This window comes from Myxocyprinus asiaticus, chromosome 29 (assembly GCF_019703515.2).
Source record: "Myxocyprinus asiaticus isolate MX2 ecotype Aquarium Trade chromosome 29, UBuf_Myxa_2, whole genome shotgun sequence".
NCBI lineage: Eukaryota > Metazoa > Chordata > Actinopteri > Cypriniformes > Catostomidae > Myxocyprinus > Myxocyprinus asiaticus.
The window spans coordinates 39210718-39354896 of record NC_059372.1 but is presented as its reverse complement, the minus strand read 5'-3'; the positions used below and the strand labels follow the sequence as shown (position 1 = coordinate 39354896).

Genomic DNA, 144179 nt, shown 5'->3' with positions numbered 1-144179 from the left:
GGGTGGGATTATCTGTTTGACTGACCAATGGAATGGGGGGGGGAAGTATACCTGAAACCTGTTATTTTTGCAGTTCTGTTTAACGCTGCTCGTGGCGCAGAAATGACTCACTTTAACTTTAACTAAGCTAAATTATGCAAAACCCATGGTCGTTTTATACCTGTCTCCAGTGTTGTGCTGGCACGTGCTGAGCTGTTGCAGGTTCCATCATCAGCAAGAACTGTAACATTAAAAATCTCCCCACATTGGAGCTGTGGGAGGTCACAGGAAGTGGCCGAGGTGCGACAGAAAGAGGGAGGAATGCTCTGATTCTGTGTGTGCGCTAGGACGGTGTACTGGTTGGCACCAGCGCTAGCCAGCCACAAGACACTAGCCATTTGTGAGTCACACTTCAGAACTGCAGACACGCTCTCAGGGTCACAGGGAGCTAGAAAAGTTAAAATGTTAAACCAAAATCTGTTCTAAAACCAAATGAGCTGCCTAGCTAGACAGCAATTAAAACTATTATAGGTTATATATATATATATATTATATTCTGAAAGTTATGAACATTCCCACTAGAGTGTCATTTCCAGCACATCTAAAAATCTGTATTTAACAGAATTATGTGGTGGAAATGATACTTTAAAAAAAAATAATAAATTGGCAGATTTCTGTCTTACTAAGGTTAGCTTGGGAGCCCGAGACACCTCTGGTCTTTGATAAAAGGCCAATGAAAATTGGCGAGTGGTATTTGCATGCCACTCCCCCGAACATACGGGTATAAAAAGAGCTGGTATACAACCATTCATTCAGGTTTTATGCTGAGGGGCCGATATAAGGTCTGGCCATTTCAGCGGGTAGGGATTGCCGAATAACCCTTGGCCGCCCCACCATCGAGGGTAGTGAGAGCGGGGAAGCTGAAAAGATCGGGACCGGGCAGTAAAAAGTGCCTCCCGCGACCTTGTCAGCTCTTCATGCACTTCCGGGAAGAAAGGAACGGGGCGGGGCGTGGCTTTGAGCGGTGCCGCGAGCCCAGGAACCAATCACCGAGCCGCGAGGGTCCAGGGAAGCGCCGAGCTGCATTCTCTGCAGTGCACCAGTGCAGTCGAGGGAGAAGCCGCTGAAATGCGCCGTCAGATCCAGCAGAGGTGAATGAACAGTAGTATTCCGCTCAGTGAGCATGACCGTTCGGATCCGAAGAGAAACTCTGAATGTGTGGTTGCGTACCAGCTCCTTTTATACCCGTATGTTCGGGGGAGTAGCATGCAAATACCACTCGCCAATTTTCATTGGCCTTTTATCAAAGACCAGAGGTGTCTCGGGCTCCCAAGAGTGACCCCTAGTGTCACTACATCGACACAACGTCGAGTGAGTGACAGATAGGGAACTATAGCTACTGTAACATTTTATGTATCCTAAATAAACACAACTAAATATTTAGTTGTAATAACACTTTTTTTTTTGTTGTTGTTGCATAATTTGGCAAAATTACAGCTTGATTGGCAATGGCATCGCAATTAAAATATTCTGCTCACAACTTATATTTACTTTGAATTTTCTTTGTTTCATCAAACATTATTTGTCTTACATTTCATCTCAAGCATGCTTTTCACTGACACTTTTGTCAACTTTTTCCACTAACAAGTACACTAACTTACAAAAAAAAAACAATATTATTAGGGGCAAAAACTTTTGGGGTGTTGGAAGTAACATAACACAAAACAATAGGAAAGAGTTCAAATCTTTTCGTTTTAATAAAAAAGCAACACCTGGGACATGAAAGTGCAACAGAATTGAGCAAAACACAAGGACTTCGAGATGTGTTTTTCAAACTACTTCAAACATGACACATAAGTTAATGGTGCAACAGCCAAAGGTGTCTGTCTGACGCATATGTGAGTACAAGTCAAAATGTGCAAGAATGCATCCTGTGTTAATGGCCTTTTAAGAGGGTAGCTGCCCAATGTGGACAGTAGACAGTGAAGCAGCTTACTGGGTTTTGGATCAGAGCTTATATCAAGGTAAAAACGTCAAGATACAGTAAGAGTGGATACAGAACTTGAAATTCTCTTTTCATTTATTCACCCTTATGCAGTCTCAAACTTGTATGACTTTCTTTTTTCCGTTGAACACAAAGATATTTGAGACATTTTGGAGCTATGATATAAATATATCCATGCAATTCAAAGTAAATGGGGTCCAAATTTTCAAGCTCCAAAAAGACCATAAAGGCAAAATATAGGTAATCCTTTTTGCATACATCGAGCACGAGGAAGTGTCAAAGCTTGAAATCATGACTGTGCCTTGAGATTGCTATATAAATATTTATAGTGAAAAAGGAGTTACATTTTGGTCTTTATATTTTGGACATGGATTAAATGACTAGAGTCTTACGGATTACCTTTATACTGCCTTTATGTCCTTTTTGGAGCTTAAAAGGTTGGACTCCATTAACTTGCATAGTATGGATGTTTTCATATCAGATCTCCATCAAAGTAACTTCATTTGTGTTCCGGAAAAAAAAAAGAAGTAAGTTATATGAGTTTCAGATGACATAAGGGTGAATAAATGATGAGAGAATTAGCATTAGTGGGTGAACTATTCCTTTTAAGGATTATATTTTTCTACCTGTTGTCACAGAGATGCCATTGCTGACTGAGCTGTTGCATTGGCTGTCTTGCGAGATGACCATTAGTGTGTAGGTCTGAGCACAGGGGAAGGGTTTGAATGTGCAGAAGGTGTCAGAGGTTGTGCAGAACTCGCTGTAGTTGCCCGGGCCAGTCACAACGCTGGTGTAGGAAAGAGCTCCAGCCGCCGGAGCCCATGATGACCTCACTGTATTACTGACACACTCCACGTTAGCACGGACCACTGCAGGGATACACGGCACTACCAGATGAGAGAGAGAGAAATGCAAAGGTTAGAAGAGAACACATACTGTACATTTATAAAAGAGCTAATGTTCATGATAATAGTAATTAAATTAAATCTTACAGTGAAATGTCCTGGTCTTATTTCACCACAAAATCATAAGAAAAATATAAGAAATTATATTTTGCAGAAAGAAAAAGAAGCATATGTTTTTAGGAGCATTCATATTTTTTGCTCACCTGTTTGAACTGAACGAGTCACACTCTCTGGCCCTTGACACTCTCCATTGGATGCTGTGACGACAGTGGTATAGCTCTGACCACACTGCAGGCTAGTGATGATACAACTGGAGGTCTTAGTGGTGCAGCTGAGTGCTGCGGCTCCTGCATCCCTGGCTAGGACGCTGTAGCTTAGAGCCGAGCCACCCAGTGTCCAGCTAACGTTCAGGCTGTTAGAGGCACAGTCCAAGAAACTGGCCACATTCTGAGGAGCACAGGGTGCTAGAAAACAACAAATGTGGACAAAGAGAGACAGTCTGCAACTAAAGGAATGTTCTTGGTTCAAAACAAGTTAAGCTCTGTATCGTGCAGTTGATTACCACAGAAAACCATTTCAATTCGTCACTTAGATTGTACAAAAAGCTAAATCAAGTCTATGGGGAACAGCACTGAGGAGGGTTTAAAAGCAGAAATGTGCAACTTCTAGCACTTTAAGCACTGTGGCCTTCTAGAAAGTAAAGTCTTGTTAAAAAGAAATTCCCCACTCTCACAATGTTTTGTGAATTCGTCTACTAACAATGGCGGTCATTTTTTCTGAAAGTCATGAAATTTCCCGCTACAGCGTAATCTCAAATTCTGTATTGTGTTTAATAGAATTCTGTGCTGCAAATGACGCTGATGGAAATTAAATATCTAATGTTTTTGAAAAAATTGGCTGACACTTTTTTCTTGTTAAGGCTATTTTTATAGCTAACATTTTATGTGTCCAAAACACACACAATTAAATAATATTTTCACACTTTTTGCATAATTTGGCAAAATTACAGCATTAACAAGTACACCAATTGATTAGGCGCAAAATAGTTTAGTGTTGTGGGAATGATGGCACAGCTGTGGGAAAGATGTAATTTTTGAATAATTTATAGAAATTTTCACACAATAAATATTGAAATGGTTTTAGTATATTCCACTCTTTTTTTTTTTTTTTTAGATTATCATAGTTTTAAACATATAATAATTTGTATTGTTATAATTGATTTTTGTCATTTTAATAATGAAAGTCTGGGTCTGAGGCAAGGCTAAAACAGTCAAATCTATACATAAAAGGCATTTGAAAAGTAAAAAACTAAACAAATGATGATGGCCTGGTAAAAAGTTTTCAAGTCAGTTTTAATGTAGTCTCAGCCTCAAATGGCACACCCACGGACCGCCCACAGTCTGTTCTTTAATGATGATTATAGCACACAAAACGGGAAAGCGCTTTCTCGATTTCTCGACCAGCACAAATCTGATTGGCTGGTTCGATGGAACTTCCGCGAGTAAACACACACTGGACGATTTATCAGTCCACCTGGAAGCATAGTTGTGTTCACAAGGTTCCACATTGATATAATTAGTATTTTTCCTGTGTGTTTTCTGTGCAATTGCTCGCGGAGGCTCGCGCACCATTATATAAATTAAATTTTTTCCCCATCTCGGTCTTTTATTATGGTATGATACATCTCAGATAACCACGGCCCTATACACCCCATAATGACAAAACTGAATGTCATTGGTCCCATAATACAATATGTCAGTTAGATTGCTTTCCCTGTCTAAATGAGGAATTCTTGGCCAGCTGAAGCTGCCATAAAGCCCAGACTATGCTGCAGTCATGGTTCTGGCTACAAGAAACTCATTTTAATGGCACTTTCATAAAAAAAATTAAAAATTAAAACATTTAAATCTGTTATAAAACACTGTGTAGACAGTGAAGAAACACCCAAAAAATTTGTTATTTGAGTGGTACAGTTGTCCTTTAAGATGTGGGACTAAAAGAACAAGAGATCTTTTCTAGGTAGATTAAGTTCTGGTTATGTGTTACTGACATAAATCCTGTTGGTGTATTTTTTCTATGTACACAATCCCTTTCTGGTATCCTTGTGTGTAGTATGCGAAGGTTACCGGGTTGACATTGCATGGTCATGACAGGAGTTGGATATGACTTTGCACATACAGGGTTAGTTAATTATATTTTTTACTCTAGTCTCACACACACATAAGTCTTGTGGCTATAGACTTCCCTTGTAAATGTATTAGTGCAACCACATTTTCTGTTTGTTTAAACCTGTTGATGTGCAATGCCACCCCCCGCCCCAGAACTGATGTCACTTTGCTTAAATTAGTTCACATATACTATATAGTCTAGTCAAAAAAGAGTTAATAATGTTGACATATTATAAAGATGTATTTGTCAACAATATGAACAATTTTGAACAGCACACTATATGGTAAATGTGAACTAATTTAAGCAAAGTAAAGTCAAACCCATGGGTGGGGTCAATGAGCATCAACAGGTTATTAAACGAACAAATAAAAAATAATTTTCTTTGGTAATTTAGACAGTAGGGCTGGGTATTTCCCATTTTGATTCGATTTCGATTCACAAGTTCTCGATTCAATATTGATTTATATGTGTATATTTCAGTTACAATGTAAATTTTGTTGACATATGAAAGAGATTCTCTCTCTGCTAAATGTGTTAATTATACAGGGGACCTTTTAAATTGGTGCATTATTAAGTTATTTATTTTATATATTTAATTTCATCATTAGTTTTTTATTATTTTGTTCACATTAAAAAAAAATGAAATCAATAAATATGATGTCTTAATCTAATATATGATAAAATGCACATACTATATTGTATATATATATATTATGTTACATGTTTATTGTTTACATCAGGGCTACTCATCTTTGGAAAGCTCAGGGGCTGCAAAGCTGGATCCGACTCTTAATTTTTATAGCAATTCTTAAATATAAAATACAGTATGTTTATTTATGTAATACATTAATAATTAGTAATTATAGCTAAACAAAATTTCACTATAAAAATTATATAATTGTTTAGCAATAATTATTAATTGTATAATAATTATATATATAATTATATCATACAAGCCTATATAAAAGCCTATAAATTATGGGTGTAATAGTTTTACAATTTTTTCATGGTTTGGTTTTAATTTGTCAAAGAACAACTTTCTACCACATTCACTGCAATAATGAAAACATACGATCATTTCTGTTGTCACTGTCAAAGACATATCCATTGTTAACTCTAAAACTGTTTCAGTGATAAGTCATAATGATTTGTTCACCCTCTTTAGCATTTTGCGGTGAAGTAACAGAGATCACTAATAAGCATTTGTGTAAAGGTGTCTCAACACCATTATTGCAGGATAAACTATTATTTTTTCTTGTTATAACTGTTATCAAGATGAGTATATATCTCCATTAAGCTATTCAAGCGGGTTTGAAAGATTTGCGCTGATGAGGTGCGATTGTGAGGTGAGATTGAGTGTGCAGATTCTTGATTGACAGACCACGTGTGCGCACATACTGTTTCTATGAACGCACGCAGACTGACCGCCGCTCTCATGAAACTTCAACAATACTCAGATATTCTTTGTTGCTTATTTCATTCGAAAATGGACACCTCACAACTCATGCACATTTGATAGGCTATTGATAACATATATTTTTTGATGATGATGATGATGATGAAATCATAATGCGAGCCAAAAAAGATGGCTAGAGGGCCAAATTCAAATTGTTCTTTGAAGTCATCAAGGGAAGCCGGCGCGATATCAAGTAATCAGCTCTGCACTATCCCATCTCTGGAGCGCTCTCTATCAGCACGGGAAGCCTGGTTGAAGCTTGTGCTCCAGAAATAAACTGGGATAGAGCAAAGCGCAAAGCTTCTGTGATTCTTGCGCCACACTCACGTGAAAACCAGGCTTCAATTCCACCACACAAATGCGTTTAAAGCATATCAAGCGCCGGACACCAGCTTCATCGGCCCGATGTTCATATTGCATTCGATATTTGGTCTCATATGCATGTGCTTTACCTGAATCAATTTTAGGATTTAAGAATCTTGATCAGGATCATTGAAATGAAGATTGCGATGCATCGGGAAATCTATATATTTACCCACCCCTAAATGACATCATGTTCGACTTGTTTTGGACCTGGAACGTTCCTTTAAAATAAGCTGTGACAAGGGCTATAACAGAGTTCCTTAATAACTTAAAATTTTATTTTATTTTAATTAAGTTCTCTGAATTCACTAAGTTTGTTTTCAACTACTATTATTACTCAGAGAGGAGATGAGTAGAAATGAGAAACATTTCAAGTAAACAGAGTTTTTTATTATGTGTTACCTGTCTCGTGTCTGAACTCTTGGCTGTTTGCGCTGTCGCAGCTACCATCAGATGCAGTTACGCTAAACAGGTAATCCTGTCCACAGTGCAGGCCGTTTAACTGGCACCAAGGAGCACTGACATCACACGTCACACTGTGCCCATCTGTGCCTACTGCCTTGCCATTGTAGGACACAGCATGAACACTGGCAGCCCAGGACAGACTGACAGAGTTGGTGCTACAGTTCACAGTGCTCTGGACATCAGTTGGTGGGCAGGGAACTGTTGAACAGGAGAGAAACGGATGGAGAAATGGAGGAAAGAGAAAGTTGAAAACAAGAGTGAAATGTGATTTCATCTATACTTTAGATTTTGTTGAACATGACTTTTACAGTTTAGTGATTAACAAACACTTTTCAGATCGGTTTGAAAGAATCATTCCAAAGAATGATTCGTTTGTGAATCTGGCATCACTACACACACTCACCTGTCTGCAGGGTGATGCTCTGACTCTCCAGACTGGAGCAGTTGCCTTCAACAGCCCTCACACTGATGGAATACACACTGCTGCAGTGCAGTGTAGAGAAGCTACATGTGGTTGTGTTGGAGGAGCATTCTGTATGGTGCATGCTGTCGCCAACAGCAACGACTACATAAGACCCCGCACCATGACTGGCATTCCATGTGACCTCCACTGAGCTGTTGCCACATATCCGTTTAGCTGTCACATTAGTGGGCACACATGGCACTAGCAGGGAGGGGAGAAAGTATTCCAAATTTTGAATTACACTAAGGGGTTCCCTAAACAGTTTAGTGATAATGAATAACAAGTTGCCATGAGTAGTTAAATTCATGGTCTTTTTATGCTAATTCGCCTTATTCACAAAACTCAGCCTGGCGCATTTAAAGTTGCGCTATTATCGCCCATGAAAAGCATGGGTTTACCACCGTAAACCAAATTTCATTTAAGAGGGATGTTTGTTTCCATTTTCTATTGATCATGGCAGCAGTTATTCATCAAATGAAACTCAAATGATAGAAAAGAGCATTGTAACCAGGCATATATCCAGATGTCCAGAACTTGAGTGCACATTTGCCATTATAAAAGATTGCAGAGCCTGGATCACAGTAGTGAAGCAATACTGTACAGTCCCAACATAGTATGGTAGATTATGGTACTGAAATCTGCTGCATCCTCCACAACCTAGCACTCAGAACTGACCGGCAAGATGGAGTACTGCCCTATACAAATTGTGCTCACACTAATTTAATGAGTGTTTGTGCTGTTACTTGATTTGCATAATTCCTTTTGTGAATTCCCTTCGCAAATGGCAGCATCATTATATAACCCTACAATGCCAAAGCACAGTAACTAGTCCAACACTGAAACTGAGAAAATTGGTTTCAACGTTTTTGGATTGTCCAGCCAAATGCAGATAATAAATTCAAGACAAGAAAAAACATAGTCTAAGAGTTCCGAAAATGTGTAGTTATTGTGTTTTGCCTTTGCATGTCAGCATTGTCAACTGAACTTTTATTAAAAATTATCTGATATAAATACATGGCTGCTTTTTGTGAACAGATCAGCGTCTCACCTTCTCTGAGCACTAGAGACTGGGTTGGAAAACTCAGACAGGAGCCATTGTACGACCTGACCTGTACATCATACGAATCACCACACTGCAGAGTGTTTACGCTACAGTTGGCTGAGGTGGAATTACAGAACACCTGCTGTCCTGTGCTGATGGAGACCACACTGGTGATGTATGCCTTAGTGTCTTCTGTTATGTCCCAAACAATAGAGAGCACACCTGATGGGCACTGTACATCAGCCCGAACATGTGCTGGACCACACGGCACTGTGGAGAGAGCATTTTATCTACATTATTATACAGTGTTGAAAAAGAAATATGGAAATTCTGCAGCTATGTGTTTCAGAAAATCAATAGGGTGATCTGGGTGGTTTCTTGATGGCTGCTGGGCGATGCTATGCAGTTGCTAGGGGGTTCTTTGTCGTTGCTAGGGCATTTATATGTGATTATTTGGGTGTTCTGGGTGGTTGCTATGGTGTTCTGAATGGTTTCTATGTTATAGCTAAGTTGTTGCAAGGGTGTTCGAGGTAGTTTCTTGGTGGTTGCTAGGGCATTGCTATGCAGTTTCTGGGGTGTTCTGCGTGATGGCTAGGATATTGCCAAGTGGTTTCTAGGGTGTTCTGGGTGGTTGCTTACAGACCCAGTCTCCGTGATATCCTGTGTCCATTTGCAAGAAACCCTTTAGGTTAAGAAACCCCTTAGTTATAAATGCAAGTATATTGTCACTAAGGGTTTTCTTAACTTAAGGGTATTCTTGCATCCGACTGCTGGCTTCTAGATGTGGGTTTCTCCTTCATGTAGGTCTAAGGGATTTTTTACCCATTTTACTGTCCACCTGGTGAAAACCATACATCTGATAGTTTAGAAAAGTAAAAGCATATCTCATCTCAATCGGCTGCACGATTTGAGGTAACAGTCATGTCCAAGACAAATGATGCAGGACGAGTTACATGCTGAAGAAGAATACTTTGGGTTAGGTAATAAAATAAACACTAACCCCAAGAGTGAAGTGGACTAAACATGTAATTATTACTTTTACATTATATATTTTTTTACTATGGGAATTGTTCTTTACCAGACTTCAATTGTATTTCTTGTGAAGGCACACTGGGACAGATTCCATCATGGTGAGTGACTTTGACGGCGTAAACTTGGCCGCACTTCAGGTTGGGGATTGTGCAGCTGCTAGCAGTAGTGCTACAACTGAGAAGACCTCCGACTTGGTCCTCCAAGGTGGCAGTAAAGGATATCATACTCCGTAAACCGAGCCAGCTTACCAACGCCTGGTTCTCCTGACAGTCCAGCACAGCTTTAACATCTCCTGGAGGACAAGGGGCTGAGTATAATGTCAGAGAGGAAACATGGTTAGAGAAAAGGAGGAATGGTAGTGGTGGAGTGTAGAAGGTGTCTTTGAACAAGTTTTAAACTGCAGATGAAACAGAAAATTGGTTATGAGGTGTCAGAATTAGACTTGCCACAATGTCATAATTTTCATACCGGTGCGGTATCCATGTTCAAAACCGGATATACCAGTAATACCATTGGTTGGACACTCAGTGGTGCTATGGTGTCATTTTTGTTGCTCAATAGCCTATGCAATAATACAAGGCAGCTTGATTTCAAACTTTGAACTTTATTTATTATTTATTTTAACTAAATGAAAATGAAACTGAAAAATAAAAAAAAATGTTTTTCAACAAACCTCAACCAAAATGCCACACAGAAAACATAGGCTATGTACAAAACAAACATGGCAAACAATTAATATTTTCAGGACTATAGTCCTGTAATTAATTGTATGAAAAAATACTAAAAGAACCATTAATGGAACCGTTCAGGAACTGGAATCGTTAAGAGGAATTGGAACTGGAACAGTTAAATTCCTTACGATTATCATCTCTAATTATAGCTTCAATTTCTGTTACAGCATAATTTTCTGTAAAGCTGCTTTGAAACAATGTGTGTTGTGAAAAGCACTATACAAATGTAAATGAATTGACTAATTGGAACTCATTACCATCACATCTTTACAATCATAATGGAAAACCTCCACACCTTTACACATTATCCTAAACTCCACCTAAAGGTTCTTTAGGCCAGGACATGTGATGAATGCTTTAACATACGTAGAGGAAACATATTTGAAAAATGTATCAAAAGTGCCCATAACTGATGTGGCAAATGTGTGTGTGTTGTACCTGTTTCTACAGTGATGTTGTCACTGGTAGAGCTGTTGCATTTGAAGTTGGATGCGATCACAAAGGCACTGTACATGGTTCCACAGTGGAGGCCAGTGATCTGACAATGTGCATCCTCTGAGTAACAAGTGTGAGTTGCCCCGAACTGATCTATCGCCGTGGCGATGTAGAATAAAGCACCAAGTGCGACATCCCAGGTCAGATTTATAAAATCTGAGCCACAGTCCATCACTGCAGATACATTTTGAGGTACACAGGGAACTAGGAAAAAAAAAAAAAAAAAAAAACACATAAAAGCAAGTAGATTTAAAGCTACTGTATTTATTGTATTAACACATGTAAAATATCACTGAAATAAGTGTTCCTATGACAGTCCTAGGTTCTGTAAACAGCTAAAAAAATCTAAGCATGCTCCACTTTTTTGGCCAATCAAAAACACTCTGGCTTTTTTGCTAATGTCTTTGGAGGGGAGGGTTTTGAAGAGGGTGTGGGGTTGAAGGGGTGGGGGCAGTCTATGCCTACCTAGTCTCAACCTCAGATGGCACACCTACTGTACGGACTGCCCATATTCCGTTTTCTAACCATCTGATGCTTATAGCACACAAAACTGAAAAAAGCTTTCTCGATCAAATCAGCACAAATCTGATTGGTTGGTTCGATAGAACTTCCACGAGTAGAAGTAGACATGATGTTTTATCAGTCCGCCTGGAACCCGTTGTGATCACACGGTTCCGCGTTAATAGAATGATTGGTTTTGAGAACAAAATAATCACAGATTCTGCCCAAGATTGCCAGGTTAATGATATAAAATCTTTTAATTTTGCAGAATGTGAAGTGGATATCCACGAGCAGAGCTGCATTTTCTGTTTTGTTTACTTATTTATGTCTGTGAAATTCTCTTTAATGAGGTTTTCTGTGCTGTACTTACTCTTGACACATTTTCTGCTCTTCTCCAGTGTGTTTTCTGTGCAATCACTTGCAGAGACACACGCCACTATACAAATACATTTTTCACCCATGTCTGCCTTTTATTATGGTATGATGCATCTTCAAACCCCTGCCCCTAAACACCCTGTAATGACAAAACCAACTGTGATTGGTCGCTTAACATGTCAGTTTTTCCTGTCTAAATGGGTGGTTCTTGGCCAATTGAAAATGCTATAGATCCCAGACCTATGCCACAGTCATAGGTCTGGCTACGTGAGACTAATGAGCACCTACGCACTAGTGATGATTTGCTTATGAATGGATCTGTGTTTTTGAACGAGCCTTTTAAGTAAATCAATCTTTTAGGTGAACAAATATTTCTCGTTTACCTCCATACACTGACTCATATTTCTCATTCACTGAAATCACACACTTATGAAGCCAGTGAGCTCTAATTTGAAGAGCGGGACTACTTTGGTGGCTTTTCTTGCCTGTAAAGACTGACTATAGCACAAACCAATAGCATTCAAGTGCGGGCTGTGGAAGAGCAAACTGAATGTACAGGTACAGTACATCCGGAAAGTATTCACAGCGCTTCACTTTATCCACATTTTGTTATGTTACAGCCTTATTCCAAAATGGATTAAATTCATTATTTTCCTCAAAATTCTACAAACAATATCCCATAATGACAACGTGAAAGAAGTTTGTTTGAAATCTTTGCAAATTTATTAAAAATAAAAAACAAAAAAATCACATGTACATAAGTATTCACAGCCTTTGCCATGACACTCAAAATTGAGCTCAGGTGCATCCTGTTTCCACTGATCATCCTTGATTGGAGTCCACCTGTGGTAAATTCAGTTGATTGGACATGATTTGGAAAGGCACACACCTGTCTATATAAAGTCCCACAGTTAACAGTGCATGTCAGAGCACAAACCAAGCCATGAAGTCCAAGGAATTGTCTGTAGACCTCCGAGACAGGATTGTATCGAGGCACAGATCTGGGGAAGGGTACAGAATAATTTCCGCAGCATTGAAGGTCCCAATGAGCACAGTGGCCTCCATCATCCGTAAATGGAAGAAGTTTGGAACCACCAGGACTCTTCCTAGAGCTGGCCGCCCGGCCAAACTGAGCAATCGGGGGAGAAGGGCCTTAGTCAGGGAGGTGACCAAGAACCCGATGGCCACTCTGACAAAGCTCCAGCATTTCTCTGTGGAGAGAGGAGAACCTTCCAGAAGAACAACCATCTCTGCAGCACTCCACCAACCTGGCCTGTATGGTAGAGTGGCCAGACGGAAGCCACTCCTCAGTAAAAGGCACATGACAGCCTGCCTGGAGTTTGCCAAAAGGCACCTGAAGGACTCTTAGACCATGAGAAACAAAGATTGAACTCTTTGGCCTGAATGGCAAGTGTCATGTCTGGAGGAAACCAGGCACCACTCATCACCTGGCCAATACCATCCCTACAGTGAAGCATGGTGGTGGCAGCATCGTGCTGTGGGGATGTTTTTCAGCAGCAGGAACTGGGAGACTAGTCAGGATCGAGGGAAAGATGAATGCAGCAAAGTACAGAGACATCCTTGATGAAAACCTGCTCCAGAGCGCTCTGGACCTCAGACTGGGGCGAACGTTCATCTTCCAACAGGACAACGACCCTAAGCACACAGCCAAGATAACAAAGGAGTGGCTCCGGGACAACTCTGTGAATGTCCTTGAGTGGCCCAGCCAGAGCCCAGACTTGAACCCGATTGAACATCTCTGGAGAGATCTGAAAATGGCTGTGCACCGACGCTCCCCATCCAACCTGATGGAGCTTGAGAAGTCCTGCAAAGAAGAATGGGAGAAACTGCCCAAAAATAGGTGTGCCAAGCTTGTAGCATCATACTCAAAAGGACTCGAGGCTTTAATTGGTGCCAAAGGTGCTTCAACAAAGTATTGAGCAAAGGCTGTGAATACTTACGTACATGTGATTTTTTTTTTGTCTTGTTTTTAATTTTTAATAAATTTGCAAAGATTTCAAACAAACTTCTTTCACGTTGTCATTATGGGGTATTGTTTGTAGAATTTTGAGGAAAATAATGAATTTAATCCATTTTGGAATAAGGCTGTAACATAACAAAATGTGGAAAAAGTGAAGCACTGTGAATACTTTCCGGATGCACTGTATATCTCATTTGTGAATGAGGATCTGTTGACTGACAGCTGACCGAGGAGGTATGTTGATCGTTCAGTTCAGTAATCTCGTTCAACAAGGGGCCGGATTAATTACAAAAGTGAATGATCATCACACATTACAATAACATAACAACATTATTATATATTTTTTAGGCTATTATTGTTGTTTAATGTGTATGGCTTGTTAAAATTTGTTCTCAGCAGTTCACAAAATGATAGCTATGCTTTGTTTTTATTTGTGGGTAAAATTATTATTATGCTTAAACACTTTGCTTAAGTCTCTTAGCAGATTTGTAGAAACACACATTTTAATAAGGGACAGTTACACTTTTGGTTTCATCGGGAATGACTTGGTACATTTAGTTTAATGACTCAGTGAAAGTGGAGATTTCTGGTAAAAAAAAAAAAACAACCATGCCTACCATATCAGTTGACATTAATTAAACCACTGGAGTTGTATGGATTACTTTTATGTTGTCTTTATGTGATTTATGGACCTACAGAGCTGAAATATTCTTCTAAAAAACTTAGTTTGTATTCAGCAGAAGAAAGAAAGTCATACACATCTGGGATGGCATGAGGGTGAGTAAATTATGAGAGAATTATCATTTTTGGGTGAACTATCCCTTCAAGGCTATCAGAAGAATAGAATACAGTTGTGACTTCAGTTATTCATTCATACAGATAGTTTTCAAGCAGCTACTGTAAGCTTTTGTATGAACAGGACATTTCAAGACTCACTGTTGTCAATTCCAAACACTGACTGTGTTAACATGGCCATTCATTCAAGCATTTAAAAAAGACATTATAAACAGCTATTTTTGTAATGTTTTGACACAAAACAATAAAATAGATAAAGCAAACTATTTCAGAATACACTTCAAGCTACAATTAAGTAAAATGCTACAGTATACAGTAAGCTACAGTGGACTAGGTATCTGCACTTTAGAAGTATAAGAACAGTATATACACAATTATATATAAATATTGTCACACTGTCCTGTAGGGGGAGTTCTCACTCACTAGTCTGTCCCACCTCTCCCAGACCCAGAGCACTGGTGCACTCCTCATCGAAAGCTGTGATTAGCATGCTAAGACTCTCCCCGCAGTTTATGCCAGCGATGGTGCAGCTCTGCGTCTGTGAGTTACACACATAATGGCTCTGATTTCCATGGTTACCAAAGGCCTCCACCATGTACCGTAGTGCTCCATCTGCACCATCCCAGCTGCAGGTCAGAACATCTGACACACAGTCCGTTGATGTAAGCATGTTTCTAGGTTGGCAGGGTGCTGAGGAGTGTAATGACAATAACAAGTTCAATTGTCTGTGTGCACTGTAATCCAAAAGTTAATATACATGTAAATAAAATCTATTCAGTTGTAATTTCACAATAGGTATGAGAGGCTGTGCTATTTGTGAGTATATTCAAGCCTAAAAGCTGGTGTTAGGTCAATGGTGAAACATATACTATAATATAATTACATTTGACTCTTGTCTCCCATAATGGTGTAGTTACAGCATCTACCAGCAGGGGCTAACTGCTGAAGCTAACCAGCCAAACCTTGACCCACTTGAATTCACATTTAAAGAACAGGGCCCGTATACACAAAGATTTTTTATCTTACCACTAGGAGTTCTCCAAAGAGTTCCTAGCTAGGAGTTTTCACTTAAAACCTATTCAGAAAACTGCTATGAGCAAATTTTAGCAAGAAAATCTTAAGATAAGAGTAAGGTGGAGTTGACCTCGTTGCAATGGATGATGTCACGTTAGCGCACTCTTTTAAATCATCCACAGTGATTGTTAGTCAGGAAACTGCTATTTGTCAGCGGTACAATACATAAACAAACACATTATAGTGTATTTAAAACCAAGCAGTGCAATATTGAGAGCTGCAGAACAGTCTCCTCCCATGAGAGGCGGCGCTGAGTGCTCACAGGAAAACAGAGCAACACACTTACAGTACATAGGTGAGAAGATCGATGGCAAACGGCAAGTAGATTGTACTGTAGCGGTACAGATTGTCGAATTTGCCAAACAATGATGTCTCGATGCTACAGTACATCAAACATGTCATTTATTTTATGCCAACATCACCGCGCAAATCTGTGGATTTTTGAGGCAGAAAGAGCAGCAGTAAGTTTAACAGCCGCCTCTCCCAGCCGACATTGATTGCGACATGCACAGCAAGACGCTCATAAGTTATGAGTCATAACTATCAAAAACAGCTTATTCAAAAAACTGACAACGTAAGAAACCCATGATTACATGAGACTTATAATTACATGCTTTTGACCTCGAAATTTAACAGCATTGAGAACACTTGCGAACATGTTATAAGCCAGTAATAATGGCAATAAAGTTGACATGCATAGTGAAACGGGGAAGAGTAAAAAAAAAAAAAAAAAAAATTATGTGTGCTGATCGGTTTTTGCTCTAGCCGCTAAATAATATTGGATTATGTACATATATCATAAAACCAGAGGTCAGGTTCCTCTCAAGTTTTTTTTTTTTTCTTTCACCACTAAACAACATTGAAATAAGTTTTTTCCTTGCTACAGTCTCTTCAGCTTGTTCACAGGGGGCTTTCAGAAAACAAGGCATGATTTTCTATAAAGCTGCTTTGAAACTACGTGTATTGTGAAAAGTGCTATACAAATATAAATGACTAGAGTGTAGACAAATTATTTAAAAAAAAAAAAACATATTAGTATAACATATTAGTTTTTCTCAGTAATCAAACAAAATAAATGCAGTGCTGTTGTTTAAGTTACTTAGTGCTCTGTTTTTTTGTTGCCAATTTCAGACACTTTTGTGGCATTTATGATTTAAAAGACATGTTGAATCCTTGAATAAGTTTGAGTGAAACATTTGTGGGTGCTCGTATCGAATTGTATCGTACCGTATCGTGAAATTTGTGCAAAAAAATTTGATTTGAATTGTTGGACAGTGTGCGGTCTGCTCTGGAGAGGGCATATTATATATAGTTTCGGTTTGTTGGAGAGGCAACTGCATCTTTAACTAAGTTCACAATAATAAAAACACCCTCATGATTCAGACGATACCGATTTAAAAGTTAATGTCAACATTTATAATATTACAATATTATATTATTAAAATACATAGACTCAATTGTGATTCAGGCGATGCCTTTTTAAATGGTCAATGTCATAATAATATTGTAATATATTGTATTTAATGTGGACTGTAGACAGCAGCCATGCTTTGGATCGTTTGTGAGTCACTCTCAGGGAGTAAAGTCATCAGGAGGACTTCTAAGCTGTTGTGGGTTTAGGAGATACTTTTAGTGTTAAAACACTTTATGAATTACTCTTAGATGAAAATTTGATGAGTCCTAAAATTAAGAGTGACGCACCCCTAATTTTTAAGAGTTGCTTCTAAATTTCCACGTTTGGAGCTACTTTAAGCCTTAAGATTTTTGTGAATATGGGCCCAGGACTCTGGTATGTGACTGTACAGTTGGTAGCGCCATACTTCTCCCATCCACTAGAGGGAGCACAGTGATAAAGTAACAGCCTTGCTAAGACACTATGCATTCCCACACATACACACATAGACAGCATGCAAAGGTTTGTGTTTACCAGTTTGTATTTGCAACGCTGGGCTGACTGCGCTGTTACACTGCCCACTGCCCACTGGCGAAGACCCGTAGACAGTAAAGTTGTAAAGGCGTCCACATGTTGTGTCAGTAAAGAAGCACGATCTCTCTTTGGTCAAACATTCCATTACCTTGCCGGTGGAGTCCACGGCCCTCGCCAAATAATAGGCTGAGTAATTGTTTGGAGCCCAGGAGAAAATTATGACATTGCTGCTGCACTCCCGGTAGAGCATCAGATTAGTTGGGGCACAGGGAACTGTAAGTATGAGATGTGAAAGTATGTGAATGCTTGTGTGAAAAGAGAAGGATTAAATTGTGGTTAGGTAAGAATGAAAGGCAGAACAAAGACAAGGGGCAATCAAAAGAAAATCTTTGTCATTGTTGTCTTCAGTCTTTTTATTATGTTGTGTAATGGGTTTCATTGTATTGTTATGCTGTGAATGCTGCTCTGAAAAGAGCGATACATTGAGACCACACAAGTAAAAAAAAGAGATATTCTCTAGAGACTACATGCTCCCTGACAGGGGAATGGGTATGTACCAGTTCCCTGCCTGAAAACACACAACACACTTTACAAGAAAATGGTCCTGACCTGAGATAGAAGAAAGAAACAAGAAGAATGAGAAACATTCATTTTGGCAGTTAAATAAAGCCTGCTTGTCCTGTCTTTGCTGAAAGTCTAGAAAAGGAGGGAACAAAGCACAGACCAACTGGAATTTGTCATGTTTAAGGCTGGTTTCTCAGATGTTGAGTCGGACAAGGTTTGTATATTATTAATACTGAAACCTTAGCCCAGGCTTAGGCTTAGCTCAAAAACATACTCCACACAAGTATGCTTCTATTTTGCATTTTTCTAATTTAACATGGTTCAATTTTCATTACAAATTATATTATCAGCATAATAATTTGAGTAAAAAATGTAATTGAACAATGAGCATGAATTCCAGAGTTTTCTTATAATTTGGTATGTCCTCCTCCAGCTTTAATGACAGCATGCACTCAAACTGAATTTAGCTGATTAGCATGTTTTGAGAATATTCCTACGATCATCATGTGTGCACTATGAATGCAAGCAAATCAGATTTTTTTGTATAAAAGTTATGTTTTCAGTTTATCTCTTGGTTTAATTGAGATTTTGATCAGACTCGGACTTTTGAACCCACACGATGTGTGTTTTTGTGTGTTTGCCCTTTTTACTTAAGTAGTTTAAAAATTCACTGTCATTGTGGTTTAAGGAGCTGGTATGCTTGGACGAACATCTCAAACATTGATAACAGTGTTTTCTTATTTACATCATGTGTTGCAAAAAGGAAAAGAAGGAACCATTAAAACAAGAAAATATAGGCCGATTATGTGACCGACTCAAAGACATGTTTACTTGAAGGACTGACCAAAAGTGAAGTGCTGCAATATCAGTGGCTTGTGAAGCACGAATGGTTTGCAAGCGCTGTGCTCATATATTGCTGACAAGGGCAGTTTCCTCGCACTTTATTAGTGTTCAGCTTCCTTTTCAGCTCTAACTAAATAAACATGCTGCGTAATTATGACGTTGGCATACAACCAGCAGTGGATTAGCATGCCACATCCAGGTGCGAGGGACTTCAAATGCTAGTGATTAATCCTCCACATATCAATGCTTGCATGAGTGCCCTAGGTTGCCAATAATGTAATGTCTTTAAATTATCTGAATTATTATATATTATACAGAATATATTATGTTTATAATTATTTTGATTATTATATATTGAATTATTTTAATTTCAGTGCATTTTCCAGCAAATATTGATATATGCAATTCATTATTAATTGCGATTAATTTGATTAAGTAATCTGCATATAATGAAATTAACTCGATTGACAGCCCTACTTTATAGTTTGCTTCCTGAATAATAACAAATTCAGCTTAATGGCTGTAAATTGTAAGGTAACTCTATTGCCCCCTTTAAGTACTTCAGTTTTCTTATACTATAGACAACAAAAATTTACATTATCCACAGAATTTCTGAGCAAGCACTTGCTGGCGCCATGATATTCGAATAGAGCGCAACAGTGCCTGCCCACTTTTTCAGCTATCTGGGTTCCGGAAATATTTTCCCCATTCATTTCTTCCATAGACTTTTTATAAAATCCTTCATAAAATAGTTGTAAGCCATGAACCAAACCAACCAGCTCCGAGAAGAATCACAACATCACAAATTTTGTTTCGAGGCAAAAAAGTATTTGAAAATCGTCTTGGTTACTGATGTAACCTCTGTTCCCTGATGGAGGGAACGAGACGTTGTGTTGATGTAGTGACACTAGGGGTTTGATCTTGAGAGCCCCAATCACCTTTGCTTAAAACAGAAAAGGCCAATGAGAATTGGTGAGTGGAATTTGCATGCCACTCTCCGCCCCGGACATACAGGTATAAAAGGAGATGGCGTGCGCCACTCATTCAGATATATGCTGAGGAGCTGATAGAGAGTCCCGGCCATGTCAGCGGCCGGTTCAATGCCGCGGCAGGAGGGACACAACATCTCGTTCCCTCCATCGGGGAACAGAGGTTACATCAGTAACCAAGGCGTTCCCTGTCTGTCACTCACTCGACGTTGTGTCGATGTAGTGACACTTGGGTTTCCTATAGGAAACGCTGCAGGCGCTGAACGGTGTCATGAGGTACGGAAGAGTGGACACGGGCAAGCAGCTGTGTGCCTCGCAGCGAGTGCTCAACCACGTCGTGACCTTCCAGCGAGTTAGGTAAGGTGTCTCCCTAGTCCCGTTAAGGGGGGAGAAGGCAGTTACCCAAGGAGGCTTCCGGCGGAGCCTTACCTGATTGCTGTTAAGCAATTTCCCGGCATGCACTTTCTAGAATAATGCTGGGAAGTGTTCTTCCCTCTCCAGGAGGGGGAGCACTATGGAGACCACATCCTACTGGAGGGAGGTTAACGTGGAGAATACCTCACATGGACTTACCAACGGGGAAGTTCACATATGGAATGATACCACCGGAGGTCCCTATCTACAGAGAGGGTATGCAGCAACAGTGGCCAAGGCAGAGAAAGCTCTGGCGAGGGGAAACACAGGGTTCACCTAAGGGGAATCCGAACAGTGGAAACTCATCATACGGGATTACCAAGGAAGAATCACCATGCATGGAGCACTGAGCCTGAGCACACGGGCTCTCCTGAAAAGGGGCATACCACGAGTACTGGACCTGGTGCCTTTACTCCTCCACCAAGTTCATCACCGAACAGTGCTTAAGAATTAAAGAGGTGTCCGGGGTTCACCGGATATGGGGAACTGTTTTGGACAAAAAACACCCGGGTCAAAACCAGGTCTATGTGTGGGTTGTAAAACCTCACAAATGTATTGGGTGTAGCCCAACCCACAGCTCTGCATATGTCCGCTAGAGAGGCCCCCCTTGCCAGTGCCCAGGAGGAAGCAACACCTCTAGTGGAGTGCTCCCGGACTCCCAAGGGGCACGGCAAGTTGTGAGATTGGTATGTAAGAGAAATGGCATCCACAATCCAGTGGGCTAGCCTCTGCTTGGAGACAGCTTTCCCCTTCCGCTGTCCTCCAAAACAGACAAAGAGCTGCTCCGAGCATCTAAAGCTCTGTGTGCTGTCCAGATAGATGTGCAGGGTGCGAACTGGACACAGCAATGACAAGGCTGGGTCTTCCTCCTCTGAAGGATGCGCTTGCAGGTTCACCACCTGGTCCCGAAAAGGAGTGGTGGGAACTTTGGGCACATAACCGGGCCAGGGTCTCAAAATCACGTGAGAGTGTGCCGGCCCGAACTCTAGGCATTCGCTGGTAACAAGAGTCCTCTCTTGAGAGAACACCTGCAGGTCCCCCACCCTCTTGATGAAAATGAGCACCACCAGGGGGACCATCTTCAGAGACAAAGTGCTGAAAGCTCGGCCTGCTCCAGGGGCTCAAAGAGGGCTCTCTGTAGGGCAGGTAGGACCACAGAGAGAACCCAAGATGGAATCAGGCGCAGTCTAGAAGGATTCAACCTCCTCATGCCCTTGAGGAACCTGTTGATCAGGTCATGCTGTTGTGAGGGTCTCCCATCCAGTGTGTCATGATAAGCTGCTATGGCAGCCATGTACACTTTCAGGATAGAGGGAGACAGCTGTCTCCCCAGCCCTTCCTGAAGGAAAGACAGCACAGACCCGACAGCACATCTCTATGGGTTTTCCCCACATGAAGAACACCAGTTTGCGAAGAGATGCCACTTCAAGGCATACAGCCGCCTCATGGAGGGGGCTCTGGCCTGAGTGATCATATTTACCACCGCTGGCAGAAGACCCCCTAGGTCTTCCATGTCCCATCCAGGAGCCAGACGTGGAGATTTCAGAGGTCTGGCCATGGGTGCTGGAGTATGCCCTGCCCCTGAGAAGGTCCTGCCTCAGGGGAATGCGCCAGGGAAGCGCTACTGCCAGGAGCATCAGATCCATGAACCAAGTCCGTTTGGGCCAGTATGGTGCAATGAACAGGACTGCTGCTCGTCCTCCCTGACTTTGCACAGAGTCTGTGCAATGAGGCTCACTGGAGGAGATGCATACTTGTGCAGCCCCCGAGGCCAGCTGTGTGCCAAGGCATCCATGCCGAGGGGGGCCTCTGACAGGGAGTACCAAAGGAGGCAGTGAGAGGAATCTTGGGAGGTGAACGGGTCTACCTGTACCCGAATCTCTCCAAAACCAGCTGGGCTACATGGGGGTGGATTCCCCACTCCCCGCGGAGCGTTAACTGCCATGAGAGCACATCTGCTACATGGTTGAGGATGACCAGAAGGTGAGTGGCTCGCAGAGACTTCAACGTATGCTGACTCCAAAGGAGGAGGCGGTGGGCGAGTTGCAACATGCGACGAGAGCATACACCGCTTTGGCAGTTTATGTATGCTACGGTCACTGTGTTGTCAGTCTGGACCAACATATGCTTGCCCTGAATCAACAGGGCCAGCAACACCACCAGCAACTCTAAGCAGTTGATGCCCGTTGCACACGGCACCCCAGCCGAGTTCGATGCATCTGTTGTGACCATGATACACCTTGAGACCTGCTCCAGGGTCCGACCAAGGGCTGAAAGTCTTATGGCACTGTGGCGTGATGGTCACACGCCGGGTGCCTTGGCGCCATGCCCACCTTGGGACTCAAGTCTGTAGCCAGTGCTGAAGCGGTCTCATATGCATCAACCCGAGGGGGAGAACCGCCGCCGAGGATGCCAAATGTCCCAGAAGCCTCTGAAATTATTTCACTGGCATACGCCTGGTCGTCGCGAGTGCGCTGGCGCAGGGAATGAGGGGACTGCCCTTTTATGTACCATGTGGGTGCCAAGGCCCAAGGGGTACTCGGGGATAGAATACTCACCCGGTCGAAGGCAGTCACCTCATCCCTGGGCTGCCCATGTCAGGGCCGCCTCAAAGCCCGTCTGGGGTTCTTGGGGGCCGACTGACAGGCAGGTGGAGCCAACGTCCCGCAGGAGGATCTCTTTCTCTGAGGCTGGTGTACGGACTCCGATGGTTCAGGAGCCGGGGCTGGCACCGCAGGGGAAACAGCTCTGGCGAGAAGCAGATGGGGCATGAGACTTTGGAGGCCTGGAGGCAGCCAAGTCACACCGCGGCAAGATGTGCTTAAAATTCTCACCATTGAGAATTGATGGGTGAAATCCTTGATGGTGTCGGCAAAAAGCCCCCCTTGGGAGATGGGCGCATTGAGAAAGCAGATTTCCTCAGCATCACACATCTCCGCAAGGTTGAGCCACAGGTGCCACTCTTGAACCACAAGAGTGGAAATCGTCCAGCCCAGGGCGCGCTGTGACTTTCGTCGCCTGTAAAGCGAGGTCGGTCGCAGTACGCAGTTCCTGCATCAGCCCTGGGTCGGTTCTACCCTCGTGCAGATCTTTCAGTGCCTTGGCCTGGTGGACCTGCAGGATGGCCATGGCATGCAGGGCGGAAGCGGCTTGACCCGAGGCCTTGTAAGCCTTCGTAATTAATGAGGAAGAGAATTTACGGGCCTTGGAAAGGAGCCTTGGTCGGTCGCACCAGGTGGCTGCGCCCTGCGGGCATAAATGCACCACTACAGCGTGCTCTACCTGGGGGAGCTCAACATATCCCTTAGCCGCTCCGCTGTCAAGGGTAGTGAGGGTGGACGAGCCTGCGAAGTGTGTACGAGCCCGCGAAGCGTGTACGGGCAGAAAAAGGTGCCCTCCATAACTTCATTAGCTCCTTGTGCACTTCCGGGAAGAAAGGCACAGGGGCCACGCTCCGAGCCCAGAAGCCAATTATCCAGCCGTGAACGCTCAGGGCAGGGTAGAGGGTTCCACTTAGCCCAATGTTCGCAGCTGCCCGGGCAAGCACAGCTGCCATCTCAGCGTCCGCTTCATCCTGTGCTCCACTGCCCATGGGCAGGAGCTCAGAAGATTTGTCCGCTTCTGATAGCAGAAGCCCACCCTCTGATGCTGCTGGGGCCCCAAGCACTCGAGGCAGATTTCATGGCTGTCCGTAGGGGAGAGATAACAGCCACATCCAGCAGTGCAAATGCGGAACGACATCTTTAAAAAGATGCCAAGCGTTTGTGCAAGCTCTTTTAGAAGGAAATATACTCTTTTGAATATACTCTTTTAGCACCCGTGGACTCCGAAGTGCCGAAGTGCCCAGGGGAAACACAACACTCGACCATGCGAGGGTGTCCGCTGATATGCACCTTTAATCCAGCAGCGTAAGCAAATGGTGAGAGGATGAACACAAGCATGCATTCGGCTCCGAAGAAAAAATCTGAATGAGTGGTGCATGCCATCTCCTTTTATACCCGTATGTCCGGGGCGGAGAGTGGCATGCAAATTCCACTCGCCAATTCTCATTGGCCTTTTTTATTTTAAGCAGAGATTACTGAGGCTCTCAAGATCAAACCCCTAGTGTCACTACATCGACAAAATGTTGAGTTAGTGACAAACAGGGAACAGACAATAATACAAAGGTACAAGGCTGTGTACTTATTGTCTTTCAAGAGGGCTACAGTCCCATGAAGCATTGCAAATGATGTCATTGAATAAAAAAGGATGGGAATATATACAACTATTGATTTTAGGTTGTTGATTATAAGTATAGAAACAATATATATTAAGTGCAAAATATTCCAATATGTACAAATAGATAAATAATTTAAGGGTGAAGGGAGACTGACTCGATTACATCATTCACAGTGCGTCATTGGAGCAGGTGGTCGCTCCAAAACACATTTCACAGGTTTTGTTGGCCACGGTTCTTTGATTGGTAGATCTTTCTCTGCTGTACCATGGGCAATGATGTTGTTTACCATGAATTCCACTATCAGACATGATTTTTAAACAATGAAGTTGAAATAACGCAGATGGATGGCTTCAACAGAAGCATATACCTTCGATGAAAAACCGCATAGCTCACGGTAGGTCTGTTTTTAAAGGTTTATAAGATATTGTTGAAAATCAATTTGTCTATATTAATGAATGGGATTTTTACTTCTGGACCCAGACTGTTGTGCTCTATTGCCAGTTTTCTGTTTCTGGTCTCGAGATGCAGTGTAAAACTAACTGAAATGAGCCATCCAGACAGTGACAAACGATAATTTAAATGTTATTTGGAGTAAAAATTTATTTCAGGCTCAACTTGTGCAGTTGTTGGCTGTCATAACAACTTAAAGTAGTTAATAGGATCAACGTAACTAACCTCAGACCATCACTTTATGTCATCTACATCGGCACTGTAGAGCCAGAAGTTTTTTGACAATTTCTACAAATGTCATATTTTACCCGCTAAGAATATATGCTCATTTGGGTGAAAACACTGGAGACTGTAAATTGAAAACAGGCAAACCGTGGAACACTTCTGCGTTCAGGAAAAAGGTGGATATGTACATTGAAACTGCATGTGTGCAGTGCATTTACAAACCATTTGTGTCTACATTTGTGTACTGTGTAAAATATGGGTCAGCCAAACTCTTAGCCTCCGAGAAACCATTTGTAATTTCAAGTTTGTGTCAGATCCGGTAATTAATGGAAAATAATTAATAATAATTATTATATATATATATATATATTTTTTTATATCGGGGTCAGGTCGGGTCATGCGGTCTCGGGTACGGGCCAGGTTTGGGCTTCAAAAAATGCCTGGCCAGATCTTGGGGTTTAAACAACATTCTTATCAACTTTTAATTTCCCTCTGATTTCAGTTGAGTTAGGGATAGGATTATGATTATTTGATAAGAATGTTATTCCTGGACCAACTTTGATGTCCTACTTTGGCAAAGCATGTCATGCACCATTGTATCAATCATTATGTATCAAGAGTGCCATCAAATCCGACATTGGGATAAGTTCAAATATCTGTTAATCAATAAAAACAAAATACTGGTTTGCTTACTGTTTGTTGTATAGTTGACTTGGTTGGGTTCTCCAGCTTCCAAGAGAGCATTAACTGAAGATACTGAGATTTGGTACGTGGAACAGGGTGTAATATTCTGCACATCCAATGTGATACCAAACTCTTAGCTTCCGAGAAACCATTTGTAATTTCATTACTATCCCTGTTGTAAAGACCAACATTGCTGGTCAGCAGAATACAGTGTGTTTTTGATGGTGGCTCCTAGCATGAGATACTGGTGTGCTTTTCCTGGCCTCTTAACTAGCTTAACCAGCTAGACTTCCTTGCTCAACCAGCTTCACTAGCATTGGTTGACCAGCATTTATGCTTATGAAGAGCATGGCAATATTGTTCTGCCAGCTAGACCAGCACTAAAACCAGTATAAACCAGCCTGTACTCATGCTGGTCTGGCTGGTCTTTTCAGCAGGGATAAGAGAATTAATATCAGTAAGTAAACAAAGTGCCTTTTTCAGACCATGTGCCACATTGTGTGAATAAATCAAGATAAATGCAAACCACTTTGGAGGCATTATATATTTCATGTAACAAATACACACAGCTATTCAATAATGGAAGATTTCTCGTTCCTCACCCAAACTGTGACCTGGCTCTTTGTCTAACAACACAAATCTCTCTGAAAGAGGTTGGTATAACAGAAAGGAACACCTGCTGCTGTGTGACTGTTCAAAATAATGCCATCTCCAGGGAGTGTGTTGGGGATCAGGTGTCTTCAAAAATCATGGATGAAAAGAGGGCATAGACAATCAGAAGTGCAAAGGTATACATATCCAGGATACTGAACTACAATGGCCACAAAAATGCTAATACTGGTACAGATTTGTTACCTTAAATGCTGCCAGTAAGTCTATGAGAGTTCTATAAGAAATGTACAAATTGATTTGCTGTCACATGTAGGGTCTTATTCTTCCCATCTTTATGTTGGGAACCACTGCTTTAAAATCCTTTGTCAATGGCAACACTGGGACCATTTATAAGGATGAGTGGAAAACTGGTCTGAGATCTGCTGTCTCTACATCTTACCTGTTTGTAAGGATGTGGTGGCACTGACAATGCTCTCACAGGTGTTTGACATGGCTGTGACATGTACCTCGTAGCTCTCCCCACAGGCTAGCTTTCTGAGTTGGCACTCTGTAGCGCTGGAATTGCAAGACAGATGTGTACCATTGCGGCCTATGGCAATAGCCCAGTAGGTTGTGGCCCCAAACACAGTGGGCCATGAGACCACAGCAGATGCTCTAGCACAGCTGTAGTTCACCGAGATGGACTTCACTGGACTTAAAGCTGACAAAAAAAAAAAAGAAGTTTGAGAAAAGAGAATGTTTCTGTGTGTAAAAAAAAACCATACTTATAGTTCCCCAAAAGGCTTTTATCTTACCACACTATCATTAGTATGATTTACAAGTGTAGCACATGTTCCTAGATCAACATCTTTGTTGGTCCTGGAACAACATTCCTATCAACCAATCAAATTTTAGTTATAGGGCTAGGCTTATACGGATCGGGTTCAGAACAGTGTTTTAAGTATAACTTCAAGTTTGTGTCGGTTCAGGTAATTAATGGAAAAATAATTAATAATAATTATTATAAATATATATTTTTTTATATCAGGGTCAGGTCGGGTCATGCAGTCTCAGGTACGGGCCAGGTTCGGGCTTCAAAAAATGCCTGGCCAGACCTCTAGGGGTTTAAACAACATTCTTATCAACTTTTAATTTCCATCTGATTTCAATTGGGTTAGGGATAGAATTATGATTATTTGATAAGAATATTATTCCTGGACCAACTTTGATGTCGTACTTTGGCAAAGCATGTCATGCACCACTGTATCAATCATTATGTATCAAGAGTGCCATCAAATCCGACATTGGGATAAGTTCAAATATCTGTTAATCAATGAAAACAAAATACTGGTTTGCTTACTGTTTGTTGTATAGTTGACTTGGTTGGGTTCTCCAGCTTCCAAAAGAGCATTAACTGAAGATACTGAGATATGGAATGTGGAACAGGGTGTAATATTCTGCACATCCAATGTGATACCGAACACAGCATTTGAATACGTTGTACTGTTAAGGGAATTCACATTTCTGACTGTAACTTGGTAGACTAGAACCTTGTCCACAGGTTGCCAACTGATTTGTGCAGACTGTGGTCCCTTCTGTTGTACTGTGATCACCGCTGGTGGCTGTATCACTGTTAGACATCAAAGATTAACTCTTTTCTACATCAAGTTAATGAAAACTTTGGATTTTATTGGAATGCAGTAAAGTTTACTTGCATGTAGTGATGGTCCACACTTTGCTTCTTGCTCCCAGGCCTCCAGCATTAGATGTGACTACATAACAGTCATAAGATGTCGATTGTTGAAGATTTCCGACCACTGTGCTATTGTTTGTAAAAGATAAGTTGTACCGTTCCCCTGTTGACGTTGAATTTACCAGCAAAAAGTATATTTGCGCAGTTGGAACCGACTCCCATTCTAGTCTGATGGCTGTACTTGATATTGCCTTTGAATAGGTTATCTGAGATGTACCTGGTACTGTAGTGGGAACAAAAGAAAAAGAGGATCGTTATCGTCACCTGTACACAATTTATAGATGTTGTGTAAAGAAGGTTAAAGTAGTCTATATAACATTTTTATTTAATACTGTTGACAATAGAGTATCTGCTGTCTACTCATTGTGTGGATTTTATTTTTCCAGTAAAAATGAATTACTGATCACATGTATTTAAATGTTTAAAAAACTTGACAATTTACCTGTTCTTGCTAATTTTGTATCGTTACACAGTACAGAGTAAAACTGAAACCCCTTAAGCGCGACAATGTACAGTGCCCCCGTCTTCAAACCAAACACCTCTTTCATTGACACACTCCCAGGGACTGACACCACTGTTGGGTTGGAGCTTGTGTCGTTTACAACCCGAAGGTCCATAAAATAATTTGTAACTCCAACAAGTCTGTTCCATTGTACCAGCAGTGATGATGCCGAAGTAGAGGTTATAGAAATTATACTGCAGTCTGCAAAAGAAAGGATCACTTATAAAGGTATGTACTAGTCTAATTAATTATAATTAAATCTATCTATCTATCTATAGTATATACAGTACTGTGCAAGTTTTAGGCAATTGTGAAATATGTTGTATAGTGAGGATTTTTTAAAATTATGCCATTCATGGTGTTTTTATCTATCAATTAACGTCATACAAAGTGCAGTAAACACATTTTGTGTGACCACCCTTGCCATCAAAACAGCATTAGTTCTCCTAGGTACACCTGGACACAGTTTTTCTTGGCTGTTGGCAGATAGGTTGTTTCAAGCATCTTGAGGAATTTGCCACAGTTCTTCTAACTACAGTATTTAGGTATTTTTTATCTACAGTATTTTATGTAATCCCAGACTGACTTGATGTTCAGTAAGGGGCTCTGCGGGGCTATGCCATTTGTTGCAGGGCTCCCTGTTCTTCTATTTGATTATATTCAATTTGCAATGTGAATGTTGAAATCTAAAATTGATATTTCTTATTGACACTCTCCTGAGACAAATGTTTTTGTAAATCATCTATTGTGCCAGATTGATCCAAATGATATACATATACATATATATATATATATATATATATATATATATATATAGGAAATTAATCATGAAATTAGCCTTGGAAGCTGGCATGGTGTTAAACAAACAAACAAACAAACCATAAATTCAATAAACATAATCTTTTACAAGCATTTTTTGCCCCCATCTTTTGAATTTTGGGGGCATTTTTGTCACTTTCAGTGGCCTTTTTGCCCTGAGTCTCCCTAATAATTAACTGACTGATGAGAACATTACGTTTCATACAGATCCTATCTTTAATCATAACTCCCTAAAAGAATGAATGACACAAATTGACTGTGTATTAACTAAATAAAAAAGATGGAATTCAAGCTGTTAACAAATCTTAGATATAAATGAGTGAGTGATTTACTTTAAGCCAGCATTCGAGAAATTCTCCCAGCCTTAAAGCAAACTTACCTTGTGCCCGAGTGCTCCATATCTGTCAAAAAATAATAATAATAATAATAATAAACAATACATTATAAAATAAATGTTATCAACTAGTATTTGGTATTCATACATATTTCAATGGCATATAGGTCTTCTATTTGTACAGAAACATAAATACCAGAGACAGAGTCACCAAAACTAAAACGCCTAGAGTCTTCAGCACTCTCATCTTCGTCAATGACTGCAATATTTCAGTAAGACTCCTAGAAGAGAGTCATACACAAAAAGTGTTCTGGATACTTTTGAGCTATAGAGCAGAAACACCCGTGGCCAAAGAGACAATCAGTGGAGCCCGTGGGGCCATCCTCTCCTGCTCCATTCCCTCAGGACTGACAAGATATGGGAGGAGAACAGAGAAAAGAGTGGAGGGAGGGATTGAGGGGAGGGGGTGTGGGGTGGTGGGCACAGAAAAAATAAACCCTCATCATCTGTCAAAACTGTTATGATGAAATATCTTTTTAAACTTTAGTTCATTGAAAACTCAAAATTCTATCATAATTTATTACCCTCATGTTGCTGTTGACTTTCTTCTGTGGAAGTTCACAAAAGGAGAGATATTGAAGAATTTTCATGTCACTCTTCACATACAATTTAACCATACAGCGCCATACAGTGACGTCCAATGTCTCTGGAGACAAGCATGTCCATTTCAAGATATGCTGTTGCAAAAATGTATTATGACTAGAATGTATTATGAGAGAATATATGTACAGGGGCATCAGTATAATTTCTGACAAAGGAGATTTCATTTCATATACCCACCTGAGAAACAATTCTCATGAAGTATGTCATGCCATAATTTTCAGTGCAGTATGTTGTGTGATCCATATTCTGTCAGCAGATTGTCCTCTCACAATCCCGGTTCCAGCTTCCGAGTCAGTCAAACCTCAGCCCGCTCCATACCGTGTCACAGCCACGCCTCAGCCTGTTCCATGCCATGTCACAGCCACGCCTCAGCCTGCTTCATGCCATGTCACAACCAAACCTCAGCCTGCTCCATGTCACATCACAGCAATGCCTCAGCCTGCTCCATACCATATCACACTCAAACCTCAGCCTGCTCCATGCCACGTCACAGCCACATCTGAGTCTACTCCATGCCATGTCACAGCCACACCACAACCTGCTCCATGCCATGTCACAGCCATGCCTCAGCCTGTTCCATGCCATGTCACAGCCACACCTCAGCCTGCTCCATACCATGTCACAGCCAAACCTCAGCCTGCTCCCTGCTATGTCACAGCCACATCTAAGTCTGCTCCATGCCATGTCACAGCCACGCCTCAGCCTGCTCCATGCCATGTCACAACCACGTATCAGCCTGCTCCATGATATGTCACAGCAACACCTCAGCCTGCTCAATACCATGTCACAGCCATGTCTGAGTCTGCTCCACATCATGTCACAGTCAAATCTGAGTCGGCTCCACACCATGCCACAGTCCAGCCTTCCGCGCTCATTGCTCGAAGGCCTTCACGGCACTTGTCTCAAAGTTATATTATCAGCCACTGATATCAGTGTAGGGCCACAAAGACCTTTTCCTACAAATTGTCAGTGCCCTTGCCTGCCACGGTCAATGAGCCAATGCCCACACCTGCCACGGCCAATGAGCCAACGTCCATGCCTGCCATGGCCAACGAGCCAACACCCACGCCTGCCATGCTCAACGAGCTGCAAGCCTCATCCTTCCCAGAGCCAGCATTGCCAGCCTCGTCCATCCCAGAGCCAGCGTTGCCAGCCTTGTCTGCCCCAAAGCCTGCGTTGCATACTTTGGCCATCCAGAGGAGGAGAGAAAAGGCTTTCGTTTCCAAGTCTCTGCCAGTGTTCACAACCACAGAGGTCATCTCTGAGTCTCAGCTGATGTTCACGACCACAGAGGTCGTTTCCAAATCTCTGCCCATGTTCACGACCACAGAGGTTGTCTCCGAGTCTCTGCCCATGTTCACGACCACTGAGGTTGTCTCCAAGTCTCTGCCCATGTACACGACCACAGAGGATGTTTCCGAGTCTCAGTCCACGCCCACGTCCACAGAAGTCATTCCCGAGTCTCTGTCTATGCTCACAACCACAGAGGTCGTTCCCGAGTCTCAGTCCATGCCCACAACCACAGAGGTCATTCCTGAGTCTCAGTACATGCCCACGACCACAGAGGTCATTCCCGTGTCTCAGTACATGCCCACGACCACAGAGGTCGTACCTGAGTCTCAATACATGCCCACGACCACAGAGGTTGTACCCAAGTCTCTGTCTATGCCCACGACCACAGAGGACGTTCCTGAGTCTCTGTCTATGCCCACGACCACAGAGGTCGTTCCCGAGTCTCTGTCTACGCCCACGACCACAGAGGTCGTTCCTGAGTCTCAGTCCATGCTTACGACCACAGAGGTCGTTCCCGAGTCTCTGTCCATGTCCACGACCACAGAGGTTGCTCCCGAGACTGCTCATGTTCACGACCACTGAGGTCATTTTTCAATCATCCTGGACTCTTAGCCTAGAGCCTGCCACAGCTCTGCCTTCTACAGCTTTGCCCTTCGAGCCTGCCATGGCTCCGCCTTCTATGGCTTCACCCCTCGGGCCTCTCATGGCTCCACCTTCCACAGCTCTGCCCCTCGAGCCTCCCACGGCTAAGCCATCCACAGCTTCACCCTTCGAACCTGCCATGGCTCCGCCTTCCACGGCTTCGCCCCTTGAGCCTCCCATGGCTCCGCCTTCCACAGCTCCACCCCTCGAGCCTCCCACGGCTCTGCCTTCCACGGCTTCACCCTTCGAGCCTGCCACGGATCCACCTTCAGAGTCTTCTACGTCTCCAGTCTCTAGTCTCCTGACCTTATCTCAACCCTGTGGTCACCACCCAGGCCTCCTGATCCTGTTTCAGCCCTGTGGTCGCCAACCAGGCCTCCTGATCCAGTCCCTACTCTGAGCCTGATATACTCCGCCTGATATACTCTGGTCTCCTGGGTCTCCTGGTCGTCTGCTTCATCTGCTCTGGTCTCCCTGGTCTCTCGGCCATCCGCCTTATCTGCTCTGGTCTTCTGGGTCTCCTTGTCATCCACCTGATCTGCTCTGGTCTTCTGGATCTCCTGACCATCTGCCTGATCGGCTCTGGTCTCTGGATTACATTTCCCATAATCCCTGTACTTGTCAATGATTACCTGTTCACCTGTTTCCATTTCATGCAGCTATTTAAGTCTCCTTTTGCTGTCATTGCGAAGTCTTGTTTTGCCCTGGCCGACATTTCTGAGCATTCTCTGAGTTTATTGTATTTCCTGTGTATGATCCTGGACTGTTTACCCTGTTTTGACCCGTTGCTGCCTGCCTACTATTACTGCCTTGTTTACCTGGATATAACCTGTGATTGTCTGCCGCCTGCCCTGACCTCTTGCCTATTTATTGACTACATCTCTAGATTACCTTGGATATTACTGTTGCTGGTGATTGATCCCTGCCTATCTGTAATACTACGTTTATTGTTATTAAAACTGCACATGGATCTCAACTCCGCTGACTCATCGTTACACGTTCTATCAAAGAACCCTAAATGGATCTTTGTGCCAGGTAAAACAGGTTCTAAACAGATTTTAACATTTTCGGAGTTCCAAACATGGAATTTACATTTGGTTTATTTTTTTTATTTAGTTTTATTACCATTAATATGGTACCTGTAACTATGTAAAACTTGACTTGACATAAACATAACATGGTCCAACTGCTCAGGTGTGGCTGTGATGTGGCATGGAGCAGGCTGAGGCATTGCTGTGATGTGGCATGGAGCAGGCTGAGGCGTTGCTGTGACGTGGCATGGAGCAGGCTGAGGCGTTGCTGTGACGTGGCATGGTGCAGACTGAGGTGTTGCTGTGACGTGGCATGGAGCAAAAGATGGCACTAGCTCAGCGACCATGACTAGGAACTCTAGTTTGGCGGCCATGACGTGAAACTCTGGCTTGGCGGCCATGACGTGGACCTCTGGCTTGGCGGCCATGACGTGGAACTCTGGCTCGGCGGCGGCCATGTCATGGAACTCTGGCTCGGCAGCGGCCATGTCGTGGAACTCTGGCTCGGCTGTGGCCAAGTAGTGGAACTCTGGCTTGGAATCCGCCTCCCCCACAGTGAATGTGGAACCAATGATCTGTAGGGCGAGGTCGATATATTGATGCAGTCTGAGGGAACTGCGACCACCAGGCATCAGGGAGGAAATCGGCTTACTTAATCCCACCCGAAAAATGTCCTTGAGGGTGACCACATTAAAATCCACCTGGCTTGCCAGAGCGCAAAAGTCCTCTACATAATCCTCAGGGGAAGATTCCCCTGACGTAGCCGTATGAGCCGAACTGCTGGGTTCATTATTCGGTCAAGTATTCTGTAACGATGCTGGCACTGGCAATGATGAAGACGATGACAAAGGAGTGAAGAGAACCCAAGTGCATTTTATTTACAAAAGTGAAACCAAAACCCTAACTATAAATGTGAAACATGAACTTGACTAGACTTAAAACTTGACTTGACATAAACATAACATGGCTTGGCTTGGCTTGACTTGACTTGACTTGACTTGACTTGACTTGGCTAGAACAAAACACATCCACATACATTCAATACTTTACAACTAGACAATGCAAACATGAGGGCTTAAATACAAGACATGGGGGAACATAAACCAATGAACAAACAGAACTGATAACAAGCTAATTAAATAAACCAATGAAAACATGACACATGAACATGGAGGGAAAACATGAAATCACATGACAAGGGAACAGGAACTAAACTTTTCAAAATAAAAGACATGAATCAACAAAATACACATGACAGTACCTTAAAAAAAAACATAAATTATTACAGTTTTGTAAATTAAAATAAACCTACAAACACCAATTAGGCCTACTCAGAAGTTGTTGAATCCACAGAATTGGAAACATCTCCATCACTTCCTCTCTTTGATATTCTCGTTTCTCTTGAATAGAGCTCGATTCTGTGCAATCTGCTTAGTTCAGTGTTTAGTTCTGTGATATTTAATATTGTCTTATGTTTTAAAGAAAAATGAGGCCAGTTTTTGGAGTGTTTAAAGGCAGAAATATGAAGATTACATTATATAATCTATGGGCCTTCCTCCAGATGTCCAGAATGCAAGATATCCTCATAAAGATGTTTGATAGACACATTGTTGTTGTCTGTTCTGACCCACTGCAACACACTGTGCCACATACTTTGTGAATTTTATGACACTGGCTATTCATCCTAACCCAGAAACAAGTTTTGTATAAAGCATCCTCAAACTTAGACTGCATTTCTTATGTGATGTGAAATTAATATGGCAGGGGAGCAATGTGTTTCTGTTTCTTTTGCTCTTTTATCGTGCAGGCAACAAAGGCGGGGAACAGTAGTGCTTGACCTGTTAAAAAGGCAGATAACAATGAGGAAGATGGCAGCTTTTACACAGGTGTGATTGTGAAACTTGAGGAAGCTGTGCTAACTTTGGAAACTGGGTCTCAGGGTGAACAGATCATTTGAACAGTATATTGCTTCATTATACAGCTATGAGTGCCAGGTTTAGACTTTTGTTCTTGTTTTATGAAATTCATTGATTTAAAAGTTTTTTTGATAAATCATATGTGTAAAAGACTATTTTCTGGCCATGTGGAAGTAGGAATCACGGAAACCAATCCCTAGTTTATAGAGAAACGCAATTTAACATTAAGACCATGGTTTCAAAGGAAATACATGGAGCAATGGAAATGGGGTTCATGAAATTGTAATGCCAATGTCAAATTAAATAAGAACAACTAAATAAATAAATAATACATTAAATAATAATACATTAAAAATATTAAATAAATAAAAATAAATAATAATTAAAAATAAGAACAAATTAAAGAAAAGGTGAAAATATATAATTGTTAAAACATTTTTTTATTAAATTGTCAGATTATATAACTTACTTTTAAATGACTACATTGCAATAACAACGTGATGATGTTAAATTTATTTGTATATATTTATTGAAAAATCTAATTCTCAGGTGCTCTGGGTGCTTCAGTAAATACTGTAATTTAGGTAATTTAGTGGAGTTACTTTATCAATTACGGTTCAAAGGTCTACTTTTTATTATACAGTATATATATATATATATATATATATATATATAATATAAACATTCTATCATAAGGTTGCAGTATCTGTGGGTTTTTAAAGGTATCAGTAACATCTTACTGAATATTAACCATGTTTAGACCTGTGTTTAGATAAATGTGTCCAATTCCACACTTAGATCCTGCATCATTAAATAGTTCACCCAAAAATTAAATTTCTCATTATTTACTCACCCCAGATGTGTATGACTTTTTTTCTTCTGCAGATCACAAACAAAGATTTTTAGAAGAATATTTCAGCTGTGTAGGTCATCACAATGCAAGTGAATGGTGAACAAAAATTTGAAGCTCCAAAAAAACACACACAGACAGCATAAAAGTAAATCATAAGACTTCAGTGGTTAAATCTAAATCTTCTGAAGCGATTTGATAAGTTTGGATGAGAAACAAATCAATACGGAAGTCCTTTTTTACTATAAATTCTCCACATTCACTTCAACATTCTTCTGCTTTTGTTTTTTGGTGATTCACATTCTTCATGCATATTGCCACCTACTGGGTAGGGAGATTAATTTATAGGAAAAAATGACTTGAATATTGATCTGTTTCTCACCCACACTTATATTGCTTCTGAAGATATAGATTTAACCACTGGAGTCATTTGGATTACTGTCATGCTGACGTTATGTGAATTCTGGAGCTTCAAAAGGTCTGGTCACCATTCGCTTGCATTGAATGGACCTACAGAGCTGAGATATTCTTCTAAAAATTTTAATTTGTATTCATCAGAAGAAAGAAAGTCATACACATCTGGGATGGAATGAGGGTGAGTAAATTATGATAATTTTTTTGTTTGTTAAAATGAACTATCCCTTTAACACATTTGGCTGTTTCCAGGTGGATGAAACTTTTACAGGTGACTTATTTTGCTCTCTTGAAGCAGTTCCTGAGGTGATGTGCCCTGATATGGGCTGAAGGGAAATTAGATAGCATGAAAATCCATGCACATGCTCTGTTTCAAAACTTAGTGAGCTGCCTGACTAGGCAATAATTTTTAAGGCATCATAGGCATGCTCCTCACATGGCTAATTCAAGCAAAACATTCAGAATTGATACATTTTCTATGATTGGATTTAAATCATCAGCAAAAAGCAAGAATTATGAGTGAAGTTTAATGGTACACAAATGAGCAGCGACCTGATTCAGTTACTACCACTGGGAGTCCAGACAGTGGTGTTCACATGATCCACTTCATGATGCAGTTGGAGAATTTTCCAAGAGTCAAAAGAAATCTCTTTGAATTTGATTTAATGTTGAATTAAAAAGTATAAAAATAGCCCCTGTTACATGTGATGCTATTTTCTGTCCAGTTCAGCAGTAATGCTGTAATATAATCAAATCAGTTACATGAAATTATACAATAAAAACTTAACAACTGTAAGGTATATGTGCACCAGGGCTAGTCACAAGAGTTATATATCACAGTAACTATAACTATATGAGCGAGACTTTCAAGCTTTCAGGCAGAAGATATTCCAATAACTCTTTACTTGAATGTTCCCTATGTTAAGTTATTATAAAGGGGTTCAATAATGACTAATAAGTCATTTACAAATGCATTATAAATCATTAATAATATATAGGGACATAACAACATGCATAACAAAAGGGGGAATTTCATGCAATACCTGCCATATAGCTATTTTACCTCACATGTTATAAATGCTTATTATTACTTACTTAACATTAGTAACCTACAGTATGAAAATGTACCTCAATGTTATTAAGGAGTTGCCAACATTAGAAATCTGTACATAAAGTTCAGTATAGTTTAATGGTCATCAGGCTGTATTATATTATATATGCTGTGAATGAGCATGAATTGCTAAGAAGTGTTTTAGCATGACTTTAGATAACTAGGACTAGGTAAGTTGGGATACCACTCGTAGTAGATTTTTTTTTATTTATTTTATTTTTTTACATAAACTATCAACATAGTAAGGTACAACACAAGTGAGTAAAGACATTACAGTAATGAATATAACACAAAATAAAATAATCTCTGCTTTTAATTCACTATAATACTATTTTGCTGCATTGTGCACTGTGGTCACATTGGTCTTTACACAACCAAGTTAAGCCTGCTCAAAATTCTAAGTAAAGACACAATGCCATATAAAAGCCAGATGATATTAAGCCTGCTCTGACCCACATCAGCATAGATTCCTTGGGTAATCAAAACAAGCAAATCCAAAAGTTTCTTTTCCTGAGATTAATTGACAAATTGTTCAAAAAGATTCAATTGTAGACATTGCTTCCACGTAAGGAAAATTATTTTTTATTATATGAAATTAAAATGTAGGCTCTACTCAGATACTTCATGTAGCGAAAACCTAAATGAATTGAGTAAACCCAACTTAAATGTGATCTGTTCAAATAACTCTATTGAACCTTGCAGCTTGTTGCTAGCTATCAACAGAAACATTTGCATATTACATATTACGTTTTGTACTGTATGACAAGTATGGTGCTGCTGAGAGTTTACAGATAGTTAACAGATTTTACAGATATTTTACAGAAGTACTGTACACAACCTCGACCTAAACATTAGCTCCACTCTTCTCCACAATGGTAACCTCCAAATAAATTCAACATGACAGAAACTCCTCTTAATCCCAAAATAACAGAACATTAAACACAAATCTTTTACTTGTTTTATTTTGTGTAGAAATACATTAAAATAACACTTAATTTAAAATGTACTTTCCCAATCCAGTCCCATGCAAAGCATACTGGGAAATGGAAATCCCCTGCCCGGTTTCTGCAATATATTGATACAGCAAATATTATTCACACAGTCCCAACACAATTGGATTAAATGAACATAGTTGGATTGTACACAATGAAATTAGGTTGAGACCAAATTCTTAAGAATTGTGTTGCATTAGCTCATTTCAGTTAAGTAAATAGAACCGTAGAAGTAGATCTGGTGCTACTCCACTCACTTACAAGGTGCATGAATAGAAACAACAGGAATGACACAGAGGAATCCAGCAAAACTTGCTGTGAAAACCTTTATTAGACTTAAAATGAATAACAGTTAAGTAAATAGAGCAAGCAATAAAAATCACGTTACGTGAACACCATTCGTTAGAAGTCTGACTCCATTTAAACATTTCATAGAAATGATCATATCCCTTTTTGATAACTGGGTTAAATATCACTTGGACTTTACGCAATAATTAATGACTCAGTGATTTCAAGCGTACTGGTTAGTATTTTCAGTTGAGCTGCTTTCCCTTTTTTCAGCGTGTTTGCTTCTTACAAATGGTCCATCTTCTGTTCCATCTCAGAAACACGATTTGGTTGATTGTTGTGTCAACAACGTAACAACAAAATTAGCATGTTTCCTGATGTGATTTGAAACATCTAACCCCAAAAGAGATTCATATCTTGTCAGATCATGCTCATATTGAGTTTCCCAGAGGGTCAGAAACATTTGTTTCTATATGCAATGACTGGGTCTAATGCACCAAATGCCCAAAAACATCAGCCTGACTTTTGTAAGGTTTTTATATGGTAAATATATGGTAACAATCTACAATAAGGTTCCATTTGTTAAGATTAGTTAACTACATTTGTTAACATGAATAACTAAGAGCAATACCTTTGTAGCATTTGTTAGTCTTGTCTGTTGTAACCACGACGCATCTGGAGACCTGCTCTAGGGGAACCCCTGCCCGTAGAAATGCCAGGTAGGTCCAAGGACTGAAGATGTGGCAACAGATTGGCGTGATGGCCACGTGATGTGTCCCGCGGCACCATGCCCATCTTGGGACTCGAGCCTGAAGCCAGTGCTGAAGCGGTCTCATATGCATCAACCCGAGCGGTGTGGCCATCGCTGAGGATGCTATATGCCCCAGGAGCCTCTGAAAAAGTTTCAGTGGAACCACTGTCCTCCGTCTGAACGCCTTCAGACAGTTCAGCACTGACTGAGCGCGTTCATTCGTGAGACACGCTGTCATCGAGACCGAGTCCAACTCCAGACCGAGAAAAGGGATGCTCTGAACCGGGGAGAGCTTGCTCTTTTCCCAGTGGACCCGAAGCCCCAGTCGGCTGAGGTGTCGAAGCACGAGGTCCCTGTGTGCACATAGCAACTCTCGAGAGTGAACTAAGATCAGCCAGTTGTCGAGATAGTTGAGAATGCGGATGCCCACTTCCCTTAGCGGGGCAAGGGCTGCCTCCTTGACCTTCGTGAAGATGCGAGGGGACAAGGACAGGCCGAAGGGGAGGACCTTGTACTGGTACGCCTGGCCCTCGAAGGCAGACCGCAGGAAGGGTCTGTGTCAAGGTAGGACCGAGACGTGGAAGTACGTGTCCTTCAGGTCTACTGCCACGAACCAATCTAGATGTCGGATGCTCGCTAGAATGCGTTTTTGCATCAGCATCTTGAACGGGAGTCTGTGCAAGGCCCGGTTCAGTGCTCTCAGGTCCAAGATTGGTCGCAACCCACCGCCTTTCTTTGGTATGATGAAGTAAGGGCTGTAGAATCCTTTCCTTATCTCGGCTGGAGGGACAGACTCTATCTCACCCTTGCTCAGGAGGGTCGCGATCTCGGCATGCAAGGTAGCGGCATTCTCGCCTTTCACCATGGTGAAGCAGACGCCGCTGAACCTGGGCGGGCGCCTGGCAAACTGCATCGCGTAGCCGAGTCGGACGGTCTGGGTCAGCCATCACGATGGGTTGAAAAGCACGAGCCATGCGTCCAAACTCCTGGCGAGGGGGACCAAGGGGATAAACATGTCGGACATGCCGGTGGGTGGGGCCTCGCAGCGGGGTGGAGCTCGAGGTGCCACGTCGAGGGGACTCGAGCCCCGTGGCTGTGCTGAGTCGAGGGACATCGAAGCACTTACCTGGCTCCTGCCACCCACCATGAGATTGGCCGAGGAGGAGGGAGGAGGAGTCTCATCCCGAGGTCCATCGGCACTAATCCCGTGTGGGGGTATTCATGCCACAGCTGGGTGCCCAGGGGCGGGGGGTCCACCGCTGGTGCGCCAACCCTGCCAAAAAGGAACGGTGGACGGCGGTCGTGACGACGGCCGTGCACACCGGACATGTCACCCAGGAAACATGGAAACTGATCTTTTGCTGAACCTTTGGGTACCGCAGCCTCTGGGGCATGCGGCGAAAAAGGAAACAAAGAATTCTCCTCCCAGCCCTCCACCAGGGGATGGAGTTGTCTGTGCACCAGCTTCAAAGAGATGGGTCTCCTTGCCCCTGGGTCGCCCATCTCAGTTATTATGGTGAGCTCCTTTTCCACCTGGGGGATCACTGAATACCCCCTGGCCGCTCCACCATCGAGGGTAGCGAGAGCGGGGGAGCTGAAAGATCGGGACCGGGCAGTAAAAGGTGCCTCCCACGACCTGGTCTGCTCCACATGCACTTCCGGGAAGAAAGGAACGGGGGCCGCTCACAGCTGCGCCCCGAGCCCAGGAACCAATCGTCGAGCTTCGAGGGTTCAGGGGAGAGTGGAGGGTTCCACTCTAGCCCGACACCTGCAGCTGCCCAGGAAAGCATGTCCGTCATTTCCGCGTCGGCCTGAGACTGGGCGACCATTCCCGAAAGAGGAAAGCCAGCTGAAGCCTCAGCATCAGATGGAACGAGCCCGCTCTCCGATGCTGCACTCGATAACTCATCTTCCGGGGCGCCAAACGAGATGTCGAACCCGCCCTGAGACGAGCCGGCGATCTGCTGGGGAATGGGAGGTCCGTGGGGGGATACCCGGCGGAGGTGGTCCCATTGAGGTCCCCAAATTGCCCCCAATGCTAACCAGCACGGCCTCATACCCGTAGGTAGAAGGACCGAGGCGGGGAGCCGCTGGGGTGGCTTGCTTTCTTACGAATGCAAGCCGTGACCACAACGTTGCCATGGTCATGTTCTCGCAATGAGGAAATGATCCATCCATGAACGATGTCTCTGCGTGGGCAGCGCCCAGATATGTAAGACAGCGATCGTGGCCGTCGGAAGCAACCAGGAATAACACACAAATGGAAGGGCATCTTTAAAAAGATGTGTGCCGCTCTTTTATGAATGGAAAATATACTCTTTTCAGAATATACTTTTTTTTGCTCTGCCGAAGCGCCCAGGGGCGTTCTCTGCACTGTACAGGCACAGAGGGGGAGAAGTCGCTGAAATGCGCCGTCAAATCCAGCAGTCTTTAGCAAGGTGAGTGTAGGGGGGTTTAGTGGAAAGGAGGAGGCGAGAACCGGCTTGATAACTTAAATAATAATTTATTAACCAAAAACACAACCAAAAACACACAACTAAAAACAAAGCACAGCTGTCTGTAATTCTCTCTCTCTCGAACTGTCGTCCCCGGCCGCCTTTATCCCTCGCGCGCCCCATCAGGCTGATTGGGGACCGGGTGTGTCTCATTCCAGCCCGGCCCCGCCCTCCTCGGCTCTACACTGAGTTTTTCTAGAGGTATTGTATTCAGTGCACTGAATGCAACCGCTCGGCTCCGAAGAGAAAATCTGGATGAGTGGTTACATACCAGCTCCTTTTATACCCATATGTCCGGGGGAGTGGCATACAAATTCCACTCGCCAATTCTCATTGGCCTTTTTTCAAAGATCAGAGGTGTTTTGGGCTCCCAAGAGTGACCCCTAGTGTCACAACATCGACACAACATCGAGTGAGTGACAGATAGGGAACTCTGGTTTTAATGACTAATGCAGCTTTCACATTCTTTAGCCTATGTTTGAGTGGAGGGGAAAAAGCAAAAAAGAACTGAAAAAGTCAACAGAACGCAAGAAGTGTGTTGAAGGACAGTTTTGTCTTCATACATTTAAAGCATATGCTTTTATTCTGAAACCATTTAGAAGTTTGTTCAGCAGGAAACTAATCATAAAATATAGAGGTGTTTTGTTAAATTTATATTGAAAAACTGTTTTTCTTAGTTGTGATAGTTAAAATAAGCTTAAAATATTGATTTTGAGTTTACAGTTACAATTTTAATTCAGATTCATGAACAGATTCTTTCAGACTCGACTCAGACTCGGCCTGTTATGGACTCAGAATTGACTCAGACTTGACTCGGACTCGACTAAAGTGGACTCGAACCCAACACTACAGTTTGGTATGTAACCACGATCGGATGCACACGATTGCAAGGCATGACTACAGGACTTGCAGTTTCATTTGAATAAAAACACAACCGATTAAAACATACACATGTATTTTTATAATTGTATTTTTATAATTCATTTTTGTTCCTTTTGCAAGGCAATACGCTTTTGTTAAACAACTTCTTTACGTACTTCGGCCAAGTATGATCCATTTTGAAAGTAACGACATCAGACATTTATCCCTGTCAAAGACAAGCATCCTGGACAGCTCAAAAGGTTGGAATTAATTCATATAAAAAATTGTGTATATTGAAGAAGACTGAACATTATTTAAAGATATTGTCTGCTTTCTAACCTTTATACACCCGGATTTACAACAGAGAAAAACTGATCATCGCTTAGCGCCTCTAGTGGACATTTCACCTGAAAAGTGCAGTGAATTATATCTGGAGCAATGTATTTCAGGTTTTGCAGGAATGTAGGCAGTCACGTATTTCCAACGAGCCTGGGTTGCAAAAAATAATAATAATAATAATAATAATAATAATAATTTGTTTCTAGGACAAACGTTTCAAAAGACACAAGCAAAAGAAAAGTGATTTTTTTTTAACTGGTGGTGGCGCTATTTCCTAGAGACCCCAAATTTTGTCTGGAGGGCTATTCATGCCCACCCTTATTAGGGGGCCAAGCAGCGAAGCTGCTGGAACCCTCTTGTAATTGTACTGATTTTCTTCTTAATTTTTTTTTTCTGTAAGTCGCGGAGACACCAAACTTGGCAGGATGATCCCAAATCCCCCTCACTACTCAGGCGCACAAACGCACACCCATCTGACCCTAGGTGGTGCTATAATAAACACTTTTACGTTTTGGCTCATATCTCTGCAACCGTAAAGGCTAGAATCTAATTTTTATATAATTTTTTTCTGCCATTTAGAATTTTTATAAAAAACTACTTTTTCAAACTCCTCCTAGACTATTAGTCCGATCAACACATAATTTGGTATACATCATCTACAGACCCTCCTGACAAAAAAATTATCAAAAGAATTTCGATACGTGAAATAGTCCCGAAGATATTAACGATACAATTCCTTCGGTTTAATGCGATTTGAGTAATTGATCAATATCTACTCATTACAAACTCCAAATGTAACCAAACTCGGTACACAAAGTTAACAGGACGTTTAGAAGACATCAGCAATGTTTCGTACAATTCCACTCCTAGGGGGCGCTACAACTAAAAACTGTCAACCATTTGCCGTTTGTGCGACAAAGTTCAAATTAAATATGCATCGTCTTTGGTTCAAATGCTGACATATTCTTAAAAAAATACATTTGAAAAATTAACAAAAATGGCTGCCAATAGCCAATAAAAATTCAGCACATTATAACTCATATTGGGAATGGCCGAGGGTTATGGAAATTACTATGCACAAGCAGGGTGTCAACTCGAAGCCGCATATCAAATTTTATGACAGTCGGCCACACGGTGGCGGTATAATTAGCTAATACTTTTTTTGCTCATGATTCCGGAACCGTGTAGGCTACAATACAAATTTGTAGCTTCTCTGAATCTACAAGTGCCCCCAATGATATGGTCACATGGATTGTCATTCCCGCAAAAAAATTTTATCACAAATGTTTTTTGAAAAACCTACTTTTCCGAACTTGTCCTAGGCCATTTTTTTCAATTCACACAAAAGTTGGTATACTTCATCTAAAGACCCTCCTGACAAAAAGTTATCAAAAGAATTTTGATACGTCAAATCGTTTAGAAGATATAAGCAAATATATTTTGGGGTGTGGCTTACAATGACGTATTAGGTTGTATCTTTTGAGCGCAATTTTCAAACTTTACAAAATTTGAACACATAGACAAGAGAACACTCTGAGGTTAGATGCTGAGTTTCATCCATTTTTTAAGCTAGGAGGCTCTATAACTTAAGAATACCCTAATTGTGCAAACTGTGCTCAAAGCAGTTGAATTAACTCTAGAACAGTATATATATACTGATTGAAAAACCTTTTTCAAACTTGTCCTAGATTGTTTGCCCGATTCACATGAAACTTCATACACATTATCTACAGACATTCCTGACAAAAGTTATCAAAAGAATTTTTATATGTCAAATCATTCAGAAGATATAAGCTGATAGGTTTTTGCATGTGGCCTGTTATAGTGACCAATAAGGGGACAGCTTGCCCACATGTGACTTTTATTGACATAGTTTTGGTCCATTTTAAAATGTTGCCTTGTGAAAGCAAACCAAACCAAGAAGAACATGCAACATTGTAACAATTTAGTCCCCATTTCAGAACAAAGCAAGTGGTCTACAGGTCTGAAAATGCCCTACATACCTCACGTGCACTGTACATACTTATCTCTGTTCATTTCAAGTTGGACATCTTAGGAAAGTAATGATAGCTAAAAAAAAATAAAAAAATAAAAATAATTCAAGCAAAGGGTCTCTGATTTTTTATACTTTATACATCACTCATTACATAAGTGTGTTACTGCACGATTATTGTGTTGCTTAAAGCACAAGTATAACTAAATAAAAGCGTGAAAAAGCAGCACATCGATTCTGTGCTCAACAGTCGCACAATAAATATATTTAAACATTTCTGTTTTGATAAAAAGTCATGGATGTCAAATAATAATAATAAAAAAGGGTTATGGTTTATATCAGCAGTCACCAATTAGCGGACTGCGGTCAGGGTCCGGACCTCAGCTGGATTCCATTCGGACCACGACACATCATGACATCGGCTGACCCATCTTTCCGTTTCTGCATTTCAAGTGATCAGCGCGACAAAACAACAGAGCTGTGTATAGCGCAAGTGCTTAGACATAGATAGCACTGATCTTTCAGCACTGCATCCTCGAATATTTTTCTCTATTACAGAACATGCTTCATTTATTATAAAAGAAGCGTGTTCTGTAATAGAGAAAGATATTCGAGGATGCAGTGCTGAAAGATCAGTTATTTTAATGACAGTAGGCAGTAGCAGAAAAGCAGTGAGCAGCAATATAGATACTGGCATCTTTCACTAAAACACACTGCAGAAAACAAGAATGAAGCAAAGTGAACTTCATGTGTCTGAAATGAATCTGACTGTTCAGCTAAATCAGGTTTGTGACAGTACAACATGCTTCCAGAGCGCCTTTAAACAATTATGTTTTTTTGTTTTTTTTAATCTAAAATGGCCTTTATTATGGATTATCAGCATGTTTAAAGTCTTTCACAAACAGATTACTTCTGTGAAAATTAATCAAATATGTCATCATCTCTGGCAAATTTGATATTACTAGTATCTCTAGTATAACTAGTATTACTAGTTGGAGTTCTCATCAGAATGTTTCCATTATTTGATTTTTATATTCCATTTATAGACCTACTTAACTTTAGCTAACAGTATTTTAAGCCTTACTATTGTGATGTACATTGTTTGTTGTTGGTAGATTTTCACTTTCAGGAAAATATAAAAACGGTCCATTCAGACTTTTACATTTTTCCACATTTTCTCTCAGGGGGTACCCCTGAACCCACATAATGTATCTTTCTTTAGTTACAAGGCCTGCTATGCCCTTTGGGTATCTAAAAATATTAAAACACAAATACTGGACTGCTGTCATTCAGCTTCAAGACAAACAGTTGATTTTATCTTTTAATATTAATATCAAAGTGCACTCAGTTGATTAACTTATTGAAATATTTTAATCTTTTGGTAGAATATTCCCCAAACCACACTGTAGAAGATTTCCTCAAGGAGGACACGGGGAACCAGGTTTCTTCACCTCAGGTAAGAGGGTTTTTTAATAACGTAACTTGGGGTTTTTACAGGGTTGCCACAACATGTCAGCTTCACACTTTCACAGTATTCTCTAACTTCACAATACTCTTTAGCTCCACAATACTCTTTTAGCTTCACAAGACCTTCACGACCCAGACTCTCTCTCCAGTCTGCTGGTGGTGTGGCTCTTTTATGCCGCTCTCCCCGTGCTCACTGTAATGAGAGACAGGTGTTAGACATAATTTAGCTCAGGTGCAAGCGCCCTTACCACTTTCTCTCTCTCCGGACGGACGCTTGACCATGCCCCTGCTGCCAAATATCCCCACCGCCCGACTCAGGCCGGGGAGGCATCCAGCCTGCCTACCACTCCCTCCCCCCCCCCCTCATTTCTGGAAAGGAAATCGGCGGCAGCCATCTGTGCTCCCGGTCTGTGGACCACCTTGAATTTAAATGGCTGAAGAGCCAGATACCAAAGGGTGATCCACGCGTTGGTGTCTTTCATGCGGTGGAGCCATTGGAGAGGGGTGTGATCCGAACAGAGGTTGAAGACCCGCCCCAACAGGTAGTATCGGAGAGTGAGGACCGCCCACTTGATGGCAAGACATTCTTTTTCTACAGTGCTGTACTTAGTTTCTCTAAATGAGAGCTTGCGGCTAATGTACAGCACCGAGCGCTCCTCCCCCTCCACCACCTGTGAGAGTATGGCCCCCAGCCCTCTGTCTGAAGCGTCCGTCTGTAAAACAAAAGGGAGAGAGAAATCAGGTTAATGTAAAAGCAGCCCCCCGCAAAGTGCGGCTTTAACTTGCGTGAACGCCTGCTGGGTTATGTCTGGGTATACATCTGCACAAATTCCCTTCAATAAATTTCTAAAATCAGGCCAATCCATCCCCAAAATCAGCGGATGGGTGAGGCGGGAACTAACTGTGGCCTCCACTCTATGCTTTTTCCCCTGGAATTTAATCATAAGAGTCACCACAGGATACTTGTGAATATCCCCGTGCACACACTTCACCCTCACCATTTTAGCTGTGCCCAAAGCCTCGGGTTGAACCAAGCGTTGGTGGATTGTGGTTTGATTACAACTGGTGTCCACCGACGCTTGCTGAGTACCCCCCTTGACACTTACCGGTATCCGGTATGCTCCGGCCTGGTCGGGGGCAGCCTGCAGGATATCGGAGACCCGTGCCACCGTCCCCAGCTCCATCAGAGGGCATTGATCCCAGAAGTGACCTGGGTCTCCGCACCTCCATCATGCTGGCCCAGTTGTTACGCCCGCACTTGTGTCGGTGGGCACCCCCATCTGAGAGGGAGAGCGGCGGGGCATCGGGGCAGGGGAAGGTGTCGCCTCCCACGCCCGGGGAACGGGTCTCGGTGGCGGAAGTCCTCCTCGCCAGCGTGGGGCAGGAACAGGCCCTGGGGAGAGAGCAGAATGAGAGGAGAGAGGGGAGGGGGATGAGACAGGGGAAAACACAGAGGGAGGGGAGAGTAGGAGGGCTCTTCCGCCCACGGGATCGCTGCCACGTGGTCCTCCGCAAGCCGGATGGCTTCCTCCAGCGACACCGGGCGGTGGCACTGGACACACTCTGCCGTCCCTTTTGGCAGTCAATGTATTAGCTGTTCGAGTACCACCTGGTCGATGATCCCCTCGACGCCGTGGCCCCTTGCTAGCAGCCATCTCCGGCAGGCATCGCGGAGCCGTTGGGTGAAGGCAAATGGACGGTCGGACTTCTCCAGCTTCAGGCTCCGGAAGAGTTGATGATTCTCTTCCGGACTCCGACCATCCCATTGCAAGATGGCTTTTTTTTAGGTCACCATAAGCCAGGAGGATCATTGCCAGCAGTTGTTGAGCCGTGAGCTGGGCTTTCCCGGACAACAGCGGAATAAGTCAGGCCGCCCACTGGCCGAGCGGCCAGCCCCAGATCTCAGCGGTGTGCTCAAAAAGATAGAGGAACACTTCTGGGTCGTGAGCCGTCCCCATCTTCTGTAACGCGTATGGGGGCAAAGGCGTGTGGGTGTCCGGGGTCATGGCTGGGGCGGCCTCCTGGCTGAGGATGCTCCGGATCGCATGCACCTCTGCTTGAGCCCTAAGGAGCTCCAAAAACCGGCAATCTTGGTCTTGCCAGAGCTCCAGCAGGGTTTGCTGGTGGTTCTGATGTAGGCCAGCGAGGGATTGGAGGATCTCCGCCAATTGGGAGGACTCTATGGGGCGACTTCCATCCATCTTCAACCAAGTTCCCGGGTTTCGGCACCAGTGTAGAAGATTTACTCAAGGAGGACACGGGGAACCAGGTTTCTTCACCTCAGGTAAGAGGGTTTTTTAATAACGTAACTTTGGGTTTTTACAGGGTTGCCACAATATGTCAGCTTCACACTTTCACAGTATTCTCTAACTTCACAATACTCTTTAGCTTCACAATACTCTTTTAGCTTCACGAAGACCTTCATGACACAGACTATCTCTCCGGTCTGCTAGTGGTGTGGCTCTTTTATGCCGCTCTCCCCTGCTCACTGTAATTAGAGACAGGTGTTAGATATAATTTAGCTCAGGTGCAAGCGCCCTTAACGCGTTCTCTCTCTCCGGACGGACGCTTGACCACGCCCCCTGCTGCCACACCCACTAATTTGGTTTTTGTCTATGGGGCCCCAATGTCATAATCCTTGCCTAATTTTGAAGAGACTGTTTTGTCTTTGTTGGGCCTCATGTATTCAGACAAAGGCAGGCGTAATACAGTCGTAAAACCTAACTCAGGCCCACATACCAAGTCAAAATCAAACAAAGGGAGTCCAAAACAGACTACCGATGAAGCCTTGCTCACTAAAGGATTGAACTCTCAACTCCTATTGGATGAGGCACACGACAGAACGCATCTCAACCATGACATCATCAAGAGTAGAAATACCTCTGAAATGCTTCCATTTTGGATTTGCTTCCAGCAACTTTGCTCGCCGTGTGTTGATGCAGCTCATCACTGCTCTCAGGTGTAGCCTCGTGGCACAAGGAAGTAAGTCCGACTTGAAACTGTGGCCATACAATCTCCATCTCGCTGGACGAGTTGAGATTACTCTGTGTTCCACCGAACACTCTAACGGATCCAAAGGAGACTGCTGAGCAATCCGCATCTTCATCCATTTGCCTGCAGAAGTGAAGAGATAAAAGATTTCTCTTCCATCTTCAATCAAGTTGACGTCGCTGATTTCTCCGCCAGCCCGCCGAGAATCAGCAGCCGTACTGCCCGCTAACAGAGTGAGGAAACGGCCTCCTGTCATCACCCGAGCCTCGAGGAACCAAGTCAGAGTTAAAGGACGGATGAACACATATTCTACCTGTGTCCTCATGCGATTCAAGTAAGAGGTTTACATCTGGGCAGAGATAGAATATTATAGTGTGTTATTCTTGTGTATCAACGTTATTGCTTGTACAGTTTACGGACCGCCGAGTCCGCTCATTGCAATTAACACGCAAGGTATTAATTATCACGAACGAGATTGGCTGTGTTGTAGTCCAACCACATTGGACTGTTGTGCATTTCTGCCATCGCGGGTGAGACCAGCACACTGAGTTTATCCATTAAAGAATCAAAGACTGCGGGACAGTTTACGAGCTGTCCACCATGTCTCTGAGTGATAAACTAACAGCTGCTTTCTCTCCCATGATCGCGAAACTGGCTTTGGGGCCGTCACTTTATTCTCTCTCTCTCTCGTACTAACCACACATACACACGCGACCCCTCACAAACATTCTGGCACACATTTTTGGCTAGTAGATAGCTTCATGATAAAGCTCAGCTTTGTCCCTAAGCTATCGTACAAGCGGATACACACGGTAAACTGCTAGACACCATTGACTGGTTTCTCTCCACCCACATTCGTGGCCATATTCTCTGGCTGGAAGTTTCACGTGACATACTCTCCACAAGAGTCTCGTCCGCCATTTTGTGCGCGTCCCTCCTTACACACACACACACACACCCTCATGTGTTATAGGATTATTTTGGTTTCCATATTTAATCATATCCCTGTTTAGTTTGTAGTTGTAAGTCGGAAGTTTATTGACTGCATTGTATTAATTATTAATTGATATTACTGCATAAATAAACTTTGTTATATTTCAAAGAGAAGTGTTTTGGTTTGTTTTGCATACACCTGTGTCACATGCTGACGGGATGTCAGTGCTCGGATTCAAGCCTTCATTCATTGTTTTGTTTCCGAAAATCGATATTCTTCGGATGTCGATTTTCCTAAGAAAACAATCTAATATTGAGACTGTTATACTATCTGGTTATTAGTCCATGCTTCCAGGGTGGTGCCCCGTCAATACATCCTTATTAATATTCTATTGATTTTTGATAATTGATAATTATCTTTGATGATTGTTGAATTTGAAGGATCAATAAGGTAGTGTTAATTTTAATTAATGTTTCATCGATGTTAGTGATTAGTGATTATCTTTGATAACTGTTGATTTAAAGGATTAAAAAAGCTAACATTGATTCTCATCAATGTTCTATTGATTTTAATAATTAATAATTATCTTTGATAATTATTAATTATTGCTGATAACCAAACCCACTCCTAAACATAGTGCACTACATTTACTGGAGCCCCATATGAGGTTTTAATGAGTTAGATTCAATTAATTAATTTAAATATTAATTAATAACTAAAGAAATAATTATTATTTCTGATAGTAACACTGATCTATACAACCAGTAGAACCTACAGAATGAAATTAATGAAATTACTTGAATAAAGATTTGTTCATTTTGCTGAACGAGACTCAAAGATCCAAGTCAGTAAAATTATCCGATCTTCCCATCACTAGAGTGGAGTGCTTCTTGCAGACTGAGGAGTGCAGCGCAGGGGAACATACCACTAACCAGAAAAGGGGGTGTACCACATCGGTAACACAAAAGGCATTAAACATCTTAGTAAATAGGCATATTTTGTATAAAGCAGCAGTTTAATTATGAAATACAACAGATACTATAATTGGAATGATATGTAAAACACTTACATTTTCCATAACATGTAATTTCATGCATACTCTCTCTCCCCCTCTAGGGAATTGGATTACCCCTTTCTAGTTCTCTCTGCACCAGATAAAGAGACTGTGCATATATTTAATGAAGTTTGGTAAATTATAACACTTTTACACTATTACTGTCACATATTCCCTGTTGTTTGTTTTGACTTTTATGTTGAAATTCTGGTTTAGTTCCCTGTTCCTGTTTCCTGTTTGTTTTGTAGTCCTTTGTAGTTTCTTTTCATGATTGGTTTTTCCCTGAATGTTTCCCCAGGTGTTCCTCGTTCCCTTGTTTTCCCTTGTGTATTTAAGCCCTTGTTTTCCCCTGTCAGTCTTCATCTGTATTATGCTGTGCTTTGTTCCCTGTGTTTTGTTTCATTATGTTCTGAGATACCTGGTTTACTTTTGTTTTATTAAAAAAGGCTGCATTTAGATCCTCATTTCTCTCCTGTCTTGTCACAGAAAGACTGACTGAGAAATGGATCTAGCGGCCGTCAGGATTCTACTCCTTCAACAAGGGGACCGTCCAGTTAAGTATCACGCCCGTGAGTTTTTAGAGCTGGCAAACGTAGTGCACTATCCAGACCACTCTCTGGTGGTTTTCTTCTGGGCCGGTCCGAATAGTGCACTGAGGGAACTCGTGCCTCCGGCTGATCCTCACTGGACACTCGGCGATTATGTGGAGAAGGCTCTGGAATTTAGCGGTTCCCCTTATACAGTGGATTATGGTGGGAACCCCGGACCAAAACCTGCGTCCATGGCCTCTGTCTCAAAGCCTTCCATGGCCCGTGTCTCCAAGTTGTATGATCTGCCACTGATGTTGGTACATAGGTCCATGAAGACCCTATCTCAGAAATTGTCTGCGTCCACGCCTGCCACGGCCAACGAGTTGCCAGCCTCGTCCATTCCAGAACCAGCGTTGCCAGCCTCATCCATCCCAGAGCCAGCGTTGCCAGCCTTGTCCGTCCCAGAGCCAGCGTTGCCAACTTCAGCCATCCAGAGGAGGAGGAAGAGAAGAAAAGTTTCCGTTCCCAAGTCTCTTCCCATGTACACGACCACGGAGGTCGTTTCCGAGTCTCCTCCCATGCCCATGACCACAGAGGTCATTCCCAAGTCTCTTCCCATGTACATGACCACGGAGGTCATTTCCGAGTCTCTGCCCATACCCACGACTACAGAGGTCATTCCCAAGTCTTTGCCCATGCCCACGACCACGGAGGTCGTTTACGAGTCTTTGCCCATGCCCACGACCACGGAGGTCGTTTACGAGTCTTTGCCCATGCCCACGACCACGGAGGTCATTTCCAAGTCTCTGCCCACAACCATGGAGGTCGTTCCTTAGTCTCTGCTCATGTTTACGACCACTGAGGCCGTTCCCGAGTCTCTGCCCATGTTCACGACCATTAGAGGTCATTCCCAAGTCTCTGCCCATGCCCACGACCACAGAGGTCATTTCCGAGTCTCTTCCCATGTTCACGACGATGGAGGTCATTTCCCATTCATCCAGGAAGCTTTGTCTTGAGCCTCCCACGGCTCCACCTTCTGCGGCTTGGCCCCTCAAGCCTCCCACGGCTCAGTCTTCCACGGCTCCGCCCCCAGAGTCTTCCACAACTCCGCCCCAGAGACTATTTCCCCAGCGGCTCTGCCCCCAGAGACTATTTCCCCAGTGGCTCCACCCGCTCCCCCAGAGACTATTTCCCTAGCGGCTCCTCCCGCTCCCCCAGAGACTATTCCTCCTGTGGCTCCTCCCGCTCCCCCAGAGATTATTCCTCCTGCAGCTCCGCCCGCTCCCCCAGAGACTCCTCCTACAGCTGCTCTGCCGCCTCCCAGGACTCCTGACCCTGTCTCGGCCCTGCGGCCGCCTCTCAGGACTCCTGACCCTGTCTTGGCCCTGTGGCCACCTTCCAGGACTCCTGACCCAGTCCCCACCTTGAGGTCTTCTCCTTGGTCTCCTGGCCGTCCGCCTGATCTGCTCTGGTCTCCCTGGTCGCTTGGCCATCCACCTGATCTGCTCTGGTTTCCTGGCTGTCCGACTGATCTGCTCTGGTCTCCTTGGTCTCCTATCCGTCCGCCTGATCTGCTTTGGTCTCCTTGGTCTCCTGGCCACCCGCCTGATCTGGTCTGGTCTCCTAGCCGCCCGCCTGATCTTCTCTGGACTCCTGGATGCCCGCCTGATCTGCTCTGGTCTCCCTGGTCGCCTGGCCATCCGTTTGTTCTGCTCTGGTCTCCTTGGTCTCCTGGCCATCCGCTTGTTCTGCTCTGGTCGCCTGGCTGTCCGCTTGTTCTGCTCTGGTCTTCTTGGTCTTCTGGCCATCTGCTTGTTCTGCTCTGGTTTCCTTGGTCTCCTGGCCGCCTGCCTGATCTGCTCTGGTCTCCTGGCCGTCCGCCTGATCTGCTCTGGTCTCCTGGCCGTCCGCCTGATCTGCTCTGGTCTCCTGGCCGTCCGCCTGATCTGCTCTGGTCTCCTGGCCGCCCGCCTGATCTGCTCTGGTCTCCTGGCTGCACGCCTGATCTGCTCTTGTCTGCTGGCCGCCCGCCTGATCTGCTCTGGTCTACTTGACGAACATGCAACGTCACACTGGCTCTCCATCCCTCCGGCTCTGCCTTGGTTTCAAGCCTCCCTGACTTTGCCTTGTTCCTCTGCTTCCCTTGTGCCCCCCCAGAACTACCTGTTTTTCCCCTACACCCCATGGACAATTTGTTTTTTTGTTTTTTGGAGCATCTGGAATCCGCTCCTTAAAAGGATGGGGGGCTCTGTCACATATTCCCTGTTGTTTGTTTTTTGACTTTTGATGAAATTCTGGTTTAGTTCCTGTTTCCTGTTAGTTTTGTAGTTTCTTTTCATGATTGGTTTTTCCCCTGATTGTTTCCCCAGGTGTTCCTCTTTCCTTTGTCTTTATCTGTATTATGCTGTGCTTTGTTCCATGTGTTTTGTTTCATTATGTTCTGAGTTACCAGGTTTACTTTTGTTTTATTAAAAAAGGCTGCATTTAGATCCTCATTCCTCGTCACAATTACATAATCATGCTGCATTGTACTCTTTCTATGAGTACCTGTAATACAAATGCGAGCATTGCGGCATCATTTATAATATGGTTGCTCTGTCATATCTCTAACACGTGCTAGGCCAGCAGGATCATTCCAGTTGTTCCAAAATGAAATGCCATTATGATCAAACATCAAAGATATTAAGTAGAACTATCCCACATGTAAGTTTCATGCAACACAACATAAATAATAGAATCTCATTTTGATAACAGTTACATCATGGCAACAAAAAATACAATTCCTGCATTCATCTCCAAAACATCACATTATGTTAGTTTGTCCCTCACACTCTCATTTTAATCTATATATAACAGCTATATTTTAATTTATTATTATTAGTTTTAAAAAAACCTATCTACATTTCTTGCCTGTGCTCATACTGTATGGTATTGCCCTGTAAACATAAGGGCAAAGGCTTATGACATGAACAACGAACATAATGTCACGATAAATACCCATATACTTGAAAACCATGAACAAAACTATGCAAGATACAAGGAAGTGCGACACAGGCTACATTAAATAATGTTTTTATTTGTTTTATGCTAAATATGGATCCAATGGCAAACCAGTTTTTCCTGTTCTAATGTGTAGCCCCACCTTGTATGTATGAAACTGAATGTCTCTCTCACAACAGCAACAGCAACCCACTCCTTGCTCGATCTGACTCCTTCCTGCTTTGTGACACAAGAAATCCAGGAAAAAATGAAACTCGATCGGATTTTTATATTTTTCATTCTGTTATTGCTTGGCATCTTATTCTATTGGTATGTATATATTATTATTATGTTTTATATATATGTAGCTGGTATGCTCTTGTCTTGCTCTTCTTGATATGACAATAATGCAGGATTAATGTAAACTGTTAATTGAGTATCCCTAGAGGAACAGAGTTGGTAACCTACACTACACACTCCTCTAGAGCTTATGGTTGTGACACACACACACACACACACACACACACACACACACAAAATATAATAAAAATAAAAAAAAATATATATATATATATATATATATATATATATATAATTTTTTTTTAGTAGACATACAGTATATGGTAAATGTGTTTTATTGGTTTCAATATTATCAAGTCATTTTTATTTGTATAGTGTTTTTCACAACACACATCGTTTCAAAACAGCTTTACAGGAAATCACACCTTAAAAATAAATAAATAAATAAATGAAACTGTAATGTCTATAAAGTCTTAGGCATCATTGTGTAGTTTGATTAAATATGATTGTAAAATGTGTATAGAAATTAAATAATTAAATAATAATTGTATTTAGATCCCCTGTGAGCAAGCTGAAGGCGACGTGGCAAGGAATAATACAAAACCTCACTGTGGGGGCGAGTTTCCCTCCGGCTAAACAACATGAATATAATGCCAACATTAGTTATTTATGTGTAGTACAAGTAATGGTTTAAAATTAGTAAATTAAGCATTAAGGTCCAGTGTTTAAAAAAATAAAAAATAAAAATACATATATATTTTTATGAACTTTAAGATTAATGACTATTGTCTTTGAAGTCCATCCTGAATTAAGTGCATAAGTTTACACAGATGCATTGTCCTTTGTTAGTTGACTGATGAAAGCTTTTGACAAGGGCCTAGAGGAGTACATAAAGTAAAAATATATACAGTTGTGCTCAAAAGTTTGCATACCCTTGGAGAATTGGTAATATATGTACCATTTTTAAAGAAAACATGTGTGAGCAGGCAAAACACATTTCTTTTATTTCTTATAGGATTCATATTCAACTGTAGGTTATAACAGATTGGCACAATCATAAAACAAAACATGGCAACAAAGAAAAAAAAAATGAAATGACCCCTGTTCAAAAGTCTGCATACCCTTAGTTCTTAATACTGTGTATTGCCCCCTTTAGCATCAATGACAGCGTGCAGTCTTTTGTAATAGTTGTCTATGAGGCCCCAAATTCTTGCAGGTAGTATAGCTGCCCATTCGTCTTGGCAAAATGCATCCAGGTCATGCAAAGTCTTTGGTCGTCTTGCATGAACCGCACGTATGAGTTCTCCCCAGAGTGGCTCGATGATATTAAGGTCAGGAGACTGTGATGGCCACTCCAGAACCTTCACCTTTTTCTGCTGTAACCACTGGAGGGTCAACTTGGCCTTGTGCTTAGGGTCATTGTCGTGCTGGAAAGTCCAAGAGCGTCCCATGTGCAGCTTTCGTGCAGAAGAATGCAAATTGTCTGCCAGTATTTTCTGATAACATGCTGCATTCATCTTGCCATCAATTCTCACAAGATTCCCCATGCCTTTAGAGCTCACACACCCCCAAAACACCAGTGAGCCACCACCATGCTTCACAGTGGGGATGGTATTCTTTTCACTATAGGCCTTGTTGACCCCTCTTCAAACATAGCACTTATGGTTGTGACCATAAAGCTCTATTTTGGTCTCGTCACTCCAAATTGCAGTGTGCCAGAAGCCGTGAGGCATGTCAAGGTGTTGTTGGGCATATTGTAACCGGGCTTTTGTGTGGCGTTGGCGCAGTAAAGACTTCTTTCTGGCAACTCGACCATGCAGCTCATATTTATTCAAGTATCATCATATTGTGCTCCTTGAAACAACCCCACCATCTTTTTCCAGAGCAGCCTGTATTTCTCCTGAGGTTACCTGTGGGTTTTTCTTTGTATCCCGAACAAATCTTCTGACAGTTGTGGCTGAATTCTTTCTTGGTCTACCTGACCTTGGCTTGGTATCAAGAGATCCCTGAATTTTCCACTTCTTAATAAGTGATTGAACAGTACTGACTGGCATTTTCAAGGTTTTGGATATCTTTTTATATCCTTCTATATATTACCTTGTTATGCAGGTCTTTTGACAGTTCTTTTCTGCTCCCCATGGCTCAGTATCTAGCCTGCTCAGTGCATCCACGTGAGAGCTAACAAACTCACTGACTATTTATACACAGACACCAATTGCAATTTAAAAAGCCACAGGTGTGGGAAATTAACCTTTAATTGCCATTTAAACCTGTGTGTGTCACCTTGTGTGTCTGTAACAAGGCCAAACATTCAAGGGTATGTAAACCCTTTTGATCAGGGCCATTTGGGTGATTTCTGTTACTATTATGATTTAAAAAGGAGCCAAACAACTATGTGATAATAAATGGCTTCATATGATCACTATCCTTAAATAAAATGATCAGAAATGATCAGTCATATTTTCAAAATCAATTCCAAAATTTCACAATTTCTGCCAGGGTATGCAAACTTTTGAGCACAACTGTATATATATATATATATATATATATATATATATATATATATACACACACACACACACACACACATTGTGGGACATATACAGGTGCATCTCGATAAATTAGAATGTCGTGGAAAAGTTCATTTATTTCAGTAATTCAACTCAAATTGTGAAACTCGTGTATTAAATAAGTTCAGTGCACACAGACTGAAGTAGTTTAAGTCTTTGGTTCTTTTAATTGTGATGATTTTGGCTCACATTTAACAAAAACCCACCAATTCACTATCTCAAAAAATTAGAATACATCATAAGACCAATAAAAAAAAAATTTTTAGTGAATTGTTGGCCTTCTGGAAAGTATGTTCATTTACTGTATATGTACTCAATACTGCTGAGGTGGTATGGAAGCCCAGGTTTCTTTGACAGTGGCCTTCAGCTCATCTGCATTTTTTGCTCTCTTGTTTCTCATTTTTCTCTTGACAATACCCCATAGATTCTCTATGGGGTTCAGGTCTGGTGAGTTTGCTGGCCAGTCAAGCACACCAACACCATGGTCATTTAACCAACTTTTGGTGCTTTTGGCAGTGTGGGCAGGTGCCAAATCCTGCTGGAAAATGAAATCAGCATCTTTAAAAAGCTGGTCAGCAGAAGGAAGCATGAAGTGCTCCAAAATGTCTTGGTAAACGGGTGCAGTGACTTTGGTTTTCAAAAAACACAATGGACCAACACCAGCAGATGACATTGCACCCCAAATCATCACAGACTGTGGAAACTTAACACTGGACTTCAAGCAACTTGGGCTATGAGCTTCTCCACCCTTCCTCCAGACTCTAGGACCTTGGTTTCCAAATGAAATACAAAACTTGCTTTCATCTGAAAAGAGGACTTTGGAACACTGGGCAACAGTCCAGTTCTTTTTCTCCTTAGCCGAGTTAAGACGCCTCTGACATTGTCTGTGGTTCAGGAGTGGCTTAACAAGAGAAATACGACAACTGTAGCCAAATTCCTTGACATGTCTGTGTGTGGTGGCTCTTGATGCCTTGACCCCAGCCTCAGTCCATTCCTTGTGAAGTTCACCCAAATTCTTGAATCGATTTTGCTTGACAGTCATAAGGCTGCGGTTCTCTTGGTTGGTTGTGCATCTTTTTCTTCCACACTTTTTCCTCAACTTTCTGTTAACATGCTTGGATACAGCACTCTGTGAACAGCCAGCTTCTTTGGCAATGAATGTTTGTGGCTTACCCTCCTTGTGAAGGGTGTCAATGATTGTCTTCTGGACAACTGTCAGATCAGCAGTCTTCCCCATGACTCTGTAGCCTAGTGAACCAAACTGAGAGACCATTTTGAAGGCTCAGGAAACCTTTGCAGGTGTTTTGAGTTGATTAGCTGATTGGCATGTCACCATATTCTAATTTTTTGAGATAGTGAATTGGTGGGTTTTTGTTAAATGTGAGCCAAAATCATCACAATTAAAAGAACCAAAGACTTAAACTACTTCAGTCTGTGTGCATTGAATTTATTTAATACACGAGTTTCACAATTTGAGCTGAATTACTGAAATAAATGAACTTTTCCACATGAGTATAATGCACAGGACTAAAAGTTTAGTTTTATTTTATTATGTTTTTTTTCCACTCTGTAACTCATGCTCTACAAACAGGTCTGATAAGAATGCTGCATATCAGCTTGTTGGGATACAGTCACCAATAGGGTACCGAAACTATCGAACACATCATGCCGCCTTCACGTGCGATTATGTTGATTGAAACACACGTGTCATCCTTTTGTCAAATACTTCAGTTAAACAAGTTAATTAAAACAGATTCTCAATTTGTATAATTACAATACTTAATTAGGCTATATTATCCTAAAATAGAATTTTAAGAAATGAATCAGCTACATTACAAATGAAAACCAGAGGAATTCTTACTTTCGTTTATATTTTTGCTCAATTTCCTGGTACATTCCAGAATTAGAGGATATTCTCTGTACTGCCTATAAATTCTATAAGAAAAGATGCTCAGAATACTGAAAAATGTACTTGTGTACAATGAAGTTTTCATAAAACAAAATACAAATATATTTCAAATATTAATTAAAACTCAAAGCACACCCTCTGAAATACCTATTTTCTCTTGTCCCATCTTGTTGATGACCAAACTGCATGTCAGACAAAAAACATTTTAATTCATACTTTATAAATTTGCAGATTTGCATTTAGTTGTGTCCCACATCTTGTGCTCAACCCTGTTACCGAAACCTGTCTGGTTTGATAAAGTAGAAAAACAACTGGTCACATGACAAACAGAAAATGAAAGGGAGCATTCACCCAAAAATGTAAATTATTTTATCAGTTACCCACCCTCATGTCATACCAAATGTGTATCATTGTCTTTCTTCAGCTGAACACAAAGATTTTTAGAAGAATATTTCAGCTCTGTAGGTCCATGCAATGCAAGTAAATTTTGGTCAGGACTTTGAAGCTGCAAAATCAATTCATAAAACTCCAGTGGTTAAATCTATATCTTTAGAAGTGATATTGTAACATTTCTGCAGGCTGAAGACAGGATGAAGACAAGACAAAGTGTAGAACCCAAATTTTTATTACAGTGCTTATATTCAAAACAAAACAAACAGAAATGACTTGACTAAATTATAAACCTGGACTTAATTCAGAAACAGATAGACTGGACACAGACACAAAGTTACAACAAAACAGTACTCCCCAAGAAACTAATGCAATCGAGAGGGCTGGAATACACTGACAAGGGAAACACCTGACAACGACAACCAATCACAAGACTAAACTAATAACAAGATAACAAGACTACTAAACAGGGACCAATAACAGAACAGAACTGATAACAAGTTAACAAGACAATAAACCAATGAGAAGAAGATACATGAATATGTGGGAAACAGGATATCACATGACAAGACCAGGAATACACAGAACTAAACTAAAACACCATCTTAACACCGCCTTGCGACCTCAAGTGGCCATTAGGGCGGATGTCCCAATTGTAACAGATACAAGTGTGGGTGAGAAACAGATCAATATTGAAGTCTTTTTTTTTTTCTTTCTTTTTTTTTTTTTAACCATAAATCTCCACTTTCACTTTCAAATTCTTCTTCTTTTGTTTTTGGTGATTCACATTCTTTGTGCATATCGCCACCTACTGGGCAGGGAGGAAAATTTATGAAGAATTTAAATTAGATGTTTATATAAATATATAATTTTTATAATCAATATTATACCTGCATTAATGTACAATACAATTTTTAAAGATTATAGAGCAACTGGTGGAAATGGTCAAAGTTCTTTAGACTCAATTGCATGATTTATTGTTTCACTTGTCACTTGGTGGGACCGGGCCGTGATTCTGCACACCCGGCCCCTAATCAGGCTGATCAAGCCCGAGAGGGATAAGGCTGACCAGAGACGGCAGTTCGACAGAGAGAGAGAGAGTTACGGGCAGCTGCTTGACACCTGTGTGTGTTTGTCTTTTTGGTTCAATTTATTATTCAAATATTATTTATATTATCAAGCCGGTTCTCGCCTCCTCCTTCCCGGGTTTCGGCACAAGCGTAAGGGTAAAAGGGAAAGGAGGAGGCGAGAACCGGCTTGATAATATAAATAATATTTTAATAATAAACTGAACCAAAAAGACACACACAGATGTCGGGCAGCTGCCTGTAACTCTCTCTCTCTCTCCTGCTGCTGCTCCGTGTTGGCCTTTCCCTCTCTTTTTAAATATTAGTATTGTTTTAGTTGGGTATAATCACCATTATGGTGTATAAGTACCATGTTTTTTTTTTTTGTTTTTTTTTTGTTATTGTTGTTTCCCTCCCACTGTCCCCTCCCAGATCCAGGAAGTCAGGGATGACCTGCTGGCAAATATTATTATTTAAATGTTGGGCCTCATGTATTCAGATGACAAAGGCAGGCCTAACACAGTCGTAAAAACCTAACTCAAGCCCCCACATTCCAAGTCGTAAATTATACTGATAAAAATCGCACCAAAATCAAACAAAGGGATTCCAAAACAGACTACAAATCCCATGAAGCCTTGCTCACTAAAGGATCGAACTCTCAACTCCTATTGGATGAGGCACACAATAGAATGCACCTCAAACCATGACATCATCAGGAGTTGAAATACCTCTGAAATGCTTCCGGGATTTGCTTCCAGCAACTTTGTTCATCCTGTATAGACGCAGCTCATCGCTGCTCTCAGGTGCAACCTCGTGGCACAAGGAAGTAATGTCCGACTTGAAACTGTGACCATACAATCTCCATCTCGCTGGACGAGTTGAGATTACTCTGTGTTCAACCGAACACTCTAACGGATCCGAAGGAGACCGCCGAGCAATTCGCATCTTCATCCGTTTGCCTGCAGAAATGAAGAGATTAAAGATTTCTCTTCCATCTTCAATCAAGTCGACATTTCTGAGTTCTCCGCCAGCCCGCCGAGAATCAACAGCTGTACCGCCCGCCAACAGAGCGAGGAAACGGCCTCCTGTCATCACCCAAGCCTCAAGGAACCGGGTCGAAGTTAAAGGACGGAGGGACACACATTCTACCTGTGTCCTCGTGCGATTCAAGTAAGAGGTTTACGTCTGGGCAGAGATAGAATATTATAGTGTGTTATACTTGTGTTTCAAGGTTTTTGCTTGTACAGTTTACGGACCGCCATGTCTGGTCATTATTAATACTCAGGGTATTAATTATCACAAATTTGTTTTGCTGTATTGTGCTGTGCAATTTCGACATTGCGGGTGAGACAGGTAAACTGAGTTCATCCATTAAAGAGTCAAAGTACGCTGGACTGTTTACGAGCCGTCCACCGCGTCTCTGAGCGATGAACTAACAGCTGCTTTCTCTCCCACAATCGCAAAATCGGCTTTAGGGCCGTCACTTCTCTCTCTCTCTCGTACTATCCACACACACACACACACACACACACACACACACACACACACACACACACGCACGCGACCCCTCACAAACATTCTGGCACACATTTTTGGCTCCTAGATAGCTTAATGCTAAAGCCCAGCTTTGTCCCTAAGCTATTGTACAAGCGGATACACGCGGTAACTGGTAGACGCCATTGACTGGTTTCTCACCGCCCCCATTCGCGGTCATATTCCCTGGCCTGAAGTCTCGCGTTACATACTCTCCACGAGAGTCACGTCCGCCATTTTGTGCACGTCCCTCCTTACACACACACACACACACACACACACACACTGTCACACACACACCTTATGTGTTATAGGATTATTTTTATTTCCATATATAATCATATCACTGTTTAGTTTGTAGTTGTAAGTCGGAAGTTTATTGACTGCATTGTATTAATTATTAATTGATATTACTGCATAAATAAACTTTGTTTATATTACAAAGAGAAGTGTTTTGGTTTGTTTTGCATACGCCTGTGTCATGCTGACGGGATGTCAGTGCTCGGATTCAAACCTTCATTCATTGTTTTTTTTTCCCGAAAATTGATATTCTTCGGGTGTCGATTTTCCTAAGAAAACAATCTAATATTGAGACTGTTTTAATATCTGGTTATTAGTCCCTGATTCCAGGGTGGTGCCCCATCAATGTTAATCCTTATTAATATTCTATTGATTTTTGATTATTGATCATTATCTTTGATGATTGTTGAATTTGAATGATCAATAAGCTAGTGTTAATTTTAATTAATGTTTCATCGATGTTAACAATTAACGATTATCTTTGATAATTGTTGATTTAAAGGATTAAAAAAGCTAACATTGATTCTCATCAATGTTCTATTGATTTTAATAATTAATAATTATCTTTGATAATTATTAATTATTGCTAATAACCAAACTTGCTCCTAAACATAGCAAACTACATTGACTGGAGCCCCACTGGAGGTTTTAATGAGTTAGATTCAATTAATTAATTTAAATATTGATTAATAACTGAAGAAATAATTGTTAATTATTTCTGATAGTAACACTGATCTAAACAACCAGTAAAGCCCTACATAAATATTATTTATACTATCAAGCCGGTTCTCGCCTCCTCCTTTCCCTTTTACCCTTACAGTGCCAAAAACAAAAACCATCCAATGAGTGGCAGTTCTGTGGATGGAAACACGGCCAGACTGGTTCGAACTGACAAAGTCTACGGTAACTCAGATAACTGCTCTGTACAATTGTGGTGAGAAGAATAGCATATCAGAATGCTATTCTAAGTTGCGGGTTGGCACTGTTTTGGTGGCACGAGGGGGACCTATACAATATTAGGCAGGTGGTTTTAATGTTGTGGCTGATCGGTGTAAGTGTATTTACATGTGCATGAAAAAGATTTTAAAATTCACAAACAGCAATTAGGCCCATATACATATGCATGAAAGACAATTTTTCAACTCTTTAACAATATTGTTTTAATTAATAGTCTGTAAGTTGAATAATAATTAAATAAATTCACTGAATTTAGTAATCTTATAAAGTACATATTATGACTTCAGAATATATGTGAATTATTTAATTAAACTTAAATGAAGAGCATTAACTTAAAAAAATGTAGTAGGTCTAAACAAAATGAATATGTTTCAAACAAAACAGTGTGGTAAAAGGCAAAGCAGCTATTGTCTTTTGCATTAATTAAACTCATTTAATACGGAGCAAACTTAAACTTATTTCAATAATTTAAACCTTTTGTTTGAATTAAACTGATCAGGAATACTTTTTTTTTTTTTTAAAGTAAATTACTGTGCATTGGCCTTTGCTCATTTTCTCCTTTCACCACCTCTATCGGGAGCTTTTCGTGGTCATTGTGCAACTTGTCTTTCCACATCTTCATTCCATTAATTCTTGGTTTGGGAGTTTTTCTTTCCTGTACCTGTACATAGTAAATAGTACAAGTACAAGAAATTAATAATAAAAGCAACATAGTCAAACTGAATGTAGACTTAATTAAATCAAATATATTTTTTCTTCTGTTGCCAACACCTCCATGTTGTTTGATAAACTATTCACAATGCAGAGTCCAATAATTTAACAATAAGTGGCCGTATCCAACATTACATTAGTGAATAATATTGGTTAAAATGAACTAACAATGAACAGTACTTTTACAGCATTTATTCATCTTAGTTAATGTTAATTAAAACATACTGTATACTAATAAATTTGTAAACTTAAGTTAATGTACTATGAACTAACATGAACTAACAATTAACAAAAGATTAATAAATCCAGTAAAAATGTATTGTTATTTTAGAATCAGAATGAGCTTTATTGCCATGTTCTCATGCACACAAAGATTTTTTATTTTATTTTTTATTTTATTTTTTTAGTGATAGGAGAAACAAGTGCACACAGAACAATACAGTGAGACACAGAATATAAAACAAAGTAAGATTATAAATAGACATACAAATCATAGGACATATAACAGAATGGCGTATGTACATGTGCAAGTGGTAATGTAAGTGCAAGGTAGGGGTGTGTACTGTTATTGAATTAAATATGTAAATTTACATATGTACATGATATATTTACATTATTGCACTAGGGGGAGTCCTGAGGCAGTTTAATTGTTCATGAAGAAAATGGCCTGAGGTTAGAAACTGTTCTTGTGCCTGGATGTCCTGGCGCTTAGTGCTCTGTAGCACTGGCCAGAGGGCAACAGTTCAAAAAGGGAGTGGGCAGGGTAAGTGTGGGTCACCAATAATCCTCTAAGCAGTCCTGACTGTCCTTTGTAGTTTCCATCTGTCTGAATTGGTGGCTGAACTAAACCAGACAGTTATAGATGTACACAGGACAAACTCAATGACAGCCGAGTAGAACTGTATCAGCAGCTCCTGTGGCAGTTTGAACTTCCTCAGCTGGCGAAGGAAGTACAACCTTTGCTGAGACTTCTTCACAATGGAGTCTATGTGGGTGTCCCACTTCAGGTCCTAAGAGATGGTAGAGCCCAGGAACCTGAATAACTCCACTGCTGCCACAGTGCTGTTCAGGATGGTGAGGGGGGATTTCTCCTGAAGTCCAGTATCATCTCCACAATTCTGAGCATGTTCAGCTCAAGGTTATGGTGACCGCACCAGACAGCCAGCTGATCAACCTCCCATCTGTATGCAGACTCGTCACCGTAGTGAATGAGGCTGATGACCATGGTGTCTATTACAAACTTCAGGAGCATGACAGTGGGGTCTTCTGCAATGCAGTAAGCTCAGTAAGCAAACTGAAGGGGGTCCGGCAGGGGTTCAGTGATGTCCTTCACATAGGCCAAAACCAGTTTCTCAGTCAACTTCATGACAACTGACGTGAGAGCAACAGGTCTGTAGTCATTAAGTCCTGTGATTTGGGGGTTTTTGGGGACTGAAATGATGGTGGGGTGTTTGAAACAGCAGGGAACTTCACACTGCTCCAGTGATCAATTGAAGATCTATGTGAAGATGGGGGCCAGTTGGTCAGCGCAGACTTTCAGACAGTCAGGTGAAACACCGTCTGGGCCTGAAGCTTTCCTAGTCTTTTGTTTCCAAAAGACCCGGCACACATCCTCCTCACAGATCATAAGTGCAGAATTAGTAGCAGTAGGAGGAATAGAGGGGTTCCAGGAGGTGTTGGTGTGTGTGTGATGTGAAGATCAGAGCGGCGGAGGGGTATGAGTAGTGTTGGGTTCGAGTCCACCTTAGTCGAGTCTGAGTCAAGTCTGAGTCTTTAAACAATCGAGTCCGAGTTGAGTCCAAGTCCAAAAGGGGCCGAGTCGTATTCAAGACAGAGTCCATAACAGGCTGAGTCTGAACGAATCCGTTCATCAATCTGAATTAAAATTGTAACCGTAAACTCAACATCAATATTTTCCGGTTATTTTAAACTTCACAACTAAGAAAAATAGTTTTTCAATATAAATGTAACAAAAACACCTCTGATGCCTTTCATATATATATTTTATTATTAGTATCCTACTGAACAAACTTCAAAGTTGTTTCAGAATGAAAGCATATGCTTTAGGTGTATGAAGACAAAACTGTCCTTCAACACAATTCTTATTGCTTTCTGTTGACATTTCAATTATTTGTTTCTTTTTTCCCTCCACTCAAACATAGACTATAGAAAGTGAAAGCAGCGTTAGTGATTACAACCAAGGTTATTTTGTTTTTATTTCTACTTCATTTTCAATTGTCAGTTCAATTTGATTTAGTTTTATTTAAAATTATCCCTATCTAAAGAAATAATAGTCTATACTGAGATTTCTTTCTGAATCTTTTTTCTCTATCTGGTGACTGATTTGGTAAAATACAGTACATACAAATGAGTCAACAGAGTAATAATTAGAACTCGCTGAGAAGTTATGTCTCACAATTTTACTGCAAATGCTACATCCAAAAACACTGGAAAAGCCCACTGATAATATTAGGGCCATGTCGTCATGGACATGATTTTCTAGATAATTTGCGGGAAACCGCACAATGCAGGGCAGTTCTGCGTGCTGCTCGTGTACCTAAATCCCTGATGTGTCCGTGTGCACCTCGTAGCAGCTGCCACAGAAGATAAAAAAATAAAAACAAACTTTGATATTTGCTTGAGTGGTAGCCACGTTGGTCTGCAATCAGTCTGAAATATTTAAATGCCAACCAAAGAAAATTTTATTAAGCTCTTCTTTAACCGCAAAAACATGGAGAATAATATTTTTTTGTCATAAATTTAGAAGAATTATCCTTCAAAAGTGTCAGAGATATAGGCTAAAAAAAGACGTGCATAAGTTACCCGGTGATTTACAATAAAAATAAAATAAAATGTAAATAAAAAATGTCTGTCACAGTTTGTCTCCCTCATTCTTCTTCAAGGACTCTTATTTTGAAGTTTTCCCCCCGAAATCTATTTCCCAGGATTCACTGCCCTAATCACTTCTATCAGTTCTTCATCATCTGCACTTGACTTTTATTCCCTCATTAGTTTCTCAGTGTATAAATACCCTCTAGTTTTGTTAAGTCTTTGTCAGTCCTTGAAGTGTTTTGTTATGAGGTGTTATGTTGTGCTTAGTTTGATAGTTAAAGATTCAGCGTTTGTTCCACTCCAGCGTTTACTATTGTTGAGCCTTTCTTCTGTTTCCACTCCTGCAATCGTCCTACTCCAATGTTTATAATTAAAAGATTAAAAGGAATCTACATCTGCGTCTCCTCTCTTCTTCTCCAAGACACCCACGTTACAATGTCATTAACCAACAAAATTCATCTCATAACATGAAGTTTAGCTTAATACACAAACTCTGTCATCAAATAATACATTTATTTTATAGTCTATAATTAAATTATAAACAAAACATTTCACTGCCCAAAATATCCTAATATTTTATTGTGCATGGTTGAATGTTGTGAATGGTGGACAAATGCTGTAAAAGAATGTATTTTAAGCAGCTCGTCAGTGCTTTGAAAATAGTAAATCAATAATTAGGTGCTGTTTACCTGTTTAGAGTTGCTGTCTGCTTTAGCAATAACGCTTTTCTTCCCAGACTATTTAAAAAGATACACAGTTAATTCATCAAACTATTATGGACCAGTTCAAGCTGACAACACTGCGTGGACCACAAGAGACTACAGAAGCCTACATGTGTAGATACATTATGCTTAATGAAGTTCTTGATTTTAAGTTTTTAACCACAATGAAACAGCAATGCGAGCACCGTCTTGGCTGCACAAACGCCACACGCAATTTTACCAGTTGTCAGGTCCCGTGTCATGTGAAACTGCCTTGTTTAGTTTCTATTATATTGGATACATACCCATCTTTATGTTTTCGTCATGCCAGCCACCTCGGTAGTCGATGTTATACAGTAGTCTCTGTAGTAACATTCAAGCGTATTGGTAAACTGGTAAACATTCCTATTTTAATTTCTTATTATAATTTTAATGTTAATGTAATATTAGACTAATATGGTATAGTTCAGCCAATGACATATAATAAGGACCTAATTCATCAGAATATGACTGATAGAGACCATACATCTTTTAAATTCAATAGATTTTATTTAATAATATTTCAATATAAAAACATATTTTATTCAACAATTCATTAACAATTCTTTAAAAATGCATTTAACAACAACATGGCCAGATACAATAACAATAACAATAATGGCACAAACACAGACAGGAGTAAAAAAAAAAACTACTGTTTGCGCTACACACGCTTAGGTGTAATAACCAGAACAAACATACATTTCAAGACAATTATTTTCTAATCCTTATACTTCACAAGCTTTGCCCAAATGTCTTTTTGGATCTCATGGTGATGTGTGGTTACAGACTGAGGAGGTGGAATGAAACAAATGACATTCTCGAATACATACCAGATCATGTCTTCTCTGGTGGGCCAGAAGAATCGGTTCTCTCCCACACGGTGCATGCATCTCACTTGCACCTGAACCTCATCAATGCAGGTGATGATGCCTGGGTAGAGGTCTCCATCATATTGTATGACACACCATTTCTGAATGACTTCTGGACCCCATTCAGTCTCTTCTGATATTGGTGTTCTCGGTGAGTTGAAGCTGAATGCCTTTATGTTATAGCATGTGCACTGTAGAATCTTGTGTACAGTGCACATGCATCCCACCGCAGGAAGCAGCACCGCTCTTGTCTCGATGATGGCGCGCCTCATGAACGAGCGCGCACAATCGGTGCTGACCTGTTTGAAAGCGTTCAGATAGAAGACAGCGGTTCCACTGAAACTGTTTCAGAGGCTCCTGGGGCATATGGCATCCTCAGTGGTGGCCACTCTGCTCGGGTTGATGCATATGAGACCACTTCAGCACTGGTTCCAGACTCGAGTCCCGAGGTGGGCATGGTGCCACGGGACACATCGCATGGCCATCACGCCGGTCTGTCACCGCCTCTTCAGCCCTTGGACTGACCTCACATTTCTATGGGCAGGCGTTCCCCTAGAGCAGGTCTCCAGGCGCGTTGTGGTTACGACAGATGCCTCCAAAACAGGCTGGGGTGCAGTATGCAATGGGCACGCAGCCGCCAGCTCCTGGATGGGCCCACGGCTGCGTTGGCACATCAACTGCCTCAAGTTGTTGGCAATTCTGCTCACCCTGCGGAGGTTTCGGCCATTGATCCAGGGCAAGCATTTGTTAGTTCGGACAGACAACATGGCAACGGTGGCATACATCAACCGTCAAGACGGTTTACGCTCCCGTTGTATGTCACAACTCACCAACCGTCTCCTCCTCTGGAGTCAGCAGCACCTCAAGTCGCTGCGAGCCACTCACATCCCGGGCGACCTCAACACTGCAGCAGACATGCTGTCACAACAGGTTACCCTCAGTGGAGAGTGGAGACTCCACCCTCAGGTGGTCCAGCTTATTTGGAGTCGATTCGGGCAGGCACAGTTAGACCTGTTCACTTCCCAAGAATCCTCCCACTGCCCGTTCTGGTACGCCCTGACCGAGGCACCACTCGGTATAGATGCGCTGGCACACAGCTGGACCCCTGGACTATGCAAATATGTGTTTCTCCCAATGAGCCTACTTGCACAGACCCTGTGCAAGGTCAGGGAGGACGAGGAGCAGGTCATCCTGGTAGCACCCTACTGGCCCACCCAGACATGGTTCTCAGACCTCATGCTCCTCGTGACAGCCCCCCCCGGCAAATTCCCCTGAGGAAGGACCTTCTTTCTCAGGGACGGGGCACCATCTGGCACCCGTGACCAGACCTCTGGAATCTCCATGTCTGGCCCCTGGACGGGACACGGAAGACCTAAGCATTCTACCACCTGTGGTGTTAGACACGATCACTCAGGCTAGGGCCCACTCTACGAGGCGCCTGTTCGCTAAGTGGTGTTCTTCCCGATGGGAAGACCCCCAGAGATGCGTAGTCAGATCAGTGCTTTCCTTCCTGCAGGAGAGGTTGGAATGAAGGCTGTCCCCTTCCACCTTGAAGGTGTACATTGCCACCATAGCAGCACACCACAACACAGTTGACGGTAAGTCCTTAGGGAAGCACAACCTGATCATCAGGTTCCTAAGAGGTGCCAGGAGGCTGAATCCCTCCAGACCATGCCTCGTTCCCACATGGGACCTCTCTGTAGTTCATCAGGGTCTACAGAGAGCCCCCTCTGATCTTTTCCAGTCAGCTGAGCTTAAAGCACTCTCCTTGAAGACTGCCCTCCTGACTGCGCTCACTTCCATCAAGAGGGTAGGAGACATGCAAGCGTTCTCCGTCAGCAAAACGTGCCTGGAGTTCGGTCCGGGCTACTCACACGTGATCCTGAGACCCCGACCGGGCTATATGCCCAAGGTACCCACGATCCCTTTTAGGGACCAGCTGGTGAACCTGCAAGCACTGTCCCAGGAGGAGGCAGACCCAGCCCTGTCGTTGCTGTGTCCTGTGCACGCTTTACGCATCTATTTGGATCGCATGCAGAGCTTTAGGATCTCTGAGCAGCTCTTTGTCTGCTTTGGTGCACAGCGGAAAGGAAGCACTGTCTCCAAGCAGAGGATCGCCCAATGGCTCATTGACGCCATAACTTTGGCATATCACGCACAGGACATGCTGCCCCGGTAGGGCTACGAGCCCATTCTACCTGGGGTGTAGTGGCCGCCTGGGCCCTGGCCAAGGGTGCCTCTCTAACAGACATTTGCAGAGCAGCAGGCTGGGCAACACCCTACACCTTTGCAAGGTTCTACAACCTCCAGGTGGAGCCGGTTTCATCCCAGGTAGTGGCACGCTATACAAGCGGATAAGCCTGGGATAGCCGGCCAGGTGTATTGCTTGCACATAGTGCCTTCCACCTCCTTTTGAGCTGAAGACATGCGGCATTAATTCCCAGTAGTGTTCACAAACTTTGTTCCCTAGTTGACTTCCTCCGAGCCCTGTGGCAGTCGAGTTTTCGGAGAGACTCGCTGCCGGCCAAGTACATGTGCTAACTAAGAGTCCTGTTCCAGGGTAGGTGCTCCGCATGTGGCGGTTCCCTGTAAGGCTAACCCCATGCGATATATATATCTTCGGCTAATTCTTTTCCCTGTTGACAAACTGTGTCTTCCTTGGGCAGAGCCCCTCTGCCCCAGTCTCCATGTTTGTAGTAACTCCTCCCCCGTTGGGTAGGATCTACCATGAAGACTCTCCACATGGTCGGAAAGTTCACGTAACACAGTTCAGCCAGTTGTGGCGTTTCGTATAGGGACCCCTAATGTCACTACATCGACACAACATCGAATGAGTGACAGATAGGGAACGTCATGGTTACTTGCGTAACCTCCGTTCCCTGATGGAGGGAATGAGACGTTGTGTCCCTCCTGCCACAACGCTGAACTACCCGCTGAAATGACCGGACCTTGTCTCGGCTCCTCAGCATAAAACCTGAATGAGTGGTTGCATACCAGCTCCTTTTATATCCGTATGTCCAGGGGGAGTGGCATGCAAATATCACTCGCCAATTTTCATTGGCCTTTTATCAAAGACCAGAAGTGTCTCTGGTTCCCAAGAGTGACCCCTAGTGTCACTACATCGACACAACGTCTCGTTCCCTCCATCAGGGAAGGGAGGTTACGCAAGTAACCATGACGTTCGGGGGAGTGGTATGCAAATACCACTCGCCAATTTTCATTGGCCTTTTTTCAAAGACCAGAGGTGTTTCGGGCTCCCAAGAGTTACCCCTAGTGTCACTACATCGACACAATGTCTCGTTCCCTCCATCAGGGAATGGAGGTTATGAAAGTAACCAGGACGATTTATTTATAGAATGTATGTATAATTTCATGTTTTTAATCAATTGATGTGAATGATAACGACTTAATTTTTTGATTGATTTTTGGTGTTTTGTTTTGTTTTTTTGTTTTTTTTAAATATCATAACAAAACAATGAAAGATGTAGCTCAAATTTGGCTGAGGACAGTCTATATTTCAGGATTTGTATTTTTCAAAAGTATTTTTAATAAAGACAAAAACATCTGAGAACCTAATGAATGACAAATTCCTTTACAGAATAACTCACAGAAATCAATCATCTAGTCAGTTTTAGACATTTTTGGATTATATAAATTTAATTCACTGTAACATTTCCAGGACAGATAATGTACGTTTCTGGTATGGGCCGTGCATTTAAAGTCTAGGCCTTCAGTGTGATTCATGCCATTAAGAAAACCCAGTTTCACAATTAATAAGACACCCTATGCCTTTGGGAATCATACATTATGTTGCAGCTAACTAGTAATACCAATTGACATTTTAAAAACACGTCCACTCACGAAAGCCAGAACTTGAAATGACACTTAATGCTCAAGCAAGCCTAATTTGAACTGCAGCATGACTATTCAAAAATCATCATTTTTCATATGAATCTACTAAGGAGGTCTATAATACCTGGAAAAATCTATCTAATATTATATAATAAAATATTTGCGATTTAAATGTTGCTTGCAATAAATTTTGTTTCGTCAGGCTACACAGTTATGCTGCATTCCATTCAAGTTGGATGTGGGATATTCCTACTTGATATCTCCGACCAGAAATGCATTCCATTCCCCAATATTCGGAACTGCAATGCTCCCGTTAGCGTAGCAGTGGTTGACTCTCATTAGAGGTGTCTCCTAGCAACCCAACTGATAAACAATACTGCAGCGCTAGCATTTATGCTACAGGTGTACGATTATCAAAAGCGATTATAATGTTTTATACACCTTTTTCTGCAGCAGGCATTTGTTAAACAATCTTTAATATCATGTAATGTGGAAACGAACTCATTTATCGATATTACTTAATAAAGTGAATGTTTATCACTTACTTTGTATATCTCCCTGAGTGTGGACATATTTGTGTGACATCATGCCCCTGCATCTCGGCGAAATCGGAGTTGAGAATTTCTGCACGAGCCTACAAGTTGTAATTCTGACTTAAAGATGCATTCCATTGCACTTTTCCTAGTAGGAAGTTGTAAAATCCGACTTTTCGAGTTGAATGGAATGCAGCACAACTTTTCAAAACTTGATCCGACACTGAATGCTGAAGCAGCCTAATTTAAACTTAGAAAACTCCTGATGTTACTATGCTCCAGGGTGATTGTCCCTGTAATAAGGGCACTGTAAGTCGCTTTGGATAAAAGCGTCTGCCAAATGCATAAATGTAAATGTAAAATGTACTACAACAATGCAAAAAGCACTTACCGATTTACTTGAAGTGAATATCAGTCCTCCTTTCCTGTTTAATAAATTAAGCAATCACACGGTCAAGCAGAACATCTCGTGTTTTTAAATCCATAAGGATCTCTTTCTCACTGGTGATGTGGCAGTGACAGCCGAGCCGACTCGTCAGTAAGATCTCATGCTTTTCGCTCTTGAATTACGTACATCACTTAAAGCGTGATTGCGTCACTCAAGGCGAGCTAGAAGGACATATCCTAAAAATCACACCCACCAGGAACAAATAAATCAATCTGATTGGCTGATGAATCTGACAATCTGACTTTAGTTGCTCATTCATTTGCAGTGTTGAGCGATTCTGTAGAAATTCTGAAGGCCTGAGGGGCTGGAGATCAGACTCGCGCTGCTTCTTCTAAGGAGCTTGGCTTCGTGCATGTGATTTGTGAAACAGTTGTCACATCAACATTGTAAGCATCAAAGAATTAATTCTGAATGAATAAACTTTTCGCTTTTCTCTAATTGTTTGTAGATTAATTAAGAGTGGAAAGCGATTAAAAATACATAGGCAAATAGGTGATTGAGAATGAAAGGATGAAAAATATTTATTTATTTGGCATGTTAGGCCAGCAGAGAAGGCTCTGCTGGCCCTGAGTGTCTCTACATGTAGAGTGAAAAGCAACTGTATAAACTGACAAAATGTGATACTGACAGAGTAGTAGTGGAGTCAGTTATACTTCATGTAAACAGATTAGAGCTATTTTAGAGGATCACTCCTGTACTGATACATACTAATTTGATAGACACTGTTTTTGATAAGAATATACTGGAACTTCTGAAATAAGCTTTTTAATTAGTTAAATTTGAGGTTATATCGAGAGAAAAATTTTTTTTTTTTCTAATATTTACCAGTACAAAAACAAATCCTCTTCAAACTTACTGGCCTTTTATTGCCTGAAAAAATAAAATAAATAAATAAATAAAAAATAAACAAATAACATGGTATAAAAACACATGGTTGAAAACATTGTATTTACATGATTAAGACATGACATTTACTGCCTTTAACTTACATTTAGATACACATTTACAATTTGCCATCTTGTTAATTTGACTGGATGCTTCTTTTTTGAGTTCAGTCAGAGACTTTGAGGTTATTTTAAAAACATTACACAAAAGCCTTGATGAAATCAGAACAATGACTGTGGTACAGATGGCAGAAAAAAAAAATACAAATATAAACAAACCTGATGGGGGTTCCCTTATGATTCAGTACACCTGACATTGCATCACTAAGCTGACGCAAACGTGGAGTGTCCTTCTAAACTACCTAGCTGTAACCCTTCTACAGCAATTCTAATATTGGCTATGGTGTTTAAGCCCCGCCCTTTTAGGCACGAAGCTGACTGGTATAAAAGCGGGTGTGCAAACACCATTCCTCTGAATTTTCTTCCTTGAAGACAGCGATTCATCTTTTATCTAGAAGCCCTCTTCTACTTCGCCATCGACATTCACGAGTCAGCGGGCGGAATCTTCATGGCAATGAGAAGAATCTCCGCTCCCCTGCAATGTTCCAGCAAACATTTACTCTGCCTCCCCACATGACACGTTCCACATATCTGTCCCGTTCTTCCCGGAAGTTCATAACGAACTGACAAATTCATGGCGTGCGCCCTATTCAGCTTGCTCGCACAGCAACTCCACTCTCCTCAAAGTGGACCACGGGGAAGACAAAGAATATGCCCAATTACCCCCTGTGGAAGAGGCAGTAGTGGCACATCTCTGCCCAGTGAGTAGCAGGATGTGGAAATCATGCCCCATTCATCCTTCCAAGATGTGTCAACTGACATCCACACTGGTTGGAAAAGCATACTCAGTGGCAGGCAAAGCTGATTCAGCATTCCATGTGATAGCGTTGCTCCAAATTTTCCAAGCTAAGCTCCTCAAGCAAATGGATGAGCAAGGCTATGATCCCAAGACATCCAAAGAGCTCCAAACTGCTACGGACTTAGTGCTGCGAGCCACAAAAGTCACTGCTCAGGCCATTGGCAAGTCAATTGGCAACCTAGTAGTTTTGGATCGTCACATCTCGCTGACCCTCACGGAAATGCATGATGTGGAAAAAGCTGCTCTCTTTGATGCTCTGGTGTCTCCAGCCGGCCTTTTCTGCAGCTCTGTGGATAAATTTGCTGAGCGCTTCATCACGACTCGTTTTATGCCAAAACGGAGCAATACTTCATCACAACCAGCTTGCTCCCACTCTGTCTGTGGCCAGCACCTAGCAAAAAAAAAAAACAAACACACCTGCTTCCTCAGCGCCGCCGTAAGTCGCAGCCAAACCACTGGTAAAGCCACACAAACCGTGGCCCAAATGAAGGCAGCCATATCAGTGCGAGACCCGCGCTGAGGGGAATAAACTCCCCATGCAGCAGAGCACACCTCACTTTTACAGCTCTATGATGCGGAATGCAGAGCTTGCCATTCCTTCTGGACCTGTCCCAAAGAAGGCTCGATTGGAGACACACAATGCTGTTCCCCACTTCCCCACTGCTGTTTGTCGGGAAATAAATATTGTTGTTCAAAATGTTTTTGTGTCTCACATTCAAACACATGCAATAAAGAATGCAAAAAAAAAAAAGAGTATTTCTCATTGCACATGCTCGAGACATTCACACTTTTTCAATAAAGAGCTCTTTTCCACTTCAAAGTCCACTCATTATGCAAAATGGCTTCCCAATGGTGAGCAGTGCATTATGTCTTGAAATGAATATACAAAGAAGCAAAAAGAGTACAGCGCTCATTGCACATGCACAAGACGCTCACACTTTTTCAATAAAAAGCTCTTTTCCACTTCAAGCCCACACATTATGCACAACAGCTCCCCAATGGTGAGCAATGCATTATATCATGTAATGAACTAAACAAATCTCCATCTGACCCATTCGCAGGTGCGTGGCGATCCCTTACGGGCATTTCCAATTCGATGCTAAAACCGATCTATGAAGGTTATACAATCCATTTGCATGTCGGTCACCCCGTTTCAATGGCGTTCTGTCTTCCATGGTTCCATCCGAAGACACGCTAGTGTATTTTCGAAATACACAAATTTCTCGCAAAAAAAACGCGATAGAGGTTGTTTCAGATGAATTAATAAGCCTACTGTCCCGCTGCGCGAATGTGTGACAAGCCCTCACGAACATGTCAGTAACAGCTCTTATTGCATATCCCTCCTCAGGACTGGTTTGTGTCAATAGATCTGAAGGACGTATACTACATATTCCAATTGCACTGCCTCATAGGCGGTTTTTGAGATTCGCATTCGAGGGAACTGCGTATTAATTTAAAGTCCTTCCTTTCACTCTGTCTCTGACTCCCCACCCATTCACAAAATGTATCGATGCGGTACTCTCCCCATTGAAAATTAATGGTGTGCGTGTTTGAATTACCTTGATGATTAGTTATTACTAACCAAACAGAGGCACTACTGAGTGAACACAGAGACTTGATGCTTTGCCATCTGAAAAATCTAGGTCTGAATGTCAACTGGGCGAAAAGCACTCTTTTCCCCGGCCAGTAAATCTCCTTTTTAGGAGCTTGTCTCGACTCCGTGAGCACACGCACACCTCACAAACGAGCAAGTATAGACCATTCTTCAGTGTCTGTTACCAATGAAGTCATTTCATAGAATACTGGGTTTTATGGTGGTTGCATCTTCCATCATACTGTTAGGTCTGTTACACATGAGACTTCTCCAGTATTGGCTTAAGCGATGTTCCACATAGCGCCTGGAGCCTCGGGCGCATGCGCATTGAGGTGACTCGCTACTGTCTGGCTGCTCTAGCACCATGGACAGAGCTGGCTTTCTACCAACAGGTTGTTATGCTGGGTCAAATTTTCAGAGGAAAGGTGCTGACCACAGATGCACAGAGGCGTGGTGTGTGTGATGGACACCTGAATTTTGGCACACGGACAGATGCGAAACGGGCGTGGCACTTTAACCGCCTAGAGCTACTGGCTGTCTTTCTAGCTTTGAGAGCTTTTATTTCCGACATCGTGAATCACCATATTCTGATTCGTTCGGACAGCAGTAGTGGCGTATATAAATCGCAAGTATGCACCTCCTTCATTCTGTCATCAGCAAAGTCCGAGTGGACATGGAAACAGTACTATTAATTGTGGCAAAATGGCCCAATCAGTCTTGGTTTCCAGAGATGGTAGAATGAGATGGACCCCATTACAGAGTGAATATATAATAAACTCTGTAAGATAAACCCAAAGAATGGTTTTTATTTTGAAAAATATTAAATGACTTATTTTGAAATTACTTACACACGTATCGCATCTCCATATGTGCACATTAGCCTAACGCTGTGCCTCACGTGTACCTGATTATTTGACATACAAATCACAATAATGGTGACAACCAAAGACAACATATTAAGTATAAGATGAGCTCTGAATAATCACAAAATGACAAATAACCTCAAGTTACAACAAATACAATAACAACAGCATATATAAAATCTGCAATCAGTAATGCTTTGAGGAGTACATAATCATTTGCATAACTTATTCTTACCACAGGAGCTGAAAAGTGGCATGCTGAATAATGCTCACGCTTAATAAAAATACAGAACAAATATGTTATGAAAAATATTACTTTGTGTCTATTTGAGTCTTTGAGGCTTATTTTGTTTAAAGGATAGCAAAAACAATGTTTTTCAAAGCACAGGTCTTTTTGCTTTTTCTCAAGTATAATCTAGGGAAGGAATTAAAACACTGCAAATAATAAATGATGCAAAAAACTCACATAGAGGGAAAATATTAGCAATTAATCTGTAAAATATCTGCAAAGATCTACACTTTAAGATGTATGTTTATTATAATATATTATTATTATACTTGTTGTTTCCACAACCTCATATTATCAAAGACAATAGTTTATTTGCACTTCTAGAAAAAAGTTGAAAGGTGATTAAGATCTTTAAAAACTTTGAAGAAATGCTGACTTGTCACAGCACATAAAATACACATTTTCCCTTGTACTTTCATGTTCATTTTAACCTAACATCTGTATGTTGGGGAAAAAAAAAAGTTTTCAGACATGTTATTTGTCTGAGCTATAAAGTGCTTATTTTTAATGCTTTCTCTAAAAAAATCCACTCATCACATGTATAGTGTGGTTTTGTATGTTTTAAAATATGAAAATGTTTGCACTGGTGGGGCCCATTGTCAAGACTAGCAGTCAATAGATTTTTTTTTTCAACACAATAATGTGAAATTGAGCTGGAAAATGAAATCAATGATCCGGTGTGTTGTGGTGTGGTGTGTTGCGCCAGAAAGGTATGGGCCAGAAAGTCCAGGGCCACTTTTATTTTAAGTCTGGCCCTGTCAGTTGGGGACTCGATTTCCACGCAAACTCAATTCAGCGTTTCTGTGCCCTTGGCGGGCACTGCGGGAAGGGAATGGCGCCTGAAAGGTCGTTCCAAATGAAATAAAAATTGTTTATTTCATGAAGGACCCTACCTCAGGACTGTTAGCAAAGGGTACACTCATACAGTAATGCCATGCTCCCTTCAGAGTGCCAACATCAAGAGCTCTGTTGTTCAGAGTAAGTAGGGCATAGGGATGATCACTTTCGACTGGAATTCGCCCTTGATCACGACACTGTTTTAGCATTTCTTCCTCGAGTTACTTCTGCATTTAATGTCGATGGGGAAAACAGTTTTCTGTGCTTTAGTGCCACCAGTTGCTCTGGTTTTGTTAACTGTAGCAGCTTCTAACACATGATCCAAAGCATATATTTTATAAGTCAGGCAGGCCCGGCACCAGGATGATATAACTTGGGGGAGCATTTTTATTCCAAGGGGGGGCAAGGATACCTCTGCATAAATCTGTGACATCTTCCACTCTTCCACTTCTTGCTCTTTCAGTTACAATGCCTATAAATACTGTATGTGACACACACACACACACACACACACACACACACACACAAAAATAGGCATAATTATAATTTTGTGCACATGACAGAAAGCCTCCCATCATTAAACCGTATAATACTGGCACGGCAACCAGGTTTTTCATGAAACCACATAATTCTGACACAGTGGCCAGTGCCATAAACATTTAGCTTACCATTAGAAGAGTTGTTGCCTCATAGATGCTGTGTTGGACCTCCTGAGAAGCATCTCATTTCACTCTCCTTGCTTCTGTAACTTAGTTGTCAGGTCCTTATCAAATGCTAATCGGACAAGCTGAGCTTTTCACTGGTGCAACATACTGGGTTTCTGCTCACTGAAAACTTTATTCAGTGTGGAAAAATAATTTTTGCACATTGCAGTCAATGCCCCAAATGATAATCCAGAGTTTTATTGCCAACAGTACTGTTGGCATTGCAGACAAAACCCTGCATTATGTTTACTGTTTTCAGTAAGCCTGTAGCCTCAAGTCTCACATCTATGCTATATGAATGAGTAGATTTGATTCACTGAGCATCTCAGCAATGCTGTCACCAGATTTCAAAATGACTGAAACTGTAGCAAGGTGGCCAGTCCATCTCTGATCAAACAGTCTCTTCAGTTTTTCAATGGTGTATTGTGCAATCACAGTGGGTTTCCGAAACAATGTGTAAAGGGCACTACACGCTTTGAAGAAGTCCTCTATCATTCCCTCAGATGACATTGCATTTGCCACCACCAAATTCAGCTGGTTATTAAAGCAATGCACGTATGGCATTTACAGGAGTATTCGAGCCACTCTCTGTTCTTATACCAGGCACTACAGAAGGCTTGCTTTCTCCCATTGAAATCATGAGGTGGGCATTTATCAAGACAACCTGATTTGGCTCCTCATCACCAAAGTCATCAGGTGCTATTGGCTGGGGAAAAAAGCACAACCATTTTACCGCTGGTGCTAGGCTTGGGCTCTTCACCTACAACTGTTGGTGTGGCTGTGGCCTGTGTAGCGAGAAGCTGCAGGGCAGGCTCGGTAGGGTCCCCATGCTGCTTAATTTTCTCTGCAGCAGGAACGGAAAGCCATTTACGTATATCCATAAACATGTCAACAATTAATTACCCTTGTTTGCTAATATATGCTGATATAGATAACAGCTTACCAGAAAGAAGCAGCATTAGCAGTGAGCGTGATCCAGAAAAAAATCCTCACTCATTTTCGATTGCTGGTCTCAATTACCAGGATTCAGAGGCACGCCTTCCATGGAAGGTTCGCTGTGCAAACCACTTCTAGACTCAAAGCAATCAAGTTTTTTAATTGATATTTTTTTTAATTATTAATGTTCATTTTCATTTCACAAATTCTGTCTTGGGGGGCCACGCCCCCTTTTGACCCTCCTCAGAGCCGGGCCTGTAGTGAAGGCATTTCATCACTAGGCGAGGAAATCAACTGGCACTCTCACCATATGTGTCCACTGGCGCGGAAAAAAATAAACTCAGTGATGCTGAGAGCTGCGAGTTTGCTTCATTTGACAAAATTCTTTCATTTGGAATACTTTGCAACATCATCACAGCCAACGCTTCAGTTGATGACATAGGGTGTTTCTCAGTGCTAAGAATGCAGAGATCAGACTTATGTTCTTATGAAGACCAGTCTTGCCAAGCTACCTTGGAAGAGTGGACTCGGAAGGACAGGGGGATGTAGAACGCATCTATTGCCAGCTTTGAGATGTGCTGCGATCTTCTTTTTATACAATTGCCTGTCCTAGCACATTTGTTGTCAGGATCCTGACACCCATGTTGTATCTGGTTATGTGTGAGCACATGGTTCTGGTTTGTTTTCCTTTACCATGTGCATTTCTGTTATTTTTGTTGTTTTGTGTTCAGTTCCTTTGTTGTCTGTATCTGTAAGGACACGACTGTGTTTGTGTTGAGTCTATCTTGAATGTTTACCATGCCCTGTATTGCCTGGTTATTTTATTTGCCAAACCCACCCTCCTTATTATCCTCCTCATTTCTCCCTCTATTTAAACTCCCTATGTGCTCTGTCCTGTGCCTGTTTGTTGTGGTTGTATGCCTGTCTAGGTGCAAATGGGGCAAATTTACTCAGATTAAGCGGAATAAGAGTATCTTTCAGAGTATGAGTATGTTTGTAACCATTGCTCTGTGAACCTAAACTGACCCAGAGTAGGTTGTGTAACAGGGTTAGTTTATTTCAGGTAAATGTCACTAAGTTTCAGAGGTTGTTGGCACATGCATGCAGTTTTGATAATGACACAGTGCGTGTGAAAGCTCAGATTATGCACAATATTATACTTTTAAAGCATTATTATGTTATGCTGCAGCCTTTACCTCTCAAATCTTCTTCTGCTCGGCATTTCCAGCCTCATAAAATATGCTCCTGTAGCACAACTTGTAGAGAATGGCAATAGCAACAACAGGGTCATAAATTCGATTGCCAGGGAACACACAAACTAATAAAAAATGTATACCTTGAATGCACTGTAAGTTACTTTGAATAAAAGCATCTGCCAAATGTATAAATTCTAATGTAAATATGTGGATGTAAAATGTGGACTTTAATTCAAAAGTGAACAAATTGTGTATATTCATCTTATATATATATATATATATATATATATATATATGGGGTTGGGAGGGTTACTTTTGAAATGTATTCCACTACAGATTACAGAATACATGCTGTAAAATGTAATTTGTAATGTATTCTGTTAGATTACTCAAGGTCAGTATCATATTCTAAATACTTTGGATTACTTCTTCAGCACTGGTAAATTTTTTCACTTGTTTTGACTATAAAAACTCTGCAAGTACAGTAAGACAAAATACACATGTTAAAAATACATTCTCTGAAAAACCTAAATATCTTATGCAGTGTTGTTTCTAAAACAAGATAAACCAAACTGATCTTGTTTTAAGGATTTTTAGATAGTTTTACAGGAAAACAATAAAATATTATGATCAAGAATACGATTTTTGCCCTAATATTAAAGGTCTTACTAGAAAAAAATAAATTATGATCAAACGTGAATTTTCTTGATAAAAAATATGATTGTGCCTGGTAACGTGCATGTAAAATGGCTAGAAATAGCATTTTGGCTTAGCGTAAAGCTTACAATTTTATTATGCTCCAAACTTACTTCAAACTTACTTCTCTGTCTGCTCGTATGAATGTAACGCATCATAAGAAAGTGTTTCACCACTGTTCAAATGCACTTTAGATCACATCATTTATGTGTATAAATGTTTTCCATCTGAAAGGACTAAATATTAAATGAAACAAATGACAATAAAATGCAAAGTAATCTATTCAGTAATCACAATACTTTTTGAATGTAACTGTATTCTAATTACAATGATTTCAATTGTAACTGTAGTGGAATACAGTTACTTATATTTTGTATTTTAAATACGTAATCCCATTACATGTATTCCGTTACTCCCCAACCCTGTATATATATCACTGTAAAGAGAGGATTTTATGTATTTACATTTAGCACTCCAAATAATTTTATTTTATGATATTATTATTATTATTAACATATCTACAAATATCATAGAATTAAATTATAGAACCCACATTCTTTTTACAGTTCCTCCAGTTAATTAATGTTAATATGTTAAAAATAAAATTATAATCTATAGCAGGGATCGGCAACCTTTTTGACATGGAGTGCCATTTTTTATTTTCCTAGTTAATGGCTGTGCCAACATCCGTTTCTCGGCCGGCCCACCGGGAAAAGTTCTGATTCTCCCCATGGCCAGTCCGCCCCTGTGTAGAAATACTGATTTAAGAAGCATTTGGAGTGGTCTCTTAATTGTTTCCAGAGCTGTATATATATGTGCATATATGTGATTTTCCGAAGTTTGACTCCACTTGTGAAAATTTTTCTATTTAGCATTTTTCTAATTTAATCGTTTATTTTTTTTATTACAAATTATATTATCAGCATAACAGTTTGAGTGAAAACCCGATGATTATGATTGTTTTTCGCACCTGCATTCCAATCTACATCTTGATGTAATCCTTCCTCATAATCATGCAGTGTGTTTTCATCAGCTGAATGGGAGACTAAACACTTAATGTATGACGAGACTCGCGCTGCGCGTGAAAGCCATTCGCGCATCACAAGCTGATCAACAATTTAGCCCTTTTCATTTAATTGCACCTGCAAAATCCTAAAACTTTATTTCCAGGTTTAATTTATATTTTGAATAGACTTTGAATTAACAAGATTAATTAATGTAATTTTGAGTGTGACTGGTTTAAGGAGGGTGTACCTGTATGCTGGATTGGAAATCTCAAGGATTAATAGTGGTGTTTTCCTTATTACATCACGTGTTGTTCTGAAAGCAAAAAGAAACAAATGAAATACGGAATGTAGGCTGTCATCCACGCAGCCTGACCGAAGCAAAGCGGGCACGTTTACTCGCGCAATTAACCGAAAGTGAAGCACTGCTTGTGATGTGTGAATGGCTTGCACGTGGTGCACAAGTCTGTTGGGTATACTGCAGTCTCATCACATTTTAACTTTTTGTTTAGTCTCCCATTCAGCTTATGAAAATATGCTGTGTGATGATGAGGAAGGATTACATCAAGATGTAGATTGGAATGCAGGTGCGGAATTTCATCTAAATAAAATATTCTACTCCTCTCTCGCTGTTGCTGGCGTGCCAGTGATTACCCCGTGCTATAGATTGCAACCCCTGATCTATAGTATCAATATGCACACCAAATAAGAAAAGGACATGCAGTAATGAACATATACTGTAACACATGGTACACTGGCGAGGAGACCAGAGGCCGTACTTTTTGAATGGATGTTGATAGAGGAGATGCTTCGAGGAGTCACGTGACGCCATGCGAGGTTCGGACATGTGAACAGCGAGCTCTGCGCACTTTGCTGGTTTTAATACTTTTATGTCATAAACCGGTGAGATTCAATACACCCTGATTCTTAACTGTTCTAGGAAGACAATATGTCAAAGAATTCAAAATCCTCGGGCACTGGGGACATTAAAAGACACTTACGTGCTCAAGCTGATGCCCCTCTGGAGGCCTCAAGCCCGGAACTCAATTTGGACAGTGCGGTGAAGGAGATTCAGCATCAACTGTTGTACATGATGGCAATGCTGAGGAAAGTCGTTGCTGACTTGGAAAATCTTGCTGTAATACATTGATTGATCACTGCCATGGAGACAAAATTCTCTGAGTTGGTTACAAGAGTGGCGGATGTTGAGAAACAGATCAATTATCTGGAGTCATCAAAGAGGGAATTAGCTGCTAATCCGCTAGAGACCAAGGTGGACTTGGAACGCATTTGGGAAAAGTTGGAAGACCTTGAGAATTGTAACCGGTAAAACAACGTCCGAATTGTTGGAATTCCTGAGCGAGCAGAGGGTCAGAATATGGTGGAATTTCTGGACGGGCTCTTTCCGAGTCTGCTTGTCATAACAGGCCAAAAGCTGAAAATCAAGCGAGCTCACAGGGTTCCAGCTCGGAGATCCACTGAGGGAGACAGGCCCCGATTAATTCTGGCCAAATTTCTGAGATTCTCCAATAAAGATCTTGTGTTACGTGAGGAGAGAAGGAAGGCTTTCTTGGAAGAACCACAACATTTTCTTGTTCCCAGGCTTTGCAAATTCAATGAGAGAAATTTGATCAATTCAAGGAATGCAATAAACTCTTACATCACTGTTCAAGGAAACTGGGCACTTTTTTGTTTCTTTATGTGCTGGTTCTGCCTAGCAGCTGGAGTTTGTTTTGTGGAATAACACTCCTTCAAGAAACTCTTGCATCGACGGAGGGTCACATTTGCACTGATGTTCCCGGCCAGGTTGAGAATGGCCGCAAAGTATTTACTTGTCCCTAACAAGCATTGTCCTTCATAAAGTCAATGGAATGAGTAAGTCATTGTGTGGCACTCGCTTTGTAGCCGAGTGGGCCTGACTCACTGAACATTCACTTGACCATCCGAGGAAACTGGGTGCCTTTTTTGTTTCTTTTTGTGCTGGTTTTGAATAGAGGTTGTTGTTTGTTTTGTGTAGTAACATTCCTTCGGGACAGTTTGTGGATGAATCTGCACATTCTTTGTGCTTATGCCTCCTATTGGCTGGAGTTCGTTTTGTGGAGTATTTTTTGCAGGACATTGGAAAGATTAGGTCATCTGCTGCACTTGTTGTGGAGCGTAAGATGCCTTTTCTTTCCTTCTCTGTAAGAAAGCTCTCGGAGTCAGGAGTTCCAGGTGTCAAAGGTTAGAATTTATTGAGCAAAACCAACAAACCCCGAGATGTCAGCTGAGATCTGAATCCCTTGGTCCAGACCCTCATCTTTTATACAGTTTCTTGTCTGATATTACCTCATGTGTACGCCCCTTCATTATTTTTTGGTTTTCATGGATACCGTTCACCACCATTATCTCACAATGCCTTTGATTTCTTTTTAATGGTGGACTCCTGGCTTTAGTCTATTTTTAAAAATATCTTTTTAATTAAAGTAGTATAAAAACATGACAATCTTAACATAATACGGTCACTTTGACCACTAGTTGTTTTAATCTTTAACTTCCGCTATGTTTCTCAAGGTCCGTAGCATCATTATTTCTGTTACAGCTGAATCTTTATCTTTAGCTGTGTTTCCCAAGGTCCATAGCATCATTATTTCTGTTGTACTGTGTGGTTTTTTGCAGCATCAACACTTTTAATAACCTCAAATGCTCTCTCCTGGGTCACACAAAGTCCAGCAACCTCATATGCCCTCTCTTGGATTACACAAAGTCCAGTAACCTCATAAGTACTTTGATATAAAAAATATATATACCATGATAAAGAAAAATATACTATATATTCCCTCCTTTGAGACTTCAAAAAAGTCTCACCTCTATTGCCCTTACCCAGAGTGCAACCTCACAAGTCAGTCTCCTTCCTTCCTACCAAGTGACCAATACAAGTCACACATTCATCTAATAATGACTGCTCTTATGGTACTGCACTCCGGAGGAGAATAAGACCAAAAATCTTCCCCCACTTTTGACTAGGAGAAAGTAAAAAGATCTTATCTCCCTAGCTAAGTTCTTTCTGGAGGGTAACAGTAATCAAAAACAAATCAACTTCTTGTATAAAGCATGTGCGTGCTGATTTAGCCTTGCGTTATGTGGAGTACATCAGTGATTAGACTTATTTCAGTAGATTAACATACTACAGTGTTTAGATATTATCAGTAGACTACTTCAGCATATGATACGTCCCACGGTGCCACATTTCCGGTAGCCTGGAGCGCTATCTGGTCGTGTTGGAGCAGACAGTGGATTTTTAAACCTCCAATAGAGTCTTGCTCTTGCTGCTAAGCACTGAGGTGCTCGTCGATACTTTCTTTATGATGTTCAGTTCTCTGGTCCACCAGTGGCACTTCCAGTGTTTTCAGAGTTCATAAATGCATACTATTGTTAATTCTGCAGCAATTTACTTGGCTAATCGTACCTTCAGAGATGATTCGAACAACAAATAGTACTTTTAAAACATTTAAGAAGTTCATATATAATCAAAATAAACCCTCTTATCATTTCCTTTTAATTCTGGTTACATTACCTGTTTACATTACCTCATAACATGGATAATAATATGCAGCAAACCTTCATCATTCCCTTGCATTCACATAGCTTGATTAAACATCAAACATTATTTAAAAGAAAATAATAGCTTCAGGAAGGGGTATATGCCAAAATAATAAACATAATACACTAACTTCCTGCCTACTCTATCCAATCTAAAGTGCTGCCTAATTTTGTTATAAAAGAAAATACAATGAGTATACTGACTCCCTTGCTATCCAAAAACAAGAGAAAATTGAAAATAAAGAGTTAAAAATGAAAGGCTCCCCTTCCCTACCATTCTTGTGTCATTTCAGGGTTTTTCTAGAATTCGTCATGCTCATCCAGTCCAGGGCCTATGGAGTATATAGTGGCCCCAATGTCAATTCCAGATGGCTTTACAGACACATTGATCATCTGTTTGGCTGCAGCATTGGCCATCATTGATCTGAGGAGAGGCACAACACAACAAAACAACAACACAAAAATAACAACAGCTACAGCTATTATTATTCCTACTTTAGTAAGCCATTCTCCCCAGGTTCCAAACAGGTTGTCAAACCATTTCCCAATATATTGATCTCACCCTGCATTGGTAGTCACTTCTTCTCATAGACTTTTCAACTTTTTCATTGCTGTGGTAAAGGATCCATCAGGAGCTGTATTATTTGGAATATAGGTACAATAGTCAGCTCCAAACATTACACAGACACCACCTTTTTCTGCCAATAGCCAGTTTAGTGCCTGTCTATTTTGCCATGTCATTTTGCTTGTTACAGCTAACTGGTCACCTAAAGCCATGAGACGAGTCGACGGACTCATCCGGAAGCCCGATCAGGGTAGACAATGGGAATGGGAGGTAAATGCGGGGGTATACCCGGCGGAGGCGGTCCCATTGGGGTCCCCAAATCGCCCCCAGTGCTAGCGCGCTGGCCTCATACCCGTGGGTAAGAGGACCGAGGCGGGAGCCTCTGGGGTGGCTTGCTTTCTTATGAAGGCGAGCCGCGACCGCAACGTTGCCATGGACATGTCCTCGCAATGAGAACATGACCATCCACGAACACTGTCTCCGCGTTAGCAGTGCCCAGTCACAAAAGACAGTGATCGTGACCATCAGAAGGTGAGAGATAGCGAGCGCAACCAGGAATAACACACAATCGGAAAAGCATCTTTAGAAAGACGCGTCTTTAAAAAGACGTTCCGTGTGTGCTGCTCTTTTAGAGAAATATACTCTTTTAGAGAAATATACTCTTTTATTTCTGCCGAAGTGCCCAGGGGCATTCTCTGCAGTGCACCAGTGTAGAGGGGGGAGAAGCCGCTGAAATGCGCCATCAGATCCAGCAGAGGTGAATGAACAGTCGTGGGAATTCAGCTCAGTGAGCATGACCGTTCGGCTCCGAAGAGAAAATCTGAATGAGTGGTTGCATACCAGCTCCTTTTATACCCGTATGTCCAGGGGAGTGGCATGCAAATACCACTCGCCAATTTTCATTGGCCTTTTATCAAAGTCCAGAGGTGTCTCGGGCTCCCAAGAGTGACCCCTAGTGTCACTACATCAACACAATGTCGAGTGAGTGACAGATAGGGAACTAAGAGTTAACTTTTTGCTTTCACTCACACTTTTACAAACAGTAGCACTTCACAGTCACTTCACACACATTTTCAGACACAAATACAAACATTTTCACAAACACAGAATCTTTCACACTTTTTACAAACATAAGGCCTTTATAAACACAGAGCTCTCAAAAAATACAATAAAATTCTAAAACACAACTATGACTTCAGCCCTTCCCTTCGCTCTCCTTCTCTCAGCCACACACTCTCAATCCTGTACTCATTTACTCCCACTGTGGAAGAGAGAAACAGGTGCTTTTCTTATTTTTACATTTTGTTTCTTCATTAATGATTCTCTCCAAAAAATGATTACTAATTCCCTGTGTTTCTATTAATAATCTTTCTAATTCTATTTCTTTGCTTTTTTCGATTAGTCTCCTTTCAAATTCACTACCGGCCTGCCTCCACATTAGGATTTCTGTTTGAGGAGGAAAACAGAGATGAGAAAGAAAATGTTTCTTTTTTTTCTCTGCCTGCTCACCTAACCCTAACTTTCTCGCTCCCTCTGCTCCCAGTCAACAGCCCTCCCTCTCTTGCTCTCTCTGTCTGTTCATTCACGGTTCCCTGCACTCACACAATCAGCTTGCTGTCTTCACTCTCACTGTGTGTGTGTGTATGTGTGTGTGTGTGTGTGTGTGTGTGTGTGTGTGTGTTTGAGAGAGAGAGAGAGAGAGAGAGAGAGAGAGAGAGAAACAGAGGCTTCTCTAACTATTAATTATGTCTTTGTCAACAATTGTGTTTCTTATCCAAATCACTCTAACTACAACTTGAACGGTGTTCAGACAAGCAACAAAGCCAATGTCTCAAACATTTTAATGCTTTAAATATGTTTTTGACATCTGTTCATAATTTCCTCATTCATTTTAGAACCATTGAATATTAAACCTCATGTCTCTGTTGTTTCACAGTATATTTCTTATGAGAAAAACAATCATATAGACACATATCAGCACACTCATCCACACACTCACAGCCTGATTTCACAACATAACATATTGCAGTCAGCATAAGCAAGCACAATACAATGAACATAAACATCTCATTCAACACAACCAACATATTACGACAATGCAATTAATTTGTACACAACGCATCACACAATCAACATGTATATTTACATCAACTTATTCAACATATACATATTTACACTATTCAACACAATTTTCAAATATCAGATGTCTTAACTATCACTATACCCCTCTTGGGTAATCACGCCTACTGCGTGCTTGCCCATTCAGCCCAAAATGCAGTGCTATTTTGAGAACAAGGCCAACCATCAACGTGGGCTCCCTGTCCTCAGCCAGGTCAAAGGCCAACCATTTTGTGGGCTCCTTATCATTTACTGGTGTCACTGCACCTTGCGGTATCCACAGGTTTTTAACACTCCCCTCCTGGGAGACCTACCAATGCAGCCCATTCCCCAACTGAGAATGCGGTATCCGTAGGATTTTCATACTCCCCTCTTGGGAGACCTACCAATGCAGCCCATTCCCCTACTGAGAATGCGCTATCCGTAGGATTTTCAAAACTTGCCCATTCAGCCCTCCCAGGGGTGCAAGCAGTGCCATCCACCAAATTGTGTGCTCACCGCTTCTTTACCAGCTCAGGGGCCTCTGTCTATGCAGGCTCCTCTTCTACGCTGGCACCCCCCTGAGAGCGGTATCCGCTAAGTTTTGTGTGCACTTCAACTTATTTACAGGTCATATTTACATTTGCATGCATAGTTTTGAAACCTGGAACCCAGTTCTCTATTTTATCCAATTAATCATTTAATTAAGTTCAAGACTGGAGAGGCTCATTGAGTTATCACTGCCAAGGTCAAACTTACAATAGACCACACAAAACACCTTTTAAGCAAAATCGCTTACCTACATTTTTTGGCGCCAGTGATTTTGTGTAGTCCGTGTCAGCGAACCCGCAGCATTGCTCTCTTGGCCCCTTTCCCAGCCTCACATTGGGCGGCAAATATGCTGTGGAGCGTAAGATGCCTTTTCTTTCCTTCTCTGTAAGAAAGCTCTCGGAGTCAGGAGTTCCAGGTGTCAAAGGTTAGATTTTATTGAGCAAAACCAACAAACCCGAGATGTCAGCTGAGATCTGAATCCCTTGGTCCAGACCCTCATCTTTTATACAGTTTCATGTCTGATATTACCTCATGTGTACGCCCCTTCATTATTTTTTGGTTGTCATGGATACCGTTCACCACCACTATCTCACAAGGCCTTTGATTTCTTTTTAATGGTGGACACCTGGCTTTAGTCTATTTTTAAAAATATCTTTTTAATTAAAGTAGTATAAAAACATGACAATCTGAGCATAATACAGACACTTTGACCACTAGTTGTTTTAATCTTTATCTTCTGCTATGTTTCTCAAGGTCCGTAGCATCATTATTTTTGTTACAGCTGAATCTTTATCTTTAGCTGTGTTTCCTGTTGGGCCTCATGTATTCAGATAGAAGACAAAGGCAGGCCTAACAGTCATAAAAAACATTCCTCAAGCCCCCTCCTTCTAAGTCAGATGTTGTACTGATAAAAATCGCGCCAAAATCAAACAAAGGGAGTCCAAAACAGACTACAGATCCATGAAGCCTTGCCCTCTAAAGGATCGAGCTCTCAACTCCTATTGGATGAGGCACACCACAGAACATCCCTCAAACATGACATCATCAGGACTTCAAATAATTCTGAAATGCTTCCAAAGTGGCTTCCAGCGACTTAGTTCACCGAATACGGACGCAGCTTTTTGCTGCTCTCTGGTGCAGCCTCGTGGCATAAGGAAGTAATGTCCGACTTGAAACTGTAGCCATACAATCTCCATCTCGCTGGACGAATTGAGATTACTCTGTGTTCAACCGAACACTCTAACGGATCCGAAGGAGACCGCCGAGCAATTCGCATCTTCATCCGCTGGCCTACAGAAGTGAAGAGATTAAAGATTTCTCTTCCATCTTCAATCAAGTCGACATTTCTGAGTTCTCCGCCAGCCCGCCGAGAATCAACAGCCGTACCGCCCTCTGAGAATCAACAGCCGTACCGGGCGCCGACAATCAACAGCCGTACCGCCCGCCGACAGCGCGAGGAAACGACCTCTCGTCATCACACGAGCCTCAAGGAACCGGGTCAAAGTTAAAGGACGGAGGAAAACACATTCTACCTGTGTCCTCATGCGATTCAAGTAAGAGGTTTACATCTGGGCAGAGATAGAATATTATAGTGTGTTATTCTTGTGTTTCAAGGATTTTGCTTGTACAGTTTATGGACCGCCATGTCCGCTAATTATTAATACTCAGGGTATTAATTATCACAAATTTGTTTTGCTGTATTGTGGTCCAACCAAATTGGACTGTTGTGCATTTTCGCCATCGCGGGTGAGACAGCAACTGAGTTCATCCATTAAAGAGTCAAATAACAAGGGACTTTTACGAGCCCCGCTCGTTACGAGCACCCGCGTCTCTGAGTGATGAACACGGCTGCTTTATCTCCAGCTATCGCGAAATCAGCTTTTGGGCTGTCACTTAATCATATCTCTCTCTCTCTCTCTCTCTCTCTCTCTCTCTCTCTTTCTCTCTCTCACTAACCACACTGACACACACACACACACACACACTGTCACACACACACCTTATGTGTTATAGGATTATTTTTATTTCCATATCTAATCATATCACTGTTTAGTTTGTAGTTGTAAGTCGGAAGTTTATTGACTGCATTGTATTAATTATTAATTGATATTACTGCATAAATAAACTTTGTTTATATTACAAAGAGAAGTGTTTTGGTTTGTTTTGCATACGCCTGTGTCGTGCTGACGGGATGTCAGTGCTTGGATTCAAACCTTCATTCATTGTTTTTTTTCCCGAAAATCAATATTCTTCGGATGTCGATTTTCCTAAGAAAACAATCTAATATTGAGACTGTTTTAATATTTGGTTATTAGTCCCTGATTCCAGGGTGGTGCCCCGTCAATGTTAATCCTTATTAATATTCTATTGATTTTTGATAATTGATAATTATCTTTGATTGAATTTGAATGATCAACAAGCTAGTGTTAATTTTAATTAATGTTTCATCGACGTTAACAATTAACGACTATCTTTGATAACTGTTGATTTAAAGGATTAAAAAAAGCTAACATTGATTCTCATCAATGTTCTATTGATTTTAATAATTAATCATTATCTTTGATAATGATTAATTATTGCTAATAACCAAACTTGCTCCTAAACATAGCGCACTACATTTACTGGAGTCCCATATGAGGTTTTAATGAGTTAGATCCAATTAATTAATTTAAATATTGATTAATAACTACAGAAATAATTATTAATTATTTCTGATAGTAACACTGATCTCAACAACCAGTAAAGCCCTACATTCCCAAGGTCCATAGCATCATTATTTCTGTTGTACTGTGTGGATTTTTGCAGCATCAACACTTTTAATAACCTCAAATGCTCTCTCCTGGGTCACACAAAGTCCAGCAACCTCATATGCCCTCTCCTGGGTTACACAAAGTCCAGTAACCTCATAAGTACTTTGATATAAAAAAAATTATATACCATGATAAAGAAAAATATACTATACACTCATGTAACAGCCAGCTCACTGAACATTCATTTGACTGTCCAAGGATACTGAACGTTTTTAATTTTTTTATTTTGTGTGTGTGTGTGCTGGTTCCGCTAGAGGCTTGGAGTTTGTTTTATGGGGGAACACAACTTGCCTACAGGCAAGGCTCTGGGGCCAGATGGATTTGCCTCTGAGTTGTTTAGATATTATGCAACAGAACTGGCTCCACTTTTGCTAGAAGTTTATACAGAATCATTAAAGAATGGCAAGCTTCCCCCAACCATGACGCAAGCCTGGATCAGTCTGATTCTTAAAAAGGACAAAGATCCTAAGCGAGCGTAAGAGTTACTGTCCAATTTCCCTGATCCAGCTAGATGTTAATTTTGGCTAATCAATTAAGTAAAGTTATGACATCTCTTATACATACAGATCAGGTGGGGGTTTTTCGGGGCCACAGCTTTCCTGATAACATTAGGTATTTCATCAATATCATGTGGTCAGTGGTGAATGATCAGGCTCCAGTCGCTGCCATCTCACTTGACGCCAAAAAGGCGTTTGATATGGTAGAATGGGATTATCTTTTTATGATTTTGGAAATGTATGGGTTTAGGAGTACGTTTATTAGATGGATTAAGATTTATAGACACCTGGTAGGGAGAAGTGGTGGCTCAGTGGTTAAGGCTCTGGGTTACTGACCAGAAGGTCAGGGGTTCAAGCCCCAGCACTGCCAAGATGCCACTGTTGACCCTTGAGCAAGGCCCTTGACCCTATCTGCTCCAGGGGTGCTATATCATGGCTGACCCTGCACTCTGACCTCAGCTTAGCTGGGATATGTGAAAAAAAAAAAGAATTTCACTGTATATGTGCAAATGTACAATGTGTGATAAATAAATATAATTATAAAAAAAAATTATAGCAGCAGTACAAACAAATGGATTAATTTCAGATTATTTTACTCTGGATAGGGGCACCTGGCAGGGTTGCCCTCTTTCCCCATTATTGTTCTGTCTTTCCCTGGAGCCATTAGCAGCCGCGATAAGAAAGGAGGATGATTTTCCAGGGGTGATGGCAGGAGGTGTGGTGCATAAGCTTCTGCTTTACGCAGATGATATTCTATTATTCGTCTCCGACCCTTCTAGATCTATGCCTTGCCTCCACAGAATTATTAATTCCTTTTCTAAATTCTCGGGATATAGAGTTAATTGATCTAAATCTGAAGCTTTGGCTCTGACAGCGTATTGTCCGATAATGACTTTTCAGCCGGATGCCTTTCTGTGGCCCAAACAGGGCAATAAGTATTTGGGTATTTTATTCCCAGCAAATTTGTGTGATTTAGTTAGTTAATTTTGACCCTTTAATAAAAAGGTTTTCGAGCGATGTGGGCAGGTGGGCTTCATTACATTTATCTATGATTGGAAAGGTTAATTTTATTAAAATTAAGTGTATTCCAAAATTCAACTACCTGCTACAGTCTCTCCCTATAGATGTCCCCTCTCTTATTTCAAGCAATTTGATAGCACAGTGAAGTCCTTCATTTGGAATAGGAAATGTCCCAGATTGCATTTCAGTAAGCTGCATAGGCTGATCGACAAAGGTGGGCTAGGCCTACCCAAGATTTTGTTTTATTATTATGCGTTTGGTTTCAGACATTTTGCTCATTGGTCCCTTCCACCTGAGAGAGCCCCTCCCTGGTTTTGTATTGAACAGGAAGTTCTTGCCCGATTTCGCCATTGCAAAGACTTTCTATCAAACTAACTGGAGAAGTTAAATTACACCCCGTTATCTTGCATTTGCACTCAGTAAGGAGAAAAGTGTCCAGAGTGTTTAATTCAGACATTTATTTAAATGTTGCCTCGAGCTTATGGCTGAACCCCAAATTATGTTTTAATAAATCCCCTTTCTGCTGGTCAGAGTGGATTGTGAGGGAGGTTAACACACTCTGTGACCTATATGAGAGTGGAGTGTTGAGATCCTTTGAAAATTTGGTTCAACATTTTGGGATTCCCAGATCTCAGTTCTTTAGGTATTTACAGCTGCGCCACTTGCTCTGTATTATTTTTGGGAGTAGCATACACCCCCCTAAAGCAGCAGATACTCTGGGAGTGATGATTACTGCTTTTGGAAAAGGTAATGAGGCATCAGTGTATTACTTCCTGCTAATTTAGAGTCTGGGGGACAACACTGGGATGTTGTTGGGGGCCAGGGTGGGGTTGGGGATTGGGAGGGGTAATAGTGGGGGTTAATTGTTGATTCTGTGTATATAAACTCAGCAAAAATCTGCTTCAACTGCTTTTATTTTCAGCAAACTCAACATGTGTAAATATTTGTATGAACATAAAAAGATTCAACAACTAAGACATAAATTTAACAATTTCACAGACATGTGACTAACAGAAATGGAATAATGTGTCGCTGAACAAAGGGGGGGTCAAAATCAAAAGTAACAGTTAGTATCTGGTGTGGCCACCAGCTGCATTAAGCACTGCAGTGCATCTCCTCCTCATGGACTGCACCAGATTTGCCAGTTCTTGCTGTGAGATGTTACCCCACTCTTCCACCAAGGCACTTGCAAGTTCCTGGACATTTCTGGGGGGAATGGCCCTGGCCCTAGCCCTCACCCTCCGATCCAACAGGTCCCAGACATGCTCAATGGGATTGTGATCCGGGCTCTTCGCTGGCCATGTAAAAACACTGACATTCCTGTTTTGCAGGAAATCATGCACAGAACGAGCAATACGGCTGGTGGCATTGTCATGTTGGAGGGTCATATCAGGATGAGCCTGTAGGAAGGGTACCACATGAGGGAGGAGGATGTCTTCCCTGTAATGCACAGCATTGAAATTGCCTGCAATGACAACAAGCTCAGTCCGATGATGCTGTGACATACCGCCCCAGACCATGATGGACCCTCCATCTCCAAATCTATCTCGCTTAAGAGTACAGGCCTCGGTGTAATGATCATTCCTTCGACGATAAACGCAAGTCTGACCATCACGCCTGGTGAGACAAAACTGTGACTTGTAAGTGAAGAGCATTTTTTGCCAGTCCTGTCTGGTCCAGCGAAGGTGGGTTTGTGTCCATAGGCAATGTTGTTGTCGGTGATGTCTGGCAAGGACCTGCCTTACAACAGGCCTACAAGCCCTCAGTCCAGCCTCTCTCAGCCTATTGCGGACAGTCTGTGCACTGATGGAGTGATTGTTCATTCCTGGTGTAACTCAGGCAGTTGTTGTTGCCATCCTGTATCTGTCTCGCAGGTGTGATATTCGGATGTATCGATCCTGTGCAGGTGTTGTTACATGTGGTCTGCCACTGCGAGGATGATCAGCTGTCCTTCCTGTCTCCTGGTAGTGCTGTCTTAGGCATCTCACAGTACGGACATTGCAATTTATTGCCCTGGCCATATCTGCAGTCCTCATGCCTCCATGCAGCATGCCTAAGGCACGTTCACACAGATGAGCAAGAACCCTGGGCATCTTTCTTTTAGTGCTTTTCAGAGTCAGTAGAAAGATCTCTTTAGTGTCCTAAGTTTATATAAATGTGACCTTAATTGCCTACCGTCTGAAAGCTGTTAGTGTCTTAACGACCGCTCCACAGGTGCATGTTCATGAATTGTTTATGGTTCATTGAACAAGCATGGAGAACATTGTTTAAACCCTTTACAATAAAGATCTGTAAAGTTATTTGGATTTTTACAAAATTATCTTTAAAATACAGTGTCCTGAAAAGGGACGTTTCTTTTTTTGCTGAGTTTGTTTTGTTTTTCTGTGTTCAATATGTGAATCAATAAAACAATTGTTAATCTGAAAAAATAGAGAAGATGCTTCAGTGCACTGAATAAACTGCTTTTGTGAGGAAACAGCTAACCACTTAATGAACTGACTGCCTGTCCGCTAGTCTTTAACATGTTCTACACTAAACGGTCCTTTTGGAGTGAGCAATGTGTTGAGTTTACTACAATAAAATAAAATTGCTGTTTTATAAGAGAAGTCATGGATAATATGTGTCAGTTTACGACTCTTCCCATCCATTTGTATGGTATCCACTAACAGGAACATGTTGAAGACTGAATGTTACGCTCTTTCCTATGGTAGAGTCACAGAGGTTGGTATCTCAGTATAACCACGCTTGCTCTGCTGTCAATCCAACAATCCCCTCATGAGCATGGCTCACAACTTCGATTGGAATGAATAACCACATGCCAGTGGACATGTACAGTAGAAAAAAAAAACTTGATCCAGGTGTGAATGGCTCCATATGAATCCATTGTTTCACTTTAAATCTTCATGGTGGAGAGAAATCAGGTTTGGTGTGAAATGGCCTTTACATGAAATCTGTATCAAGAATGGAAGATAAATACACCGATTGTGTACTGCAACTATGCTGAGTTACCTGAGCCACTGTTTTTGCCTAAATAGTCCTGGTAAAATAATTATAATAATAATAAATATATTTTCTTTTCTGGCATTTTATGGCCTGTTGGAACAGATTGTAATGACTAATTACTTTAAGCACACACCCATTTCATGGGTGTAGACAACAAAACATTTCATTGCATTCCAGTTAATGTCTTACTAACATCAGCATGTTTGCCAACTGGATTCTTGAGTGTTTTGTTGTCATTATATGTACTGAATTATCACTTTTGTGCTTTGCCTTTAAAAAGTTTATCTGATGTGTAGACCCACATCAGATAAACTTTTTAAAGGCAAAGCACAAAATGAAAGTACATAGAAGGACAACAAAACACTCAAGAATCCAAAACACTTCTGTGCTTTTTTTCATGTGCTTTTTTTTAACATGTTCTGTGCTCATTTTGAGGAAAAATCTGGAAATTTTGTGGACTAAGAAACAGTACCACACTCCTCAGCCTAAATATTCAATAAACTGATGCAATTCCACTTAGGGTTGCCACCTGTCCATAAAATATGGGATTGTCCCGTATCTAATCAATACGGTACGTGATTTGTCCCGTATTTAAGGTAGTCCGATGGTGTCACCACAAAATCAGTCAAGATCATTAATTTAACCTTGATATTTGTTGGAAATTTTGCCTATGGTGAGTAAGGGACCATCTGAAAAAGTCCTCACATTGTGTTAAAACTGTGAGGAGTGTGGTTAGGGGCCATCTGAAAACTTCAACCAGCAGCACTGAGAATGAGTGAACAATCACATATCTATCATATAAGATCTTGCTTATGGAGTTATTCTGTTCCTTTACCTCACAGGGTGTGTTACCTGGGCTACAACCAAGAGAGGTGAGTTTGGTACAACTACACATATCAGCTTAAACACACCCACCATTACCAACCACCAGCTATAACTATCCACCTGAGAATGATGCAATGCTGAAAAAATTATCTTGTTGCTGTTTTTTAGTTACAGAAAACAACAAACACAGACAACGGATCCAAGCATTGTCAAGAACATATTGATGTAATTCATATACACATACATGCACTCTCTTTTCAACATACAAACACCTGCACACACTCATGTACAAATTAATATATAATAAAACACAAGGCTAACAATAATGTAAGTAAGAGTCATGTTATGTTTTTATCAGGTCAGAGGAGAAGCATAAGAACTTGGGATTGCAATCATCGCCAGGGTGTGTAAGACTTTGTACATTTCATTGTGTTGTAATAGTACTTAGCATTTTACACAACTTTCCTTTAACATAGATTTAAGATCAGTCAATTGTGATTTCAACCTTTTTTAAATCAAGTGCAGACCCTCATCCAATGAATTGCCGAGAGCTGACACCTCACAGTTATAAGTGGTTAAAGATGAATTGTGTACTTCTGTTTTTAAAATACTTTCTCCTATTCCAGTTTAGTGTGCAGATATAAGACCTCTTTAATTTATAACTTTAAGTAAACTTGGTTGACCTCCCCCGAAAAAGGTAAAAAAAAATAGGCTCAATCAATGGCGTGAGTTTAGGGCAGGACTATACAACCAATGGCAGACAGGGGAAGTACTCTGGGAAACCTGTTTGAAAACGGCAATTACGTTTGGTTCTGCGGTTGGTGCAGAAATTACTTCACCTTTAAAGATGACTACTGCTCTTGGAAGAAATAAAAATATTCTTGGTTCCTGGTTGTTTTTATTGTTATTGTTCTTAATATAGTAGTGCTTCCAAAAGCTGATAACCAGTGAGAGGTTAGTGATGACCTTGCCTCCTCACTTCCTGGACTTCAGGTTGTAGTTTAAGTCTGCATTGACTCCTATGTCCATAAAAAACATATAATAATAATAATAATAATAATAATAATTAATTTATATAGCTCCTTTCCAGAGCTCAAGGACACTTCAAATTTTTCACATTTTAGTGAAGTTTAAACAAAATTTTAAACTTTTGTATAGTTTAAAGGTGCACTCAGTATCTTTTGTCTTTGTGTCATGTTGGACTTACACTGACACTTGGTGGCTTGAATGCAGCATCGTTTACAATCAATAGTTTTCAGTTTCAGATGCCATTATAGAAATTTAATATTCACAGTCAGCCATGATTACTTTCATCAATGAGTGAAAGTGTCAAATAACAGGACAGTTACTGAGATTAAGCAGGTAGTATTCGGCTGGTCATGTGATTCTAACATGGCAGCCCTCAGTTACTGAGATTAAGCGAGTAGTATTCGGCTGGTTGTGTGATTCTAACATGGCAGAGTGAGACCCTCTCCATGTAGAATAAAACTGCTTTTATAAGGTTACTGATATGACTAGAGTATTTTAATGTGAGTGCCCATGATTTCCTACATATATTGAAAAATTACAATTCATGTCTTTATGAGTTAAACCTTTTAATAAGGATAAAATTACTGAGTGCACCTTTAAACAAACAAACAAAAATAAAAACAATAATAGAAACAGTATTAAACACAGGAATATATAAGTGAAGAACAACGTCAGACAGAAGATCAGAAAAAAGCTGACGTGACACTATGCGAGGGTCAGACGTGTAAACGACGAGCTCTGCGCACTTTGCTAGTTTTTAATTATTTTATGTCATAAACTGGTGAGAGTCAATACACCCTGCTACATATCTGTTCTTTGAAGTCAACATGGCAAAGAATTCAATATCCTCGGGCTCTGGAGATATTAAAAGACACTTACATGCTCAAGCTGAAACCTCTGACAGGCCTGCAGACCAAGGACTCTGTTTGGACAGTGCAGCAGGAGAAATCCAGCGGCAACTAGCGAGCATGTCTGTGATGCTGATGAAAGTTGTAGCTGACTTAGAGGATCTTGCTGTAATACGTCGATCAATTACTGCAATGGAAATAAAATTCTCTAAGTTAGTTACAAGAATCGGGAACGTCGAGAGACGTATCGATTATCTGGAGTCATCGAAGAGGGAATTAGCAGCTAATCCGCTAGCAACCAAGGCAGATTTATAACATGTTTTAGAAAAACTGGAGGATTTAGAGAATCGTAGCCAGCGAAATAACATCTGAATTGTTGGAATTCCTGAGCATGAAGAAGGCAGAGATATGGTGAAATTCCTAGAAGAGATCTTCCCGAGTCTGCTCGACATAACAGGCAATAAGCTGGAAATCGAGCGAGCTCACAGAGTCCCGGCTCGCAGATCCGCAGAGGGAGACAGGCCCTGATCAGTTCTGGCCAAATTTCTGAGATCATCCAATAAAGATCTTGTGTTGCGCGAGGCGAGGAGTAAAGGAAATCTTTCTTGGAAGAACCACAGCATTGTCTTGTTCCCAGATTGTTTCAAGGAATGCAAGAAACTCTTACATCAGCGGAAGAACACTTTTGCTCTGATGTTTCTGGCTAAATTGATAATAGAAACTAGGGATGGCTGCAAAATATTTACATGCCCACAAGAAGCGATGTCTTTCATAAAATCAATGGACTGAGGAAGTCATGGTGTGTTTCTCACGTGCCTCCGTGTGGGCTGTTTCGCTGAATATACTCTTGACCGTCCAAGGAAGCTGGGCGCCTTTTTTGTTTCTTTTTGTGCTGGTTCCACCTAGCGGCTGGAGTTTGTTTTGTGGAATAACACTCCTTCGGGACAGTTGTGAATGAATCTGCTCATTATTTGTGCTTATGCCTCCTATTGGATGGTGTGTGTTTCGTGGAGTATTTTTTTGCAGGACATTGGAATGATTACGTAATTTGCTGCACTTATGAAACAGCCGGCTCACTGAACATTCGTTTGACTGTCCGATGAAACTGAATGGCTTTTTTTCTTCTTTTTGTGCTTGTTCCGCAAGTGGCTGGAATTTGTTTTGTGGAGGAACACACCTTCGAGACTGTGAATTAATCTACGCGTTATTTGTGTTTATTCTGCCTATTGGAGTTTGTTTTATAAAATATTTTCTGTTATGTAATTCTGTCTTGTAGAATCTGTATAGAAGCACCGGACTTGAACAATCCGCCGGCAAAGTTGTCGCGGGGACTCTCGTTGACGTACATGGACTGTTTGAGTTTAGAGGGATGGACGGTGGTTGGCGCTGTCGTGCACAGGGTGTGGTCTTTATAATTGTATTTTTTACAAACAATCTGTTTTTTCTCATATGTCAAAATGTCAAATGTTATTATGAGTGGATTGTCTCTCTCCACATGGAATGTGAATGGGTTGGGGCACCCCATAAAAAGAAGGAAGGTTATTTATTTTCTTAAACATAAGAAATATGATATTGTGTTTCTTCAAGAAACACATCTTTTCCCTCAGGAAGCTAACAATTTGGGAGGATATGGGGTGGACATGTTTTCTTTAATGCTGGCTCAAGTAAGAGCAGGGGGGTCATTACATTGATAAGTAAACAACTGCAATTCAAATGTCTCAAACAGATTAAAGATAAATTAGGAAGGGTCATTATTGTTTTAGGCTGATATTTATGCACCTAACGTTGATGATCAGGGCTTTTTTATAGATCTTGAAGGGATGTTGCAAGCCGTTGGCACCCCTCATGATATAATATTGGGAGTAGACTTTAATCTATTGATGGACTCAGTCCTCAAATCTTGGTCTTACATATATTTGGAGACTTTTGAACCTGTCTGGTAGAGACTATATATTTTTTCATCAGTCCATAATTTCATCTATTGTTGATTGCTCAGTTGGAAACATCTTAGTCTCAGATCACGCCATGGTGAGTTTAGAGGTGTTGCCACATATGGAGAAAAAGAAATCATATAGTTGCCGCTTTAATGTATCCCTTTTGCAAAATCCTGATTTCCAACAAATGTTAAAGACTGAAATCAGTGTTTATATGGAGACCAACTGGTCCTCAGTATCCTCTGTGGACGTGGCTTGGGAGGCACTTAAGGCAGTTCTTAGGGGTCGGATCATACAGTATGCCTCATTCATCAAAAAATCCAAAGCACGAGAAATCGTGGAGTTGGAAGTGAATATTAAAAGTACAGAGACAGAACTGAAGCGCTGAATGTCGTCTGATGGCCTCAGAGAATTGACCCGATTGAAATAGAGATATAATACTATTTTGTCAAGGAAGGTGGAGTTTTGGTTATTTAGGGCAAGACAGTCATATTTGGAGTCAGGGGACAAAGCAGGGAAGCTTTTGGATAGATATATAAAGCAGAGAGAATCTTTTTCTACCATTCCCTCAGTGAAATCTGCTGTTGGTGAAATATTTACCTCGGCCATTGATATTAATAATGCTTTTAAAGAATTCTATCTTGATATTTACAGTTCCACGTCTTTGTCTTTTGATGAAGATTTTAGAAACTTTGTGGAACCATTAGATCTCCCTAAACTGATGACTGAGCAAAAAAATTATCTTGATTCTGAGATAACCTTGGAGGAGCTTGATGAGGTAATTAAAGCCCTGCCTACAGGGCCAGACGTATTTTCCACTGAATTTTTTTTTAGATCTTATGCAACAGAACTGGCTCCACTTTTATTAGAAGTTTATACGGAATCATTAAAGAATGGAAAGCTTCTGCCAACCATGACACAAGACCAGATCAGTCTGATTCTTAAAAAGGACAAAGATCCAAGCGAGTGTAAGAGTTACTGTCCAATTTCCCTGATCCAGCTAGATGTTAAAAATTTGTCAAAAATTCTGGCTAACTAATTAAGTTATGACATCTTTTGTACATATAGATCAGGTGGGGTTTATTTGGGGTCACAGCTCTTCTGATAACATTAGGCGTTTCATCAATATCATGTGGTCAGTGGTGAATGATCAGACTCCGGTCGCTGCCATCTCACTTGACGCCGAAAAGGCGTTTGATATGGTAGAATGGGATTATCTTTTTAAGATTTTGAAAAAGGTACGGGTTAGGGAATACTGGAGTTTTCCATCAAAAACTCCAGTAATCCATCAAAAATATTGATGGATTAAGACACCCGGTAGCGGCGGTACAAACAAATGGATTAATTTCAGATTATTTTACTCTGGGTAGGGGCACCCGGCAAGATTGCCCTCTTTCCCCATTATTATTCTGTCTTGCCCTGGAAACATTAGCAGCTGCGATAAGAAAGGAAGGTGATTTTCAAGGGGTGGTGGCGGGAGGTATGGCACATAAACCTATGCTTTACGCAGATTATATTCTATTATTCATCTCCGACCCCACTAGATTTATACCTTGCCTCCACAGAATTATTATTTCCTTTTCTAAATTCTCAGGATACAGAGTTAATTGGTCTAAATCTGAAGCTTTGGCTCTGACAGCGTATTGCCCAGTAATGGCTTTTCAGCTGGGTGCTTTCCAGTGGCCCAAACAGGGCATTAAATATTTGGGCATTTTATTACCAGCAAAATTGTGTGATTTAGTTAGAGTTAATTTTGACCCCTTAATAAAAAGGTTTTCAAGCAATGTGGACAGGTGGGCTTCATTACATTTATCTATAATTGGGAAAGTTAATGTTATTAAAATGAATTGTATTCCAAAATTCAACTACCTGCTACAGTCTCTCTCTGTAGATGTCCCCCTCTCTTATTTCAAACAATTTGATAGTATAGCGAAGTCCTTCATTTGGAATGGTAAGCATCCCAGATTACATTTCAATAAGTTACATAGGTCGAATGACAAAGGTGGGCTAGGCTTACCCAAGATTTTGTTTTATTATTATGCATTCAGTCTCAGACATTTGGCCCATTGGTCACTTCCACCTGAGAGAGCCCCTCCCTGGTTCTGTATTGAACAGGAAGTTCTTGCCCCATTTTGCCATTGCAAAGCCTTTCTATCAAACTAATCGAAGTTAAGTTACACCTCGTTATCTCGCATTTGCACTCAGCATGAACAAAATTGTCCAGACTGTTTAATTCGGAGATTTATTTAAATGGTGCCTCCAGTATTTGGCAGAATCCAAAATTATGTATTGATAAGTCCCCTTTCTGCTGGTCAGAGTGGATTGTGAGGGGGGTTACTGCACTTGGTGACCTATATGAGAGTGGAGTGTTGAGATCTTTTGAAAATATGGTTCAACATTTTAGGATTCACAGATTTCAGCTCTTTAGGTATTTACAGCTGTGCCACCTGCTCTGTACTATTTTTGGGGGTAGAATACATCCCCCTAAAGTGGCAGATACTCTGGAAGTAGTGATTACTGCTTTTGGAAAAGGCTATGAGGCATCAGTGTATTACTCCCTGCAAATTCAGATTCTGGGGGGACAGAGCTTCAACTTCGCTCAAAAGATCATGGGAGAAAGATCTAAACTTGGTATTGGAGGAGGGAGTGTGGGCTAGGATTCTAAAAAAACATCAAGTCTATATCTAGAGATGCAAGGGTGCGCCTTATGCAATTTAAGATTTTACATAGATTCTATTGGACCCCCTCTAGATTGTATAGGCTTGGTCTTAAAGACACACCCACCTGCTGGCATTGCCAATCAGAAGATGGAGACACAGCTCATGTTTTTTGGTGGTGTATTAAGATACAAGAATTCTGGTTGAGGGTCCAGAGTTTTATGGGCAATGTATTAGTTACTCAAATCTCATTTTGCCCCAGACTCTGTATTTTAGGTGATGGGGCAGTCATTGATGTAGGGGATAAGTACAGGAAGAATTGAATCCTGGCCGGTGTTATGAAAACGACAGGTTATCCTTAGAGGATGGAAGTCAGCTGGAGCCCCCTCGTTTCGTGAGTGGTACGAGGATATGGGCAGGGTAGCAGCTTTGGAAGAGTTGTCATATAGAAGGCTAGGCAACATGGATTTGTTCATCAGGAGGTGGGGCGACTATTTGGCCTTTTTGGAGGGCTCTCGGGGAGGGGCAGTTGAGGGAGACGTGTTGTTTTAAATGTGTGTGTTGTAGCCTTTTTTTATTTATTTATTTATTTATTTTTTTAAAGTATTTTTTATTTTATTTGATGTATTTCTAAACATTTTCTACTGTTTTATTGTCTGTTTGTGTGTCTTTGTCAATTGCATTTGACCACTGGGGTATCTGTTTTATTGGGTGGTGGGTTAATGTTCGGGAGGGAGGGTTGTAAATAATATAATGTGATTCCAAATATTCTGTTATTTTTTATATATGTTATATGGAATCAATAAAATTATTAATAAAAAAAGAAAACAGAGATCAACAATTTTCAGGGGAGGAGCAGAATACATTAAGAAAAGGTGTGTTTTCCTTTCTGCATTTGTGTTACAGGTTTTTGTACAGTCAGCCCAGTCTCCTGGTGGGGTGAGTATTATGTGTTTGCAAGGCCAGTAAAACTGGGGCTAAAACAGGTTGGTACTGCAGTTTTCATTTATGGGTGCAATGATTACAGCTCTGTGTGTTTGTTTTTGTGTGTTTAAAGCAGTCGTACAGATGTTGTTTCTGTGACACCATGGTTGGCTCCAATTGTTTGGGAAGGGACCTTTGATTCCAGTCTAATAGACTCTATGTACAAAAAAAAAAACATCACCATAGCGACCACAGTCTTCGCTTTGGGAAAGTAAGTGCCACATTACACCTCTCTTTCTCTCTCTCTCTCTATCAGTCCTTCTTTTTTCCCCTCTCTTTTATTTATTTTTTATTTATTGCCCCCCGTAAGTACAACTTTAATTTAAAATGATACTGTATATTCTGAGGTATTGTGAATGATTCTTGTGTTAGGGGGTTGACAAAATCATATCAATGCACTAAAACTTCATGATCCTTGTTATCGAATCCAACTCTGGGTGATTTTGCAATCTGATAAATTTGGCAATTTTGTCTTTATCTTTAGTATAGATATCCAGTAAATCTACTGTACATCTAGTTACTTACTACTAAGTACTAAGTGCCTTAGAGAACAGAACTCTGAATACCTGTATATTTCAAATATTTGAAACTTTGATCAACTTGGTGATTATTTCATTATCAGTTAAGTAAATGTTAATATAAATTTTGCTTTTGTTGTTTGTTTCCCAGAAATGATAATGGGTAGAATTGATAAATTTACTGAAATACCACCCCTGTTATTTTCCTCTAGATACACACGTTTTCTTAAAGAATTTCTGGAGTCAGCAGAGCAACATTATTTTGTCGGATATCGAGTGCGTTATTACCTGTTTACAGATCGACCAGAAGAGGTTCCTGAAATAAAGTTGGGTGAAGAACATTATCTTACGATACTGAAGGTCCCGAGTATGGACAGATGGCAAGACATCAGTATGGGCAGGATGGAAATATTGGAAAAACTAACCAAGAGTGAACTGGCCAGCGAGGCAGACTACATTTTCTGCCTTGATGTGGACGCAAAGTTCTATGGCCCCTGGGGTGTGGAGACTTTAGGTCGTCTAGTAGCTGTGATACACCCTTGGTTCTATGGTTACCCACGGGACCAATTCACATATGAACGTAGGCCAGAGTCACAAGCATTCATTCCAGCTGGGGAAGGGGATTATTATTACACTGCTGCTGCGTTTGGTGGCACTTTCAAAGAAGTACATGAACTCACCAAATACTGCCGCGAACAGCAGAGCATTGATGCATCTAAGGCCACTGAGGCAATATGGCACGATGAGTCTCACTTGAATAAGTACTTACTTTATAATAAACCTAGTAAGTTGCTCTCACCTGAATATCTGTGGCGGGACATCAGTATGAGGACCAGCCAAGTGAAAGTCATTCGCTTATCTCATGTAGCTAAAAATAATGAGGAGGTTCGCCAAAATGCATAGCAACTGTTTCCAATGACATTAATTAGCCACATGGACATGTTGGGTGACCTCACATGCCTCCAGAAATACATTGCGAATCTCGGATATGTTAACAGGTAAAACTGATAACAGGGAAGGCACAGAAATTCTTGGAAACTCACAGACATTCACGTGGACAATTATGTTATGAGGCACCAAGAACCAAATCTGCCTTGAATAGACAAAAATGCTAAATTGTTATGTAATTTTTTTTTTCTTTGTACATTATTTTTCAATTCATTGTGCAACCAAAAAACAATCTGAATTTCTTCCTCTTGGTTTTATGCATTTGATTTAGCCTGGCTTTAAATTACACAAGTTTCTCTGGTACTGACTCAGAACCTTACATCTCAAAAAGAAAGAATAGAAAGAGATTTTATTAGTATTTTTCATGTCCAACTTTATAAATAATCTGGGATCTGCTGGGTTTCTAGCTATTATAGTCAAATTCAGGATGTAAGTACAATGAAGGGTTTATTTTGAGGAATTTCATTTTAGGGAGGAATTCCTTTTTTATCACTCAGGTTTTTTACATTAAACTACATTAAACAAGCAATATTTAAAATAAAAAACCTCATGCTTTTGTTGTTTGTTCTTTTGACTCTTTCTTTGAATAATAAGGAAATTACTCCTATAAAGACTCCCTTTGCAAACAATTAATGGATAGTTCACCCAAAAATGATAATTCTCTCATTATTTTCTTACCCTCGTGTTGTTCCAATCCCATATGGCTTTCTTTCTTCTGTGAAACTATAAAATGAGATGTTAGGTAAAATGTTAGCCTCAGTCACCTTTCACTTTCGTTGTATCTTTTTTCCTCCATACAATGAAAGTGAATGGTGACTGAGTCAAAAAGACTTTATGTGGGGTATCATAGTGTCTGTTTAATGCTAACTGAGTACAACTGACAGTTGTGAAGCCTATTATTTTGTGTTTTATGTTTAGAAGATATCAGGCTTTAAATAGGCACTTTTGAGAAAAAAAAAAATTATTGATAGATTTGCCGAAGTTTGCAAGGGTAATGGTATTGTGTCTTAATAAGAGTTTTGCACAAAAAAAAAAAGTATAAAATATTTAATATTTGGTACTTACTGCATCTGGGTGGACCTACTCTCAACACAGTTTCTAATATCTCACCAAGACAGGTATTTTGACTATTCAGACTCTTCTTAGCAGTTGCAACCACAACTGCGAGTGCTATTCTTGCATGCACGCACATACACATGAATGCTGGAAGGCAACAAGATATACCTAGGTGTGGTAAGATATTTCAATGCTGATTCACTAACATGGGAGGAAGTTTCAGGTCCTTACCTTCAAGTTCTGAGTCAAGTCTCAAGTCAGCAGTGCATACAGTCCAGTAAGACAAGTCAAGTCGGTGGTTCACCTCAAGCGAGTCAGTCCAGTTCAAGTCAAAGTACAAACAGAATTAAGGAGAGAGGTTATTTATTTTCCCCCCAGGAAGTATGAATTTTCTCAATAACAGTATATATAAATATCTGAAAACTATATTAATATCTGAAGATGTTTGAAGTATACCAAATGTGTGTGTGTGTGTGTGTGTGTATACTGTGTATATATATATATATATATATATATATATATATATATATATATATATATATATATATATATATATATATAAATACACACACACATACACACAAAATGATTGCTGATTTGTTTTTACAACAGTGCTAAATTGCAACAAACATTCAGCATTGTAGCATTTATTTTATACATTAAACAAGGCTGTTACCGATTGAATAAATTGACGGCCTAGTAGATGCTTTGGCAGTAAACTGAATGAATTTATTCGGCCGGCAACCTTCTTGACTGGGCAAGCAGTGATCTACTAATAACAGCCATCAGGACTAGCCAAACAAATCAGGTTTACTGTCATTTTTACACATTGCACAGCAATGCACAAAACACAGTGAGGTTTCTGCAGGAACCTATTGTATACTGCAGTGGTTCTCAAACACTTTTAAACTATGGCACCCCTTTATGGTGTTTTTTTTTTTTTTTTTTTTTTTAACCACGGCACCCCAACCACTGAAAAATAACTGTGCTGAACAAATATGCTATTGATAACACTCCTTTATTTAAAAAGTTTAATATCAATATAAACATTCATATATTATTTATTAATATACTTATTAACAAGTTATTTTAACAAATTAAATTAAAACAATGAAGCCTTCAGGTGTTTCAAGCTTTGAATGTGTTTATAAAGATTTCCTGTTTCAGTGGCATACCCAAAATTAAAGACTAATAAATGCAAAAGCCAAAAACAAGGAGGGACAAGTGTTTGGTGTCTTTTTAAAGAAAACTTTAAAAAAAAAAATTAATGATACAGATTGATATATTCTGAGACTCTCAGCCTAAGCAACTGCTGAAATATCACAAATATTAACTATTTTTCTTTTTTGACATTTTATTTACATTTATGCATTTGGCAGACACTTTTATCCCTTATTACAGGGACAATCCCCCTGGAGTGATCTGGAGTTAAGTGCCTTGCTCAAGGACACAATGGTGGTGGTGGCTGTGGGGATTGAACCAACAACTTTCTGCTTACTAGTTCAGTGCTTTAGCCCACTACACCACCACTCCACAGATTTTATATCTCAGGGTGTAAAAATGTAGCTCTGGAAAAGAGCTTTTGTTTTGTTACCAATCATGTGGTAATTCAACAAAGCAATTAAAAGATATAGCATTACAAAAATTATATATCCTAGTGTCCAAAAACATCTTTAAGTGTCCAAAACCCTCTATAAACAAATAAATCATAATAATTGTATATAAGAACTAATTACACATGCAAAAACAACAATGACTAAAGGTTTGCATAGCATGCAAACATGATTTTAGTAATGAGATTTCATAGAATGAGTGTCATCATTGAGTCTGTGTCATGTTCTTGGCGCCATCTCCTGGTGGCCATACCGTATGTAATTAGAATGATTGATCACATGACTATCTGCTCAAATAATCTGAACCCAATCCGATTGATTTAGGGTTCCATGTTGCTACAGTGTTTCGATGAAGTCATCTGATCCAGTAAAGCTAACAGGTGTGTTCGACTTCATGCAGTGCTACGCAGACCGATTGGTGCTGGACTTCAATCAATCAATCAATCAATCAAAGCTTTATTAAGGACACACACGGTCCAAAACACAAACAATAAAACAGACAAATACAAGAAAAAAAAAAAAAAAAGGAAAAAAATCAGACATAGTCCACAATATCACCTATTTACATATAGGCTAAAACGCCAATGGTTCCACATACTGGAGAAGAACCATACTGAACTTAGTGCCGGGTTCGTCATTGTTGAAATTATACTATTTGCAGAGTCTGATAACCTACACATACATCTGTACATGATATTGCGCAGCACAGCAGAGCAGGTGGGTATGCCAGCACTGACAAACATTTGGCTTGCACTGCTCCATCGTGGCACTTTAAGCAGCAGCCTCATTCCATCATTATACGCTACACTGAGCATGCTGCTCTTTCTGTAGTGCCGCCACAAATGGGCAGTATACATAGGGGTACAATATGCTCTAAAAAGTGTAGTCTTCACAGATCCTGAGCACATACTAAATTTGTGAATCAACATATTAACTTGTGCATACATCATATGACACTGTCTGTAAATGTCCCTATCATCAGACAGGTCATCAGTTCTATAATGTCCTAAGTATTTAGCCTCATCACACACTTTAAAGACAATACCAGACAGAGAGAAGTCAGGAAATGACAGTTTCCTGTCCTCCCTACTCCTAACAATCATGATATTACTCTTTGCATTGTATTTAATGTCAAAGTCTGAGCCATATTTAGAGCAAACCCTCAATAACTGTTGAAGGCCAGTACTATATGGACAAAAAATCACCAAATCATCCACGTACATCAAGTGGTTGATGATAGTGTTACCAACCATACAACCTGTTCCACAGCCGTTTAGCAGCTTCGATAAATCGTCCATATACACATTAAAGAGAAAAGGAGACAAAATGCTTCCCTGTCTAACTCCATTGCATCCATTTAATGGAGCAGATACAGAGTTACCCCATTTTACATGCATTGACTGATGAGCATACCAAAAAGCCAGAATTCTCACTATAAATTTGGGAACTCCTCTGTTGTGTAACTTGTAAGATAATTTTTCATGATTTACACAATCAAAGGCTTTAGAGGCATCAATAAAACACATAAAAATTGTGGAATTATGCCTGCTATACAAATATAAAATCTCCTTTAAAGCAAAAATACACATATATGTGCCATGTTTAGGTTTAAAACCAAACTGGTTGTCAAACGTAAGGACAAACTGTTCCAACTTATTCAGTAACGTCCTCTCCATGACCTTGGATAAAATACTGGCCAGAGCTATAGGCTGGTAATTATCCATGCTATTTATTTTGCCAGCTTTGTCTTTAATAATAGGCACTAAAATAACAGATAAAATAGAATCAGGTAAAATACCATGAACAAAAAACCCAGTAAAACAAATGGCAAGCAGAGGACAGAGTTTTCTACTCGCAAATTTTAAATGTTCAGCAGATATCTTATCCATACCACATGCCTTATTATCTTTTAGCATCATAACTGCATCATAGACTTCTTGTGGGGTCAAATCTTCATTATTATCATCAATGTTGCCCACTGAAAAGGAGTTACTTTTAACACAGTTGAACAGCTCGTAATAATGTTTCTGCCACAACTGAGTAATTTCCTCTGAGCCGCTTACACCATCAATATTCGTTGGCAAAGATGTTTTACAGTTATTCATTCTTTTGATTTCTTTCCAGAAATCATTTGGATTATTATTTTGCAGTTTCCTTGCAAGTGAATCAGACCTCATTGTATTTGCATTCCTCTTAATGAAACGTAGGGCATGTTTAAAATTAGCATTTGCCCGTTTTTTATATTCAAATAGGGGACCATGTTTATGTCTGCCCAACTCAGCCCGAGGTTTAAAAGCCCTTCTAGCCTCAGCATGAAACTCTTCAACATATTCATTCCAGCCTGGCTTGGCTTTGTACATCTTGGTCTTGTACAGAGGACTGCTTGAGGCAAGAAGGGACTCCACAATATTATCATACAAGGAACACAACTCAATACCATGTTGCAGGTTCTAACAGTTAATATCACAGCATGCAGCCGTGTCTTTTGGTAAGTCGATATTACTCAACAGTGTGTCAGACTGAACACAGTATACTTTAAGATCCTCCTCAGTCAAGTTAGACCAGTCTATTTTCCCTACACGCATGTCATTGTTCACAGACAAAAGAGTAGGTAAATTGCCCAGATGTATAGATAAAGAAAAAGGCACATGATCAGTAGTGGCAAATTCATAATTAATCCTCATGGCCTCTAAGAAATCATGTGCATCAACTGTGCAAATGGAGTGATCTAACCATGAAGTTGTGTGCCACACCTGACTGCTGTAAGTGTAGCTATTATCAGGTAAATGCACTTTACTGGAGAGAATCAAACCATTATCAGAGCAAAACTGCATTAAATGATTGGCAAATAAAGAGCTACCATCAGAAACATCCGCATTCATATCACCCATAATAAAAAAGCAGGTGGAAGCATTAACCTGAATAAAAGACATGACACAAGCCAACCTGGTGAGATATTCATCTTCATTCTGAGAACTCTCATAGGGTGTACAGATGTTCAGAATGATTAATTTTTTTCCACCGCAACTGAACTCAATTCCTATAGCCCAATCAACATCCAGTCTGACCACGTTAACTAGCTGATCAAACTTTTTGTGCCATAGTACGGTAACGCCGCCAGGTATTTTGCCATGAGCTATTTCCATGCTCAAGTCAATGGTAGATTCACCCGCCCCATAGAAGTCTTTATGTAGGGAGTTCAGTCTTTCCAAGTCCTGCTTAGGTAAAAAAGTCTCTTGAACACACAGTACATCACAGGTCTCCAATAGTTTATCCACCACAAAGTGACGTGATTTATCTGCTTCACTGTGCCCAACGTGCAACCCTTGGGCATTATATGACACGATATTGATACTCATTTATTCCGGTTTGTCCTGGGCACCCGCATGGCTGCTGCTCTCCTGTAGAGCTACAGGTGTAATGTCAGACACTGAGCACTGCTGTTGCAGATCAGCCCATTTCAAACGAGCCTGAACAGCACCGGTATTGGGCTGCACGGCTGTGTTTGGAGGCTTATGGGGCTTGCGTACCCCTTTCCTCACAACAGTGCTCCACACCGGAGACTGTGGCAGAGGGCTCAGAGCCTCTCCCCATGACTGGCAAGCGGGCGCTTCCGGATACTGCAACTCACTCTCCTGAGACGCTGACGTAGCACCAGCCCCATGTGCCCAGCCAGGGGATCTGCGGAGCTTCTCAATAGCCGTCACCCGGTGATCCATGACCACTGTAGCCATCCCCAAGTTCTCATTCATGCTTGCCTGAGCTTCCAGGGCCTCTCTTAAACTAGAAATTTCCCAGCTCAGCTGTTCCACTCTGCTGAGTAGCGCCGAGGTGCCAATGTTGCCAAATCTGACAGGTGGAAGTTCATCCACGTATTGCGTTACAAACCTGGGAATGTTTTCACCGCACTCATTAAGCACCTTCAGACAGTCCTTGATGTTGTTAATGTCCTTCTGAAGGCCTTTATGCTTGATGCAGCATATCGTAGTCGTGCACATTTCAAACAACAGTCACTTGGACTCCTCAATCCACTCAGATGAGAAATTGTTTGAGGTTAACAAAACAATTTCATCATGGGACAGTGTTCTCATTTTGATGGCAATAAAGTTCAAAAGCTCGTCCTCCACTATCACTTTCCCATCAGCTGCTTTATAAATAAAAATCTCAGATTTTGTTCAAGGGCAAGCAGCGCCTCTCGCACGTACCACCGCACCCACCACAACCACCGCCATTTTGAACGTCACCAAGACTTGAAGCAGTGTTTGTAGGTTAGAAATTTTGTCCGATTTGAGATGGTGGCATCGGCGTGTCACCGTGACATATGCCAGCAAAATACTATATATCTATATATCTATATATATATATAAATCTATATATCTATATATATATATATATATATATACCAATATTCACAATTGGCCAGACTCACAACGTGACAACTGTTACATGTGTTTCATGGGCTGCGTTCGCAATGGCATACTACACATACTTCTCTTTCTACTTCTGCTATGGCAGACTATGGCAGAAATAAGAGTAGTACAGTATTATTCCATTACCAAGGTGTTTTTTGACACCTCCAGTTCTGTGAAAACTCTCACAAATCTATGTTTTTATAATAGTAAATCATGTTCATATCATGTTATATTATGTTTGTCATATTAATATCATGTTTATTCATAACAAAACATGTAAAATGATTAAAAATACTGACTCCTTTATTGGTATTAAAATAATACAGGCTTTTATTGGACTTTCTTCGTGTACACACAGCAGGCATTATATTAAGCAGCACATAAACCTTCCAAATTAATAATGTTTTTGATTAGTTTGTGTAAAATTCAAGCAACTGTCTATCTGAATTCCACTTTGTCTGCAAACATCGCACAATCTTCCAACACTGGTGTAGGTTTAGCACACGATGGGAAGAGCAAAGTGTCCAGCTTGAAGGCTCTCTTTTCAACTACTCCCCCGACTGCAACTGGCAAATCTCGCTGATCGGTAAATCGAGATGCAGTTCAAGTTGAACACATCTAATGTGTTTGTAGCCAAATAGCAAGATGCCAGATAACCAGATGCTGTGTGCACATTGTGCTTCATGTGGGTTATCTAATAATCTATGCATCTGATTACTTTGTGTGCGGACTCATTAGAAAGATAATTGCCTCCTCTAAGTTATGGTATGTGATATTTTATATTCTGTTTATCTTTCTGAAGTTATAAGTGAAAACACCTGTTCGCATGAAACATATGTCAAATACATATACTTAGCTATTACTCGCTATATTTTTGTCTGTGTGTAAAGCAAATGAGCTGGTTGTATTATACTCTTTGAGAGCTTATTAACATCATATGACACATGGCTATTTGATGTGTTTGATGTTCCCTATCTGTCACTCACTCGACGTTGTGTCGATGTAGTGACACTAGGGGTCACTCTTGGGAGCCGGAAACACCTCTGGTCTTTGATAAAAGGCCAATGAAAATTGGCGAGTGGTATTTGCATGCCACTCCCCCGGATATACGAGTATAAAAGGAGCTGGTATGCAACCACTCATTCAGATTTTCTCTTCGGAGCCGAACGGTCATGCTCATTGAGCTGAATTCTCATGACTGTTCATTCACCTCTGCTGGATCTGACGGCGCATTTCAGCGGCTTCTCCCACCTCTGCACTGGTGCACTGCAGAGAACGCCCCTGGGCGCTTCGGCAGAAAAAAAGAGAGTATATTTTCTGAAAGAGTATATTTCTCTAAAAGAGTGACACACACGGAACGTCTTTTTAAAGATGCCTTTCCGATTCTGTGTTATTCCTGGTTGCAGTCATTACCTCTCAACTTCAGATGGTCACGATAGCTGTCTTTCATGTCTGGGCGCGACCCACACGGAGGCAGCGTTCGTGGATGGTTCATGTTCTCATTGCGAGAACATGACCATGGCAACGTTGCAGTCGCGGCAGTCGTAAGAAAGCAAGCCACCCCAGCGGCTCCCTGCCTCGGTCCCTCTACCTATGGGTTTGAGGCCAGCACGGCTAGCACTGGGGGCGATTTGGGGACTCCAATGGGATCGCCTCCGCCGGGTGTCCCCCGCGGACCTCCCCTTCCCCAGCACACTCGTCTGCCCTGATTGGGCTTCCGGATGAGTCTGCCGGCTTGTCTCATGGCGAGTTCGACCTCTTGTTCGGAGCCCGCGAAGCTGATGAGCTCTCAAGCACAGCATCGGAGAGTGGGCTTGTCCAGTCAGACGCAGAAACCTCAGCTAGCTCCCCCCTTCTGGATTGCCCAGTCACAGGCTGATGCAGAGATGACGGACATACTTTCCCGGGCGAGTATCTTCAAACTAGAGTGGAACCCTCCGCTCTCCCCTGAACCCTCGTGGCTCGATGATTGGTTCCTGGGCTCGTGGCACCACTCAAAGCAGTCACGTCCCGCTCAAGTGCCTTTCTTCTGGGAAGTGCACGAGGAGCTGACGAAATCGTGGGAGGCACCTTTTACTGCCCGGTCCCGATTCCTCAGTTCCCCCACCCTCACTACCCTCGATGGCAGGGCGGCCAGGGGCTATACGGCGATTCCCCCAAGTGGCTGCGGTACCCAACAGTACAGCAAAAAAGCAGTTTCCTCCTTCCCTGGGTCACATACCCAGTGTGCACGGTCATCATCACGACCACCGTCCACGGGTTTTTCCTTGCAGGATTGGTGCTCCAGCGGCAGTCTCCCTGCCCCTGCGCACCCAGCTGTGGCACACATCCACCCCCGATGTGACAGTCTCCACAGGTTGCGAGGACAGGCCTCTTCCTCCCCCATCCCAGGCTGTTCCGGGGGTGGTCACAAGGAGCCAAGTAAATGCTTCGATGTCCCTAGACTAAGCACGACATGGTGTGGCACCTCGAGCTCTGCCCCGCCGCAAGGCCCCACCTGCCGGTACGTGCGACGACGTTGTCCCTTTGGTCCCCCTTGCGCGGAACTTGGATGCGTGGCTTGCGCTTTCCAATCCGTCGCGATGGCTGGTCCGGACCGTCCAACTCGGCTACACGATTCAGTTCGCCATGCATCCGCCCAGGTTCAGTGGTATACACTTCACCTTGGTGAATGACGAAAACACTGCTACCTTGCACGCGGAGATCGCTACTCTCCTACGGAAGGGTGCGATAGAACCGGTCCCTCCAGCCGAGATGAAGAAGTGGTTTTACAGCCCCTGCTTCATCGTACCGAAAAAAGGCGGTGGGTTGTGGCCAATCTTGGACCTATGAGTATTGAACTGGGCTTTACACAGACTCCCGTTCAAGATGCTGATGCAAAAATGCATTCTGGCAAGCGTCTGGCATCAAGATTGGTTCACGGTGGTAGACCTGAAGGACGCGTACTTTCACTTCTCGATTCTACCTCGACACAGACCCTTCCTGCAGTTTGCATTCGAGGGTCAGGCGTATCAGTACAAGGTCCTCCCTTTCGCCCTGTCCTTGTCCCCTCGCATCTTCACGAAGGTCGCAGAGGCAGCCCTTGCCCTGTGTAGGGAAGTGGGCATTCGCATTCTCAACTATCTCAATGATTGGCTAATCCTAGCTCACTCTTGGGACATGTTGTGTGCACACAGGGACTTAGTGCTCTCGCACCTCAGCCGATTAGGGCTTCGGGTCAACTGGGAAAAGAGCAAGCTCCTCCCGGTTCAGAGCATCTCTTTTCTCGGTTTGGAGTTGGACTCAGTCTCTTTGACAGTGAGCCTCACGAATGAGCATGCACAGTCGGTGCTGGCCTGTTTGAAGGCATTCAAACAGAAAACAGCGGTTCCACTGAAACTCTTTCAGAGGCTTCTGGGGCATATGGCATCCTCAACGGTGGCCACCCCACTCGGGTTGATGCATATGAGACCGCTTCAGCACTGGCTTCAGACTCGAGTCCCGAGATGGGCATGGCACTGCGGGACACATCACGTGGTCATCACACTGGTCTGTCACCATCTTTTCAGCCCTTGGACCGACCTCTCGTTTCTATGGGCAGGTGGTCCCCTAGAGCAGGTCTCCAGGCACATCGTGGTCATGACAGATGCCTCCAAAATGGGCTGGGGCACTGTTTGCAATGGGCACGCAGCCGCCGGCTTATGGATGGGCCCGCGACTGCATTGGCACATCAACTGCCTCGAGTTGTTGGCAATTCTGCTCACCCTGTGGAGGTTCCGGCCATTGATCCAGGGCAAGCATAACACACATGTTAGTTCGGACAGACAACATGGCAACGGTAGCATATGTCAACCGCCAAGGCGGTCTGCGCTCTCGTTGTATGTCACAACTCGCCCGCCGTCTCCTCCTCTGGAGTCAGCAGCACTTCAAGTCGCTGCAAGCCACTCACATCCCGGGCGACCTCAACACTACAGCGGATGCGCTGTCATGGCAGGTTACCCTCAGGGGAGAGTGGAGACTGATTTGGACAGCTGATTTGAAGTCAATTCGGACAGGCACAGGTAGACCTGTTAGCCTCCTAAGAATCCTCCCACTGCCCGCTCTGGTACGCCCTGACCGAGGCACCACTCGGCATAGACATGCTGGCACACAGTTGGCCTCCTGGCCTACGCAAATATGTGTTTCCCCCAGTGAGCCTACTTACACAGACTCTGTGCAAGGTCAGGGAGGACGAGGAGCAGGTCATCCTGGTAGCACCCTACTGGCCCACTAAGATGTGGTTCTCAGACCTCACACTCCTCGTGACAGCCCCGCCCTGGCGAATTCCTCTGAGGAAGGACTTTCTTTCTCATGGACGGGGCACCATCTGGCACCCGCGACCAGACCTCTGGAATATCCATGTCTGGCCCCTGGATGGGACATGGAAGACCTAAGCGGTCTACCACCCACAGTGGTAGACACGATCACTCAGTCTAGGGCCCCCTCTATGAGGAACCTGTATGCCTTTAAGTGGCGTCTGTTCGCTAAGTGGTGTTCTTCCCAATGGGAAGACCCCCAGAGATGCGCAGTCGGATCGGTGCTTTCCTTCCTGCAGGAGAGGTTGGAAGGCGGCTGTCCCCTTCCACCTTGAAGGTGTACATTGCTGCTATAGCAGCACACCACGACACAGTGGACGGTAAGTCCTTAGGGAAGCACGACATGATCATCAGGTTCCTGAGAGGCGTCAGGAGGCAGAACCCCTCCAGACCATGCCTCGTTCCCTCATGGGACCTCTCTGTAGTTCTTCAGGGTCTACAGAGAGCCCCCTTTGAGCCTTTGCAGTCAGCTGAGCTAAAGGCACTCTCCTTGAAAACTGCCCTCTTGACTGTGCTCACTTCCATCAAGAGGGTAGGAGACCTGTAAGTATTCTCTGTCAGCGAAACGTGCCTGGAGTTCGGTCCGGGCTACTCTCACGTGATCTTGAGACCCCGACCGGGCTATGTGCCCAAGGTTCCAACGACCCCTTTTAGGGACCAAGTGGTGAACCTGCAAGCACTGCCCCAGGAGGAGGCAGACCCAGCCCTGTCGTTTCTGTGTCCGGTGCGCTCTTTACGCATCTATTTGGATCACACACAGAGCTTTAGGATCTCTGAGCAGCTCTTTGTCTGCTTTGGTGCACAGCGGAAAGGAAGAGCTGTCTCCAAGCAGAGGATCGCCGACTGACTCATTGATGCCATAGCTATGGCATATCATGCCCAGGACATGCCGCCCCCAGTAGGGCTACGAGCCCATTCTACCTGGGGTGTAGTGGCCTCCTGGGCCCTGGCCAGGGGTGCCTCTCTAACAGACATTTGCAGAGCAGCAGGCTGGGCAACACCCAACACCTTTGCAAGGTTCTACAACCTCTGTGTGGAACCGGTTTCGTCCCAGGTAGTGGCACGCAATACAAGCGGATAAGCCCAGGATAGCTGGCCAGGTGTATCGCTTGCACATAGTGCCTTTCACCTCCTCTGAGCTGAAGACGTGCGTCATTAATTCCCAGTAGTGTTCACAAACTAGGTTCCCTGGTTGACTTCCTCTGAGCCCTGTGGCAGACAAGTTTTCGGAGAAACTCACTGCTGGCCCAGTACACATGCAACTAAGAGTCCTGTTCTGGGGTAGGTGCTCCGCATGTGGCGGTTCCCTGTAAGGTAACCCCATGCGATGTATATCTTCCGGTAATTCGTTTCCTTGTTGGTAAACTGCATCTTCCTTGGGCAGAGCCCCCTCTGCCACAGTCTCCATGTTTGTAGTAACTCCTCCCCCGTTGGGTAGGATCTACCATGAGACTCTCCACATGGTCGGCAAGACCATGTGATGTATTTTTCCACTTAAATATCCCCCCTCTCTTTGGGCGAGGTGTGGTCTCCCTGGTGTCCTCCCCTTGGGAGGAGACCTGGCGGCCCAGTCGGATAATCCCCCTTCTTTTTTAGGGAGTGAAAAAAAGGGGGGATAAGAGGCCACGACTAGGTTAGCACTGTCTCTATCTTTTGGGTAGTCGACTTGTCCCCAAAGGGCCGTTCGACACTCATAACTATGTTGGGGGAGGATACGTGTCGGCCTGGTGCGCTGGCTACGAGGCACACAGTGGTCTGCCTGTTACACACCGCCAGTTCACATAACACAGTTCAGCCAGTTGTGGCGATTCGTATAGGGATCCCTAGTGTCACTACATCGACAAAACGTCAAGTGAGTGACAGATAGGGAACGTCCTTGTTACTTGCGTAACCTCCGTTCCCTGATGGAAGGAATGGGACATTGTGTCCCTACTGCCACAATGCTTGAATCAGGTGTGTTTGATTAGGGAGATATCTAAATGTGTAGTGTTGCGGGGCCTCAAGGAACAGGGTTGGGAACTACTGCCCTAGGGGGTACTGTCTTCCCTTACAAAAAAATCTAAACTAGCCGCAAACTTGCTGCTCGTTATTTTCACATGCAAACGAGCTTTTGATGCAATGCAAATGTTTGCGAGAAGTTTGCAGCTCTTTGCTGGTAGTGGTGAACCTCTGCCAAACCTTTGGCAGTAATGGACAATTTGCCGCAAGATTGCCGCAAAGCTCATTTGCACGTTACATTTTTCAGTGGCGAAAGTTGCGGCAAGTTTGCTGCAAATTTGCCATGAACTCTCGATTTTCATAAGGGTTACCTTAGGGTCGCCCCAGAAACTCAGAACTGTGAACTAGGTATACTGTATATTAATCCTTATTTGATGCTAGCTCCTCACTCTGCTTCAAAAGTGCAGAACTGTTCGATTATAAATATTGTAGGGAATGCAACATACAACACAGCATCCAACAGTTTGATGAGCTTTTTTTTACTGCTAAACTATTTATTAAGTCAGTGTTAGACAGAATCTGCGGAATGACTCCTGAAAATTATTCTCTACATCACCTCATAAATAAACCTATAGATTACATTACCCACAACAGAGGATTTGAAATCTGACGGTGAACAAGTGATGCTTTGATAGCTATGGCAGCAGTGCATTACAGGACTAAACGTTAAGAATAACGTGAATAACGTATAACATGCAAGGAAAGCGCAGCTGGTGGAGTTTCTCGTGCCCCCCTAATGTAACCCTTATGAAAATCGAGTGTTCATGGCAAATTTGCGGCAAACTTGCCACAACTTTCGTCACTGAAAAATTTCACATGCAAATGAGCTTTGCGGCAATCTTGCGGCAATCTTGCGGCAAATTGTCAATTACTGCCAAAGGTTTGGCAGAGGTTCACCACTACCGGCAAAGAGCTGCAAACTTGGGAGTTGGTGCCTTACGCAGACTGCATAATATGCATGTAGGGAGCTGCAGTTATGCATACAAAGTATTTACAAATTTCAAAAGTATCTTTTTCTTTGGCTGGTTCAGATGACAGTGAGTTAGCTTTTTCGGTGATGCAAAGAAATACGGCAGCTTGCCTGTATACCTCCCACACCTGGCTCAGCACTTGCCAGTAAAATTTCCATTCTCCATAAAGTAAATCTGCTCCCGTGCTTATTATGCCCAGGACATGTTTTGCGCATAATGAATAAATGTGCACTGCTCCAAATAATCAGCTTCTGCTCTAGTATGCGCAGTCAAGTGTGTACCTCCTGGAAATGTATATATATATATATATATATATATATATATATATATATATATATATATATATACCAATTTTAGCCACAGGAAGTGGGGAAAAACATTAATGAAGTTTCATGTAGTAAAAAAAAAAAAAGATTTTGCATTTATAGCATAATTTTTTTTTACAGGTTAAACTGTCAATTATATATTGTAGAAATTAAGATGTTAAATTTCCCAGCCCTAATATATACTGTATATACAGTATGTAAATAATTAATATTAAAAATATATTAAGGGGCCAAGAACTGAAGGTGCGTAGCCCCTATTGTATCCATTAGTATTATTAGTATTAGGTTCTGTGGCACCTATTGTTTTCATAAGTATTATTATTATTATTATTATTATTATTATTAGGGGCCAAGCACCGAAGGTGCTGTGGCGCCTATTGTTTTTGTTAGTATTATTAGGGCTTTTGTTTAGGCCCTTTTGTTCTTCTAAGGATTATTATTATTATATTAGCTCGCCTAATAGGAAGTTGGCCATTTTGGATTTTCTGAAAATCTTAGGCTCTGAACTTTTAAATACAATTCATGGATTCATGTGACTGGTACCAAATTTGTGCAACATCATGCCAAGACATTGTAGATGCTAAATTGTGAACAGATTTTTTATATATCGAATGGTGTTGCCATGGGAGGCATTAAATTAATGGTGAAAAATGGGAAACAGGAAGTGTCTCATGTCTTCTGTGTGCAATGTGTGATTTTGATCAAAATTGAGATGTATGTTTAGTCTTGAGGGCTAAATACATGGATGTGAATATTTTGGGTCATGGTCATAGTGCCACCACCTGGCAGCAGGAAGTGTGGCTCTTACAACAGACTTTAAAATAGTCCTCTTATATTAACCCAAATTGCTTCAAAATTGTTTAGAATAATGTAAAATGCCAAATGCATGTGTCCACCTTGCATTGTTTTCTGAAAGCCACTGGGTGGAAATGGATCAGTTGTGCTTGGGTCTGTCATCTCTGCTTGCAGCTATATTTATTATTATTATTATTATTAGTGGTGCACCGATCAAGAAATTTGAGGCAGATACGATCTCCGATTTTTTTAACACTAAGATCGACAGATACCATTTTTTTTTCTTAAAGTGCCCTTTGCCACACTTTTTGCAAGTTATATGCTGCAGTTATATGTTTATGCCCCACACAGTAAAATTACAGTAACACTTTACAAAAATGTTCCATCTGTTAACATTATTTTATAACATTACTGTATTTAACATGAACTAATGAACTTAATGTTAATTACAACATAGACAATACATTTAGTAAATCAAAAGTTGTATTAGTTAACATTAATGCACTATGATCAGATTGTACAATTGTATTTTTATTAACTAGCATTATGTTGTAAAAAATATATTGTTAATTTTTTGTTTATGATACCTAATGTATTAACTAATGTTAAAGAAATGAAACCTTTATATAAAGTGTTACCAAAATTACTTTAATTGTGAATTGCTAACATTTATTTGTATTGAAACAGTTATGAATAGTTCTGCTGTCAATATCAAAGGTCATTGTGACATACTGGCAACCAGTAAAAACCATGAGAGCATCACACAGTAGACATATGTTCTAAAATAAGAAAAATATATCCATTACAAGTTCTAAAACTGCTCCAGTGAGAAATCATTAATATCTATGATTTGTTTACTGTCTTTTGTGTCTTGTTGAAACACAGATCACTATTTATTAAGCAAATGCGTGAAGACATGGTGCCGTTATTGAAGTTTAAACAGTTATATCTGTTATTAATGGTATTGTGAACAACATTAATCTGATTTAAATTGGGATTCACACAGAATAATGCAGAGGTAAGTGACTGATGAGATACTGAGAGCACCTGCAGAGCGCGCTCATTTGATTGACACGGAGAGTACTCATGTTAAAGAGAGTAAAGCTAAAAGCGCTCATGATGGCTCAAACAATCTCTATCGCTCCACACGTCTGATTGTCATGACTCATGTTTCGTCACATGTACTCAGATTTGTATTTGCATGTTTAGTTGTTGTTTAATTGGATTTTATACCCGTTTGCAGTCTCTTTATCCTCATCCTGCTCACTGTGCAATGAGTCAGAATTACTACCATAATGACTCTAGAAAATGGGGCAACTTGATATTCATACACATGTATTTCTTGCACATTTTTAAAACCAAAGCGGCATATTCCTGTGAATTTCACAATATCTGAAAGCTTAAATTCGTGAATGCTTAGAATTGCCAACAACTCTGGCCACTCTGTCATGCTTCAAGGGCTAAGCAAGCGCTCATTCATTAGAATACCAGTATATGTGTGATTCCCTGCATGCTGCAAAAAAGATCGGCCCTAAATCTAGGCATGATCGCTGATCAGGGATTTAAGACGAATATCGGCTGATTTAGATCGGTTGCCGATCGATTGGTGCACCCCTAATTATTATTATTATTCCTCCCCAATGGGAGTCTATGGCAGCCTATAGAACCGTACATAGGAACATTTATAAATATGGCACACTGATAGAGGTGGTCATGACTAGCCCCCACACCAAATTTGGGGTCTCTAGGACATACTCTACTGTATAGCACCACCACCATCTCAAAAATGAACTTTTCTTTTGCGTGTATCTTTTGAACTGATTCAATTAAAACTCGTACAGTGGCCTATTACTGTGGCCGCTATCTTAGATTATGTCATTCATACATTTTTCACGACTATTCCTTCAAACATTACCCAATTCTACTAAGCAAGGTCTGAAAATAATCTCCAGAATGATCCACACAGATTGAATAAATACAACTTTTTATTTTTGCCTTTGTTGAAAAGTTATGCAAAATCATAGTTAACAAGCTGGTTGTGAAAACGGATTTGAGGCAGTATCTCGGGAACACTTTGTTCTATTGAAACGAAATTTGGTATGCTTCATCAGCACCATGGTCTGAGTGCATATGCGGAGTTTCACGACAGCATCACCTATGGGTCAAAAGATGTGAAAAATGGCTATTTTTGCCTGTAAATTTTGAACAATATGTCCTAAAATCATGGGGTATCTGTGGATTTTGTGGATCATGCAGATTTCAACCATACCAATTTCCCCCATATAAGCCATATTGTCTCTCCGCCATATTGAATTTTATAAAAAAGTGATAAATGTTTTAACCATTATGCCTTGTTCATTGGCATAAATTTTTTAATTGCTATGAAATAAATGTAACAACTCTAATTTCAATCATGTAACAGGATTAGAGTTGTGCATTTTGAGTGGGTTTTGGGGTATTTAGACTGAATCATTTTTTATTTACTAATTTATGTACTGGACTTATGTGACCTTGAACTTGACATTGAAAATTGACTTTTTTTATGAATATTTTCTCAAATCCTGAATCATTCCTCATATATCATATACCGTTTGAAAGCTTAAAGTCTCAATAATCAAACTGTGGTGTCCATTTAAAAAAATATTAAAATATGAAAACCAGTATAAACACTAGGTAGCTGCAGATAGCTACTTATTCATCCCTGGTTGAAGAGAAGGTGATTTCTAGACTTTGTCAAGTTCTGCATTTAGATATATATTTAAACATTATCAAAGACTGCTTTTGTCAAAGTTTAGCATTTTGTTTGGTTTGTTTGAGGTTATTTTTGTCAGTTTTTGCAATAATTCAACATTATTATTACTTGCCTGAACATGGTGTTACAAAGAGAGGACATATATAGAGAAAGCATCACATTTATTTCAGACATCAAAATTCAATAAACTCAATAAGTAATTCAATATAAATCTCAAATAAATGAACATGAATGTGCAGTGATAATTCAAACAGAAGAATAAACATTTTCAGTGGCAAACTTTATTTTTATTTAGCAGAATTCTATATAAAAAATAGATCAATGAAGTGAACAGCAATAAAGAATACCTAAGAACAGCTACAAACTAATTCATAAAAATGATCAACAAATAGTAAATAAAGAAATTATTAACAGCATGACACCTGCTTCCAAAAATTACCTGAAATAAAAAAGTATTAACCTTATTTATCCCTGGTTGTATCAAGATGAATGTGTGTGTGTGTGTGTGTGTGTGTTCAGCATTATAGATGTGTTATGGTCTCACCAATTCATTTTGGTGTGTGTGTGTGTGTGTGTGTGTGTTTCTGCATTGCGGCTGACAGTTTAAATTGTTGGACAAATTTCAAAAGAATCATTTTGTTTTATAGACTGACCAGTTGGGCTTTGTGTGTGTGTGTGTGTGTGTGTGTGTGTGAATGTGTGTGTTTTGCACTCTTGATGTTTGTTAGTCTCACCCCTTCATGTCTGTGTGTTTTTTTTTTTGTTTTTTTTTTCTGCATTGTGGTTATTTTTTTAGATTTTATGTAATTAATTATGCAAAAAAAAAAAAAAAAAAAAAACGTTTTTGTTTTCTACCTCTTAGAATGATCAAATCAACAAATTTTTTTGTGTGTGTTCAGATATGAATTGGACGAAAAGTCACTAAGTCTTGTACCTGTCTGATAAAGGAAACTTCCTGGTTACTTTTGTAACCTCCATTCCCTGATGGAGGGAACGAGACGTTGTGTCGATGTAGTGACACTAGGGGTCATTCTTGGGAGCCCCAAAACCCTCTGCTTTTTTTAAAAAAGGCCAATGAGAATTGGCAAGTGGAATTTGCATGCCACTCCCCCGGACATATGGGTATAAAAGGAGCTGGTATACAACCACTCATTCAGGTTATGTGCTGAGGAGCGAGACCAGGTCCCGGCCATTTCAGCGGGTAGTTCAGCATTTTGGCTTAGAATTGCCTTAGGAATGGAGGTTATGAAAGTAAACAGGACGTTGCCTGTCTGTCACTCACTCGACGTTGTGTCAATGTAGTGACACTAGGGGTCCCTATACAAAACACCACAACTAGCTGAATTGTGTTGCGTGAACTGGCAGTGTGTGACAGGCAGACTGCTGTGTGCCTCATAGCCAGCGCACCAGGCAGTCACGTAACATCCCCCAATGCTCTTATGAGCGTCAAACGGTCCATCAGGAACAAGTCGACTGCCCAACTATAGGGACAGGCTAGCCCAGCCGAGGCCTCTTTTCCCTCTCTTTTCTCCCCAAAAAGAGTGGAATTTGTTAACTGACTGGAAGCCATAAGTGTCTGCGTCAGGGGGTGTCCCTCCCAAGGGGAAGACACCGTGGAGACCACACCCCGGCCAAAAACGGGGGGGGGCGGATTTTGAGTGGAATACATCACATGGTCTTACCGAGTCTTGTCGGAAGTATGTCATGTGGAGAGGTCCCATGGTAGGTCCTACCCAAAGGGGGAGGAGTTTCTACAGAGCATGGCGACCGGAGGCAGAGAGGCCTCTGCCCAAGGAAGATGCAGTTTACCATCAGGGAAACAATTTTGCAGAAGACATCACATGGGGTCACCTTCAGGGAACCAGCACATGTGGAGCACGTACCTCAGTACAGGGGCTTATTAGCACATGTACTGGGCTGGTCAGTGAGTTTCTCAGCAAACTCAGCTGCCAGAGGGTTAAGGAGGAAAGTCATCCAGGGATCACAGTCTGTGAACACGACTGGGAGTCAAGAGCGCACGTCTTCACCTCAAGGGAGGGGAAAGGCGCTATGCGCAAGTGGTACACCCGCCAGTTGTCCCGGAACTTACCTGCTCGTGCCTGCCAATATACGGGATGAGACTGGCACAACCCAGAGATTGTAGAACCTCACAAAGGTGTTGGGTGTTGTCCAGAACGCTGCTCTGCAGATGTCTGCCAAAGAGGCGCCACTGGCCAGGGCCCAGGAGGCTGCCACACTCCTGGTGGAGTGGGCTTGTAACCCCGCAGGGGGTGGCATGTCCTGAGCCTGATATGCCATCGTGATGGCGTCGATGACCCAGTGGGCGATCCTCTGTTTGGAGATAACGCTTCCTTTCCGCTGTCCACCAAAGCAAACAAAGAGCTGCTTGGAGCTTCTAAGGCTCTGTGTGCGATCCAAATATATGCGTAAAGCTCACACCGGACACAGCAATGCCGGCGGCCGTGTGCCTGTTGCATACGGTGCCCCAGCCCGTCTTGGATGCACCTGGAGACCTGCTCTAGGGGAACCCCTGCCCGTAGAAATGCAAGGTCGGTCCAAGGGCTGAAGAGGCGGCGACAGATTGGCGTGATGGCCACGCGATGTATCCCGTGGCACCATGCCCATCTCGGGACTCGAGTCTGGAGCCAGTGCTGAAGCGGTCTTATTTGCATCAACCCGAGCAGTGTGGCCACCGCTGAGGATGCCATATGCCCTAGGAGCCTCTGAAAAAGTTTCAGTGGAACCGCTGCTCTCCATCTGAACGCCTTCAGACAGTTCAGCACCGACTGCGCGCGCTCATTCGTGAGACGCGCTGTCATCGAGGCTGTGTCCAACTCCAGACCGAGAAAAGAGATGCTCTGAACCGGGGAGAGCTTGCTTTTTACCCAGTTGACCTGAAGCCCCAGTCGGCTGAGGTGCCAGAGCACGAGGTCCCTGCGTGCACACAGCAACTCTCGAGAGTGAGCTAAGATTAGCCAGTCGTCGACCTTCGTGAAGACGTGAGGGGACAGGGACAGGCTGAAGGGGAGGACCTTGTACTGGTATGCCTGGCCTTCGAAGGCAAACCGCAGGAAGGGTCTGTGTCGAGGTAAGACCAAGACGTGAAAGTACGCGTCCTTCAGGTCTACCGCTGCGAACCAATCTTGATGCCGGACGCTCACTAGAATCTTGAACGGGAGTCTGTGCAAAGCCCGGTTCAGTACTCGCAGGTCCAGGATTGGTCGCAACCCACCGCCTTTCTTCGGTACGATGAAGTAAGATCCCTTTCTTCAACTCGGCTGGAGAAACTCTATCGCGCCCTTGCCCAGACGGGTAGTGATCTCCGCATGCAATGTAGCGGCGTTCTCGCCCTTCACTGAGGTGAAGCGGTCGGCGCTGAACCTGGGCGGGTGCCTAACGAATTGAATCGCGTAACCGAGTCGGACGGTCCGGGTCAGCCACCGCGATGGGTTGGAAAGCGCGTGCCATGTGTCCAAACTCCGGGTGAGGGGGACCAGGGGAATGATCACGTTGGACGTACCGGCAGGTGGGGCGGAGCGTTGGGGCGGAACTCAAGGTGCCACTTCAAGGGAATTCGAGCCCCGTGGCCATGCTGAGTCCAGGGACATCAAGGCACTTACCTGGCTCCTGCTGCCCACCATAAGATTGGCTGAGGAGTCGTCTCGTCCCTGTAGTCCACTGGACCCAATCCCGTGTGGGTGTGTTTGTGCCACAGTTGGGCGCACAGGGACAGGGGGACAGCCGCTGGGGCACCATACCTGCAAAGATGGGACAGTGGACGTTGGTCATGATGACGGCCATGCACACCAAACATGTGACCCAGGGAACAAGAAAACCGCTCTTTTGTTGAATATTTGGGTACCGCAGCCTCTTGGACATGTGGCAAAATTAAATGAAAACGAAACAAAATATTCTCCTCCCGGCCCTCCACCGGGGGATGGAGTGGTCTGCTCACCAGAGCGGGGGAGCTGAAAGACTGAGACCGGGCAGTAAAAGGTGCCTCCCATGATCTTGTCAGCTCCTCATGCACTTCCGGTAAGAAAGGAACAGGGGAGGGGCATGGCCATGCCCAGGAACCAATCGTCGAGCTGCGAGGGTACAGGGGAAAGCGGAGGGTTCCAATATAGCCCGACGCTCGCGGCCGCCCGGGAAAGCAAGTCTGTCATTTCCACGTTGGCCTGGGACTGGGCAACCACTCCCGAAGGAGGAAACCCAGCCTTTGCATCTGACTGGATGAGCCTGCTCTCTGATACTGCGCTCGATAACTCATCTTCTTCCCGGGCTCCGAACGAGATGTCGAACTCACCCTGAGACGAGCCGGCGATCTTGTCTGAGCGCCCGACCGGAGCAAGCGAGCATGCTGGGGAATGGGATGTCCGTGGGGGGATACCCGGTGGAGGTGGTCCCATTTAGGTTCCCAAATCGCCCCCAGCGCTAACCGGCATGGCCTCATACCCGTAGGTAGAAGGACCGAGGCGGGGAGCCACTGGGGTGGCTTGCTTTCTTACGAATGCAAGCCATGACTGCAACGTTACCATGGTCATGTTCTCGCAGTGAGGACAAGACCCATCCACGAACTATGTCTCCGCGTGGGCAGCGCCCAGACACGAAAGACAGCGATCGTGGCCATCAGAAGCGGAGAGATAAAGAACATAAAGTTAAAAATGAGGAGAATTCACTTAAGAAATTAGTATCCAGCTTAGGAGGATGATACACAGTGGCTAGAATAGTAGGTGTTGACCCGTTTATTTGTAAAGCGATGGACTCAAATTAATTATGGAAAGGCACCATTATTGAGGATACCTTCCACATTTCATTATAGAGAATTGCAAGACCAACCCCCCGGCCAGAGATACGAGGTTGACAAACGTAAACAAACCCGGGGGGATCGCTTGATTCAGTTGTGTAAAGTAATTTTGTTGTTGCCATGTCTCTGTTAAACAGAAAAAGTCAAACTTATGATCATTCACAAGGTCGTATACTAAGGGCCCTTTGTTGGTGAGTGAACGGATGTTAAATAGACCAAATGTCAGATTGTTTTTACCAGATTTGGTGCTAACCGACCTGGCTAGGTTAGCCAGCATGCTGTGATCAACAGACTGGCGATGTTTCCTTGAAGGATGTGTAGATGATGACCAAAATGATCTCATGGAACCTGAGTAGCTGGAATTGTAGTTTTGTCGAGACTCACGATGTATTTATTTCTGACGTACCTGGAGGAAAACATCCAGGTGAAGATGCAGGGTCGGAGGTGGTGGAAAGAATCAGGCTCGTAGCTGGAAAAGTTCTGCCGCTGAGTAGTGGAGCAATGATGCCATTGGACGACATGTGGAACAGAATATAATCCAGGTGAGCATAATCCATGTGAGCAGCCTGTGGATCCACATTGTTTTAGATCGGATACTCTCAGATAAAAACAGCAGCTAGCAGGTAAACTAGCAGGTAAAAACAGATAAACTGGCAAGCCAAAGAGTCCAGGAATAATAACGTGAATGTTTCCCAGGACCCATACAACTATTCACAGTTGAATATTGTTCACTTAGGTTAAAAATAGCTGAGTCTCGTCAGACGTACCAGCGGGTGGGGCCTCGTGGCGGGGCGGAGCTCGAGGTGCCACACCATGTCGTGGCCATGCTGACACAATCTGTCACAGGGCAATGTGATCTGTGCTTTCTCTGTGACAACTTTGGGTTATGTTTAGTGCTGTGCAGTGGTTTCCATGCTGGTGCTTGGCCCCGTAATTGCTGCTTGCAGCTATATTTCTTCTTCTTCCTCCCAATGGGAGTCTATGGCAGGCCATAGAACTGTTCATAGGAAAATGATGAAATTTGGCACACTGATAGAGGTGGTCATGAAAAGTCCCCATAGCAAATTTGGAACCTCTTGGAACTGCATAGCACCACCACCAGTTAAAAAATGCACTTTTCTTTTGTGTGTATATTTTTATGTTATTAAAATTTTTTATTGATTTGTAAATTAACACAAGAAATACAACAACATCTATATAATTAATCAAAAACTTTTAACATTAAACCCCCACTATATCCCCTCCCCCTACCAAACTCTCAAACCACCCTGACCCCCCCACGAACACACCTGTGGTCAATAGAATATAGACACACACACACACAAAACTAAAACAACAACATAAAATAACATACAATAATCAAGTATAATAATAATCAAAATAAAAAAAATAAAAAATAAAAAAACTTTAAATTACTCCCTCCACCGCCCCACCTCGCGATTCCCTCAAAAATGCTAAATAATTGCCCCATTTCTTATTGTAAGTTTCCCTAACCCCCATCCTAATACTCGACCCCTCCTCGAAGGCAGCCACCCTCCCCATCTCTGCGCACCACTCCGGGAACGAGGGTGCTCCATCCGACTTCCAACTCCTCAAAATAACCTGTCTACCAATCATCACACCGGTCAAAACCCAGTCCTTCATGTGCTTATCTACCAAATCCATGACCTCCCTATCACCCAAAATACAGAGTCTGAGGCAGAACAAGACCTGAGTGCCCAACACATCACACACAAAACTTTGCATCTTCAGCCAAAATTCTTGGATCTTAAGGCACCCCCAAAAACATGGATGGTGTCTCCATCTTCAGTATGGCATCGCCAGCAGATGGGTGTGTCCTTAAGACCAAGCCTATACAATCTAGAGGGGGGTCCAATAAAATCTATGTAAAATCTTAAATTGCATAAGGCGAATCCTTGCATCTCTAGATGCAGACTTTATGTTTTTAGAATCCTTGCCCACACTCCCTCCTCCAATACCAAGTTTAAATCTTTCTCCCATAATCTTTTAAGAGAATTTAAAGCTCGGTCCCCCAGACTCTGAATTAACAAGGAGTAATTCACTGATGCCTCATGACCCTTCCCAAAAGCAGCAATCACCACTTCCAGAGTATCTGCCGCTCTAGGGGGGTGTATGCTACTCCCAAAAACAGAGCAAAGCAGGTGGTGCAGCTGTAAATACTTATAAAACTGAGATCTGGGAATCCCAAAATGTTGAACCAAATTTTCAAAAGATCTCAATACTCCACCCTCATATAGGTCACCAAGTGCATTAACCCCCCTCACAATCCAATCTGACCAACAGAAAGGGGACTTATTAATGCATAGTTTAGGGTTCTACCATATGCTCGAGGCAACATTTAAATAAATCAGAATTAAACACTCTGGACACTTTTGTCCATATCGAGTGTAAATGCAAAATAACGGGGTGCGACTTAACCTCTCCAGCTAGTTTAATCGAAAGGCTTTGCAGTGGTGAGATAGGGGCAAGAACTTCCTTTTCAATACAAATCCAGGGAGGAGCTCTCTCAGGTGGAAGTGACCAATGAACCAAATGTCTAAGACTGAATGCATAATAATAAAATAAAATCTTGGGTAGGCCTAACCCACCTTTGTCAATCGGCCTATGTAATTTACTGAAATTTAACCTGGGACGCTTACCATTCCAAATGAAGGACTTCACTATGCTATCAAATTGCTTAAAATAAGAGAGAGGGACATCTACAGGGAGAGATTGTAGCAGATAGTTAAATTTTGGAATGCAATTCATTTTAATAACATTAACCTTCCCAATCATCGATAAGTGTAATGAAGCCCACCTGTCCACATCATTCGAAAACCTTTTTATTAAGGGATCAAAATTAACTCACAAATTTCCTGGTCATAAAATTCCCAAATACTTAATTCCCTGTTTGGGCCACATGAAGGCGCCCGGCTGGAAAGCCGTTACTGGACAGTACGCTGTCAAAGCCAAAGCTTCGGATTTAGACCAATTGACTCTGTATCCTGAGAATTTGGAAAAGGAGTTAATAATTTTGTGGAGGCAAGGCATGGATCTAGTGGGGTCGGAGACGAATAATAAAATATCATCTGTGTAAAGCAGAAGCTTATGCGCTACACCTCCCGCCGTCACCCCTGGAAAATCATCCTCCTTTCTTATCGCGGCTGCTAATGGTTCCAGGGCAAGACAGAACAATAATGGGGAAAGAGGGCAACCCTGCCAGGTGCCCCTATCCAGAGTAAAATAATCTGAAATTAACCCATTTGTTTGTACCGCTGCTACAGGGTGTCTATAAAGTAACTTAATCCAACCAATAAATGTATTCCCGAACCCATACCTTTCCAAAATCTTGAAAAGATAATCCCATTTTACCATATCAAACGCCTTTTCGGCGTCAAGAGAGATGGCAGCAGCCGGAGATTGTTCATTTGCTACTGACCACATGATATTGATGAAACGCCTAATATTATCAGAAGAACTGCGGCCTCGAATAAACCCCACCTGATCTATATGTATAAGAGATGTCATAACTTTACTTAATCGATTAGCCAGAATTTTGGACAAAATTTTTACATCTAACTGGATCAGCGAAATTGGGCGGTAACTTTTACACCCGCTTGGATCTTTATCCTTTTTTAGAATCAGACTGATCCGGGCTTGTGTCATGGTTGGCGGAAGCTTTCCATTCTTTAATGAATCAGTATAAACTTCTAACAAAAGTGGTGCCAGTTCTGTAGCATAAGATTTGAAAAACTCAGCGGCAAAGCTGTCAGGCCCTGGAGCCTTGCCTGTAGGCAGGGACTTAATTACCTCATCAAGCTCCTCCAAGGTTATCAGAATCAAGAGAGTTTTTTTGCTCATTCGTCAGTTTAGGGAGATCTAATGGTTCCACAAAGTTCCTAATATCTTCATCAGTAGACGAAGACGTGGACCTATAGAGATCAAGATAGAACTCTTTAAAAGCATTATTATATCAATAGCCGAGGTAAATATTTCTCCACAAGCAGATTTCACTGAGGGAATGATAGAAAAAGACTCTCTCTGCTTTATATATCTAGCCAAAAGTTTTCCTGCTTTATCACCTGACTCAAAGTATGACTGTCTTGCCCTGAATAACCAAAACTCCACTTTCTGTGACAGAATAGTATTATATCTGTATTTCAAACGAGTCAATTCTCTGAGGCCATCAGATGACATACGGCGCTTCAGCTCTTCCTCTGCACTTTTAATATTTCCTTCCAAATCCACAAGTTCTTGTGCTTTGGATTTTTGATGAATGAGGCATACTGTATGATCCGACCCCTAAGAACCGCCTTAAGTGCCTCCCAAGCCACGCCCACTGAGGATACCGAGGACCAGTTGGTCTCCATATAAACACTGATTTCAGTCTTTAACATTTGTTGGAAATCAGGATTTTGCAAAAGGGACACATTAAGGCGCCAACAATAAGATTTATTTTTCTCTATATGTGGCATCACCTCTAAACTCACCAGGGTGTGATCTGAGACTAAGATATTTCCAATTGAGCAATCAACAACAGATGAAATAAGGGATTTGGATATTAAATAAAAAATCTATTCTAGAATAAATCTTGTGGACTGATGAAAAAAATGTATAGTCCCTACCAGATGGGTTCAAAAGTCTCCAAATATCTGTAAGACCAAGATTTTTACACATCCTGTGAAGTGTCAATGTTGCTCTAGGGGATTTGCACACTTTTGCTTCACTATGATCAAGCACTGAGTCCATCAAAAGATTAAAGTCTCCTCCCAATATTATATCATGAGGGGTGCCAACGGTTTGCAACATCCCTTCAAGATCTATAATAAAGCCATTATCATCAGCGTTAGGTGCGTAAATATTAGCCAAAATCAACCTTTGCCCTTGAATTTCAGCTAAAACAATAATTACTCTTCCTAATTTATCTTTGCTCTGTTTGAGACATTTGAATTGTAGATGTTTATTTACCAATATAATGACTCCCTTGCTCTTACTTGAGCCAACACTAAAGAAAACATGTCCACCCCATATCTTCCCAAATTTTAAAGCTTCCTGCGGGGAGAGATGTGTTTCTTGAAGAAACACTATATCATATTTCTTACGTTTAAGAAAAGTAATAACCTTCCTTCTTTTTATGGGGTGCCCCAACCCATTTACATTCTATGTGGAGAGAGATAGTACACTCATATTAACATTTGACATTTTGATATAGTAAAAAAAATAAATTGTGTGTCAAAAACAAAATTATATAGACCACATTCCCCAATAGTGAAACAATCAACCCCCGAACAAAACAAACAGAAAAAAGAAAAATGTGCGCATTAACCCTGCGCACAACAGCGCCAACCGGCGACAAACACTCTAAACTCAAAAGGTCCATGAACGCCCACGAGTCCCCACGACAACTTTGCAATGGGATTGCTCAATTTTGCCTCACAAATTTGTGAGGCAAAATTACATAACAGAAAATACTTTGTAAAATAAACCCAGTCAATAGGAAGAATGAACACCAAGTGTAGATTCATTCACAGAACTGTTTTAAAGGTGTGATCTTCCGCAAGACAAATTCCAGCTGATATAAAACCGTTCAGATTCCTCGGACAGACAAACGAATGTTCAGTGAGCCAGCTGTTATGAGTTCAGCAGATGACGTAATCATTCCAATGTCCCATAAAAAAATAAATAAAAAAAATAAATAAAAACTCAACAAAACAAACTACAGCCAGCAGGAGGAATAAGCACGAAGAACAAACAGATTAATCCACAGCTGTTCCAAGGAGTGTTATTCAATAGAACAAGCTCCAGCCGCTAGGCGGAACCAATACAAAAAGAAACAACACCGGCATCCCGGTTCCCCAGATGGTCGAGTCAATTCACTCGGAGGCTGCATAAAAGTATATACCATGACTTACATAATCCGTCGGCTTCATAAAAAACATCCTTTGTGTGAGCAGCATGTAGATATTTTGCGGTCATCCGTAGTGTCCACTCTCAATCTATCCGGGAACTTAAATGCAAAAGTAATCTTTTATCAATGCAAAAGTTTAAGGAAAAGTATTATTCACAAAACAAGCTCCAGCCGCTCAGCGGAGCCAATGCAAAAAATCCAAAATGTCGCCCAGCATCCTCAAGAGTTAGTACAGCGAGTCAGGCCCACTCACATGAGAAACATCCAATGGTTTACTCAGCCATTGATTCTATAAAAGACATTGCCAGATTTGGACATGTGAATACTTTGCGACCGACCTTCGTTTCTATTCTCAGTTTGGCAGGAAACATCAGAGCAAACGAGATGTTTTTCTGATGTAAGAGTTTCTTACATTCCTTGAATCGATCGCATTTCTCTCTTATCGAACTCGCAAAGTCCAGGAACAAGAAAATATTATGGTTCTTCCAAGAAAGCTTCCCTTTGCTCCTCGCCTGGCGCAACACAAGATCTTTATCAGATGATCTCAGAAATCTGGCCAGAATTGATCTAGGCCTGTCTCCCTCAGCAGATCTGTGAGACAGGACTCTGTGAGCTCACTCAATTTCCAGCTTGTGGCCTGTTATGTCGAGCAGACTCGGGAAAAACTCGTCTAGGAATTTCACCATATCTCTGCCCTCCTCAAGCTCGGGAATTCCAACAATTCGAACGTTATTCCTGCGGCTTCTATTTTCAAGATCTTCAAGCTTTTCAAGGAGATGTTCCAGATCAACTTTGGTCGCGGGTGGATTAGCGGTTAATTCCCTCTCCGAAGATTCCAGAAAATCGATTCGTTTTTTAACATCAGTCACTCTTGTATCTAACTCGGAGAATTTTATTTCCATCACCGTGATCGATCGACGTATTACGGCGAGATCCTCCAAGTCAGCAAGAATCTTCGTCAACATCACCAACATGTTGGACAACTGACGCTGGATCTCCTCTCTCGCCGCGCCATCCAAATTGAGTCCCCGGTCTGTAGGCCTGTCGGGGCTTTCATCCAGAACACGTAAGTGTCTTTTAATGTCTCCCGAGCCCGAGGATTTTGACCTCTTTGCCATGTTTTGCAACAAAGGGCAAATGTGTAACTGGGTGTAACAAATTTCACCAGATTATAATTTGAAAATAATTGAAAATTCAGCAAAGTGCGCAGAGCTCATCGCTCACATGTCTGCTCCTTGCATGGCGTCCAGGGTGAACCTTGTGTGTATATTTTTAACCGTTTGTCCTAGAGACACTATTCGTTTTTGTCTGATTACTCTCTTCAAATGGACCCTTACATTAAAACTCTGCGCATTACAGTGGTCACCATCTTGGATTATGAAGTTTACAGTTAAAAAGTTTCATGTCCTTCAAACTTTGTCCGATTTGTCCAAACAATGTCTTGAAATATTTTCCAGAACAAGCTGCACCGAAATTATAAAACAGAATTTTGATTTTCACCAATGTTCAAGTTCAAGTGTTTTTTTATTGTCGTTCAACCATATACAGTTAGTACAGTACACAGCTAAACGAGACAACATTCCTCCAGGACCATGGTGCTACATAAAACAACATAGGACAAATGCAGAACCACATGAGACTACACAGACTGAATAAGACCTACAGATTCCTACATAAAGTGCACGTGCAAACGTGTGCAAAAAGCACAGGACAGTACAATAATTACTAAAAAGGAAACAGGACAATAGGCACAGTAAGCGACAATGAGAGTCAGTGCAGCACCGACCAGTACACATTTCTAATCTGAGTAGTGCAAAAAGATGACACTTTCTAAAAATGCCAAATGTAAACATAACATACTATGAAATAGTGTTCTATGGACATAGCAGTTATTGAGGTAGCAGCCAGGTATAAAGTGACAATGAATTAAGTGCAACTCTGGACATGTGCAAAAGTTGGATGGTGTACAGGTGTGTGTGAGTGTGTGTTTGTGTGTCAGTCCAGTCTCTGAGTATTGAGGAGTCTGATGGCTTGGGGGAAGAAGCTGTTACACAGTCTGGCCATGAGGGTCTGAATGCTTTGGCACCTCTTGCCAGATGGCAGGAGGGTGAAGAGTTTGTGTGAGGGGTGTGTGGGGTCATCCACAATGCTGGTTGCTTTGCGGATGCAGCGTGTGGTGTAAATGTCTTTGATGGAGGGAAGAGAGACCCCGATGATCTTCTCAGCTGTCCTCACTATCCTCAGCAGGGCTTTGCGGTCCGAAACGGTGCAAATCCCAAACCAGGCAGTGATGCATCTGCTCAGGATCCTCTCAATAGTCCCTCTATAGAATGTGGTGAGGATGGGGGGTGGGATATGTGCTTTTCTCAGCCTTCGAAGAAAGTAGAGATGCTGCTGGGCTTTCTTGGTAATGGAGCAGGTGTTGAGGGACCAGGTGAGGTTCTCCACCAGGTGAACACCAAGGAATTTGGTGCTCTTGATGATCTCCACAGAGGAGCCGTCGATGTTCAGCGGAAAGTGGTCACTCTGTGCTCTCCTGAAGTCAACAACCATCTCTTTTGTTTTGTCCACATTCAGAGACAGGTTGTTGGCTCTACACCAGTCCATCAGCTGCTGTGCTTCCTCTCTGTATGCTGACTCATCGTTCTTGCTGATGAGACCCACCACGGTCGTGTCATCGGCGAACTTGATGATGTGGTTCGAGCTGTGCATTGCTGCACAGTCATGAGTCAGCAAAGTGAACAGCAGTGGACTGAGCACACAGCCCTGGGGGGCCCCAGTGCTCAGTGTGGTGGCGGTGGAGATGCTGTTCCTGATCCGGACTGACTGAGGTCTCCCAGTCAGGAAGTCCAGGATCCAGTTGCAGAAGGAGGTGTCCAGGCCCAGCAGGTTCAGCTTTCCAATCAGATGCTGAGGAATGATTGTGTTGAGCTGAAGTCTATGAACAGCATTCGAATGTATGAGTCCTTTTATCCAGGTGGGTGAGGGCCAGATGGAGGGTGGTGGCAATGGCGTCATCTGTTGGGACGATACGCGAACTGCAGTGGGTCTAGTGAGGGGGGCAGCTGGGTCTTGATGTGCCTCATGACGAGCCTCTCAAAGCACTTCATGATGATGGGCGTGAGTGCGATGGGATGGTAGTCATTGAGGCAGGACGCTGAAGACTTCTTCGGCACGGGGACGATGGTGGTGGCCTTGAAGCATGTTGGAACGACGGCGCTGCTCAAAGAGATGTTGAAGATGTCGGTAAGAACATCCACCAGCTGGTTTGCACATCCTCTGAGCACTCAGCCAGGAATGTTGTCTGGTCCAGCAGCCTTCCATGGGTTGACTCTACGTAGAGTTTTCCTCACATCAGCCGTGGTAAGACATAGCACCTGGTCGAGGGGTGGTCTTCCTCGCAGCCACATCGTTCTGCGCCTCAAACCAAGCGTAGAAGTTGTTCAGCGCATCTGGAAGGGAGGCATCATTGTCACAGGCAACTGATGTTGTCCTGTAGTTGGTGATGGCCTGGATGCACTGCCACATGTGCCGCATGTCGCCGCTGTCCTGGAAGTGACTGTGGATTCTCTAGGCGTGTGCGTGCTTTGCCTCTCTGACGGCCTGGGACAGTTTGGCCCTCGCTGTTCTTAGGGCCACCTTGCCGCCTGCTCTGAAGGCGGAGTCCTGGGTCCTCAGCAGCGCACGCACCTCCGCAGTCATCCACAGTTTCTGGTTGGAGCATGTGGTGATGGTCTTGGAGAAAGTGACATCATCAATGCACTTGCTGATGTAGCTGGTCACTGATGCTGTGTATTCCTCCAAGTTGGCAGAGTTGCCATATGTTGCAACCTCCCTGAACATGTGCCAGTCAGTATACTCAAAACAGTCCTGAAGAGCAGAGACGGCTCCTGCTGGCCAGGTTTTCACCTGCTTCAGAAGCGGTTTTATGCGCCTGATGAGTGGTCTGTATGCTGGGATTAGCGTAACAGAGATGTCATTTGAGTAGCCGAGGTGGGGGCTGGGCTCTGCCCGGTATGCACCTGGGATGTTTGTGTAAACAAGATCCAGCGTGTTCGCCCCTTTTGTTGCAAAGTCCACATACTGATGGAATTTAGGGAGCACTGTCTTGAGATTCGCATGGTTGAAATCTCCGGCGACAATAAACAGTCCGTCAGGGTGAGCATTCTGCAGTTCGCTAATAGCCCCATACAGTTCACAGAGCGCTTCCTTAGCATTAGCACTGGGGGGAATGTAAACTCCGGTTATAATGACAGTGGTGAATTCCTGTGGTAAATAAAAAGGTCTGCATCTAACAGTCACAAACTCCACCAGCGATGAACAGTAGCTAGAGATTAGCATAGAGTTCTTGCACCATTCCGTGTTGATGTAAACACACAAGCCACCACCATGAGTCTTACCGCACAGAGCTGCATTTCTGTCGGCACGAAACGAGGCGAGCCCGTCTAGCTGAATGATGGTGTCCAGAACTCTGTCACTGAGCCACGTCTCCGTGAAAACAAAGACACAGCAGTCTAAAAACTCACGCCGCATAGTCTGCTGGAGTCGGATGTAGTCCAGTTTACTGTCCAGGAAGCAAACATTTGAGAGCAGGATAGACGGGAGAGCCGGCCATTTTTTTAGCCTAGCATGGACCCCCGCCCTCTTGCCGCGCTTCCGCTTCCTAGCACACCGCTTACAACATCCCCTCCCCTGGCCACTGGCATCAGGCAATGTCGAGGGCTCAAGGCCTGGTCTCCGCAGCAAGCCGAGGTCGCGTAGCTTCTCCTGCAGATCATCATGCAGCTTGGTTTTTGCATGATTCTTGTATTTGATCAGTGTCTGGCGATGGTAAACAGGAACCGGTTGCTCCGATGTCCATGTGCCATAAAAGTTGGGCTAAGAAACAAAAAAATAGCATGTTTAAAAGTTACGGCATCGCAAAGTTAACAGGGTCAATGTGAAAATGGATTTAAGGCTGTATTTCATCAATGCTTTATCCTATCGACACAAAACTTGATGTGCTTCATTAGGACCATGATCTGAGGGTACAGGCAAAGTTTGGAGGCAGCATCACCTATGGGTCAAAAGATGTGAAAATGGCTATTTTTGCCTGTAACTTTTGAAATCTGTATGTCCTAAAATCATGAGGTTGGTGTATTTGGACACCTTGGGTCATGAGGATTTCAATGATACCAATTGTTCCCATGTCAAAAAGTGAAATGGCTTCTAAAAGCATTGTCAGATTTAAAAGAAATTTTGAATGTATCAATGTACAGTGCCACCTATAGTTCAAAATATAATCCATGCATTTGTGCTTACTCTAAACTCTGTTTGTCTCTTTCCCCTGGCTGAAATGTTTCAGCTGTGTGGCACAGTGGTTAGAGCCCTGGACAACAGCTCACAAGGTTGTGAGTTCCAAAATTTGTGCCAATTGGACAAATGGCCTAGGAAGAGTTAAAAAAAAGTAGGCTTTTCAAAAAATTCAGGGCTTGACCCAAGGAATTTGAGATTTTGATTCTAGCCCTCATGGTTGCGGAGATATGAGCCAAAATGTAAAGGTGCTTATTATAGCACCACCTAGAGTTGGATGGGTGTGCGTGTATGCACCTGCGTAGTGGTCGGGATTTGGGACCATCCTGCCAATTTTGGTGTCTCTAGGACATACGGTCTTTGCTGCCCATTTGATTTTAGGGCAGAATAATAATAATAATAAATATAGCCAAAAGCGGCAATCATCAGGGTCCAAACACATGTATGACCAAAAAAATCAGAATTGACAGAAATAATCCAGTGGATGCCAAATAATATGAAATGACAGAATAGATCCTACCTAAACTAAATTAGTTGAAAATTGAATTGGGTACCAAAATATTGAAGCTGCAAAAAGCACATAAAGATAGTATAAAATTAATTAATAAGACTCCAGTGGTTAAATCCATATCTTTTGAAGCAAAATTATATGGGTGAGAAGCAGATCAATGTTTGTCTTTTTTTACCATAAATTATCTGGCGATGTGCACATTGAATGTGAATCGAGGAGAGGGTCTCTGATTTTATTACTGTATACACAGGTGTGGCAGGTAGGGTAGAGCCCCACCTAAAAATCCATCTATTTGAAAACATAGATCCACACTATAAATTTCCAATAATGTAATTTGTTAACCCGTAATGTGTTCAAAATGCTGAAATAGGTATTTAAAAGCAGGCCTAGAATATTTTTAAGTTGTAAATAATTTATCTGAAAACTCTGTTACCCTTTGTATGATAGAGATACGTGCATGTGGGGCAGAGAATCTGCTGCCCTCCTGAACACCACAGCACCAGTAATTTTTCCAATGGAAATCTATGGTCAGATATGGTACTGAAATGAGCCCTCATTCAGATGCAGTGGGGCAGAAATGAGTCTGCCCATAATGAAGTATAAAACCAAAGGTAACTTTAGTATTAGTGTGTGCCAGCAGTCCTACAGATTGCGAACATGGCGACTGCTATTGATAAATGTGTAACTGTGTGTCGTTTCTATTGCAAATTCAGACAAACTGGCCATCAAATTGGTCCTGACAAGCCAGACATAAAAAATGGTTTGAAAATCAAAAGACAAGGGCAGGTGATAAGACATTGTTTTGTTTTGTTCTTTAAACTACTGAGAACATTTGTTCTCAGATGCTGTGTTTTCAGACC

The 144179-nt window shown here is 41.9% G+C and overlaps 1 protein-coding gene across 2 annotated transcripts; it reads left to right on the top strand.

Moving 5' to 3' along the window:
- The first annotated feature begins 55937 nt into the window (after nucleotides 1-55937).
- LOC127420042 (histo-blood group ABO system transferase 2-like) lies at nucleotides 55938-109116 on the top strand. 2 transcript variants are annotated; one of them, XM_051661987.1, is made up of 7 exons: nucleotides 55938-56069; nucleotides 99644-99673; nucleotides 99795-99851; nucleotides 99985-100029; nucleotides 107001-107033; nucleotides 107155-107289; nucleotides 107809-109116. In XM_051661987.1, the coding sequence occupies exons 1-7, from the start codon at nucleotides 56008-56010 to the stop codon at nucleotides 108497-108499; spliced, it is 1053 nt and encodes a 350-aa protein (XP_051517947.1). In that variant the 5' UTR covers nucleotides 55938-56007; the 3' UTR covers nucleotides 108500-109116. The 2 variants fall into 2 exon arrangements, with proteins under 2 accessions (XP_051517947.1, XP_051517946.1); XM_051661986.1 differs by having other exon boundaries at nucleotides 107152-107289.
- Nucleotides 109117-144179: the final 35063 nt, after the last annotated feature.

Excerpts from the sequence above, each read along its gene's own strand:
- LOC127420042 (XM_051661986.1), top strand. The coding sequence starts at position 56,008 with ATGAAACTCGATCGGATTTTTATATTTTTCATTCTGTTATTGCTTGGC. Across the intron at positions 100,030-107,000 it reads GGATTGCAATCATCGCCAGG|GTTTTTGTACAGTCAGCCCA; the intron begins GTGTGTAAGACT and ends TTTGTGTTACAG. Across the intron at positions 107,290-107,808 it reads ACAGTCTTCGCTTTGGGAAA|ATACACACGTTTTCTTAAAG; the intron begins GTAAGTGCCACA and ends ATTTTCCTCTAG.